Here is a 113,255-nt window from a genome sequence, read left to right as displayed (position 1 = left end):
TCATGTGCTACAGGATGAGTGGGCTTAAAACAGATAGTACTAACAATTGGAATGATTAAGATTGGAAATGGGATGGAAATGAATGGAAGTGAAATGATTTGAGGAAAATCATAGTTTGAGTTTGTTGTAGTCTATAAATTGAATTGATATTTTGAATATCGAGAAATTTAAGCCATGGAAAATTATTGTAATACTCATGGGGCAGCAACGACGCCCTAGATGAGATCATGATACAAGTTTCTGTTCGGGATAATATTGATCTGACATTCCAGGAATATGTGGTTTAACGATTCTACTTCACCACATTCGCAGTTAGGGTGATCGACCATCTTCAATCTGAATAGGTGTACTTTATGTACACAACGTCCCGTTTTCATCCGTAATATTGTAGTAATATGTCGCCTATCTATATATATATATATATATATATATATATATATATATATATATATATATATATATATATATATATATATATATATATAAGGCTACTTAAGATACCAAGTGCTTTTAGGGTACTCTGAATGAATTTAGTAATACGATTTACCTTTGAATTGTACGTCCCGCTTGCAGACCTGGTGGAAAACATATTCTATTCGTTGTTTGTAAATGTGTTTCAGACTAAATGTTCATTCAACTCGATATTCAGTGGAACATTAAGAGATGTATCAACTTTGGCCAGCACATCTGCTTTTTCATCACCCTCAATTTTAGAGTGACCGGGGATCCAAACAAATTTAAATATAACCTCATTCAATGACGCTAGGTATGCCATTTGTTTTATTGTCAGACTTATGTAAACCTTGTCCTTGCAATAATTTGTTTTGAAGCTATGTAATCGTCAATAGTCGGATATTCAAGCTTGAATACTGAAATAATTCTTTTCCGTTCCTCTACTTTACAGTCGCAGTCATTATTCCACCATGGGCACACTGGATTGATTCTATTATTTGATTTCCGTTTCGGAATAGCTACCTCGGCTGAATTATTCATGAGCTCTGTAATTTCCTCATTTGAATATTTCTTTTGATTGTCCATATTGTCTAATATGTAGCTATGATATATTTCCCAATTTGCATTGCGATATATTCTATTATTCCTGGTGCTCATATGTTCTTTTGTCATTATAAAATTACTAATCGTACACATAGTGGGATAATGATCGCTAAAGCCACAATCGACTAAAACTTGTCACGTACATTTAGTAGCTTTACTTGCAGATACTAGGTATTGTCAAATCTATGGGGCTAGGATTATCCGTTGGATTATGAAATCTTGTTGATGTAGCATTATTCAAGACAACTAAGTCGTTATCCTGCATATCAGGCATCAAAATGTTGCCATTACTATTACTTTTGTTACTTTCATAAACAGGATGCCTTCAAGTCCCCCATCCACACTAATGCTGTCGAAATTTTGCTCAAAATTCTATCAGTGTATTACATGATGGAATGTTATTTAGCGTCTATACATGTTGATTACATGAATATTTCCTATTGTTATGACATTGAATTGATAGTTGTCATATAACTGATTATCTTGTACTTGAGATAAAATCGTATGAGAGTGACAACCCCTCCATAATCATCGTTTCTATCGGTAGGAATGAAAATTTCTATGTTTTTTACCACTTTCATTTGTAACTAAAGTTACTGCAGTTTCGTCCTTTATGGACATTTTCAAACTTAAACAATATTGTTTAAGTTTGAAAATGTCCATAAAGGACGAAACTTTTCATCATGATCTCCTACCACATAGTAACGGCTACATCCATCAATTTATATTATATGTTTCAATTTCAAATTTTTGTTCGCATTTGAGCCATGTTTCATTCAGCAAAATGTTCATAATCGTTGATGATATTTTTAAGGTTATGTCTATTCGTGTTCACACTTCTAATGTTCCACTGTAATATCTTAAATTTTATAAGTGCAATGTTATTGTGTTGCCTTTCAGTTCCAAGATTCTTTGCACCTCGGTCCGTATAGCCTTTCAATTGATTGAATAAAATTACAAGTTGATTTTGTACATTTGAAGAAATTTCTGGGAATGATGTCAAAATGTTTTGAATGATTTCGTTTTTTGTAGTTGCATTGTCATGAATTGTTGTTTGAGTTATATCTGAGTTATAATGTTTTTGTACATGGAACAATAGAAGAGAAAGATGAAAATGTTACCAACAAATTCATAGACATTTGTAGAAACCGCCTGCAAATATAAATATATTAAAAATGATCTGAGAAATATACACTGAATCGGAAAACCAGAACTAGGAAAAAACAAACCAATCATCATTGAATTTCTTTGTTTGAATTAAAAACATGGCTTGATGCGCCTCAATGGAAGCAAAAGCCATTATCATAGAGAGAAAGAGAGAGAGAGAAATGAAGTTATGATATATACACATATACATCAGTCACGACTTATGTAAAGGGGATTTATGAAATAATAAACTACTTCGAGATTACCAAAAACTAGCTAAAAGCCACAACGTTGATAGCAAAATCAAAAAAGGTAGACTAATTGCAAACAGTAGGTAACGAGACAGACAAATAAAAAAGAGTTCACCAAACTGCATATTCTCAAGCTGAAAAGAGAATGAACTCTGGAAAATAAAAAAAACTATTTAGTTGATAAGTTCTAGTCTAGTGTAAAAGTTAGAGCAATTTCTGTACACACAAAAAAATGGCTTTTGAACTAGGCAAGTTTTTTTCTTCTCTCACCCACCCAATTCATTTAGAAATATTTCTTAATATGTTAACACTAACCTATCTCATAAGGGATTTCACTATAGATGAACCAAAAATATTTGAACTCAGAAATGCATCAAAAACAAAACAAGTTCTGAAAATCAATAACCACCATTTAAATGAGCGGAGGCTTAGAAGGGCCAAAAGATTATTTGTTCATATTTGATTCACCATAATTTTTACTTAAAAGTCGAAATTTCAACTTTTATCTCGTAATTTCGACTTTTATTTCGTAATTTCGACTTTTTTCTCGTAATTTCGACTTTTATCTCGTGATATTTCGACTTTTATCTCGTAATACTTCGACTTTTATCTCGTAATTTTAACTTTTATCTCGTAATTGCGAGTTTTATCTCGAAATTTCGACACTCTTCAAATCACTTCGACAATGCTCCAATCTTCTCATAGTGGTACGTTTTTTTATGAAACAAGATGACAGTTACCGATTTTATTGAATAAGTATTTACGTTTTGTTATGCGATGGGGAATTTATTAATAGGTAAGGAAGTCAGTTGCTCGCACTTTGGTTGCTTTGCGGCTAGCTACATTAAACTGGGAAAAAAGTCACCAAAGAGCGTTGCGAAACAGGTAGCTTTGAGTTTACGTACGATGTACGATAGATATAATATATTTGAATGTTAGTGATTGCTACGACGGCTGCGTTTAGCCGCAGGTAAATGGTTAAGAGAAGAAGATATGAAGAAATGTCAAATATTTTAGACAGTGACAGAAACGAAAAACTTGGTTTGACACTTAGAATACAAAAAATTTGTTTTTGTACCATTTTTGCATTCAAATGACTTCTGGCAAGGATACGATGGGGTAAATGTATATTTTATCAAAACTACCAAATCTTAGGCGAATTCCTTCCTAGATATTGAATCCTCGTTAATAATTTAACATCACACACACACCCTCTTCTATATTATTTGTAAAAACTGAATGTCCTTGTGACATTTCAAGTAAACCCTTTGTTAATAGACAATACTAGTTACCTTGAAACTATACACGGTTTCATTTTCTATAGTGAACAGCCTATCTTCACATGCAAAGCTCATGTCTTCCACATTGACCCGAAGACCAAGAGGTCATGGATGCCAGCTTCAAGTTCGGCCGTCAGTGTATCTTTTTTCTACGATTCGTCCAGAAGCTTATACCGAATAATCAGCGTCGAGGGTCAAAAGGCAGTTATCAATAGTACTGTTACACCAAATATGACCTTTACCAAGACTTCACAAAAGTTTGGGCAATGGTCTGATGTTAGAGCCAATACTGTATACGGACTGGGATTCTCATCTGAAGCTGAACTGCAGAAAGTAAGCTAGTAATTATTTAAAGGTGACCCTGGTTGGAAATGTGTTTTTAGTTTATAGATAAATTTAATGACGTGAAAGAGGCAACGCGGTCGGCAATAAGTAAAGTAACTGCCAATGGAGGAGCTGCTGTGACTCCCGTAACTAGTGCAAATGCAAGCCCGATTACTGCCAGAGCTGCCATCGCAGCAGATTCTTCCACAGACAATTTGTTGGAGCCACCAGGTAAGTTAATGTGTTGTAATACAGTGTAAACAAACTCAAGTCAGCACTATTACCAACTTCTTAATTATTGAAGATACGAGTTCGGTTAAATTAGAGAACTAGTCATGTTTTTTCTGCTGATTAACATGGTGCCAACAGAAAAACAATTGAACATCACATTTTCAAATTCATTTAAAAAAATGCATTTTTATTAAATGAGTTTCCATTTAGATTTATACCTCACACAATTTGCACAACTCTTTTCTGAACTTATTTATTTTATCCTAAAATCAAAAGTAATGCAGTTATGCGCCTTTTTCACATTCCATCAAGTTTTCCATGAAATTCAAAAGCAAAACAACATATATAGGTTCCAATATAAATATATTGCTTTAATTATTGTAAAAAATTAAATTAAATATTCAAATACATTTCTTTACTCACACTTTGGGCACACTTGAAAAACTTTTCTGTAATCTTCAAAACGGTATGATCAACAATGCTGAATATTATACGGTGTGTCAATTTGAAAACTTCCCACCCTTAGTATCTTCCTTCCAGTAAATAATATGAGGAATTGAAAAATCAGGTCAATTTTATAGTCAAGGGGGACACTTTTAAAGTATATTTGTAGCTCTGGTGGTTCAACTCCCAAGGAGGGGTAGGTAGGTGTTTCCCTTAGAATCTTAAATGAAAAGGGATGTCAAGTGGCACATTTTGATTGGCGTTCAATTCTGCTTCCAATGATACCATGACGTTTTATGTTTTGATGAGCAGCTTCTGAAAAATAGCGTTCTAAACTTACACAATACATGTAGTTAGCATGTACCTGTTCTGAGATTCATCAATGTATTGACTCCTTTTAATAAAAATGATTAGAAGAGTGAATGACAGGAATAAATGAGTGGGATTTTTTATTTATTGGTTATTGTCCTTCTACAAAATAAAATTTAATTTGTGAGAAAGACATTTCAAACATAAAATCTTCTTAAGCTTATCTTATAAACTATAAATTTTGCTCTAAACAGTAATAAAGTCTGTTTTAGAACTCCCCTCTATCATTACGGAAAAGTTCACTGGGAATTGATTGGCATGTTGTTGTAATTCGTCTTTCAAGTTCTTCAATATCGGAAGGTTGTGTTTTATTAATGACGGATTTGAGATGCCCCCAAAGAAAGAAGTCAATCAATCAATTTCAGCTTATTACTAGATGTTGTTGAGAGTGTAAATTTTAAACTACTTTTAAAAAACGTTCTGTTCACTCTTTTCCACATTTTAATTTTTTGCCTCTTTTCAGCTTATTACTATATGTTGTTGAGAGTGTAGATTTTAAACTACTTTTGAAAAACGTTTTTGATTGATGTTTTTATTAAATCTTTTCTATATTTTCTAAAAAAATCATCTAAACAAAAACATCTCCTAGCAACACGTAGCATACTCCATTTGAAGAAAATTGTAGGGCACTACATTACATCCCCCCTTAAAAAAATATTAAACATGAAAATTAACTCTTCTTCCAAAGCGGGTTATATAATTTTATTTTTCCGGATTTTCATTTTGTTTTCTGATTTCTTCTTGAGAATTCCATTTGGTGTATTTGGAAATTTTGCATTTTCAGGTAAACTTTTATTTGATGATTCTATAAAAGCTGGCTTCAACCTATCAATCGAAATATTCTTTCTTTTTCCATCTACTGAAAGTGTAAAATATTTTTCGGTTCTTTCTAAAACATTGTAGGGAATAAGGAGTTTGAAATGGTTTTTTAACACAATCTGTTCTTAGAAAAACATGAGAGGTGTTTCGCAATTCTCTATGTACAAATATTTTTTTCTCTCCATGATGACTGAACTGCTCATTGATTTTCATGTTTCTCATGGTTTCTTGTGAAGTTTTCAAAAATTCTATATGTGATAATTTTTTTTCTTTTCCATTGGTTGTCACAAAATCTCCTGAAACGAATAGCGTAGAACCATACAATATTTCATCACTACTTAAACCATTTAAATCTTCTTTTGGAGAAACTCTAATACCATATAGCACAGTGGGGATATATTCAAACCATTTTTCAGTAGGGTGGCATTTTAGTGCAGATTTCATTGATCTGTGAAACCTTTCTATCATTTCATTTGAACTTGGATGGTAAGGTGTAGTATGTATATGTTGAAAACCCATGATCTTTGAAAATTCCTTGAATTTCTTTATCAGTTGGTTTTATCCCACCTTTTGTGAGTTAGTATCCTAAAAATTCTATAGCTTGCCAAATTCTTTTTTATCCACATTAATGGTAATTCCATGATTTTGTAATTTTTCAACCAAAAGTTTCAGATGTGCTTTATGCTCATTTTCATCCACTGAAGCAATTGAGAAGTCATCCAAATAGGGGAAGCAAAAATAAAAATCTTTTGTTATTTGATGGACATATCGTTGACACGTCTGCGCTGCAGTTTTTAGCCCAAACGACATAAAAAGATATTCATAAAGTCCAAAGGGTGCAATTATGGCCGTTTTCTCGATATCCTCTGGAACCATCGGAATTTGGTGAAAGGCCTTGACTAAGTCAATTTTTGAAAATATTTTTTTGTCCTCCAAATGAAAGGTGAAGTCTTTGATATTTGGTATTGGATATCTATCTGGGACACGAATTCAACGACCTGTAATCCCCACATGGTCTCCAGTCTCCATTTGATTTTCGTACCATGTGTAAAGGACTGGCTCATGGGCTTTTAGAAGGCCGAATGATTCCCTGTTCCATCAAATATTTGAATTCTTTCTTAGCAGTATTCAGTTTTTGGGGATTAAGTCTGCGAACTTTAAAGTGCGTGGGTTGTCCTTTGGTTATTATTTCATGTACAATCTTTTTTTTTGTTGATTTATTTAGACATTTACTCGTCAAATTAGGAAAATCAATTAAAAGTCTGTGATAAGGGCAATTAGTATTTATTGTTTTGATACTGAAACATTTATCAACATGTAATATTTCACTATTGTTCATTAAATTTGTTTTAGTATCAACCAAGTTTCCATTTGATAAATTAACTGCTGAATTTTTTGAAGAGTCTGTGGTAATAACATGGTTCATCATTAGAGTTTGAATCTTGGAATTTTGATTTAGTCCTGGATTTTGATCTAAATCTTGATCTTGACCTAGACCATTCTCCTTCAAAAACTGGGCTGCGTCTTCTGGTAACAGATTCATCAAGTTTTTGAATAAGTTGCTCAATTTTATTTTCTAGTCGATTTTCTTTTTGACCAGTTTGAATAGAACAAACGTCCGTATTTGCAATTCCTTTCATCATTCCATCGGCCATAGTTATAAGTTCTTCCTCAGGAAGTTTCTCGTAAAACGCCCAGATAAGTTGTTTCACTGTGTTTGGAAGTTTCTTCAGCCAAGATACTAAGATGGAATTAGGAGTCATTTGCCCTGAGGCAAGATTCTTCATTTGCCGATAGAGCTGTCTAGGTTTTCTGTCTCCAAGTTGACACTCACTGAATAACTTCGTCATTTTTTCTTCGTCTGATATTTGATACATTCTGATGAGTTGACTTTTTAGTAGTTCATGAAGAATTTTTGTGTTGTATTGAAAAAATATTTGAATTTTCTTTAACAATACTGCAATCTAAAACTGTCAGTATCTTTCCAAATTTGAAAGATCTTCAGTTTTTTTATTTTTAAGTAATAATAAACGGTCTTAAAAATAAAAAAACTGAAGATCTTGATGGTATAAATATTTTTATTATAAAAAAATGTGTATTATGGATTATTGATCCCCTGGCTGATATAATAAACTCCTGTATATCACAAGGTCACTTTCCTACTAAACTAAAAAAAGCTAAAATCATCCCTATTTATAAGAAAGGAGATCCATCTCAACCAATAAATTTCAGACAAATATCAATACTACCTTCGTTTTCAAAGATCTTTGAAATAGCAATCTATAGTAACTTAAACAGTTATCTTAATATGTTTAATACAATAATACCTCAACAGTTTGGATTCAGAAAAGGTGTTTCAACTTCTGATGCTATTCTTTCTTTAACCAAATTTATTGAAAATTGCTTTGAAAACAATCAACATTGTATAGGATTATTCACTGACTTATCAGCAGCATTTGATTGTGTTGATCACTCAACTTTATTGAGTAAACTCAATTATTATGGTGTTCGGGGAAACACGCTTGACCTATTCTCCTCTTACTTATGCAACAGAACTCAGACTGTTGAATGTAATAATGTAAGAAGTAATCCCCTTGAAATAATGAGGGGTGTGCCTCAAGGATCAGTTTTGGGACCATTACTCTTCCTAATTTATATCAACGATATGACGTCTTCTATTACCTACCATAATACAGCAACAGTTCTCTTTGCTGACGATACTACAATCAGTGCTAGTATTGATAGACGGGAGGATCCCGAAATTGCCCTTGAGGCAATTATGAATCAAGCCAAAACATGGTTCTCTGCAAATGATCTCTTACTGAATGAAACAAAAACTGTGACTCTTAATTTTGATTCGAGAGCCTTAAACAACAGCTGTAATTATACTTCCACCAAATTTCTTGGTATTCTAATCGATAGTCACTTAAACTGGTCTGAACACATAAGTACTCTCTGTAACAAACTTGCTAAATGTGTATTTGCAATAAAAAAAATTCGAGAAGTAGTCAATCAAGAGGCTGCTCTTACCACCTACTTTTCTCTGTTTCATTCTCTTCTTCGCTATGGTATATTAGCCTGGGGAAACTCAGCTCAATCACATTTAATGAGAGTATTTATCTTACAAAAATCTGCTGTACGAAAAATTGTCAAAGCAAATTGGGACTCGAGCTGTAAAGTAATATTCCCAGCTCTGAAGATCATGACTTTATATGCCGTCATTGTATATGAAAAATTACTATATGTCAGGAAACATATTAATGAGTATTCAGCTCATTCTGATGTTCACGCCCATGACACCAGGTCAAAGAACAATCTGATAAAACCACAATTGAGGTTGCAAAAGACGCAAAAAGTGGACACTTACCTTTTCAATGCCCTACCCATCCATTTTCGCAACTTATCGTTTAAAATATTTAAGTACAAATTGAAAAACATACTGACTGAGCATTGTCTTTATAGTATTGACGATTTTACTAAAATAGCAACTGATAAACGTATTTTCTTGTAACTTGAAATTGTTATATTTAATTGTAGTTTGTATTATTGTGTGTAGTTTGTATTTTATTAACTGACTGGTCCATAAAATGTAAATTTTCTTAGCGACTCAAAATAAATATTATTATTATTATTATTATTATTATTATTATTATTTTATTGGAATGTATGCTATTTAGGTTAAAAATTGTTTCTACGGTATTGAACCACAGTTCGGGTTCAGTCTTCCAGAAGGATGGTAAAGTGACAGATTTTGTACGATTGAATTCAGTTTCTGGCTCCATGTTGTAGTCTGAACTAGTTTCACTGATAGAACAACGATTTTTTTCTGTGGAAGTTGAAGGCGTAGTAACTGCTGGATTAAGTATAGGTGTAGACTCTTTACTCATTTGTTGAATAAGTTTTTCTATGTCTTCCATTCTCCTATTATTATTTTCGAGATTTTCAATCAGCTTATTACAAAAAATCTCTAGCTTGTTCACCTTTTCAATAACACTACGTTCTGCTTGAGATTCCTTAGATTTTTCCCGATTACTGATTTTGCAAAGAAGTTCTGTGAAATCAAAGTCTTGGGAATCAAAATCAAAATAATTAAATAAAAACATCTCCAAGCAACACCTAGCATACTCCATTTGAAGGAAATTGTAGGACACTACAAGAGATTTTCGGCTAATTTTTCACTCAGATTCAAATTGAACGAAAGCGCTGCCGAAACAGCCCGAAAAATAAACCAGCCATTTGGCAATTATAGTGTTAATGAACGCATTGTTTGACGTTGGTTGGCGAAATTTTGTTCTGGAGATTTTAGCCTCGAATATGAACCCTGAAGTGGTCGATCTACAGTAAATCAGAACGCGGATTTGAGGACCTTGGTCCTCGGTGCGTTGCATTGCGGAAGAACTGGGCGTCAGCTCCCATGCAGTATTTGATGGTTTAAAACATATTGGAAAGGCCAAGAAGCTCGAAAAGTAGGTACCCCACGGTTTGAACAAATGAGATAAATTATCCCGTTTCAAGGTCGCCTGTATGGTAGTCAGCGGCGGGTGTGATTCACTCAATTATCTTATCTTATGGTTACTGTATTGTAGTCAGCGGCGGGTGTGATTCACTATAACTTTCTGCAACCCGGCCAAACCATCACAGCAGTCCTATTGTGAGGAAATGGACGAAATGTACCGATAAATGCCTCAGCAGCGTCACCGTCTGAAAATTAAAACAATTGAGCCCTGAAGTTTTGCCTCACCCACCATACTCCTCAGACCTCTCGCCAACCTCAACTCAAGCACTTTGATAACTTTCTCACTGGTAGAACCTTCGCCAATCAGGACCAGGCAAAAACGGCTTTTGTCGACTTCATTGAATCCCGAGGACACGATTTTTATGCTGACGGAATTAATCGACTTGTGTTATGTTAGCAAAAGTTTATAGAGTGGAATGGTGCTTATTTCGATTAAAAATTGATTAAGTATTTACTGATATGTTGCAGTTTGAAGTAGACTCAGACAAACAGACAAAACTTGAAACAACCTAATATATAACTAAGTGTACTATAGCTTCGAAGAGTTTTTCACTGATAATTTTAAATAGCATTTTCAAAGTTGACTTTCTGACCAAGTATATATTTTATTGTTAGTTGTATTGTATTTCGATTATTCACCGATGTACATCTTCTGAAATGTATATTTGTATGATGACACCGTGAGTGATACTTTGTAATATCTACTTCATGTACTTTGTCTACAAGATGTTATACATTCTTCACGACAGTAAAGTATGTAATTGATTGATTGATATGGTATTCATTGTCACAATTCGCAAATAATCAATACTATTGTAGCAATTTTCATACAGCTCGTCCTGAAAAAATCCATGGATGTATTGTTGGCCAAAGAACTGGTCCTCTGGTAGCAATGAACAAGTCATTGAAAAGGTAAATCATAACATTATTTACACATCGAGTATTGTTGAAAAAACACTCTTTGAATATCAGCTAATTTGAGATTATCAAAAAACTTTTCCAATATGCTTCTAAGAAACTCCAAATGATGCTCACTTGTTGAAGTATCATTGTAAAAAACTGGTGTAATAATTTTTGACCCAATAAGACTGTAGGTACCTTTAATTTATGCTGAAACGTACTTATGGGATACAAGGAATATTTCATATAAAGTTCTCATTAATCCAGTATTGAAACTTTTTCCTGTTATACATGCGATTGCTCAAATTAGATTTGTCGCTATATAGAATTAGTCTTAGGAAATCAAAATTAGTGTTCTCAGCATTTACAAACCATTGGCAAAATGTCATTGGTTTTGGTAACCAGGTAGAATGCACTGAGTAGGTCTGTATTTATATAGCACAAAATTATGTTTTTTTGAAATTTTCTGAATAGTTCCTAAATACAGCCCACTGGATCTCACATAATCTCGTATGGATTTTTCGTGATTTGCTTCAGAATAAGCTAGCAAATTTATTTCCAGTACTTCGTCTACTACAAAAGTTTTCTTCAACTTATAAAAAAACTTTTCATTTGACCTGAATTTTCTATATTTCAGAAAATCTCTTCGATCTGCACTGAGTAGGTCTGTATTTATATAGCACAAAATTATGTTTTTTTGAAATTTTCTGAATAGTTCCTAAATACAGCCCACTGGATCTCACATAATCTCGTATGGATTTTTCGTGATTTGCTTCAGAATAAGCTAGCAAATTTATTTCCAGTACTTCGTCTACTACAAAAGTTTTCTTCAACTTATAAAAAAACTTTTCATTTGACCTGAATTTTCTATATTTCAGAAAATCTCTTCGATCTGAAATCATTTTTTCTGGAAACATAACGCATTATATCATTTAAGAGCATCGTCGGCATTTTTTTGACACACTATGTATGCTTCAAGCATATCATATTTTCCTTGAGTGAAAACCCTTTCAATAATGTAAATAACCTGACACGAAAATCAAAGACTCGAAAGAGATATTTTATAAATGTCAAAGTGACAAGTTTCATTAAATTGATTGTTTTAAACCGCCTTCCAAGATAAGTTACAAAAAAAATATGTACTTTTATAGTAAGTTAAATAGCAAATCTTGATGATAAGTAAAAAAGCCACATAACTTCATTATATTTGGTTTTAGGATAAAAATCAGCTTCAAAATGGTGTGAGTCATATCAAAAATATTGAAAACAGTTTTGAAAATCAAAACAGCCTTAATTAAATGATATTGAATCAGGTGTTTCCAAGGGTCAGTATGTTTGGATACATGGTGGGGCACCCTATACGACACGGTCTTTGTAAACCAAACCATACATTTTTTCGGAAATTTCTTCATTTCATTATATGTATATTGTTTAAGGCTGCAAAAGAAAATTATTTTGGAGTCTACAGGATTGCTCAAATAGTGTGACATATCAAAGTTTTTTTTAAAAATGGAACACCCTGTATTTCGTTACACTTTTGGATAGGTCAGGAAAAAATAATATGATTTCATAAAAGGTTACTATGTACCTAACTATAACCGTTGTCGAGTTATTGTTTTTTTATGAAAATGCTAGGTATACAATTGGAAACTAAATTAACCTCAAAATGTATAGAAATCATCCATTCGAATTATGACCAAGCATAAAAGAGGTTTTGGGCTATCGATTACGATAATGATAACAATTTATTTTTTCGAAGAAACATACAATGTTTATAGCAGGGAAAAAATCAATAATTAAGTATGATAAGATTAAACCCGTTTCTCAATATTATACAGAATGGTCAGAAAAATCATTGTCACTTTTTCATAATTTTAGACAAAGATTACTTTGTTATTTAAAATAGAACACCATGTATTTTTTTGGTCTGAACAATGTTAAATTCAATTATCTTTCATTTCATTTTGGAATTCTCCATAACTAACGTAAATAGTTTTTCAGATATTGGCTTTTTCAAATAGTAGTAGTACCTATTTCAATACATTCTTTGAATCAAGATAGCTTTGAAAAAACACGTATTCAACTTTTTGAAAGAATTCTTATTGACAATTATTGTGTTTTACGTTATTCAAAACATTCACTAAATGATTACCATTGAAAATTTTTTGCCAAAAAAATTATCCTATCAAATTTGTCTATTTCTAGTCATGTGTGTCAAAATAACCAATGAAACCATCATTACACTGATAACTACCCATGGATAGTTTTCACGGGTAGTTATCACTTATGTCATGACATTGCTAAGCAACCAACACAATAAAGTTGTTTGACATTTCAGTAATTCAATTTATTTCGAAAATGTCACTTCCTCGCTTTGGTGTTCAAAATGATGCGGCAATTGACAAAATCATTGAAGAAAATACACCAAAAAATACTGTCAATAGTAAAAAATATGCAGTAACCGAGGCAAATACAGCAAGATCAACGGAATATCATTATACGAATTGTTCTTTTAATAACTGTGTTCAATAAATAATTTTGTTCGAATTGCAAAAAATTTTCTCACCGAATATCCCTCGAACATTGATAAATAACTCATAATTTTATCACAACTTCCTCAAGCACGTTATTTTAGGTAACATCCCTCCGCCTTCGGCGTCGGGATGTTACCAAATAACGTGCTTTCGAAAACTGTGATAAAATTATTTCGTTAGTTATCAATGTCTTTGGGATATTATAGCTGAAAATGAAAACTTATCCCATTCAAGAGCGGATAGATTCCATTTTATTTTCTGATGAATCTAATTTTCATAACAATAAACACACAAAATAAAACACAACACATATAACACACAACATAAAAAGGTCATGATAGCCGTTCAGTTCTGCAGAGGTCACACTTCGGATTTTGAAACACTTATTAAACAGATAAATAGCAGAATGGACAGCATGGAAAAAATTACTACAAGCCTGTTCTAAAAATTTGGAAATCCAAGGCGTTCCAGAAAAAACCGGCGAAACTTTACTAACCATTGTTAGTGGAGAAGTTATCCAGCGTCCAATCACTCACTCAGACATCGACCATATTTTCAGAGCAAACACAGGTATACCAAACAAAATCAAACCTATTATCTTATCATCATTATCAACCTATTATCTATTATCATCAACAATACACCTGAGGGATGTAAAAAAAACTCAATATTCTTCTACTAATGGAGAAAACTTGTTCAGTAATAGTGATGAGAATTATAACGTCAATGTGAGTGTATTTTGTTTGAACATTTGTTCTCTTAAAAATAAACTAGAAGGGTTACAAGTCTTCTTAGATGACCTAAGTTATGATGTAGTGTGCCTCTCCGAACATTGGCTCGACAAGGAATGCCTCGAGTTGTGCAATATCCCGGGATATAATTTCACTTCACTTCACTCAAAGTTCTTGCTTCCAGATAGGCTCATTTAGCCAGCTCGATTCGGATGGTTACAGCTTGGTCTGATTATGAATCATGCTGTAATCCAAGACTTCTGTTTTCTTAATTAGATTTGGTGTTTACTGGTCCGTTATCTCTTCTCGTGCTAGATAAAGGATAAGTGACAGATAGTAATACAAACAAAGGTTAGAACGAAAATAGGAAACGGAATGGATGAAGATCATAATTTGATTTTATTCTGTTCTATAAATTTTATTAAAGTTTTAATTATTGGAATATTCAGTTGTCTCAATACGGTTGTAATACTAAACGGAGTAGCAATTCCTTTGAGGATGAGTTCTTTATATAAATCCTTGTTATCAGTCTTATTGATCGGGCACTCGAAGAAAGTATGATTAAGTGTAACTCGCATTCCACATTCACAGTTAGGGTTATCTACAATTTTTAATCTGTATAAATGTTCTTTATTAGTACAATGACCCGTTTTCATTCTGATAATCGAGGTTATGTGCCTTCTATCCATGTATAGATATTTAAGATACCATGGTATCCTTTGGATACTCTTCGTGAATTAGATGATACATTTTACCTTTTTGTTGGATATCTTGTTTCCATGATCTGTAAAATTACTCCTTTATGTTACTCTGGAAAAATGGCATTAGACTATATTTGTCTGGTTTAATATTCAGTGGAATATTTAGTGTTGTGCCAAGTTTAGCCAATGAATCGGCTTTTTCATTACCATCAATTTTCGAGTGTCCAGGGACCCATGCAAGTTTGAAAATAACATTATTTATAGAGGACAGATAAATCATTTGCTTAATTGTCATACTAATGTAGTCACTCTTGGCAGAGATGTGATGTGATTTGATTCTATTTATTGCACTTAGGGAATCCGTTATTATTATATTTTTACTGATATTTTTTTCTAGGCTTATCGTAATTCCTTTATGAATAGCAATTAGTTCGGCGTCACATATAGTTAGATGCTCGTGTAATCTGGCGGTGAATGATATGTCTCTTTGAGGAATTACGACTCCTATTCCTACCCTGTTTTGCATTTTAGATGCATCCGTGAACACAAGATTATATTCTACATAGTTTTCTGAAAAATTATTGAATTTGATTCTGCATAACGGGTCGTTTTTTTGTATGTTAGAATGAATCTGTTGGATATTGTGAATATATATATATATATATATATATATATATATATATATATATATATATATATATATATATATATATCATATTCAAAGCTGAAGGCTGGGATGATTTCATTGGTGTATATTTGATTTCGGACTGGATATACGTATTCCAATGCACTGACCAAGTATGGGATTTCTCTATTCTTCCAGTATCCTTGTTTATTTTTACATATGTTACATAATGATTCTAATAAATCTATAATAGGCGCGGTGTGATCTACTCTAATTAATACAAATTTTGTTGCTAACCATTTACGTCTAAACTCTAAAATTATTTCACCAGTTTCTGCCAGCAGTGCATTAGTCGGGGTGAATTTCATGGTACCTGTAATTGCTCGCAAACTGATAACTGATAAAATACTGTGTTAAATTTGCTCAAGTTTTTCTTGGTACTGGGTTGGAAGAGGATGGATCCAAAATCAAGATGAGTTTTGACTAATTCATATCGGCGCCCCACCACACCCTACTGAAACATCGTATTACATTTATTCCTTGATTAGCGCGTTTAATAATGTTATTAATATGTTTATCCCATTTGAGGTTGTGTGTGATTGTTACCCCTAAGTATTTAATTTCTTTTTTAACTGATATGTTGTTTGAATCAATGCTGATTGTGAAATTGTGGTTTACTTTTTTATTGTTAAAGAATCATATAGCGTCGCATTTATGGATGGTCATAAATGTAACTGATGGTTGTCCATCGATTCATTTTTTAATTTTTTGTAGTGTACAGTTAATTTCGTTTTCCATTACTTTTATATTATTTCCTTTGACCAATAAAACTAAATCGTCCGCGTATGCAATGAGTTTACTACAGGAAGGAACAACATCATACAAGGATCTCAGATGAATGTTAAAGAGTACCGGACTTAAGGGAGATCCCTGGGGTAATCCCCTTGTTGTCAATCCAGGACCATGTAAATTATCTTCATTATCTAAGACATATGTCAGTCGATTATTAAATATTCTAAAAATTAGATTGTCCAAGTCGTCTTGTATTCCGTAATATATCAGATAACTATGCAATTTATATAAGTTAATATTATCATATGCACCTTTTATATCTAGCAAAACTGCTACCGCCAGCTGATTTAGCCCAAAAGCAGTCTGTACGTATTTTACCAAGTATGCTACTGCGTCCATTATTCCTTGTTCTCTTCTGAATTATGTCTGGAGGGGAGACAGAATCTGATTATGTTCAATATACCATTCTATTCTATTTTTAATCATCTTTTCTAAAAGTTTTAGTCCGCAAGCTTGGAGGGCTATAGGTCTGAAATTGTTAAAGTTATCCACTTTCCTATTTTCTTTCAAAATTCCTAATATAATGTATTCCTTCCAGTCATGAGGTAAACTGTGTCCTTTTAAGATTTGGTTGTATACTTCTAAAAGTTTGAATTTCATTATTTCTGGGAGTTTAAGAAACATGATATACGGAATATTATCCTGACCAGGAGCCGATTTCTTTCTTAACCTGAGGCTGATATGTAATTCGTTAATCTGAAATGGTTTGGAATAGTTGGTCTCGTTAGAGAGTTCGAAATCTGGATTAATGTCGCACACCATGATTTTTCTAGAATGGATTTTGCAATATTACTATCAGGAAGTTTATTTGAGAACGATGTAGGTAATTATTTTTTGATTCGAAAATTTTTTAATGACCCCCCCATACATCTTTTGGTTCTAGCTATGATCTGCTACTGAGATGTAATTTTCTAATGATAAAGTGTTTTTGAATATTCGTATAATTTTTTTCCTATCCTCTACTTGTCTGTCACAATCACTATCCTACACAGGATTTGTGCTCTTATTTGTTTTTTTAGGAATACTTGAATCTGCAGCATTTTTCATAATGTCAATAATATCTTCATATGTATAATTATGATTATTATCAATACTGTCCGACACATAATTATAATATTTTTCCCAGTTGGCTTTGCGATAAATTCTATTGTTTTTATTGTTCGTGATTACATTTGCGTTTTCATATTCTCTGTATGTACACATAGTGGTATAGTGATCACTGTTACCACAGTCCAGTCACACTTATTAGCAATATCGGCCGATACTATGGTTAAGTCTAGTGGGCTAGGAGATTGAGAGGGGTTAGTGACTCTGGTGGAGGACCCATCATTCAATATAACTAAATCGTTTTCCTCTAAAACTGACATCAATACATTACCGTTATAGTTACTATTATTGCTTCCCCACATGGAATGATGAGCATTCATATCTCCCATCCATATTATTTTCCTGTCTACATTACCTATCATTCTGTTCAAAATATTTTCTGAAGGAATATTATTCGGAGTACAGTACAAATTTAGTATATGAATGTTTCCTATTTGTATTACTTAAAACTGGTAGTTATCATTATTAGTTCCCTCATCAGAATTGATCACTTTATATTTATAACCCGATCTGATAAGAATTGCAACCCCCCCATATCCATCATCTCTGTCTGCTCTAATTATATTGAAGGATTTAATAGTAAATGTGAACCCACGTTTCAGCCAGGTTTTCTTTTAATAATATAATGTCAGGGTTGTAATCATTAATCATTTTGATTAGGTTATGTTTATTAGCATTCACACTTCTAACATTCCACTGAATAATCTTCAGATTTTCCAGAGTAACTATTGGATCCAGATTGATAGATTTACCGCTCATGATTTGGGACATCCCGATCCCTATATGCTTTTAATTGATTTATTAGTTTAAGTACTGTCTGTTGAATGTTAGGAGAAATTTCTGTAAATAGAGTCATGAGTTGTTTTATAATGTCGTTGTCTGAGGAAGGGCTTATTCTAACATTTGATGAGCTGGCACCTATTGGCCTGCAAAGTCTATCCTCATTTTCCTTATCACTACTTTTGTTGGTATTCATTTCAAAGTTATTGTTGATAGGTTGTTTATTGACATGATAATTACTCCTTTTGTGGGTTGATGTATCATTCCATTCCAACCAAGTGTTGCCTATCCTTGCACTTGGCTGCACCATACAGATGATGGGCCAAAAGCCCGAAACATGTGTCTATGGTTTGCCACTTTTTTGATTGCTATGTCCGATAAATCACCTCCTGTATTCATATCAAGACACTCGAAAATATTTATATCTGTATCATTTCCTGGACCCGGATGTCACGCAGGTAGCTATAGCTGCCTCCGTGGTGATGTTAGTAGTATTCTTGCAAACACAAGATCTATTAACTGAAATCAACTGAAAATGTGCGGCTGGCTTCTGCTGATGGCTCCGTGCATTTTGTAGTTATTTTGACAACCGAGTGTTGCCTATCCTTGCACTTGGCTGCACCATACTGATGAAGACACTCGAAAATCTTTATATATATATATATATATATATATATATATATATATATATATATATATATATATATATATATATAGAGGAAAATGGATTAACGGGGTCTCTCATTCAAAAAATCAAACATAAAATCTCTGTATGTATAAGATTATTTTGTGTTTTTGTAATTGAATAAATAATTAATAAACTTAAACTTCCTCCTCAGGAATGTGTCTATCAAGTGTAAAAAATCTTCCCACTGGATGAATGACCAAATAAAAAACATGAAAAATAAAGTTCAAGCTATAAAAACGATATTTGACTGTACAAATGATGAGACTCACAAACAGGCTTATCATGCATTGAACGTTGAATACCAAAATATGATAGTATCAGCAAAACGATGTTTAAATTCGGATAATAAAGTTAGAGACAGTTGGAGACTCATTAATTTTGAAAAGAATAGAGATGGTTTTGAACATCGTGAAAGTAAGTTCACTGTGAATGACTTCAATATATATTTTGTTAACTTAGGTGTGAGAATATCTGAGGATCTGTCACCCTCAAATTCCCGTTATATTCCTCTATCAATAACCGACAGACCAAATACACCAAGATCATTTTTCATGGAAACCATTCTGCACAGTGAAGTTGCCGGGGCAATATCTCATCTGAAAAACTGCAATTCGTGATATAAATCAAATTAAAAAAAAATGCCGACACCTCGGGTTGAAGGGCATAGTGTTAAACTCTTAGGCATTCATCTAGACGATAATTTGAACTGGTTAGAGCCTATTGAACAACTTAGTATTAATCTCAAAAACTACACCTCACGATTTGATCTCCACAAACTTTATGATGAATGAATAAATTCATACACTTGAGAAAGCTACTGTGCTAGAGAAACATGTTGTGATTATATTTTTCGAATAAAGATTGTGAAGATCAAATCGTGAGGTGTAGTTTTTGAAATTATTATGGATCTTCATCAAGTAACGGCCGAATCAATAAGAAAAAATGGAAAAATAGCATTAATACACATTTCTTCTTCGAAAATTGGAAGATGTAATCTCTCAACAGGCGCTATTATAAGCTTACTACGCTTTTTTCCATTCTCACATCTCATATGGAACGTTACCCTGGGGGAAATGGTACTAACGCAAATAGGATATTTATGTTACAAAAAAAGGCCGTAAGGATATTATCTGGGGCTGGTTTCTTAGACTCCTGTAAATCTCATTTCCTTTCGATGAAAATAATGACGGTACCTTCTATTCATCTGTATCAACTTTTGATAGATATTCATAAAAATGAATCAACATTAAACATTAATTGTGATTTCCACGATCAGGAGACTGGAGGATGTGATTTGTGATTCAGACTGAAAAAGTCAAGCAGAAACTCTATCGATGTCAACAATATTCTACTTCCCCATATCAAAAAGTTAAATCAATACTTGTTCAAAAACTATCTGAAATATCTATTGATTTAAAATTGTGTTTATTCTAATGAGTATATAGCTGTCTTATTCAAAGAAACACAAATAAACGGCGAAACGGTATAATATTCATTCTTGGGTAATATTGTATGTGTGTATATGTGATTTATCTTATTTATATATATCTAAAAGTTCAATATATTATCTTATCCTTACAACAAGCACACAAAAAGAAAAGAGACGACATTTTAGCAGCCATCAAAACAAAACGAGCGCATCTTCGCTCGTCCGGTAACTCAGCCCCCGGACTAAAGATAGATAACATCTCCAACCAATTGTTTATCAACGAGCATTTAACAAGCCACACCAAAACACTTGAAGGAATGCAAAGATGTGACAAAAAAATTAATTGCAAATATGTCTGGGTACGAGAAGGACATATAGAGACGATATAAGCAAAATAAAATAGTTTCTCCATTGATCAAATGATATTTACTATTTACTTTTCTTCCCTCGATGGAATTATCCGTTTTCTACCAGAGCGTACGTGGCTTGAAATCAAAATTCTCAGTTACTTTCAAAAATTCATTAAATCTCGAATATGACATAATATGTCGAACAGAGACTTGGTTGAATAGTTCTCTCACCTCCTCCGAGGTATTATGTGATACATATAACGTTTTTCGACGGGATAGGGAACATACTATGATGCATACTGCTTGTGACGCCGGCGTCATGCTGATAAGAGTTAATAGCAGCTTATCCTGTCTGGTAAGGTATGATTGGATAACCGATGTTGAAGACCTATAGATCACGGCAAATCCTACAAAAGCTAATACTAGTGAATTGAACCTGTGCAGTATTTCTATTCCTCCAGTTCCTAACTTCTCCGAATCACTAACAGTTTTCTGCGCAAAACTTGCTGACATTGTCATTAATAACGCCAATTACACCTTCGTTATTTGTGGGGATTTTATTCTTCCGAATATCACATGGCATTCCGACAACGTGAACAAAAATTGTATCCCTTTGATCTTAATTGATGTGAATTCTAACCTTTTCATTGACTCAATATGTTATTGTGGTCTTTCTCAATTCAGTTCCTATTTAAATTCGTCCAATTCGTCTCTAGATTTAGTTGTAAATAATCATTTTGTAATTAATAACCTGACTTCCTCCCTTACACCACTCGTCCCTGAGGATGAGAGACACAACACAATAGAATTCGATATAAAATTATTACATTTAGGTACTTGCTTCAATCAGCCCTATATGTCAAGAAAAGCCTTCTTATAACTTTAACATAGCTGAATTTGCCTCAATCTGTAGGGAACTTGGGGCATTTGATTGGGATCGTGAATTTTTTCCCTTAAACACTTAGGACAATGTTTGTAAAATGTACTCTATCATAGATATAATTATAATAAAATATTTACCAAAATATGCTCAACATATATCTGAATTCCCCCATTGGTTTAGTGCACATACTATAAAGACTTTCGTGGAAAAAAATTTCATAAGAAATGGAAAACGTACCTTAATAATCTTGACTACTTAACATTCAAACTTTTGAGACGCAGGTCAAAATTTCTGATCGACTCCGACTACAACACCTATATAAACCAAATAGAAACCGAAATAACTTCCGATCCCAAACAAATCTGGCAATTTGTAAAGTCTGAAAAGGACGGTCACACCACAATCAATGCTATAAAGAATCCAGACAAAATATTTTTAACAGACGGGCAGAAGATATGTGACGTTTTTTCAGAGTTTTTCGCTTCTTCATTTAACCCGGCAATAGGTATGAATCAACCAGATACTAATAGATTATCCGATAGCTTTACATTCAATCCTTATCACATCTCTCAAAATACCATAGTGGATCTTCCTCAGAAATCACCTGGCGTGGACCATATACCCACTTGTTTTTAAAAACAAGTCATCAATTACACATATAAAACTAATTACTATTTGAATTCTCCCCTAAATAGGTGTTGTAAATCCTACAACTCTATATTCAAATCAATAGAAATTGACGTCTTTTCTAATTCCCTTGCAACCTTTACCCACGTCTCTCAAACGTAGTATCTAACTATTGTAATTTGCACTGCACTTGATTAATAACTGTTCATAACACGATATTACATATTATTTATAGCAATCAAATCATTTATTGTTATTTTCACCTCATCATTTGTGAATGTTCGTTTTGGGTTTGTCCTGTTTTGTATTCCACTGAAAATAATGAATAAATGGCTTAGTGAACAGACACAACTTCCATTATTATAGTAATGTGAATCCTCATTATTTCCGCCATCTGGATCATAAGAACAGATAGTCAGTTAACGTGTGGAGAGGAATTGGAGGTACACAAGTAATAAAACCATACTTTTTTGGTTGAAACTTGAATTGTCAAACATTTTTACAATTTTCACGAGCTTCTACCTGAGCTTCTGGAGAATGTGCCGCTAAAAAAATCGTAATTTATGAATGAAATGTGTGTTTTTCCTTATAATGTTATCCAGATTGGTACTGAAGAGCCCTAAGGCAAGTGTCTCAAGGCGAAACGTCGATGTCTACCAGTGAGCATTCAGTATATAGAGTAGAATCCCTGTGAATGATATCTGATTCAATTTCATAACGAATGTGGAATACAAACTGAGTAAAAAAACATTTTTTTTGTATAATTTAGTGTTCATATAAAAGTATTCGTTTCGAAAGACTTTTTCTTTCGTGTAATTCAATGTTTATATGAAATAAGCTGTTTCAGGAAGGCTTTTTCTTCCAGATTTGTGTCTGAAAGTTACCTTTTTGCATGCCAAACATGCGCCAAACTAACTGTTATAAGGAAACAAGTATATCTGAGGCACCAGTCAATCTAATAATAACACTGATGATACTCAACTTCTGAAGAAGCAAGAAACTCTTTGGAAAGTTCAATCTAGCAGACCACTATTCTGCCCTGCTAAGCAACAGTGCCGTATGTACAAACCAGCCATTTTGAGATATGCGACTATTTGCATTTAACTTTGACCAAGAGAATTTACGGTCAATTACGCAGTGATACACGTGTTCCTTGATTAACTTGGACATTACTTACTTTTCACAGTAGTAATTTTTCAAATACTCCACATTATTCCTCTAGAAAAAACATATACTGCAGAAATTGTGTAACCATTACAAACGAAAAATGCGGTATATACACACTCACATACTGCTTTATTATCGGGCAGTCTTCACATACTGCATTCATGCGTAGTAACTCGCTGAATAGTGTGAATGAGAAACTACATTGCAAATCATTTTATATTGCTCCATTGAAATATCAATCAACATTATCGTTGTAATTTATCATGAATTCTTAATTTCTTTAAGGCAAGGGGGGCCTGATTTCCAACTCTTCTCAAAATCGTTTTCTATTATTTGGAATAACACTATTGAGATTCTTGAGAATACTTTCGCGTTTCTCTATTGACACTCCACATGGTGACGATGAAGGGGATGGTGCGGGCATTCCATTGTTTTTAATGTTCTTTTTACACAGAAAATCCAGTGTCATATAATCATCTTTCGCCAAATCAGTTTCACATTTCAGATAATAATTCCCCCCCATTGCTTTTATATGGCCGATGTCTGCTAAGTATATTCTGTTTTCTGCCTTTTGAATTCTTTGTTGGTCGGTCGGTAGCCAAGCGGTTCGGCGTGGGTGTTTTGTTCACTCACTCGAATTGACTGCCGTGTTGGTCGGTTGTTCAAGCCCTAGTCTGAACGATCGATCTTCACTTGCTATCGTCTAACCCGTGTTAGGAATCACACGTTAAAAGGTAAGACCTCGTTAATCCTTAGCTCGCACAAGTTTCGACTTCTGAGGTTTGTCATTCGTAGGGGTGCGACGACTGGTTAACGGAAAAACAGAACAGAACAGAATTTAAACTTGAAATCCTACCAGAGAAAAAAGTCTGTGTGTTTCATTTCTTTCACGTCCACTTTTGACTTATTGGCACTTTGAACAGATTCTGAGAAATCCCTGAAATCGTATGACTTTTTCTGTTTCTTCAAAGCAGCTTCCACTTGATGGTAAAAGCTATCAGCTGACATGAATGTGTGACCGGGCACAAAGTACTGTATATCAATTTCGTAAATAGCCACGTCATCTGAATTCACGACGTATACCAAAAAACTTAGAAAATACCAATTTTTATTTTGGCTGGAGCAGTTGTTCAACCACAGAAAAATACGTCATGAATCCCTATATTTGAAAAAAATGCGTAGAAGGTACTAATAATGTCCTCCTTGTTTCGACCAGTGATACCCTCATGCCATAACACGCAAGTGGTTTTTGATGTTACTTCTTCCCTACTGGAACGAAGCTTTCGTTATGTACAACGATCCTTTTTGTGAAGATAACTTTTTTGAAACAGTCGACACGTGGCAACATAATTACTTTTTGTAAATCTGCTGAAAAACAAAGTGTGCCATCTACAAATGACTGTTGAGCATGTTCGCGATACAGATTTCGAGCTTTAGTGGCCTTATCTATGCGAATTTTCCAGTTTTGGAATTGTTCACAATGGAGTTGTAGATTTTCTTCTGAATGGCCATGTAATTTGAAACTCTCACAATCTTCGCATTCTCCATGGCCTAACAATGCAAACGATATATGCAAGCTCTTAACTTTCTGTCGGTACATTTCATAGGATAATTTTAAATCTGGATACTTTTCTCGAAAATTTTTGAACGTTATAGAAATATATAATATAACATAAATCTTACATAACTAATTCATTATAACATTAAAAATAGAAATATTTACATCACTGGGTAGATATCTAGTCTGCGGTGCATGCTCACGACGATAATGAGATATTGTGGGATTGAAAAAATCTATATGGTGTGTAAGTAAATCATCGTGTTGGAATTTATTGCGTTTTTCATGTTATCCGGCGTAAACAATCAAACAAAAACTACTACTTATTTGTAACCTCCAAACAGACAGTTAACAGCGCATCGCGCCATCTCATCAACTTACTAAGCAGAAAGACAGTAACTCGCATGTGCTAAGAAAGAGTGCCGTATATACATTGCATATGCCGCACTTTTGTTAAATATACTGCATATACAGCTTTTGTTCCTAGTATTAACAGTGAATTTTGAACACACGGCAAACAAAATCAAGGAATATTTCCACTTCTGATGGTATATACGTAGTTTTTGCTTGGTAAAGAGGACACAAAATGTTCATATTCTACAACCATCCGAAAATTTCAAAATGACCATTTTTGTACATACGGCACTTTTGCTTAGCAGGGCACTATTATAATATTCATGCAGTCACTGTTCACTCTGGTTCTGGCGTTGAATTTGTTCATTATTACGCCTTGGTCAAAGACGAAACGGACTGGTTTAAGTTTGACGATAGTCGTGTCACGAAGTGTTCTGGCGATGCATTGAATCTATTGGAGACTCTGGAGACACCCCACATTTTGTTTTATAAGAAAGAGGACATTAGTAGAAGATCTTCAGATGATGTGGAGCTGCAGGTTTTTCGGGTTTTCCTGCAGCTGAAAAAGCAAATGCGCTACTGGAATCAATGAAGTCGCCCCGGAGCGCCAATTGATTTTTATTGTTGTTTTTATTTTTATTGTTGTTTCAATAAAACATATAATTCATATAAACAATAATATTAAAAAATTACTCTATTAGTATACGTTTTCGAGAGTGAATATTATCATTATACAATTTTTAATATGTGATTGATAAATGAAAAAATGTCTACATATATAATGAGTGATCTTTTTGGCAACACTGTTTTTGACAGATCACGCGTGAAACGTGTCGTGTGTCATTGTCAAACTTGTTCAGTTTTTAACCATAGATCGACTTACGAATGAACAACGCTTGCAAATTATTGAATTTTATTATCAAAATTCATGCTCGATGAAGAAAGTGCATCGTGCACTTCTTCCAATTTATAGGCTGTTTCGTCGGCCTACTGAGGGAGCTATTCGGTAGCTTTTGACTAAATTTTGAACCCAGTTTACATTATTGGACATTAAACCACCAACACGCATACGTAGAGTGAGGACCGAAGAAAATATTGCGGCTATATCCGCCAGTGTTCTTGATGACCGTGAAATGTCGATTCGCCGCCGTTCGCAGCAATTAGACCTCTGTTACTCCACTACGTGGAAAATTTGCGAAAGGATTTGGGTGTTAAACCTTAGAAGATACAGCTGGTGCAAGAATTAAAGCCACACGACCTCCCACAACGTCTAACTGGCAAAGTTGGAGGAAGATCCACATTTTTATCAAAAAATTGTGTTCAGCGATGAGGCTCATTTCTGGTTGAATGGATACGTTGACAAGCAAAATGGCCGCATCTGGAGTGAAGACCAGCCACAAACATTGCAAGAGCTACCGATGTTTCAACACAACGGTGCCACCTGCCACACGGCACGCGAAACAATGGCCCAATTAAGAGCCGCCTTCGGTGAACAGTTTATCTCACGTTTGGGTCCCGTCAGTTGACCGCCTAGATCGTGTGATTTAACGCCTTGGGATTATTTTTCATGGGGTCATGTTAAGGCTCATGTTTACAGGGATAAACCAGCAATGACTGACGCTGTGGAAGCCAATATTGAAGCCTTTATACGTGAGATACCGGTCGATATGTTAGAGAGAGTGTGCCAAAATTGCATGAAATCATCTTCAAACATTAAATTCTATTGGTTGTTCTATCGATTCCAATAAAGATTTCATCAATTTTCTCAAATTTTTTGTGTTATGAAAATCAAATCCTATAACTCCTATATATATATATATATATATATATATATATATATATATATATATATATATATATATATATATATATATATAACAGAATAATTAGTGACTGGATTAACTATTAACAAAATAGATAATATTACAGCTAAATCATTAATGATATACAATTCCATAGCATCACGTTTTTATTCGTTACTTAAAGTTCATAAACCTACTTTATCCATGCGACCAATTGTATCTTCCATTGATGCACCTAACTCAAAACTTTGTAAATTTCTAACGAATATTTTAACAACTTCCTATAAAACAGACAATCCTTATTATATTAAAGATTCTTTTTCATTTAGTGAATTTATAAATAATTTTCAGCTTCCTCAAAATTATGTTTTGATAAGCCTAGATGTTGTTTCACTTTTCACAAACCTACCGTTAAAAGTAGTGAAACAAACTTTGAACAAAAATTGGTCTAACATTGAAGAACATTGTGAATTAGACAAAATTACATTCATGAATATTTTAGATTTTATTTTTGATTCAACATATTTTATATTTGAAGACAAATTTTATAAACAAATATTTGGCACACCTATGGGTTCCACCATTTCACCAATTTTATCGAGTTTTGTTTTAGATGAGCTTATTGATGAATGTATTCAAAAATTATCTTTCCGTATTCCATTCATCAAACGTTTTGTAGATGATTTGATTCTGACCATACCTGCAGATGGAAAAGAAGAAATTTTGAACGTATTTAATTCATATGATCTCAATATCCAATTCACTATTGAAGAGGAAATAAACAACTCTATTCCTTTTCTCGATATGAAGTTATTGAGATCAGAACAAAATATTATCATCACTGAATGGTACAGAAAACCAACATCAAGTAATAGATTTATTAATTACCATTCCTATCATCCAAATAAAATGAAAATCAATTTAATAAAATCATTAAAAAACTGAATCATCAAAATTACCCATCCCGATTTACGAAACCAAAGTTTGTCTAATTTCAGTAAAATTCTGATCCAAAATTCTTATCCTAAATCTTTAGTAAACGGAATTTTATTTTGTGAAAGAACAAACTTTCAAAATAATAATGAAGAAGTTGAACATAACAACGTTATACCTTCATTCATATATAAATCACTCCCATATATTCAAGAATTGACACCAAAATTAATTAATGTATTCCGAAATAATAACCTCAAAATATCTAAAACAAATGTCACTTCTATATCTAAATTATACAGTAAAGTAAAAGCTCCAATTTCAAATAAACAAAAATCTAATTCAGTATACAAAATTTCTTGTATGGATTGCTCTAAAACATATATAGGACAAACATCTAGACCTCTAAGTAGTCGCATCACTTCCCATAAGAGCGACTGTAGACGAAATGTTAATTCTTGTACATTAACAGAACATGTTAATTCAGAGGATCATAAAATGAATTTTGAAAATACAAATATTTTAGATAGAGAAATCAATGCAACTAAAAGAATATTTTTGGAAATGATACATATTAATAACGAAGAACATTCAATGAAGAAACGAACTGCTATTGACAGTCTCAGCAAAATTTACACGTACCTACTGAAATATGATAAAGAAAATAAAAGATCTAGATCTATATATATATATATATATATATATATATATATATATATATATATATATATATATATATATATGATGTGTTGTTTTTCCGGGTGTTCATCCGTTGTGTACTATTCGATAGTCGACGTTTCGCCACAATCTCAGATGGCATTATCAAAACGAGTTACTGCTTCGCTTCGAGAGGTGTAATTCGAAGCGAAGCAGTAACTCGTCTTGATAATGCCATCTGAGATGATGGCGAAACGTCGACTATCGAATAGTACACAACGGATGAACACCCGGAAAAACAACACATCATATTCTACCATCCGTGAAAACCTACATTGTATATATATATATATATATATATATATATATATATATATATATATATATATATATATATATATATATATATATATATATATATATATATATATATATATATATATACAGGGTGTGACTGAATAAGTGTAAAACATTTAAGAAGGTGATTCCTCATCGAAAAAAAGATAGGATCTTTCATATAAAGAAACTTCATTGGAGCAACCCTTTTTAAGATACAGCCCCTTAAAGGGAGTACATAAAAAGAGTTACTGCTTCGCTTCGAGAGGTGTAACTCGAAGCGAAGCAGTAACTCGTCTTGATAATGCCATCTGAGATGATGGCGAAACGTCGACTATCGAATAGTACACAACGGATGAACACCCGGAAAAACGACACATCATATTCTACCATCCGTGAAAACCTACATTGTAATATATATATATATATATATATATATATATATATATATATATATACAGGGTGTGACTGAATAAGTGTAAAACATTTAAGAAGGTGATTCCTCATCGAAAAAAAGATAGGATCTTTCATATAAAGAAACTTCATTGGAGCATCCCTTTTTAAGATACAGCCCCTTGAAGGGAGTACATAAAAGTTGTATAACACATTTTTTCACGAGCACTGAAAAAGTTACAATATTGAAATTAACCTGACGTTTTGTACTACCAAAAAGACACTTACCCAGTAATTTATTTGGTTTACCCCATGATTGTAACCCCTAAAATCTATTTCTAATGTAACTTTTTGTCTTATTATTTGTTTACCATTTAAAAATTTATTTCCGATAGCCTGTTTCATTCTAAACAAAAAATGTCTCTTGGGTTTTTTGCCCAAAATAAACCAGTTCGCAGCAAAAAATTATTTTACGAACAACTACAGAGATACATCGTCATAAATGCGAACTGAATTTATTGTTATTTTGTAGTTAGTACCTGCATTAAACGATTGAAGGGTAATAAACAAATAGCTATTTGTATAACAAGGGAGGAAAGTGTTACTTTTCCTCCCTCCTCAAGGGAGGAAAACTCACTTTACCCCCATGTTATACATATGGTTTTTCCGCCTCCCTCAAATTTTTAAATAATTTATTTATGAAACTACCAAAAAATAATTTATTTATGAAACTACCAAAAAACAATTTATTTATGAAACTTACAAACAAAATTTATTAAAGAACTAAAACTGAGAAGTAGGTACAGCATACTTGCATCCTACATATTTTTAATTTCTGCTAGAGTAATTAGCAGAAGTTATTTGAATACCACTAGAACTGAGAACTGGATCCAACGCAGTTTTCGTGATATTTTCACTAAATATATTATTATACAGCTGGTATCCCTCGGAAATACTCGTACTTGGCTGATTACAATTAGTTTCATTAACTTTAGTGACTCCCATAATTAGGTTCGAAATTTTTTGCTTTTTTGCAAGATATTGCTGCACATATCCTTCAGCGATATTTGTAGACTTCCAACCTCCGTGTTGCTTTAAAGTAAGAATGTCTCCTCCAGAATTTGCAAGTAAACTTGCCGAGGTTCTTCTGAAACTATGCCCGGTATAATTTATAGCATTAGGCAGTTTTAAAAATTCTGCAATTTTTGTAGGAATTTTAGCTATAGTATTTTTCCCAACCATTTGGTTGATACATTTTCCTGCTCTATAGCAGACAAATAAGCGTGTCTGATCTATTTTAGGGCGTAACGATATATATTTTCTATAAATATCAATATAATTAGGGCCATTCCCCAGTGAAGCATTGATTACAAACGTTCTCTGAATATTTGTTTTAGAATTTGGTATATTTACTATTAATATTGAACCTTTATCTTCAATATCTGTAGTGGCCATTTTAAGGAGCTCGTCACACCTGCATGCTCCTGAAATTCCAAAAATGCGGAGAACGTACAAAACAAAGAAAAATAATTTCAAAAAAAGAAAAAAAACTGTCGACGCTGGAATCCGAACCAAAAACTACAAGGCCGTCATGAATAATGAGCGGTGCACCAACTCACTGCGCTACTGAGCCTAATAAAAATTTATTTAGTTCCTCTCTTAAGAAGGTTTTTGCCTTATTAGGTTTTACCTTTTCAAGAAAGCAATTAATTTTGGGTATTCAATATCCATATTTTCTTTTATTTGAAGCATTGAAGTGTATTTGCTAATATCGAAAAATATCCCAACATAACATTTTCTGAGTAAATACGTATATGCTTTTCTTCGGTCCATCGCTTGAAATGTAAATATTGTTTTTCGTATTTATCTTTAGATTTTTGGGGCAATAAAGATTGTACCGTTACATTAACTTGTTCCAAAATATCCGGTGGTGTATTATTTATATCTTCAAAATCGCTTGAATCATTCATTTTTAAAATATTCTTAATATTTACAGATATACCTATTATGTATGGTGAATCACACTTTGAAACTGTCAAACGACCATAGCATGCTATAAAATTTGTCATAAATTCGAAAACCGGATGGATCTATGAATCTAACAAATTATCAATGAAAAAATCGTTAAATTATAATACCTACTAATTTATACCATATTGCAAAATACAGGTTGTTCTATAAATAAACGGTAAACTTCATATTTATATAATAGAATATAGTTTAGGTTGTCAATGCCGTATAAATTATTTCATTGATTATTTACAATGACGTCACTTTTACTTTTCCTCCCTAGTGAGGAAAAATACGACTTTGCTCCCTACAATGAGGCCAGGAAATGTATACTTTGGATAGAGGTAGGCGGAAAACTAATTTATTAATAACAAAACACACAACATGTAGAAATCATAGTAAATGTTCAATATGTCTAACTTCAGACATTACGCATGCGTCTAGACGTCGACGCATTGAGCCACGTATTCGCTCAAATATTCCTGGAGTCTCTCTGATTACCCTGCACGCATCGATGATACGGATTCTTAAGTTCTCTACAACTCCGAGCCACACGTTAAGAGAAAACTGTTCTTGATGGTTAGTTTCGACAATGGCGTGAGGGTTTTCATCAGCCCATATGGTGTTATTTTGAAAATTAATAATCTTGTCCCGAGAAAAACTACATTCGTCTGTGAATTCTACAGTCTTCAGAAAGTCACAATTTCTTCTAATAATTTCCAGCATCCAATTGCAAAATTCAAGAAGGTTCGGAAAGTCTCGCGGTAACAGTGCCTGTACTCGTTGCAGATGGTAAGGGTATAAGAGTTGTTTCTTTAAAATTCGAAATACCGTCATATGATCAACATTTAGCTGGAAAGCAATCTCTCTAGTACGGGTAGTAGGTTGTTCTTCAATCAAATTAAGTACTGCTTCCTCAAGCTGTGGTGTTCGTACTTCTCGATGGCGACCACAATCCTGCGTTCTTTTGTCGAATGAACCATATTCTCGTAATCGTTGATGAAGTCGAGTAAATATTCTATGTGAAGGATGCTGCCGTTGAGGATAAATTTCAGCATGTTCTCTAGAAGCTTCTTACCCATTCCCCTGCGACAGACCGTAAACGTAATGCATATTAGCCATTTCCTCATTTGTGTATGCTAGTTTAATAACAAGTGAATTATTAAAGTAACAAATTAAGAACAGAACAACAACACACAATTAGTATTGATTCAATTTCGAAAATTCACAAACTGACAGCGTCATACCAATTTAATTGTCACTATATATATATATATATATATATATATATATATATATATATATATATATATATATATATATATATATATATATGCAATGCATTTCTTTGAGCTCCCCCCAATTATTTTTTGAACGGGTCAACTCAAAAAATTGAAATTTGGGATAATGAAATTAATGCATGAATACTTTATTTTGAACTGAAATTGACAGATGAAACTTTCAAGATGGCGACTGGGCGCAATCTGGGGAAAAAATTAAATGTAAAGGGGGGTCTGGTGACACATCTTTTTGAAACTCCTGACAATATCTTCAACTAGTATAAAGTGACGGAACTCGCCTTAGCTCGCACAAGTTTCTGTTTCTTTTCTGTTTCTGAGGGTTGTTGTTCGTAGGGGTGCAACAGCTGGTTAACGGAAAAACAGATTTTCAAATAGTTTTTTAAAAAAATACTTTCTGACTTGTCTGGAGTAATGTGGTGGTGCTCTATCTTGTTGGAATACAATATCCACATTAAATTGATTAGAATTCGACTATTTCATTGATGAGAGGGTCAACAGTAGTTTCCAACATATTTAAATACAGTTCCCCTGTTAAATTTTTATCAATAAATAGGGTTCCTACAATATAGTTTCCCAATATTCCTGCCCAAACGTTAATTTTTTACCGGAAAACGTGAGGGTTGGTGGTCACTCCAATAAAGGCAATTTTGTCTGTGAACATTGACGTTTGAAAAAATTGTACATTCGTCACTAAAACAAATATTGTGGAGATATGTAGGATACCGTGCATTGGTTTCCCTCATGATTTCGCAGAATTCTGTTCTTCGATCAGGGTCATCTTCAGTTAATTGGTGTACCATTTTAATTTTGAATGGATGATACCTATTCCTCTTCAAAAGTCTCCACACAGTAGAAGGAGACACCTCACAAACATTTGCGACGGAATAAGTAGACTGTTGAGGATTTACTACGATCTCACCAATAATTTGCAATTTGCACTAGCTGTTCTTTCGGAATGGACGGATGACCTGGAGGCATTTTGTTATGTATACTACCGGTAGTTGTGAATTTGGATACAAGTTCCCTCAAATATTTTTTACAGATAGGACGATTCGGAAAACGTTCATTGAAATTTTTTTCAGTCTCGTGAAAGTTACGCGTCGCACCGTTAATAAAAATTGCTTCAATTTTTTCTTCCAATGGACGAGAATTGACCATTTTAGAGATTGTTGACGTGGTACTTTTCTACTATTATGAGTGAAAACTAAATGAGAATATTTTAACTGAACAATGATGTTCAAAGTCGTACATTTTTCGATATTTTTGTCGTTTTTATAAACAAAAAATAACTTAACAAACCTTATCGGGTTGTTGAAATTGCCTTATAGCAGATAGAAATGAATATTTCTAGAAATATCGACATCAATGTGTTTGTCTTTAGGAAATTATTAAATGTTCCGCCATTTTGTAGTAGGTGAAGATATTGACTTAATATTCTAGGTTTGTGAAGTATTCGTCAGGAGCTTCAAAATGATGTGTCACAAGATTTCCATTTTCCTTAATTTTTTTCCATATGGCGCCCAGTCGCCATCGTGAAAGTTTAATCTGTCAATTTCACTTTAAACTAAAGTATTCATGCATTAATTTCATTATACCAAATTTCATCCCTTTTTTTGTATCAGATGGAGTAGTAGAAAGCCAAAAACTTTCTTTCCCAAAAAAACCAAATTTTAATTTTTAAGTTGACCCGTTCAAAAAATAGAAGGGGGGACATTAAATAAATGCACTGTATAAATACATATACATGTATTTGTCAACTGAACAGAAAGAATACAAATAATTCTAAACTGACATGGTTTGTAGAGAGGTACGTTTTTGCCTTGATTAGCATGTTTTTTTCGTTTGATTTGCTCATTTTTACCAATCTGTGATAACGTGAAAATATTTTGTTTCTGAAAAAAGAAGGGTTTTTTGATATTATGATGGGATCTGAGTCATTCATAAATTTGCACAGTCTATAGAGAGGTGCTTTTTTTGCCAAGATTAGTGTACGCTTTAGGGAGAGCTGTGATTCTTATTAGATTGCCAGTAACTTAATTTTCCTAAGAAATACGAGGAGTCGATTTCATTATTAAGTAATTTGTACATAAATACTGCAGAAGCAATTTCTTGCCTGTGCTCTAGTTTGACGAAATTAAATTCTCTCAAAAGTGTCACGTAAGGTATATCAAAGCAGTACACTTCAGTTTTTTTTCAAACAGATTTTTTTTCTGAACCTTTTCAATTCCATTTTTATTTTACGTAGTACGGTGACCAAACGATAGAGGCGTATTCTCGTATGCTCCTGACATACGTGTTGTATACCATTATCAACGTTTTCATATACCAAATCATCTAAAAGAACAATTCGTTCTTCTAATTTATTGTAGAAGACATTAATAGGGGGCAAGAAAGCTTCATCAAATCTATCGAAGGAATCAATGTGATCATAAGGCATGACCATCTTTTTGGTAATTCAACCAAGTCTTCAAATAACTCAGAGAACTGAACCTTTACATTAGGAAACTTTGTCAATTATGATGCTAACATGAGATGAATTCATAAAGCGGAAAGAATCGATGAATCGAAACTGCGCTGATGTCTCATCCATATGATTCGTGAAGGAGATGTACTTTTCTTTTGTGATGGGGAGCAGGTCAGTCGTAGAATGTGTATAAAAGTCACTCAAATTGTGGAAGACTACAGGAACTACATGGCTATCTTTGTAGTTTATATTGCACCCTTCGTGTGAAGCCACGGGGCCACGATATTTATTACATGGTATGAGATGGGTATGGTCGCGTTCGAAACTCAACTTGTTGCTTTACTGTTATATCGATATCGTATGGACACCAAAACACTGTAGCCATATCTTCAGCTAGTTGACCCATCTCATCAGCGAACCATTGCATAGTCTTCTCTACGATATGCCCTAAAGAAGGGTAGAGTGTCATCGTATGAGTACTTAAAGTAGTAACCCTCAGCTGTCGGAATATGATGTTAAGGTTTTTTAGGATCATTAGTGGGCTTCAACGGATTCCAAGTCGAAAAAAGGAGCCTTTTCTTTATTTTTATGTTTTTTGAACTCGAGAATATTGTTACCCTCCTCAGGCATCTTGATGGCTGTTTCATTGATTCTGTGGTAATCCTCAGTATGTTTCTGTAGTTTTTTTTTGGGATCAAAAGTACTGTAGGCAGCGATCACAAAAGTACTTTTGGCCATATTCTTTATTCAATTACTTCGATAGGAGCCTTGATAAGTTCTTTATCCATACGTAGTGATAGCGAACACGAGTATCAGATTCATCATAATTGTATTTTGAATCAGCAGTAATTTCACATGTTTATCTTTCTTATCCTTCGTGAGGTATGTAGGTAGGTTTCACATTTATTTTGAAACATGTAAACATTGATGGAAATATCATTTAGTTTTTCAAATCTTGGAATCTGCTTTGAAGTCATCGGCCACTGTATACTCTTCAATTTCAGAAAGCTTGGATACTGAGGATATGATGAATTACGATCAGCATTTTTCTGAACATGATAAAGTGCTGATAAAGCACTTAAAACTGCTCTTTGTTTTAATCTTCCTCTTTGAAGATGGTGATCTAAACACGTGTCGAGGTGTTAAAAATAACGATTTGGTGTTGGGAAAAAACTCCAGTAATATTCAAAAATATACCGGCCGATACCGCCACAACCGCTATGTTCCTGCATTTTGAATCTGTAATATCTTCGAACATATTCATTTGAATTACATGCTGTAAAATAATAAATGAGCCATCTACAAAAAACTTTTCTAATGAGCCATCTACAAAAAACTTTTCAATTGTTGAAGTATTTAAAACGCAAGTGATGAACTTTCCTTCTAGATAAGGCTTTAATTTATTTTTTCTTTGACATTTTCTGTACAGACGTAGTGGATATGGCCGAATTATGAGCAATTTCCCTCAGGGATACTTCTTTCTTCTCAGTTTTTTCTTTTCCACAAATCCTAACTACTTAACCGCCCTTGTAGGGCCTACCGTTTCCGAGATAGCAATAGTGGTATTAGATAAAAAAACGGCTTGTATGTCAACTTCTGAACTATCATATTTATTTTTACTTGTTTTCTTGAAGGTAACCCATCTGCCTCCATGACGACCAACGCAAAGTTGGATGAAGACATTCCTCATCCTCGTAGCCATTCTATTTCTGGAATGCAGAGTAATGAGAGCCCTAGTCATCAAATGAAGATGGAAAAATCTTCTTACATAGGATCCAACACAAATCCTATCGACATGCAACTGAAATATGAAAACGATAGACTGAAACTCGCTTTGGCTCAAAGGTTAGTGGAATGAATTATTTTTATTTATTTTCTTAACCAAATTTTTATTTACATATTTCTAAGACATTTAGTATACAGTATAGTATATTTTGTTTATCTTGATTTTTAGTTACTGTGTTCTGAAATGGGAGTAATAGATCAAATTATATAGGTTGTTTCAATGAAATTTTATTGATATTAAAACATGACAGTTCAACGGGGGTCTAGCGTTCCCCATTGCGGGAAACGCAATGAGGAACGTATATAGGGTGTTTCAAATTACATCGTTCAAAAAAATATGGCCGCGTGTGTTATGCCATTGAAATATATATGTATTTATATATCGAGAAAGGTTAATGGAGTCATGCTGCTGGAAAATAATTCCATGAAAATCAAAATATAAATAAATGAGTACCATTTGGGTCATTCCCATATTGATTTCAATTTAAGAGCAACCGGTAGACAGCTGTTTCAGCCTTTTGGGCATCGTCAGCACCGGGCAGGTACTGACGATGCTTCCATCCAATTATGTCTCGCTTGCGTTTTCGCAGTTATTTTTATTCACATATTGTGGCTCTTAAATTGAAATCAATATGGGAATGATCAAAATAGTACTTATCTATTTATATTTTGTATTAAAATAATATACAGTGTGACCCATTTTTAATGGAAACACTCCCCTAAAATTTGAAGTTGTGAACCGAATTCAATATTTTTTTTTGAAATGTCAAGTACTAAAAGGTCTACCTTGGGATAAAATTTGAAATGTTTATTGAAGTTTCAGGGCATACTACGATATTTTTTCTTAGTCGAAAATCGGGATTTTTTATTAGCGATGTTTTTATTGAAAAAAATCACTACGCCACTGGATTCAGAGTGCCTCTAAACAGGTGTGACCAAAATTGCATGAAAAAATATTCATTATTAACAGAGTTATGACAACTCAAAAATTCGAAAACTCACACAGCTAACAGTTACAAAAAACACCCTATATTAACAGATATAGCCATGAGAATATTTTTTTTATGATTTCAACAATAAAGTCCCGCCAGATGAAAAAAAAACAAATAGCGTAAATATTTTTAATGAAAATAACGGAATTACATTCAAGTTTTCACGCAATTTAACTAAAACTAAGACCTAATATTTCAATTTAAATCTTATTTGCCATGGAAATGATATTACAGTTTGACACTTGTGAAAGATTTAAGTGTACTATTGTCAACAATATTCACCTTACAGTTCTTCGAATTATTTTGTGTCATGGCTGCAAGATTGAGCGTAAGGAAAAAAATTGAAATTGTACGCTTTTCGGGAGATAACGTTAGAAGTGCTAGAGAGGTTTGTAGATTATTTAAAGAGAGACATCCAGATCGTCCTCGTATTAGCTGCGGTACGGTAAATAAAATATTCAATGAAACTGGTGCAGTATCAAAAATGATGTTAAAAAGTAATCCTATACAAAGACGAAACAGGAATGACAGGAATGATCAAATCATTTTAGATTATTTCGGAAATGATCCTAATGCTAGTATAAGGAATGCCACGAGAAACTATTTGGAGATGTGTTAAGGCGAAGAATATTAAAACTTTCAAGCCAAAATTTTTACACACACTTCAAGAAGGCGACGAAGCAAGACGCCTGGAATATTGTTTATGGGCCCAAGGGGTATATTTAAACAATAGAAATTTCTTAAAAAATGTTTTATATACCGACAAAGCCACTTTCACTACAAGTGAAGTAGTGTCATCACAGAATTGTCGCTATTGGGCAGCGGATAATCCTAACTGGGTAATAAACTGTAAAAGCCAGCATTCCCAAAAAATCAACGTCTGGTGTGGGATATTGAACGAACGAATTATTGGTCCTTTCTTTTTTGAGGAAAACATTAATGTGCAGAGGTTTCTAGAATTTTTAAACACAGAGTTTTGAGATGCTATTCACGAGCTGCCAATCAATGAACGATCAAATTTAATTGTCCAGTTAGATGGGTGTTCAGTTCATTATGCCAGAGCTGTGAGGCAATGGCTTAACGAACATTTTCCAAACCGATGGATAGGCCGTGGTAGTCCGTTTATACAGTGGCCACCTAGATCTCCAGACCTCACAGTTTTGGAGTTTTTTCTCTGGAGACTTCTCACACAAAAGGTTTACAAAAACCGCTCAAGAGATAAAAATGAACTTTGTGCAAGAATTCGACAGGTATGTGCAGATATTAGCCCTCAAGAACTAAGGAACGTAATCAGAAACATTCGTAAGCGCTACGACACATGTATCGAAATACGTGGTGGATTAGTAGAGGCTACTAGATTGTTGCACTGAATCGAAACATTTCAATAACTAGTTATTAGTTACGTTTATTGAAATTTTTTGCTTCATTGTTAGTTGAATTGTGTGAATGTAATTCCGTTATTTTCATTAAAAATATTTACGCTATTTGTTTTTTTTTTCATCTGGCGGCACTTTATTGTTGAAATCAAAAAAAAAATGATATATTGTGACTGTTAGCTGTGTGAGTTTTCGAATTTTTGAGTTGTCATAACTTTGTTAATAATGAATATTTTTTCATGAAATTTTGGTCACACCTGTTCAGAGGCACTTGAATCCAGTGACGTAGTGATTTTTTCAATAAAAAAGGATTTGAAGCTTTATATCTTCTATTAATTATCTACGAGCGCTTTCGACAGTTGGTTGTACTGTCATCTTCTAGGCTCCTATAGAAATGTACGGTAAAATATATTAACAGGGTCTCTCAGTCAAAAAATCAAAAATCAAACCCACAAAAAATCCTATACATGTATAACTTTCTCGTCAATTTATATGTTCAATTTATTGTTTTTCGCTCATTTTTACTACCCTGAAGAAGCTTCCCATTAGAAGCGAAAGCTTGGCTTAGTAAAGCAGAGTTTGATTTTTGATTTTTTGACTGAGAGACCCTGTTAATCTATTTTACCACTATACAGGGCTTTTCATGATGAGCGTTAATTACCCGTTTCTGACAAACTATTTAACGGATCAACCTGAAAATTTCACAGTATGCATAAATCAATATGGCCTACACGCCTAAAATATTTCAGACGAAGCGGCGTTGTCGCTTCTACTATAAAGTAGCGGCTTCTTTGATTTTTCAAATGGAACACCCCGTATATAATATCATATTATGATTCATTATCACTTTGTCAACAAATTCATATACTATTTCCATATACCTATCTATTACCATTTAGAAGATATAAATTAATTTCGATATTTTTTTTACCAAACATGAACTTTTATAAATGCTGATAATCTTGAACTCTCTTGCACTAAAACGATCAAATTTGAAATGGAGTGGAGTGATACTATGAGGATCTTCACTCCGAGTCATATTTTCATTTGCCTCATACAGGGTCTTCAAAAAATGCAGATACTTTGATCTCATGAAAAAATGAGTGGAACTCAATTTTTTCTAATGGAACACCCTGTATATTTCAACATTTTTGAGCTCTACATCCAATTTTAGATTAACTTTGTTCAGATAATACTATTTCTATTTTGAACCGTTTTCGAGATAAACTGTTTCAAACTGAAACTGACGTGGTTTTCTTGCTCGTTTTTTTGAATTCATCACTTATTTTGGATATTCAACATTTTTTTAATACTTAGTAATATTTCTTTTTGATCCAGTTTTTTAACTGTCTCAGATCAGTCAATTCGAAATTGGTATGTACCTACCTTAGAAAAAGTTACAATTTGTATACATTGAGGTATTGGTATCTAACGTACAACAGTACACATTAATATTTTTTAATAGTGTGCTTTGAAAAAATAAATAAACCAATTATTTAACGTCAGACTTTCGTTGGTGGTTTTGACTGATTGTGATAGCTACCAATTATAATAGAATAATGTCAAGATTAGGTTACAGTAATGAAGATTTCTTGAATTTATTAATAATTTATGGTGAGTGCAATACAATTGCAAGTAGAACATGCCGAGTATTTCATGAAAGATATCCACAACTTCCGAAGCCGAATGATAATGTGATAAATCGACTACTAAAAAACTGTAGGTTGAATGGAACCTTCCGTCCAAAAATCATTCGTAAGAAGACTGAAGTGGATGATGATGACAATGGTATAACAGTTTTGGGATACTTTCATGCATTTCCAAATGCTTCTCTGCACGAGGCTGAAAGGGAGATAGGTATACCCTACGTGACAATTTGTCGAATTCTTAATAAGCATAAATGGCATCTCTATAAGTTCTACTGTGTCCAACATTTGAAACAGACTGATTTACCTCAGAGTGGAATTCTTAGAATGGTTACTTGTCAAGACTCAAGAGGATGAACATTTCCTTGACAATATCATATGGACAGATGAAGCCACAAAAAATGGAGTTTTCAATTGACACAACAGTCATTATTGGGCGCCAGAAATCCCCAGGTTGTCCGCCAAAGGGGTTTTCAAGAAAGATGAGTCAATTTTTAATATCGAGTTTTATGATGATAATTTGAATGCATCAAATATGAAGATTTACTGAGGAATGAAATTCAAATGATTTTAAATAATAGACCAGGAAGAGAACGTGTATGGTACCAAATGGATGGTGCTCCACCCCATAATTCTCATTCAGTCAGCGAAGCTTTAACCGAAATCTTTGAAGACAGATGGTAAAAATGGACCTTTTCGTTGGCTTCCTAGAACACCAGATGGCAATCCATTGGATTATTTCGTGTGGGGTTTCATTAAAAATATGGTTTACTCTACTCCAATAACAACAATGAAAGATATGAAATCGAGAGTTACAACTGCTTTCAATAGTTTGACTCCAGACTAGATCAGAAGCGCTACACATGACAATATTTTGAAGAGATAACATATACTTCTTTCAATTTGAAATGCCGTTTGTATGATAAAACTTGGTTGTCCCGACTATATTTTATGGCGGATATCTTTAAAAAACTGAACGAATTAAATTTATTATTGCAATGTAAACAGACAAGAAACGGTCTTCCAGGCCTGTAACAAAATAAGTGCTTCAAAAAAATAGATTTTTGAATCATTTGCGTTAGTAAGAGCAATAGATTTACGTCACTCAGTGAGTTTGTTAGCGATAACGACTCAGAAATGTTTCAGAATGATGTATTCGAAAAATTGGGCCAATATCTCACTTCGCTGCGCGCATCTTTTGCGAAGTATTTTCCAGAAGAACAGAATACAAAAATGAAACTGAATTCATGGATTCATAATCCTTTTTTACCCAACTTGCAAAAAACCCGAAAGTATGTCAAACGAGATATATGAATCTCTTTTAGAGATGTCATGAGACACAAGTATGGAGTCACTGGTCAAAACGACGCCTCTCAACGATTTTTGGTGCAGAATCCGTGATGAATATCCAATGCTTGCCAAAATGGCTCTGAGTAAATAGGCTGCAAGAGTTCTGGCCCATTCCTTATGGAGATTAACATGGAAAATGGCTAAGGTCCATTCTGGCGTTTTTGGTTCCTTTCAAGGTCACGCGTACGGCAGAGTCCAATCAGAGCGCTCCAAATTGTCACGTGACCCAGATACATCGTCGCGAGTACACCACACTGGCGCCACCTATGAGTCACTAGCTGAACTATCTATTGGTTGAAGAAGAACACTGTAAACACTAGACATATGGGTGTTGTCATGCGACGCAGTATGCGCAGTTGCCGGTTTTATGATGTCTGTCAATACGGATCGGTGTCTGTGCAACTGTCAAATGTCAATGAGGGTGCAGGACGGTGTCTGTGAGGGGGAAACGTGTGACGTCATCGACGCAGGATGGAACGAGTATAGTAGCGATTTAAGCGTAGAACTCCGCCCCTCGGCCCCCTTGGTACTTCACCTAACCTATCGGCCCCTTTGGTACTCCACCTAACCTATCAGCTCCCTCGGCCCCCTTCAGTCACGTGATTTTAATTAAAAAAAGTTTATAGTTATGAGATTCGAACCTGGGTCGTCCGCGCCGTAGACATTGTCCTTAGCCTCTACACCATCGTAAGATATTGAAGATAACTGCGAATGTTGGGTATTTACAGCGTTAGTTTTGTCGGGACCGAAATTGACTCATTCATTATACTTGACAGCATTTTTATTTTTGATTTCCATAGAATGTAATTGTCATTATCATATTGAAGATAGGAAAATATACTTAGATTTGGGAAATAATTAATATTTCATGTAAAGAGGTGCATGTGTGTGTGTGTGTGTAAGAGCGAGGGGCGCGTGTGACGTAATCGATGCACAAATTTACGTGGCTTTGCGTATATTGAGAGATTCATTTGAATAATTTATCGTACAGAATTGTTTCATGTCCTGTTATCAGTAACCGCACAAAAATAGGCGCTCGATTCATCGATACAAAAGTATATGGAAACACCAAAGTTATAGAACACACAGAGTCATCTATGAGTCACTAGCTGAACTATCTATTGGTTGAAGAAGGACACTGTAAACACTAGACTCATAAGACGGCATCTGTCAAATGTGAATACATGCCAGCATGGCAGGTTCGGCGTTGCCAGTTGTACAATAAATCATTGTTTATGGGGCAATGTGGCGTTGCCGGTTTAGGAATTAATCGTGAACTACTCCACGAAAATTAAAAGCGCGAAAATGATATATTAATAATAATGAATCAGATTTAAGAAAAAACATTACAGATTAATGAGGCTGTATCGTTTCAAAGTGTGATCCCTCAATGTTACAAGGTATCCCAAAATACATCATTGAAAACAAACATGGCGTCGAAGTGTACAGGGTGCGTCAAAATATATCATTTAAGGAAAAAAACATGTCGATTTGAAATATGATATTAATGTGTATACAGGGCGTTTCAAAATACATCATTTAAGAAAAAAACATGTCGATTCAACAGAAGTCTAGCGTTCCAACATGTCGGAAGTCTCGTATCTTTGTTAACCAAGTTAGCATCATCAGGAGAAAGAGGAGATCCAAAAGTGTCGAGAGGTTGAGCGTTGTGGACTCAACGTGAGGGCGCGAATGGGAGAGCGAAGTATTCGACAATGACATTTCAAAATACGTGGTTATCCGTGCGTTTTCGATCGTTTTTCGTGCGTTTACGATCATTTTTCGTTTTCATTTTCCGACATGTTGGAACGCTAGACTTCTGTTGAATCGACATGTTTTTTTCTTAAATGATGTATTTTGAAACGCCCTGTATACACATTAATATCATATTTCAAATCGACATGTTTTTTTCCTTAAATGATATATTTTGACGCACCCTGTACACTTCGACGCCATGTTTGTTTTCAATGATGTATTTTGGGATACCTTGTAACATTGAGGGATCACACTTTGAAACGATACAGCCTCATTAATCTGTAATGTTTTTTCTTAAATCTGATTCATTATTATTAATATATCATTTTCGCGCTTTTAATTTTCGTGGAGTAGTTCACGATTAATTCCTAAACCGGCAACGCCACATTGCCCCATAAACAATGATTTATTGTACAACTGGCAACGCCGAACCTGCCATGCTGGCATGTATTCACATTTGACAGATGCCGTCTTATGAGTCTAGTGTTTACAGTGTCCTTCTTCAACCAATAGATAGTTCAGCTAGTGACTCATAGATGACTCTGTGTGTTCTATAACTTTGGTGTTTCCATATACTTTTGTATCGATGAATCGAGCGCCTATTTTTGTGCGGTTACTGATAACAGGACATGAAACAATTCTGTACGATAAATTATTCAAATGAATCTCTCAATATACGCAAAGCCACGTAAATTTGTGCATCGATTACGTCACACGCGCTCCTCGCTCTTACACACACACACACACATGCACCTCTTTACATGAAATATTAATTATTTCCCAAATCTAAGTATATTTTCCTATCTTCAATATGATAATGACAATTACATTCTATGGAAATCAAAAATAAAAATGCTGTCAAGTATAATGAATGAGTCAATTTCGGTCCCGACAAAACTAACGCTGTAAATACCCAACATTCGCAGTTATCTTCAATATCTTACGATGGTGTAGAGGCTAAGGACAATGTCTACGGCGCGGACGACCCAGGTTCGAATCTCATAACTATAAACTTTTTTTAATTAAAATCACGTGACTGAAGGGGGCCGAGGGAGCTGATAGGTTAGGTGGAGTACCAAGGGGGCCGATAGGTTAGGTGAAGTACCAAGGGGGCCGAGGGGCGGAGTTCTACGCTTAAATCGCTACTATACTCGTTCCATCCTGCGTCGATGACGTCACACGTTTCCCCCTCACAGACACCGTCCTGCACCCTCATTGACATTTGACAGTTGCACAGACACCGATCCGTATTGACAGACATCATAAAACCGGCAACTGCGCATACTGCGTCGCATGACAACACCCATATGTCTAGTGTTTACAGTGTTCTTCTTCAACCAATAGATAGTTCAGCTAGTGACTCATAGGTGGCGCCAGTGTGGTGTACTCGCGACGATGTATCTGGGTCACGTGACAATTTGGAGCGCTCTGATTGGACTCTGCCGTACGCGTGACCTTGAAAGGAACCAAAAACGCCAGAATGGACCTTAGCCATTTTCCATGTTAATCTCCATAAGGAATGGGCCAGAACTCTTGCAGCCTATTTACTGCTCTGAATATTCTTCTCCTGTTCCCAACAACATATTTCTTCGAAGCAAGATTCTCAACCAATGCAGCCACGAAAACAAAATACCGCAATAGACTGAACACCGAACTTGATATGATACCTGATATCGACCAATTGAAAAATAAAAAACAGTTTCATACATCCCATTTGTTAAATTTTTTACTTTTTAACATCTTCAATTATTAGACTTCTTATGTATGTAAGTAATAAGTAACTGTTACAGTGTACTTTATGCTTAATAATAAATACTCTTTTAAAAACTATTGTTCCGTCAAGTATTTCGCTTTCCAAAAGGGTTCCGTTACAAAAAAAAGTTTGAGAACCGCTGCTTCAGGGCATTCCGATTATAAAAATATTACTTCTCTGTATTTATAATGGCAAGGAGAATCCAGTGAAGTTCTCAGGGTGTTGTTAGTTTCTTAAAAACTGTATTAGTTACAAGTTTGTCAAATATGATTTCAGAAGGGTTTTTTTTCTAGCTTTAGAAAATACCGAGATATCGCATGTTAACGAAATTCCGGGATACTCTGTATATATACAAGCCCGATCATCAAAAGCAAATCAACAATATGTATATTTCCTGTAATGTATAATACTCACCTAGACATAGTAAAAAAACTTAATCCTAATCTAATATCTATCATATACAATGGAGTATCTGATCATGATGCTCAGTATGGTATGCTTTAAAATCTTACCTACTTAATGCAGAATCTCTGAAATTACTGCAAGGCTGTCAAAGTCGCAATTATTTGTTATTGATTTTGTACAGATATTAGATTTTCGAATGGAAAAACGTAATCAGTGCCATGACTGTTTATCTCATTTTAAAATGAATACAGTAATGATTACAATATTGTGCCATTATACAGGCCCTACACTTTTCATAAACGTTATTTCCACGTTTCACATAGCCTTCAGAGAGCTTTTATGAATACGGCAAAGTAATTTACTATATACAAAAGGATTGGCAACTCGTATATTTCCAAGAAAATCAAGCAATTATTTTGACCCAAATTATGCAAAAAGAAAATTTCGGACCGTTTAGGCCCGATTTACCATGCAGTCACCGTAATCTCCAGATCTCAACTGGATTTTTTCTATCCGAACTTCGATCATTTTTTGTTGATAATAATTTGAAAACTATGAGACTTTTACTCAGGTGAATATTTTTCTATCAGTTTGGTATGCGTACATCTAGCTCTGTTTTCCATTATTTAACAGACATCCTGTTTTAAATTTCGTACGAAAAACTGGAAAATCATTCTCATAAAATACAAAATATTTCATATTATTAACCTTAACTAACAAGATCATAATTTCAACATTTCATACCACAAATTTCAAAATATTTTTCTGAACAAAATAAGAAATATCTACTAATCATAAAAAAAGGAACTCTCAGTTAACCAAGAGCTACTTCATTAGGAGGATTTGTGTGATTTCATGGTCGATTCGTTTTCTGTAGATTTCGAGAAATGTTGATTGAAGGATCACCGTCTGTTTCGTAATATATCGAGACGTAAAAAATAAATAATTGCATATATATTCGTTACGGTTCGAAGAGAAGAGGAGAAAGTGCACAATTTTATTTGCATGCGTTATTTCTATTTATCCGCATTATATTTCGTGGAAACGGATGGATAAAAAACCGATACTTTGTACAATAGTGTATGATATTTTTCAAGGTTTATATGGATTATACAGTGTGACACACTTAAGATGAAGACACCCATGTATTATAGTAATTTTTGGTGCAGGCATAGACCTTCATGGGCCGCACTTTTTGCAATACTTAGACCGAATGAGCCTTAAACCCAGCCTACTACGTTTCTGCGAAAAAGGTAAATTTTTTATATTTTGCTTCGCGTTAATGATACCGAAATAAGTTAATTGAAAAAGTTGCTTAGAAATCGATTTTGACCATAAATGCCGAATTTCAACGCAAAATTCGAATTTTGACTTTTTTTTGTAATCTTCATATTCAAGTCCGATTTTCAATTAATATTTTTAAAATATGTTTTACCGTTAACCGGCTGTCGCACCCCTACGAACGACAACCCTCAGAAGTCGAAACTTATGCGAAGTAAGGACTAACAAGGTCTTACCTTTTAACGTGAGATTTCTAACACGGTTTGGACGATAGCAAGTGAAAATCGATTGTTCAGCCTGCGGCTTGGAACACCGACTCACACATCGATCGATTGGGAGAGTGAACAAAGCACCCACGTCGAACCGCCCAGCTACCGACTTACCATTAATGAATCTAAATGAGAAGCTACGAAAATAATACATTTGTTATAATGTGGGAATAGGAATTATGCGAATTCGCAACCAATCATATAAAACATGAAATTGAAAAATTCTTCGAAATTGGAGACAGGCTAGTAAAACAGACCAAATTCGATTGATTTACATTTGATAAAATAATAATTTTCAACTTTAGTTATTCCAATAAATTTATTTCATTGATTTTGACTATTTTATCATTTCTGTAGCTTCTTATTTGGAACCATCAATTGAAAATCAGAACTGAATATGAAAGTCCCAAAAAAATCGAATTTTGGTTTGAAATTCGGTATGTAAGGTCAAATCGATTTCTAAGCAACTTTTTAAAATAACTCATTTCGGTATCTGTATATATATTAAACATGGCTGCCGGAGTAGATCCTGCTGTTAGTTATGAGTTAGATAAATTGCAAAAAGCTGATTTAATTGATATCATTGTAAACAATAAGTTACCAGAAAGTGTTGCAAGCGAAGTTCTCACGAATTTTTTCAAAATCCGTTCGAATGTACCAGCAAATATATGTAAATCCAGTGAAACCAACAAAGATGGAGAATGGAGTGACATTGAATGTGCTAAACAAAAGTGTGTGGCAAGATTCTACCTACTAGACCAAGTACGTCAAGAAAAAGTGTTTCTAAAAGAAACGAAAAATCCACATCAAAGACTGATAACTCATCTGCAATCCATGCGAAGCAAGTCGCCGAGCAATCGAAATGGCACACCGTTTCCTAAAAAATAAAAAAAAACAAAAGAAATTATCAGCATGTTTTTGGATTGGCTGAGGTGACTCAGGCTACAGAAAGAGCGCTAGACTCGATACAGTGTAAACAAAACAACAGGTATCCATCAAGGCAGCGCTCCGGCAGGAAAGGAGTCATAAAGAGCGAACAAAACCGTTGGTACGGTGACAGCTATTACTAAACTGGGGTACTTCCACGTATACCGACTGTCCCCGGACACATCACCTGAAAATATGAAACAAGTATTGAAAGAAACAGCTCCTTATATACCGTTCAAATGTAAGCACCTACACAAGAATGAAAAAACTTGTTCCAATTGTTCATGTCTGAGATGAACAGCTGAAGTAAGTCATCCCTTGAAAATAATTCATTTGAATATTCAATGCATCATTAATAAACTGAATATACTAGACGCATTCCTGGAGGAGCAACAACCAGATATTTTACTACTGTCTGAGCATTGACACACCTATGAAACAATAGGTAATATTAAAATATGTAACTACCATGTAGTTACCAACTACTGCAGGACCAGTAGACGTTGGTGGCGTTATTATCTTTGCCAAAACCAACAAAGCAATCTATTGTAAAGAAATTAAACAAGTTAAATAATTATCTCTTGAAATGGATATAGAATGTAGTGCAATATCTTTCAAAAATGATACCTGTATAATGAGTGTATACCGTTCAAATAACGGAAACGTAGACATATATTTCATTCAATTCTGCAGGATTCTCGATATCCTTCATAAGCAAATCAAACACATTCTCATCTGTGGGGATCTGAACATAAAATTTTTGCAGGCTTCAATGTCTTGAAATATTTTGTGTGATATTCTCAAATCTCATAACCTCGAATCCCTAATAAGACAACCTACTCGTATTGCAAATACAAGGGGTAACACTAGTTATTGATTTTGATTCTGCATCATGAGTTTCACAATAGTGTTTTCTATCAAAATATCACAATATATGAAAAATTATAGACAAATGTGCCAACTCAATCAATGGCGGAATTCTATCTAGTTTCGTTTGGAATTTGTGGTATTTTGGAACATTTTTAGCTTTTTAATACTGAAAGGGTTCTGTTGATATTTGAAAAATTTCTCTATTGCAATGATATTTTTAAATACGGTTTTTAGTGAAACGTCTTTTTCTTCCAGATTTAAATAGTGAATTGAAACCCATAATTCATTAATACCGGATATACATTTTCAAAATGCTGGCTTAATTTCAGCATTTTGTTTTCATTATTAATATAGAAAACGAGTACGTATTCGTTGAATTTTTCCTTACAGTCCTTTAGATTTTCATCTGTTATTTTGAAACAATGTTATGCGGCTTTTTGCGCTGCTTCACAGTCTTGAGCTAATCGTTGAAGTGCTTGTTTTCCAGTGTGCAGTAGCGCTAGACCAACCATCCTGGATCAGTTGATTTTATGTTGAAAGAGAAAGAAAAGTCATTGAAAATTTCAATAATAATTAGAAGTTCCGTGACGTAGTACTTCTTAACGAAAGTAATAATTGTATTCTCTCAATGATCTGTACATAACTGCCAAAAAATTAGGATGGGCTGTGATACGGAAGTTTCGTAGCATTAGCTTCAAAGAATAAAGGGTGGAAGTGTTTTCAGTGATATACTGAATTGACAATTAGATGCTGAATGAAAAAATCAGGAAGTAGGTACTCGACATGGATTGAAGTGAATTATTTTTTATATCATTCGCAAACAAAGGCATATTCACCTGAAAAAGAAGGCACAAGTGTTATTACAATATAATACATTATGAGAATTAACTTCATTTCCTGGGGAGTATATACCTGCTGATTTCATCACTTCGTATCAAATTGTTATTTTGTATATCTCTGAGAACACTCCACAAGTGAATTCTTTACCTCCGACAGAGAATGCGGCAAAACTTAATATTACAAAAGTTTAAGTAGGCTTAGTAAGTTAAGTTTAACAGTAGGAAAATGATGCTTGAATACCCCATGAAGAAGGTGATTGGCAAACAGATAATTACTTATAACCAAGATGGCATGTCTTCTTCAAATAAATAATCGACTGAAGTATAACATACCCGTAATTTCTCTCATGTGTTATTATGTAAATATATGAATATATTATGTGAATATATAAAATATGGTATTGTTGTTGTATCAATTGATATACGAAGAATGTAAAAAGAGGACACGCAATACCGCATTACTTATCTTTTGAAACAGACCAGAACAAAATATTATTTTTTGACGCCCGTTAGCGCAAAAGAGACGGTATTTTGTTCTGGTTTGGGAAAAGCTTTCTTAAAAGATTATTTTTCACCAGAGGTTCCAATTCTACGTATGATGCATTACTTATATGATTATTATGTCGGGGTCAACTAGAAGTTTTGTCCATTTAACACCTATTTAAAGTTTTCCATCTTGATTTTCATTTTTTCAGAATTTGGAAGGTAAAATAAGGTAAAATTTTCCATCACGATATTTATTTTTTCAGATTGTGGAAGGTAAAATAACTCAATAAGTTTAATGAAAAATAATAAAAGAGTTTCCGTTGACATATATGTCATGTACGCATATTGCAGTGTTGCCCGTGTTACGGCTGTCAATATGTATATCAAGTTGTTCCAAATTTGTTTGAAGGTGGTTGACAATGTTTCGTGGTGTATTTCATCAGTTCGGACTTCCATTATCTAATATAATATAAATTGATTTGAAATCTCTGAAAAAAATAAAAATTAACCGAAAATAACAATTTTATTAAAACAAAAATTGAAATTACAAGGAAATAACATACAAGCTACAACCAGAAAATAAAAAATTGAAATATTAATAAAAGATGAAAATTGAAAAATAATATTAACAAAAATGAAAAATAAAAAGAAATTAAAAGATTCCAAACCAAGTTACGTCACGATCCACAATCGTCTTCGGGTGATAACTGGACTTACTCCTCAGAGATCTGACTATTCATAGGTCATTCGGGTGCTTTCACCTTTCACCTATCCCCTCTTTCCGCTTCATTGGTTTTAGCGGGAGACGACCGTTTGGCGGGAGTTGGTCGTTTTTCGCTTGATAAGAGGTTTTACATATGATACGTATCTCTACGCTAGCTTGACTAAATGCGTTGTTAAACAACATATACGCGGCTTCCTTGAATTTTCTCCTGAACCAGTGTTTCTCTTTTTGTGGATGATTTCAGCTTGAGCCCATTTGAAATTATGTTGATGAGTCCAAACATGCTCTGCTATTCCGGATTTGCTGGTTTCTCCTTGATGTGTGTGTTTCTTGTACTCAGCAATGCGAACTTTCAATGGCCTCTTAGTTTCACCGATGTATGATTCTCCGCACTCGCAGGGTATCCGGTAAATGCAATTCTTGGAATCGCAGTCCGCGTTCGGTGGCTTGGTTTTTGTGAGGCTGCTACGGATAGTGTTCCCAGATCTGAAGCAGGTCCTGATGTTATACTTCTCTTCCTTGTGGAGCACTTGCTGTCTTCAACTTGGCTTGGTTTCGGTATGTTAATTAAAACAGCATCAGGTCAACTACTCCAATGATGTTGCTTATATGAATAACGAATAACAAAATATGTAAACATATATGGGGTTAATACCATAAGTATAAAATTTCGTAGGGTAATTATAATATCGCGTACCGTACAGAGAAGGAGATATGAACACCTGAAAACTCTGCAGGCTTCATTCTGTCATCTACGATTTTTTCCCTAAGGTTGCGCATTATTAACCAGCATTATTAACCAATGACCACTTTCCATACCGTGGGGTAAGTGATCCGAGAATCACGTGCTCTAAGCAAGCGATTGAGCTAAGAATGACAGAATTCTGCATTTGTTCAGCTAAAGCTGCGTCCTCGACAGTGTCGATCGACATTGTCTCCTTGGTGTGTACGTGATACTCGACTTTGTCGATCGACAAAATTTATCGATCGACATGTCGATTTGTTTTCTATCGATTGTTGGTGAACATAAAAGTGTGTGGATGTGTTTTCGACTTTCGATATTCGACAAAGCGTTAGTACTCAGTGAATTCTTGCCTTGGTGACATCGTAGCCTTTATTGAGGCATACCAACTACAAAGAAATCTATGGGATTCTAAAACCAAAAACTATAAGAATAGAAACTTGAGACATGATGCCCTTATGGAAATTGCTAAAGAACGTCAAGAAAGAAGCGGTAGAACAAAAAATTAGAAATCTTCGAAGTCAATTGGCAAGAAAAGTAAAAAACAATAAAGGGCACCAAGAAATCTGGCTCTGGTATGGAGGATGTGTATGAAAGTAAATGGTTTGCTTTTAAAGCCATGAAATTCTTACTAGACAAAAATAAGCCTAGGCAGATGTTGGATTCGACTGATCGACAAACATTTGGGTCGACTCGGTGTGGACAGATGAAGTTTTGTCGCTTGTTGATCTAAAATGTCGATCGATAGTGTCGACTCAGTGAGGACGCAGCTTAAGCTTTCTGCCCTATAGCCTGGCCACGGGACATTCGTCGATGCGAATATTCGCGCGGTGCGAATGGCGAAACGTCTGGCGACTGAAATAAACGCATATAAATGTATTCATGAAGCCACGCGCAACGGCGACCGGCAAAGCGACCGGCGAAATGTACCGAGCGAACCGCGTAGGCGACTTGCGGCGTGGCGAGCGAGCTAAACAAAGGCATGAATCTGTACGGCGCAAGCCACGGAGTCGAGCGGCAGTCGCGATAGTGCAGTGGTCAAACGGGTTTAGTTGTTTAAGACTGATTAGAAAGTTAGAAATTCATTATTCATTCTACCGTCAATCACAAGTTAGAACTTATTTTTTTGTTTTAGTTGTACGAAAAATTATTGTCTTGTAATTTATATTTTTGCAATAAATAACATAATTATCTGAAAGTGTTTTTATTTCATGAAATATTAATATACAGTGTATATTTAATTAGCTGATAATATTTTGGGCAAAGATAGTTCCAAATAAATTCAATTATAAAAAAATCCGTTTGCGACCATTACTTTCTTGGGAAAAGTTGTTCATACTGATGAATACTATAGGTAATTCTCCAAAACATGATCAGCTAATTAAATACTACCTTTATACATAGGTTTATAGATAAATACGTAATGTAGATTAATATAGATGGATAAGTATAAGTATAATGTCAAAAACAATTTTTCAGCGGCACTTAAAATTCTATTTGCATTAACTTTTTTCTCCAATTCTGGTTGAATATTCATAAGAATATAATCGAAGGTTTCAAATCATGTACTCCACAATCTTTCATAAATATTAGGTCTTGAACCAAAAAACTATTACTTTCTAAGCAATAAGATAATTTCGATAAAAACATTTCGCGGTCGAACTACTGGTCGCGGTGGCGAACGTTACTGCTCATGTCCTGGAAACGGTGCCGCGCGAATGGTCGCTTCGCCTCCCGCTTCGACGTTCGCACCGCCGATCCCCGTGGCCAGGCCGTTAGTGCGACAAGTCGGCATGATCTTGAGATTTGAGAGTTGATAAAGCATCATTCCACCAAGGACCCCAATAATGAAAGCAACCATCTTGACAGAGTGGTTTAGATAGAGTATGTGGAGTTCGAAGAGAAAATATCGATATTATATCCGTTTCTCTTATTCTTTTCGGACGATAGACGTCTCGCCAGAAGCTGGATACTCCACGATAAATATTGTCTTGCTCCAATGGTGGAGTAGAACCACATCGGGCTTATTAGATGGTGTGAGCCTGAGGATGGGAAGTGAATAGTTCCAATCAATTCGGCACTTCTTGCTCCCCACAATGGATTTTATTTCCCCCGGAGGGTAAGGCAACACCGGTATCTCGTCAATACCTGAAGCCCCGATGCATTCGGGAGTGTGGTCATCCAATAACCACTTTCCACTCCACTCTCGGATGCAATAATCACTTACTCCACACGGTGGAGTGAGAATCTTATGCCCTAAACAAACGCAATGAGCCATGACTGACAGTCTTCTGTATTATCATCATTTTTATATTTTTTTTATAGAAGGGGTTCTGCCGATCGGATCCTGTCCCCGAAACCTCGTCACATACGGTTGGCGTACCGGTACCACTAACCGCTTACAGTGATGTAACCCTGAAGAGGCATAAGCCTATAGCAGAGCTCCCCTCTTTCCACCAATGTAACTGAAAACTAAGGTAACCCAACTGAGAATAAACGTATTGAATTTGAAGCGATCACTGGGTCTGAGAATCATTATTATTATTACGAGCAGCTGAATCATTGTTGTTCAACGTAACTAAACAATTTTGCATTTTTTCATTCCCCCCTTTGGCATCAAACCGGCATCGAAATGAATCGAGTTAATACGTTATATATTGATATTTTATATTTAATTATGAATGTTAGAATTATGTTGTACATTTTTTCATTGAGTGTAGCTAAAATCTTGCATTTGACTTTGCCAACTTATTAGTACAATGTGGTCATAGTTCTTCGGTCTAAAATATCCGTGAATCCAATAAGAGATTGTTCGAGGAAGAATAGTGTTTACAGAAGGCTCATCGCTATCTAGTCTGAAAATCAGACCATGAAAATATGAAACAAGCAGGGAATTACATTTATTGATATTACTAGGTACCTATTGAGAAGTTACGGGAAAAGGAATTGCAGTAATAATTATAATAATTATTTTGAGAAAAAATAATATAAGAATTCGAAAATTATATTCAAAACTGTTGAATAGTAGTGGCTATGCATAGTCCGAGAATTTTGTTTTGTTAAAGAAATACGTACTCTACATCTTTTTTTTTTGAGAAATACGCATAATCTGCAAAAATTTCGGAATTATTCATATGTTTATTTAAATTAGTAACATTGTAGTCTAGATAAATCTAATTTATTGTGATGTTCATTTCTGCTGGAAGCAACCTGTAGTACCACTTCATTTAGTGTTTTTTTTATATTAAACATATTCAAATAATACATCTGGTCTTTGGGAATTCAAATTATTTCTCGTGCTATTTGTTTATTGTTTCAAAAGTACAAAAATAAATCTAGGAAGTAGAGTATTACAAATTAATATTATCACAAGGTTTTTTTCTTCGCAACAGTCGAAAGTCGTTGGTACAGTTATAACATTTGTCAAAAAATTTTAATTGTGAGTCGATGTCCCACAAGGTTTTCTATGAACATTCTGTTTTTAAGGAAGTATTTATATATTTACTGACAGGTAACAAGTATTCGCCAGGGCAAAATTGAGCTCCATGACTTCTTGTCGATTGTCAAACATCTAGGTGTGTTTATTTGTGATTCATGTAGGTTGAATATGTCATTTCATCAGTATATAATGATCAATATTTATTATATTATATGTAGCATATAGTATAATATTATATATGTGTCGAATACTTATTTATTCCTTTCGTTAAAGGAACTATAATTTGAACTTTTTGTGCAGTGATTTGATACTGTGATATAGTACTGTAGTACTATGAATCCCAAAATAGCTTCATAGTACTACAGGTATTGTTTCAACATATAGATAACAAAAAATTTGAACTCTGAATCCCTACGTGATTGAGGAACTAGATTTGATTTGATTCCAGGATATTGAAAATTTTGAGCTTTGTAACCCTGTATGGCTGCATAGTATTAGAGGGTGACTACATAATCGTGATTTGATGCTAGATTATTGAAACCATATATATACAGGATACAGTACTTGGATTTTCTAGAAAGGTTCTACCATCTATCACGACTTTCGACTCTTACTGATAATTCTTCTCTCTAATAGTGATGGCCGCCGTACCCGGATTCGAAGCCGGAGCCTCCTAGGTGAGGTTTTGGCTCGCCGATTTTGTGAACGACCGCGTTGAAACCGTTGTGTTTGTCAGCCTGGTATTCGACGACTCGCGTTGTTCCATCGGCTTCCTTCAGCGAGTACGACCCTTTAACCTCATCGCCATCTCGTTCCTCGTATTGCTGTTTTTCATCACCGGTGTGCGGGTCGTGGACGGCGTAGTTGAATTTATATCTAGGGTGTTCCTGCAACGAAAACGTGAAATTTTTTATTTAATAGGATTCATATTCACGGCAATGTACGTATTCCCTGGGAATGAGTTCTTACGGGAATGTGTAAACGTTATTTTTTGAATTGATTCCTATATAAACTTGATGGGAATTGTTTAGAAATAGGTATTACAAAACTACTTGAATATTTTCATGAGAGTACACTGTCCTTTTCTCGTGTTCATGGAAATTGATTCACATAATAATGTATTGTTAAAATTCCCTCCTATTATTTGAATTCATGATTAGCACTCCCTCAACATTTTAGAAAAATGTTTCTCAAATATGATGGAAAAATAAATTGATTGATGTAGCCGTTACTACGTGGTATAGATCATCAAATGAAAGATGAAACTTTCTATGTTTTTTATCATTTTTATTTGTAACCATCGTTACTGCAGTTTCATGAAATCAATAAGGATAACATATGTGAATAATAAAATATAACGCATATGCCCAAAAAAAACATATTTTCTATATTTTCTTTTTGTCTTTTTTTACCACAACCAACGGCATAAAACAAAAAAGTAAGTTTGGAATTCATTCCATCTTATGACTTCATACTACTCATAACCTCACTTTGGCGTTTATACTTTTCATAAATTATTTATCTATTTCTAAAATCAGTTAAGTGATATGATATATACATTTATCGTTTCCTATTGCTATATGATACACGTTGTACCACATTCTCCAGCAGTACAAAACCAACATTTTATTCAGTAGAATAATTTTGAAGTATGACTCAATTTTTGAATATTGTGACCTTTCAGATAGTGAAACAGACACTTCTGTAGAGTTATTGTTATTTTTCAACTAGATTTTCTGTCCTTTCGGTAATTCCTTAATTAACTATATGCATGTTACTTTTTTCTATATGTGAATTTCAACTGTATGTACTGATAATTTACGTGAAAAATGAGAAATAAAATTTTCTATGTTTTTTACGACTTGTATTTTTCACGAACGTTCCATAAACTCTATTGTATTCGTTTAAAACTGTCCTTATTTATTTCCCATTTTTCATGATGATCCCCTTCCACGTGCTAACGGCTGCATCTATCAATTTATTGATAATTGTAGACATAGTTTGTCACTATTAGATCTTACATTAAACTTTCAATAATCTTCAGATTTTTCTATAGAGGAAATATATAGCTATACTGAAGAAATAGTACAAGCAAAAATATGTAGTATCGAGTAATGTCTGAGACTTCAGCTTACAAATTCTAGGAACAGCTGTACCTGCCGCGTCATAAAAGTTACACTAGCTAGACTCTTCAGCATAACTACAATATGAGGTGAATTATTTCTATACAGATATAAGCGTAATGAATTTTTTTTTGTAATCGTGAACGTCTGCCAAACTTTCAGATAATAGCATAACCTGCACGTACTTTGAATTTTTGTCTTATGTCTTATGTGTCATGACCCATATTGATATTAGAAACTATATTGGTGCACATTATTATCGAATTATTTTTTCCATTCATAGCACAGTACATTTCGATAAAACTTCGAGCTTCAAATTACAATGTCTCCCATGGGAATACAATCCCCTGGTAATTTTAATTATCGGAATTATTTCTGATAGATATCAACTATGGCAAAAAGTATTCAATGAAGCCAAGTCGCTTTGGTGTATCGCTTACTCCTACAGAAATACACTCATGTGGTAATACTACATATCGAGTTTGGAATACATTCCCAAGATACGGGTAGCCGTTGGATATTTCAAGTATTTGAGCATCGATTCCATATTTTTGACTACAAAATTCTCATTATTCCAAGTGGTGATTTGTTTCCATTATATAAATGAAGTACCTAAATAATATTTTTTTTCAAAATCATTCATTCTAGAGAAAATAGTTTCACATGTAAATTTGTCTTCAATATTACTCATTTTGCAGATGGCACTATCGCTAGCTTTAAGAGGTCACTGTGAGTAAGTTTTCTATTTACTGGATCAATTCATTCTCGAGATCGATTCCATAGAATACATGTGTACTTCCAGAAGGTAACATGGAACATCGATTCGATAACAGTAAAAAGATATATCTATTCTCATGGCGACATATTTGTATAGGAATTCATAAAACAACCCTAAATTATAGTTTTGGAAGATGAAATAAAAATAGTAGTTCAATAAATCGATAACTTACATAAATGTCTTCGTGTCCTCCGCCATAACCGCCTTCATACCCTCCTTGAAGGCCGATACTGTGGCCTCCTTCGAAACCGCCACCTCCGTAACTTTCCTCCAGACCCCCGTTCAAATATCCAGCTTGTGACATGACTAGGTAGGCTAGCCCGAAAATAACCTGTGAAATGTTCGAATAATGAACTTTCCTAAAAATAGAATACAAGCTACTCCGTACCCCAGTAAATTGTTTGATATGATTATGTTGACATTCAAAACACTTTCCAAAATGATCTATACGATCTATTTGAGGTTTAACTAGTTGGATTCACGTGTTGAATAAAATATCTCTCAAGTAAATTTCAAGTCGTATTTTTCGAATCAGTCACAAATTTCCTTTAGAACACAAATTCTTTTTTGACTTCAAATTGAGTTATATTGTGAGAAGGCATTGTGGTACCCAAAATATCTTACGAAATAATGTCAGACGTATACAAAAAATATCAAGATAGAAGCATAAAAGCAAAATGATTCTCAGTAATGTTTCGGAAATATAAAACAGTTGAAGTGTTCAAAGAGTTTGCAGATATCCCTTGAAATGTTTCAATTTTTATTTCATTCCAATATTTCTTCAATTCCGAAAATTTTCTAATGCCTTTCGAATTGAATCAAAACTATAGTTGAAGCTGTCTGGAGTGTTTGAGAAATTTCGGTTTACCAATAGGATTTCGTTTGAACCTAACATTTTTTTGAATTCCTTCCAAATTGACTTGAAGCTAATCTGTCATGAGGTCGAATGGTGTCAAAAATGTCAAGTCATGTTAGGAATCACACGTTAAAAGGTAAGACCTCGTTAATCCTTAGCTCGCACAAGTTTCAACTTCTGAGAGTTGTCGTTCGTAGGGGTGCGTAGGTGGTTAACGGATAAAACAGAACAGAACAGAAAATCGTCTTAAAAAATCTAATACGAGTATATCTCTGAACCCAGCATGAATTCAGATTATAAAAAAAATAATGTCCAAAATGCCATCTAAGACTTATTCAAATCATGTTTTAGAATCATCTGGAACGTCGATAGAGACTATCTGAACAGTTTATGATGTTTAAGGCCTTTTTAAATATCCATCGGTTTTTCTCAACTGCTTTGAAAGTTTAGGAAATATATCTCTCATGGCGTTTCAGAAGCATTTACAGCCAGGTTGACTTCAACTAGTATATTAAAATACCTGCCAACGGCCTTTGAAACTTAATTGAGGTCGAATTATGACGTGTTCCAATTTAAGGCACAGAGCTAATAGGTACACACCATAAACCACATTCTATAAGAAGTAACTAGGGAATATTAAAGTATCAAAAAATCTGACAGAGAAGTCATTCAAAGGATGAATGCACTTTCAAGAGTCGACCAAAATAGAACAATCACCAATTCATGATGTAAAAGACGCCGAACATTTCTAAATACATGCTTTATCGATATGAACACATTATTTATTATATTTGTAACGAAACCATATTTGTAAAGCATAATTGTTCACTTTTCGAACAAGAAAGAAGTCTAAATGAAATCGTACCTCAATAAATGATATCTCCCTAATTACAACATATCTTTCTTAATAACTATACTTTTTATCAATATGTTACGTAATTTATATTCCTAGTGGTTGGATACTTTTTATTTTTGATGAAAAAGTATACTGAAATGACTGAATATTAGAGAAACCTCTCAAGAGTAACCAAATTTTGAGAAAATTAAATGATAAAAAAAAAATCTAAAACGATGTAGGGATTGAAATATCCTCACAGGATGTAGAATGTTTACGTATTTTCTGTAAATGCCTTGATCGTACTAATCAATTTATTATTGAGGAATTTATTGGGCTGAAAGAGACCAAAATATACCAGGGAGGGGGAGATAAAACACTCTCAAAGTGAAGTTGGATACCAAAGGGTTCAAGGGCTAAAAGTGTTTTGAAATCTTCAGGTAGGCTGTTAACGCCATAAGTTTTTAAAATATCGCAAGAATATCTAAATTGTTCAGAGATGCAACCTGACCCTTTTATTAATTGATAGTTTTTGACGTTTTGACCTTCCAAAATCTGAAAAAAAAACTAGATCAACAGATAATACGATCTAATGTAATAAAGAGAAAACCGAAAATTTTACCTCGAAGAGTTGCTGAACAATCTAAGTAGTCAGTAACTTGTATTCTTATATTTTATTATTATATATGTAGTGGAGTCTCCCGATTATTGCTGAAAATCCATAACGTATTGACATTTTCACTACACAGTTCACAAAACCGCAGCACTTGTTTCGCTATATAATGGCTTCTTCAGGTGTGTCTATACTTATTTTTATCTTTATCTATACTTTATATTCTTTATTTTATTATCAAGTAAGTTCAATTAATAGAAAAAATAATTTATATTTTCAGATATTCTTCACAAATAGCTAATGTTTAGGAAAGCAGTCTCTTCCTTTTCTCAAATTCCAAATCTAAAAGAAAGAAGCATCTTTATGTAAGTTACCCAGTAACTTTCCGAAATAAACTAAGTTTGTTCTTTTGTACACTAGATCAGGTTTTCTGTTGATCTTAGACTTATTTATTTTCGAAATTTAGGAAGGATAACCAAAAACATCAAGAAACGGTAACTACCCCACAGAGAATCCTTTCAATACATTGCAAGATAACTATTTCGCTCTCCCCAATATAAACCAATGTATCCACTATACACGAAAATTCACTGAAACTCACTTTGCTGCAGGCGAACATTTTACGTATATGGTAGGTGGTATTTTTTTTAGTCGATGGACACGAAAACCTTGTCTGATGCATTCAAAATTGTTCGGCGAGTTTTTATAGCCCGCTCCACCTATCCTCCCTGAAGATCCTCCCTGTTGTTCTTCCTTCCTGAACTTTCTCTGCGGTTCGATTTGTCAATGCAAGTGGAAGGCGTTTGCATTTTTATCGTTTTGTTTGCGTTTCGTTCAATGCAATATTTTAGTGGTGATAATATTTCTGAAAATCAGATATTTGAAGATCTATTGTGCCTGTTACTATCTGGAAAAATAAGCTCTATCCTTTTTTATGATACGTTCTTCAATGTATGATCACATTCACAGGATGACTTTATTAAAAAATATATGAACGTATATTAATAATCCAGTTATTAGATGACAAATGAGGACAGTTAAAATGAGACTGAATTTTGATATTTGAAAATGTATAGTGTGATTAATTTTTTATGGTATTGTATTTCTTACCTTTCAACAGGTTTTTCTGAAAAACTCTGAGTAAGCAGATTTTGATCCTGAGTTTAAGAATGCAGAGTGGTTGATCCAAATCAACAAAAAATTTTTTGGATGAGTTAGGACACTTTTTGTGTTTGAAGTTATTTATGAAAACTCCCAGTTCTCAGAAACTATTTGAAAACGGGACATCTAGACTGAAATTATCCAAAAAATACAAATTTTAGCCTTTTTTGAACTTGAAACGAATAATAAAAAATCCTAACAAAATAAGTGCCAAATAATGGAGAACCAGTTGAATTTTTCTTGAATTAATTTTCTTGAGATGTGCAAAACAAATTGAGGAAGAGAACAATAATAATGAAAATTTTTTGCCAAAAAAATTATCCTATCAAATTTGTCTATTTCTAGTCATGTGTGTCGAAATAACCAATGAAACCATCATTACACTGATAACTACCCATGGATAGTTTTCACGGGTAGTTATCACTTATGTCATGACATTGCTAAGCAACCAACACAATAAAGTTGTTTGACATTTCAGTAATTCAATTTATTTCGAAAATGTCACTTCCTCGCTTTGGTGTTCAAAATGATGCGGCAATTGACAAAATCATTGAAGAAAATACACCAAAAAATACTGTCAATAGTAAAAAATACACTTGGAAAATATTTATGGAGTTTTGTGACGCCAGAAAATATGAATTGGATGGAAATCGTACTCTCGAAGAGCTTGCATTAATACTCAAGGATTGGGCGATTAATATGAGAAAAAAGGATAGCACAGAGTTTAAGGAGGCTACTGTTAAAACCGTATGGAATATAACAAGCAAATTATTACAAGAAAAGTATTACAAGGAGTATAATATCATGCTAGACCCCTTTAAAAGTGTTGCATTCAAACAAGCGCGGAATGCACGCGACGCAGCACGAAGAAATTTACAAACAGATCCCACTAAACGCAAAACAAGCTCAGTACCATTAACTTCAAATGAAATGAGTAAAATTATAAACTTTTGGGATGAAAATACCCCTATAGGACTCCTACGCAAATTTTATCACATAGCAGCGGTGGAATTGGCTTGGAGAGGTGGTGAAGGTGCTGCTTGCTTAGTTGATTATTTTCATATCGAAAAGGACAACAATGGATCTCCAACTAATAGGATAGAATATAATCCAATTTTCAGTAAAACCTGCCAAGGGGGTTCAAAGAACTGCGCCTCTAGAAAATGGTTAGTTCAAAATAGTGATAACAATGCTTGTCCTGTCAGATTATTCATTAAATTATTATCAAAACGAGGCACAAATATCAAGACAAATAGACTATTTTTAAGGCCAAATCGTCACTGGAAGACAGGAAGCGATAACTGGTATGACAATATGCCTCTGGGTAGAAATATAATCAACGGATGGACGAAATCTTCTGCTGAAGCAATTGGCTTGGATACGAAACAGAGGAAAATAACCAATCACTCTAATAGAGCAACTGCAGTCAGTCAACTAGCTAAGAGTGGAGTTCAAGAACAGCAATTGTTGAAAATTACTGGGCACAATAATGGAAATTCCATAAAACCTTATTTGAATATTGATCAGGAACATCATAACCAAATAATCAATAGTATGCGTGGAAACACCTATGCAGTAACCGAGGCAAATACAGCAAGATCAACGGAATATCATTATACGAATTGTTCTTTTAATAACTGTGTGTTCAATAAATAATTTTGTTCGAATTGCAAAAAATTTTCTCACCGAATATCTCTCGAACATTGATAAATAACTCATAATTTTATCACAACTTCCTCAAGCACGTTATTTTAGGTAACATCCCTCCGCCTTCGGCGTCGGGATGTTACCAAATAACGTGCTTTCGAAAACTGTGATAAAATTATTTCGTTAGTTATCAATGTCCTTGGGATATTATAGCTGATAACAGCCAAGCGGCTATTAGACCTCGTCTTATCAAAGCACCTTGAGTCGAGTGGGCTGAAGTCGGAACTGGCCTGACAGGATGGTATCTTTAACACTTTAGTCTATACTGTAACCGCTTAATGGGTTTAAGTTCTTGACACCAGGTGCAGGGCCTGCCACGAGGCGCCTGGACCATAATGCACTTGCTGTCGGCATGTCCATCATATGCGGTCTCGGCCTATATTCATCGACATAACGCGGCCCTGAAAGTGCTTCATTACCAACAACGACACTTTTACGGTATTAACGAGACACCGATGTTGCCTTATGCTCCGGAGTATATTGAACCTTTCGTGAGAAATGAGAAGTGCCTACTTTACTGGAACTATTAATTTTCCACCCTCAGGCTCATACAAGCCAATTAGCCTAATGTAGTTCTTTTCGACTGTCAGAACAATACGGTATTCGTGTTGGAGTTTTCAACTTCAGGTGAAACGAATTTCGTTCGAAAAAAGAAGGAAAACTGGATGAAATTTCGAGATTTTCTCTTTGAACTCCCTAGACTCTATCTAGACCAGTCTATCAAGATGGTTGTTTTGATTTTTGGAATCTCTACTCTTGAATTTCAAGGTTATCTGGCTCGCCACACTAAGGGAGAAATCTTTGCCGGACAAACGCAGCAGGTTTTTATTCTTGGTTCATTGAATCTGTTTTGGGCACACGATTCTCGGTCCCAATGATCATTTATCTCATGGTATGGGAAGTGGTCATTTGTTGATGATGCTAGCGCGCCCTAAAATGATATAAAAATGTAGCTCCTTTGAACAACTATTACTTTTAGAAATGTCACATGTAACATAATGTGGGACATCCGGTATACATATCAATCATATTTTTTCCAAATTATCGAAATTTCTTGTTTGTGTTTTAGGAACAAATAATTCAAAACACGCCTTACAGAGAAGTCTAGTCTATATCCGAACCGGATATAATAATGTCAGGTCAGACAGGTCAGCCCCTGTAGGGCTTGTGTTTTGTCCTTAAAAAAAGTCGATTTTTCCGAATTCATTAGAGTCAAGAATGACAGCTTACAAATTTTTCAGAACTGTGTTATTTCGGAACGTTAAAACAAAATATATGCTTATCAGTGTCACTATTTTTCGGGTTCGAAGGCCGTGGATTTTTCGAATTTCTCTCTGACGTTTCGCTGACGCAAGTGGCTAGCTTCTTCAGATGTTTATACATTATGCTTTTGGTAATTAGCGAATTTTTCCTAGTTGCAGGTGTAAATAAAAATGTTGATAATTTTCGAAATTGAAGCTTGGGTGTCAAAAAATAAGTACAGCATTGAAAAAAGATTTAAATAATCCAATATATTCATTCATGAATGATTCGATACAGTATATCTCGCCTTGTGTTTGTAGATCTTTTGCAGGAAAAATTCACTTGTTTACTTTGTACTACATGTTCAAGAGGTAGCAAAAACATATGTGACTTTCTGGAACTTCAACTAGCGTTTCCTAATATGACTGATAACCAGTCCGTGCAAAGTTTATTGTTAAATCATCTGAAAATAGAACTTCTAACGGGTGTTGATCAACTGTATTGCCAAATATGCGCCAAACTAACTGACTATTATAAGACAACAAGTATGACAACAAGTATAGCTGAAGCACTAGTCAATTTAATGATAACACTGATGTTCTTTAAACATGACTCAACCTCTGACGGAAGCACCAAACTCTTACGAAGGTTCGAAATAGATGAACACTTCAACCTAGCAGATCAGTATTATAATCTTCATGCAGTCATTGTTCACTGTGGTTCTGGCGGTGAATATGGTCATTATTACTCATTGGTCAAAGACGAAACGGACTGGTTTGAGTTTGACAATAGTCGTGTCACTAAACATTCTGGCGATATCTTGAATTTATTGGAGCCTCTGGAGATACCCTATATTTTATTCTGAGAGTGATGGCATTTGCATATCAAGATCTTCAGATGATGTGGTGTTGCAGGTTTTTCCGGGTTTTCCTGCAGCTGAAAAAGCAAGTGCTCCACTGGAATCAATCGAGTCGCCTCGGAGCGCTAATTAATTTTTTGTTGTTGTTTCATTTTTATTTCTTCAAAATAATGTATAATTCTTTGGAATAATATAAAAATTTTTGTCAATAGTAAAAAATCAAATGAAAATAATCATGTATCTATATATTCAATTTTGTTCTCTTTGGTGATGATATTCATAAATAGTTCATCAAAAAACAGGTAATATTTATCAAAAATAATATTTTTTTTACAGAATAGCAAAGAGCAGAGAAAATAATTATTTCTGATATTGATACTCTCTCCAAAAATTGAATAGTTGAATAATAAATGCGCAAAAACGGTTTTAGTGAATCATTATTTCATCATCTGTTCACCAGATTCCCAAAAATGTTTTTCGATTATTTCAAAGCCCTATCGGGCTATCATGGCGAATCCAGCAAAATTGCAAAAAAAAACATCAATTTGTATCTGAATAGTTGCCAAAACAACGATTTTGTTGCTCATGCCGATTCCTAGAAATCGCAAATAATGCTATCGTGATATAAAGGTAGCAAGGTAATTCAATAAATTGTATACTTTTCCTTTGATCTTTACACAAGATTCAGTTACTATTTACCTAGTTGCTAAACCTTGGATATTGCGAAAAAAATTTAAATATTTTTTTTTTATTTTTTCTGATCTTGCTATCTTGAAACTGGTTTTTCCTGGAATTAAAGATGTTCTAAATTTGTTGCTCACCAAGAGTAAACCAGTTTCAAGATAGCAAGAACGAGGAAAATAAAAAAAAATTGATAATCGGCCGATCGGTTTCAACTATTTTGTTGCTGATACTCAAGGTGTATTTGAGTATACTCCTGGTGGCAACAAATTTCACATTTTTTGTTCTAACGAAAAGCAGTTTCAAGTTAGCAAGAAGAAGGAAAATGAAAAAAAAAAAACTTGAAAATCGGCCGTTCGGTTTCCACTATTTTGTTGCTGATACCCAAGGTGTATTTGAGTATACTCCTGGTAAGCAACAAATTCAAAAAACACTATATTCCAGAAAAAAAAAACTGTTTCAAGGTAGTAAGAACAGGAATAATTTAAAAAAATATTAAAAATCAGCCGATCAAGAACAACTATTTTGTTGCTGATTCTCGGAGTGTATTTGAGTATCCTCCTGATGAGCAACAAATTTAAACCACTTTTCCTTCCAAGAAAAACTAGTTTCAAGATAGCAAGAACGTGAAAAATAAAAAAAAAAGATTAAATCGGCCGATCGGTTTCAACTATTTTTTTGCTAACACTCAAGGTGTATTTGAGTATACTTCTGGTGAGCAACAAATTTCAAACACTTTTTATTCTAAAGAAAACCAGTTTCAAGATAGCAAGAACGTGGAAAATAAAAAAAAATATTTTGAAAATCGGCCGATCGGTTTTAAGTATTTTGTTGCTGATACTCAAGTTGTATTTAAGTTTACTCTTGGTGAGCAACAAATTTAGAACATCTTTAATTCCAGGAAAAACCAGTTTCATGATAGCAAGATCAAAAAAAAAATATTAAATTTTTCGCTATATCCAAGGTTTAGCAACTAAATAGTAACTAAATCTTCTGTAAAGATCAAAGGAAAAGTAAATGATTTATTGAGTTACCTTGCTACCTTAATATCACGATAGCATTATTTGCGATTTCTAGGGATTGGCACGAGCAACAAAATCATTGTTTTGGCAACTAATTAGCAACTATTTAGCTACAAATTGATGTATTTTTTTTTGCAATTTTGCTTGGTTCGCCATCTAGCCTGATAGGGCTATATTTCAATGCATTCAAAAAAGCTCCAAGCTTTAATTTTGATAATTATCAAGGTTTTTATGTAAACCTTCAATTAGAAGAGAATTGTTAATTAACAAAAGTATAATTAATTGAATAGAACTGGCCGATACTTGATGAAAATCTATATTGAAACTAATTAATACAGTTTATTTTATAATTTTCACTATACAATAGCTTTCTCAAGCGTAACGCTTGAGGCGAAGCGAACCTGTGTCGCGGTTTTTGTAAATCCCTTTATAGTGAAAATCATACAATGAAATGTATCAATTAGTTTGAAAAGCGTGTTTCAGAGGAAAATTGCTATATTTCGGTTTACTCGACTTTTCACCAAGTATTCGGGTATCCGCCGAGTATCTAATTTTTTTTATTCCTCATTATTCATATTCAACGGGTTGATTTTTTTTGTTGAAGCAACCGAAATGCACGTTGCATGTGCCACCCGAACAACCCAATTTTACACGAATTTTCACCGCTCAATCGAAACTATAAATACTGGTGCTACAGTTTCGGGAGGAGATAAACAAAAAGCCGATATTCATTGAACGGCAAAAACTGCCAATTGTTTTGAAAATATCTAACTTTAGGATTTAAATTACAAAATAGCTTATTTTAACGACTCAGTAAGTCAGTCGTTGCTTCGTTTTCGCAGTCAAGGTATATGTTGATGTTTCTGCAGTAGCAAACGAATCGTTTAGTACTCCAGATTCCATTCGAGCACGGCCTACCCCTCTGGATTTTGTTCTCTTCAAGGCAACGTACATTCGTATTTGAAGCATTGAAATTTGAAAAATCAAAACTAATAATGTTGGTTTTCAATTGACAGTCCACTCTATTCACCACATAGTTCGCAGTCATACTAATTTCCCTCGGTAAAATAACTCAGGTTTTCTGATAAAATTTGACATCCTCACGTTCACTGATTCTTGAAATTCCGACATGGATAGGAAAAATCAGAGCTGGTCCTAAGGACACTCTTAAGTGGACTAGATAGCTAATTTACGATTTTAATACTTCTACTCTCTTTGGGAAAGTGAATTCAGTAAAAACTTAATGTAACAATGATCATTATTTGTAAGTGAAAAGACCAACCATCTTACTATTTCAAAAAACAATGATAAAGGTTCTGATCCTAACATGCCATATGTTCAGTTCAGTTCATGATACGTAATCGAGTAGTCGAATTGTAAATCAGCTCCAAGCAAAACGCGTATTTGTGTCGATCCTCCATTTAAAACTTTTATACAATTTTTACGGTTTGTCAAGTGAAGTGTAAGCTATTAGAAAATAAAACAATGAGCTCCACAAGAAGCAAACAGGAACTACAATCCATCATCAAAGATACCATCACCGAGCTATTCTCGAGTGAGGAATTTGTCATGAATATAACAAAAACCATAGCAGCTAGGATCGAACAAAAAACAAAGCAACTTGAAGAAGAAGTAAAAACCATGGATGATAAAATAAAAATATTAGAGATAAAAATCGATTCTCTCCAACAACAAGAACGAATTAATAATATATGTTTATACGGGGTGAATGAAGAAACCGAGAAGAACCTGAAAAATAAAGTAGTGAAATTGTTGAACGAGAATATTGACTCCGCCTTACAGGACGAGCATTTATTAGACATATACAGAGTAGGCAAAATCAACACCCAAGATAAAACAAGACCAATCATAGTGAAATTAACATCCTACAATCGTAAATTGGCCATACTGAAAAACGTAAAAAAACTGAAAGGAAAAAACATCTTCATTACCGAAGACCTAGTGAAAAGCAGACAAACCTTACTTATGAAAAGTTAAGATATTTTCGGAAAACTAAATGCATGGTCTTTCAATGGACAAATCTATGTGAAAATTGAGGGAAAAACTAAAAAAATCTATAGCCATCGAGATTTAGAAATATACTGTTCGAGCTAAAAAGTTAAATTAAGGAGCCTGATTAGAATATTTTGATTTTGTATTCCATATTCTTATTTTATTATAGTTTCTCATTAGTACATTAATTTCTCATCAATGATCGACTTTCTCAATGAATTGGATGAGCACGCGGAGAGGGAGACAACGGTATATAATGATACAGTGTGACCCATTTAAAATGGAACCACCCCTGTAGAATGTGCATTTTTCAATCAATCTCAATTTTTTTTATTGAAATATTAAGCATGAAAAACTGTATCTTGACACTAACTTTCACAATTTTAGTTTCATTTCCAAGGCACTCCATGGTTTTTTTTGTTTGTCAAAAACGGCAAAAGTTTATTAGGCAATTTTTGTTTTCAAATTTGACTACACCACTGGATTCGTAGTCGTTATAAATCAAAACTGTCAAATTTTCATTAAAAAATATTTGTTAACAACGAAGTTACAACAACTTCAATTTTGGAAACAAAGTATTTGTTTGTAATTTTTATTCAGATTATAGACATATTTGAGATCTGACAACACTGTCATCACCAAGTAGAACACCAGTGAATTTGTACAGTGAAAATCCGAAGTCAACAGCTCAATGCGTTCTACAGTTATAACTCCTGAAAATATGGTAATGTGAGAGATTTGTGGTGCAAGCGTTTTGTAATAAAAATCTGACTACGCCACTGGATTTGTGGATAATATTCCCTTAAAATCATTCATTTGAGTGTAGGTTACGAGAAGTGAAAATTAAAATAAAAATTGAATAATTGAATAACAGAAAATTAAAAGTTCATTTTCAAGTTACGCAGTAGTAGACCAAGTTCAGAATCTCATGTCATGGGATCTCCCAATTGCGCTTTTACCAAATCTTGATAGAATCTTGAAGTATTAATGGTCATACTTGTAAGCTTTTTGGAAGTTTCCCAATAATAAATAATAGTACTTTTGTAACAGCGCACCTGGAAAATCACATTTTATGAGATTCTGAACTTACTCTACCTTCTATAGCTGATGAAAACAAAATGTATACAAACAAGTTTCAAAGTATTTATTCAACAATTAATTGCCATTAAGAAAAAACTGATACTAAAATAAACATTGATTTAAAACTAAAAATTCAAATTTTTGTGGCTTCTACCAAACCTCCATTAAGTTCAATACATTTATCGTATCTCTTCCGAATATTGTTTACACTATTTCTTATTTGTTGAACTGTAATTTCGGCACAAAATTGTCGTATCCTTTGCATGAGTTCAGCTCGATTCGTTGGTCTTGTTCTGTATACTTTTTGTGTCAGAATACCCCACAGAAAAAAGTCTAATATTGTTAGATCAGGCGATCTAGGTGGCCATTCAATTAAGTCACTACCTCGTCCTATCCAATGATTTGGAAACTGGTTATTTAGCCACTCTTTAACAATCCTCGAATTGTGCACGGAACAGCCGTCGAGCTGAAAATATAAATTTACTTGTTCCGCAAGAGGCATTTCATCTATTTCGTCCGATAATTGGTTATTTAGAAATTCCAAAAAATTTTGCCCGTTTATGTTTCCATCAAAAAAATATGGACCTATTATTCTATTTTGTACTATACCACACCAAACGTTAACTTTTTCGGAATATTGACTTTTACAATTTATGATCCAGTGCGGATTTTCCGTAGCCCAATACCGAGCATTTTGCGATGAAACTACCCCATTGGTGCTGAAAGAAGCTTCATCACTAAACATTATGCAGTTTAAAAAATTTCTTGTATTCAGGTACTCGTCTTGTTCCCACAAACAAAATTCCATATGTTTCACTTCATCAACTGCCTTTAAAGAGTGAAGAAATTTAGGTTTAAATGCTCTCATTTTGTTTTGTTTAAGACATCGTCGAAAAGTCTCTCTCGGTAAGTTTAAATCCAAACTGGCGACTCGTAAACTTCTGTTTGGGTGGTTTCTAAAATAATGTAAAACAGCACCTTCGTTTAAATTTCTTCTTCGGTGATTATTTTTTAAAATATGTTTGCTGACTGCACCGGTTTCTTTAAATGTTTTGTTAATTTTACTGACGGTGCTTCTGTCAATGGGAAGTCGATTTGGATGTCTGTGATTAAATATCCTAGCTGCTTCTCTTTCACTATGATAATTGTCCCCAGAAATTCTCACAATTTCAATTCTTTCTTCTAATGATAATTGCAAAGCCATTATTAAATGCACGTAACTAACAACTATTATTTTATTTATGATTAACTGTCAAAATCACAGCCTACTGTTGATTTATTATAAAACCTTTGCATAATGAGTTCAGCTTCCTCAAATTATTGATATCTCCTCTAAAAGATTGTTTTAGCTGAGTTATGAAGAATTTACAGGGAACAATTTCTGTCCTGCTCTCTGTTTTATTATTGAATAAATGATTTCCATGCTTTAAATCAATTTGATTTTAGCGGCTATGCGGAAGAATGTACTAAGTACTGCATAACTTGAAAATGAATTTTTAATTTTCTGTTATTCTAGAATACACTTCTCGTAACCTACACTCAAATGAATGATTTTAAGGGAATATTATCCACAAATCCAGTGGCGTAGTCAGATTTTTATTACAAAACGCTTGCACCACAAATCTCTCACATTACCATATTTTCAGGAGTTATAACTGTAGAACGCATTGAGCTGTTGACTTCGGATTTTCACTGTACAAATTCACTGGTGTTCTACTTGGTGATGACAGTGTTGTCAGATCTCAAATATGTCTATAATCTGAATAAAAATTACAAACAAATACTTTGTTTCCAAAATTGAAGTTGTTGTAACTTCGTTGTTAACAAATATTTTTTAATGAAAATTTGACAGTTTTGATTTATAACGACTACGAATCCAGTGGTGTAGTCGAATTTGAAAACAAAAATTGCCTAATAAACTTTTGCCGTTTTTGACAAACAAAAAAAACCATAGAGTGCCTTGGAAATGAAACTAAAATTGTGAAAGTTAGTGTCAAGATACAGTTTTTCATGCTCAATATTTACATAAAAAAAATTGAGATTGATTGAAAAATGCACATTCTACAGGGGTGGTTCCATTTTAAATGGGTCACACTGTATATTCGAAAACACAGAACGGTTCAGTGGTAAGCATTCATTTAATATTATTCATCTGAACATTAGAAGCTTAAAAAAAAAATTTCGATGAATTGCTCTTGTATTCAGAATCTATTTCTGTTAACAATTTAGATATAATTGTTCTCTCGGAATCATGGAGAGTGGACGACATAAGTAACTTTGAAATACCAAATTTTTATATTGTATATAATGAATCCTGCTTTAATCAGAACGACGGTGTGGTTGTCTACATAAAAAATGGTCTGGATTACATAACCGATGTAAAACATTTTAGTGAAACTAAAATATTAGAATTTCTGTATACATTAGAGAGCACGTCATTCATACTAACGACATGTTATCGTCCACCCTCTATAAATTTGGAATTGTATCTGAAAGAATTAGAGAACTACTTCACGCAACAGGCTAGTGCCGACGTAAAAATATTCATAGGCGATATCAATATTAATATCCTGGATACCACTGACAAAAAGGTTAACGATTACATTTGTATTATGGCACATCAAGGATTTCTTTCTTATATTGATAAACCAACCAGAGTGACAGAAACATCCTCGACTTTGATTGATCATATTTTCGTGAAAATGTCCAATGAAAGTGTTAAAAAAAAAATTGTTTCAACTCTTCAGTATTCACCTTAAACTTGACTGATCATTGTATGTTGTCACTATCTATCGAACTTCCCAGTCAAACAACTAAATACAGAAAAAAAAACACATATATCCACTATTTGATATTCGAAAAACTTATTTCAAAAGAAAAATGGGAAGCGGTGTTGACAACACAGGATCCAAAGTTAGCCTACAACAAATTTATAAACAAGATATCTGAAACCATTGCAAGATGTAGCAAATAAAAACGGAAAAAATAAAAATCTTCAAAAATTAAAACCATGGACGACACAGGGTCTACTTTATTCCATCAGACACAGAGATCTACTGAAGAAAAAGTTCAATGAATCTAAAGCTCTAAATTCCAAAATAGAATATAAAACCTACAGAAATTATCTTAACTTACTTTTTAAAATACTAAAAATGATTACTATATGAATAAAATAAAAGAGGCAAATAAAAATAAAAAAAAATCTGGCAGCAAATCAATGAAATAACAAATAAAAAAACTTACTCTAGTAACAGGGCCCAATATGATATAATTGATGAAAAGGGAGACAAAATTGTTGATGATCTCAACAAAGCTGATTATTTCAATAATTTTTTTACTAATATTGGCCTGAACATGGCAAGTAAAATCGATAAAACAACTACTCCCATCCCTGAACAGCAAATAAATATTCAAGAGTCCCTATTTCTCCATTCAGTAACACGCAATGAACTAATAAATCTCATTTCTAGTTTAAAAAACAATACTTCTGCTGGCCCTGATAAAGTACCTGTTTATTTAATGAAAAAATGTCACCAATACTTTCCTGATCCCCTATGTCATATATTCAACCAATGTTTTGTAAATGGCGTGATTCCAAATAATTTCAAAGAAGCCATCACAACGCCTATTTTCAAATCTGGAAACAAAAAATTTGTAACAAACTATAGACCTATATCGGTAATTAATAACTTTGCGAAACTTTTTGAAACATGCATAAAAAATAGACTTTTCTGGAAATACATCAGATTCTATCACCTTGCCAATATGGATTCAGAGAAAATATGTCAACCGAAAACGCCGTTTTTCATTTGGTGAATAAAATACTGAATAAAGCTAACGAAGAGAAAAAATGTCTAGCGGTGTTCTTAGATTTAGCCAAAGCCTTCGACACTGTTAATCATGATATTTTGTTTCAAAGGTTAGGAAATGTGGGAGTGAGGGGTAAGCCTCTAGAACTACTAGCTGATTATTTACAAGACCGAACCCAAAGGGTCAAAATAAACGACACTTATAGCCAGTCACAACCAGTCGCCATGGGTGTTCCCCAGGGCACTGTCATGGGTCCAATTCTATTTCTAATATATATTAACAGCATTTACAACCTGAAGGTCTTCGATGGTGATATTGTTTCATTTGCCGATGATACGGCATTGATTTTCTATGGTAACACATGGGACTCTACTTATGCAAAAGCACAAAATGGATTGAACATTATATTCTCGTGGCTGAATTTTAGTCTCCTGAGTCTAAACGTTGATAAAACAAAATTCTTAACCTTTTCATCAACAATAAGAGACCAACCATTAGAGGGAAACATTTTTATACATACTCCCAATTGCCAAACTCCTTTAATTTGTTCTGGTCCACATATAAAGAAAACGGATACAATAAAATATCTGGGTGTGATACTTGACTAACTGTACGCTGGGACAAACATGTAGATTTTCTCGTGAAAAGACTTAGAAAACTTATTTTTAAATTCTACCAACTCAGAAACATACTAAATAAACATTTATTACTGATGACATACGATGCATTAGCTGAATCAGTTATAAGGTACTGTATTATTGTTTGGGGTGGGTTGAATAAAACACACTTACATAATCTTCAAGTGATACAAAATACATTGCTCAAAATAGTATTGAAGAAAGATAGAAGACATCCAACTGATAGCTTATATAAGGAGGCTAGTTTATTCAATATCAGAAAATTATACACCTATCACTGTGTACTATGGACGTTGAACTCGCCTCTCACATATCTGACACACATACACGACACCCGAGCCAAATCCGAAAAAACAATTATTGTTCCTTTTTGTAAAAACGTATATACCCAAAGGTTTGTTACTTACTTTGGACCGAAACTTGTCAATCAAGTTCCCATTGAATTAAGAAATATAAAAAAAATAATGAACGCAAGAAAACAATTAGATCCTTCATTGATCACAACTTTGATTTCTTAAAAGAAATATTTGAATCAACTCAGTGAATCATGTCTGATTTTTTTTTTATTTATCACACACCTGCCTCCTCTTCGCCTTATTGTCTGGTTCAATACTTCTTCAGGTTGATCATTGCTTTCTATCATTTTTTTCATTGTAATATAATATATATATTTATAAATTTTTATATCTTACCGAAAGGAATGAATAGTTTTTTTTTCTCACATTCATGGTTGTGTTCAGATCTGGGAAAATACGCAACACAAGCTTTGCTTAGGCGTTATCCAAGAACTGAACACCACCACTTATTTATTGTTATTTATTTATATTTTTTATTATCTACTGTAATTATCATTGAAGATATACTAACATCTATTATAGACAAGAATATGTATGTGAATTGAATAAATAAATTGATTGATTGATTGATTTAAAGTTTATTGTGAACTTCAATCAATTTTTATTGAAATTTGAGTTGAATTAATGTTGAACTTGTGTTACTTAACCTGTTAATTTAATTCTTCACGGTTTTTAATGAAATATTCAAAGAACGTTCACGTATTCCTTTTGACTGAAGTGAAAACCTTCTTCACGCATGGTGTGCCCGAGTTTGCAATCTTTACATAAATTGGTTGATCCGTAGGTGAAACATATTTTGCGCTCATCAACACCTTGTTTTTCTTTACAAGTACGCGGTAGGTAGGTTTATTAATTATTATTTGTTCAATTAGCTGCTAATATTGAGTAACGAGAACAATTTCGAAATAATTCCTAATCGGCTCTTCCATCACCTTCATGACGAAATTCCTAATTATCACTATCCGGTCGTTTGTTACTTCATAGAACGTTGTTGATTCGAAGCAATGAAAGTCTTTTTCGAATTGCCTTCTTTCTGATGTTGACGACTTGTGGCTTCTCTTGCATCTTGGCCGATCTATGCCTTCTTGAAGATGTCAATTTTTTCTCCAATCGATGTTATTTCAACTCAACGGGCATCGAGTAGCGTCTCGCTCTTCCTCTTCAGTTGGTGGGTCTTTCCTGCGTAAACATTTCGTCGACATCCAACAGAGCTTTTACAAATACCCTAGTTGGAACCCTCAACTCGATTAAGAGATGGATTGTAATAATAATAATATACTTTATTATCATTAATAATGAATCTTGTGGACAACGCTTGTGAAAAATACATACATATGTAAGTATATAAATATAAAATGTGAATATAAAAACCACTACAAAAAAGTAGAGTTAGAACATACACTATAGTTCAACATCGATATTTTGTTTCAACATGGTTGTGTACAGGAGATTGTAGACTTTTTCCTTTAACTTTTTTTTCTTCGGACATGGTTGCATTTCTGCTCTTTCGAAGTTTTCGAAGCATTTAACTCTAACGTAGCAAGAGGTATATATCGTTAGGTATTTACTTAGCCACAGGACTGGCGACATCTCTTATATATTTTACCCAGTCGATGAACGTCTGCTCTTCAATGTATTTACCAATTCTTTGGGAGCTTGGGGTTGATCATCAAAGTCTGCTTCTGAGTTGGCTCTGGTATTCCTGATGTATAGCATTTCCAAACATTCAACGTTCTTTCGATATTAGTAAGGGTCATTCCGTTCTTAGACTTTTGTATTTGAAGAAGTGATATTCATTAAATCTCTCTTCTCTCTGTCTCATTCTAATTGTTTCAGCAACACATCTTGATCTTTTTTTTTCCTGCCTCTTTTAGTTAGGTTGTTCTTTATCTGAGGTGTATGACCCACATATACATTTTTTGAAGTCGACATGATTTCTCACCAGTCTGGTGAATGGGGAAAAACAGCAGAATAAAATAAAAAATTGGGCAGCTACAAACAAGGACAGTGTCAAACAATTACAGTCTCATTTTTACCAAAAAATCAATTTTTTATCAAATGTTTACCGTGAAAATGTATTTTTTCGATAAAAATATTCCTTCCAATAGGCTAATATACTTTAGAATATATGAAAATTGTTCTTGATTTTGAATGATTTCAATTTTTTTCGAAAAAAATTCAATTGAAAATATATTTTATCATCTCTCATTAATATTTCAATTTGAAAGTTTTCTATATGAGAACATCTTTCACGACCGAAGTCAGGATTACAGACAACAAAATCCCGGCTGACAGGCCGTGGTCGAACGGAACTTGTAGTGCCAAACCTTCCTTCTAACTCTTGCAGTTGCAAAAAATTGTATTTAGCACTGGAGCAGGTGGTAAAATTGTCATGATAGGCTCCAGAAAATCGTTTCGCATTGCCCAACCCCATACCTGGGGTTCCAAATCATGTCCTAACCAAGTTTGAACTTGATAATATACACGGTTGAAATGTTGATGAGCAGCTGCACTTGGTGGAATATTTGAAAGCTGCACAGGTTTATTAAGTTTTGTAGACTTGACGTAATGCATATAACGAAGATGATCGAGACTTTTCACAGATTTCTGAGCATTATAGACTGCCAATAAGGTTTGAGTTCCACTCTCTAATAATCTCTGGGCCGAACAATTTTCTTCCTCAAATGCTGCAGCTAGTTCATCCAAATTTGTCAGTTTCTCAAATACTTTTAAAAATTATTTTTTTCCCTTTTTAAAAAGCGCAGAAGTTGTGTCACAGCCACTTGATGCGTGCAGAAATAAAATATGTTTTTTAGAATGAGGATAATTATCAAAACTTTTAGTCGAGTATATCTCCGTTTTTACATTACCTTTCCCAACTTTTTTAAAGAAAATTTCTTGTTCGTAAGACAGTGTACGCCCAATTAAAATGACAAGTAAATCAATATCTTGTCCTTTTATAACTGCAGTTTTTTTAGACTTTGATTCTTCAATTGCAGTTTCAACAATAAGAACATCCGCATCATCTCTGGCTTGTTTAGTAGTGATATTTGCAGCTTGTAATTTTTCAATTAACATATTAATGAACTTATCTTTGTTATTTCGATTTGATAAGAGTTTTTCTTGAGTAACTGGTACAACCATTGTTTCATCGACACAAACTTCATACGTTTTTGAAAGTGCAGCAGTTCTTCTCTGCTGCTCCATAGCTTTTACGTTCTTACTGTAGTCTGAATATCCGTCAAATACAACAATTATTTTGGAACTGTAATGCCTTTGTAAATAATTCATGTATTTATCAAAAATAATAGAAAAAGTATCTTCTCTGCTCCATACAACATGATGAAGAAGAAATCCGCCATCAATAATGAACGTCACATTATTTTCATTGAGAACAAAATCAATTGGGCTCATGTTGTCATACAATGAAGATTTTGTTGTTTTTCTCATGCCATCATTATCAAATAGAGCTGTTGGATACGGACTCAATTCATATTGAAGATATTCTTCAAGATTACTTTCAAATTGTTTGCTGACAGTAATTCTTTGGAAGAGTAATAATGGATCCACTGCAACTTTACAATCATTTATTTTTACAGATTTGTTAACACTGGAAAGCGGCATTACTTTTTCGGAGCGTTTAAACTTTATTTCATTAAATGATAGAATAGAATAGAATAGAATAGAATAGAATAGAATAGAATAGAATATTTATTTACCAATATTTGATACAATAGTGTATATTTGGCACATCACTTAAATATCACACACAAATAAATATCACAAATGTCACAAATAAATGTAGAGTCATGTAACAAAATGAATAAAAACTGAATCATCACATTTACACACATGAACATATTTACAAATATGATTGTATAATATAACTTATACTTGTCAATTTCACAAAAAACAGGTGTATATGAGACAAAACAAAATATTTGTCAGGTGTATATGGAATAAAACAAAATACTTACACTACACAAAAAGTTTACACAATGAGGAAATAATTTAGATTCCTCATTCCTCCTATTTTCCCTTTGACAGGTCATTTAATTCTATTTATAAACTCATCTATACTATAAAAAGCATTCAGCATCAAATATTTTTTTATTTCATTTTTAAATGAAGATAACGTCATTTCTTTCATAGGCTGAGGAACACAGTTATACAAAATAATACAGTTATAGTATAGAGAGTTTTTGAATGCAGCTGTTTTATGCCCAGGTATCGACAATAATTTTTTATGTCGTGTATCGTACATGTGCCTTTCCGCAGAGGTATTGAAAGAGAGTATATTAGTTTTCGCGTACACCAGACATTTATAGATGTAAATGCTAGGTACCGTTAAAATATTATTATTTATAAAAGTTTCTTTACAGCTATCTAAGCGATTTATATTGAAGATCAGTCTCAGTAATCTTTTCTGAGCAACAAAGACGCGCTGTAAATGACTCGATCGTCCCCAGGTTGATATATTCAATGAAATATGTGAATAAGCTAATGCATAGTACACACTTACAAGACCCTGTTTGGCAATTGTGTCTTTAAGCTGTAAAATGGCAAAATAAGCTTTATTAAGCAGCTTGCAGACGTGGTCAATGTGTGGTTCCCATGTTAACTTGCTGTCTATAAAGGTGCCAAGGAACTTAGTTGTTTCAGATAGAGCAAAATTACAGCCAGGTGTTAATGGCCTCCTAAGGTTAAAGTTCATAAAAACCGTTTTCCCATGGTTTAAAATAAGTTTATTTCTTTGACACCACGCATACAATTCGTCAAGCGTTACCTGAGTTTTGTGGTAAAGTTCCTCCTCAGTAACACCCGACACAGTAACAGTGGTATCGTCAGCATACAAAGTGGTGGCACCATATTGAATATGATTTGGTAAATCATTAACATAAATTAAAAAGAGTAGTGGGCCTGAAATAGAGCCTTGTGGAACACCGAGAGTTACGTCATGCATGTCTGATTGGCATTCAGTACATTTAACAATTAGTTTTCTATTTTCCATGTAGGAATTGATATAGCTTAGAAGACATCCTCTTATTCCGATATTATATAATTTTTTAGACAGTATGTTCCTGTCCACTGAATCGAAAGCTTTCGATAGGTCAAAAAATAGTTAAAACATATTTGCCATCATCTAGCTCTTTATATACATTTTTGAAAAAATGTGCGGATGCTGTCTCTATTGATTTTGATGGCCTAAATCCATGTTGACAATCTGTAAAAATTTTGTTCCCTTCAATATATGCTAAAATGCGGCAGTAGAGAATTTTTTCTATAATTTTTGAAAATGCACTTAGCAAGGATATTTGTCTATAATTTTCTACTTCACTCATGCAGCCTTTTTTGAAAAGAGGGATTATACAAGCTATTTTGAGAAGATCAGGAAACTCTCCGCTAAGAAATGACTGATTTATGAGGTGAAGCAGTGGGTCTATGATGTTACTGCAAATATTTTTTATGATGTGAGTAGTGAAACCGTCCAAACCAGCCGACTTTTTATTTTTAAGATTGCTTAAAACAGTTGCTAATTCATTTTTACTCGCTGGATAAAAAAATATGGAATTTATCCTATGTTCAGACAAAGTACAGGGCAAAGATAAGTTATATCCAAAATTTTCGGCGATATGATCAGGCACAACGCTAGAAAAATAGGAAGCAAAGCAATTTGACACTTCTTTCCCATCAGCAGTTAAATTGTTTTGAATATTCAGAGTAATATTTTTAAAACCAGTTTTTGACCTTCCAAGCTTCTTATTAACTAGAGCCCATGTCTCTTTGGATTTATTTTCAGCATTTATTATTTTATTATTGTAATAATTCAATTTGGCAGATTTTATGTTCTTTCTATATATTTTTTTCCTTTCCATGTAAAGTAATTTATTTTCAGGACAGTTTTTTATTTCATTGTATATTTTACGAATCTCTTTACCTTCTACGATTAATGCGTTTGACAGCCAACCTTTGTCATTTTTGTAAGACTGTGGTTTTTTTTAGTTAATATTAACGGACATGCAACATCGAAACACCAAGTGACGTTTTCAATAAACACATTAAAACCATCAATTACATTTAAATTTAATATGACGTCCCAATTTATATTCATTAGACGATCATTAAATTCTTGCATATTATGTTCTCGTATATCACGCTTATATACTTTATTGATATTTGTGTTCTCGATGTTTTGATTGATTTTAAAACAAACAGAAAGTAACTGGACATAATGGTCTGATAACATTGGGTCAAATATTTCCACGTTATAAGACTCGAGAGGAATATCTGTCGATATGTAATCTATGCAGTCGGCGATCTTCTTCATAGACTCTAATCCAATTTCGTAAGCTCTGTGGCAGTTAATTTGCACATTTCCAACAATTCCAGAAGCTATCGATATTAACTGCGTAGTATTTGGAAAAGGATCATGGAGTTTAAACCAATCAAATAGTATATTTACGTCAGCATTGTCTTTTTTCACTCTTGAGTCTCTGGAATCTACGTGTTGCTCGGTCGACTCCAAGGAGATATTACAGAACTTCTCCATTTCCTCACAAATAGTATTTGTGGCGTACATAGCATATACCCATTTACACAAAACACTTTCTTTCGTACTTTCACCACGAGATACTCCTCCTTCGGTTTTCATGGATTTCATGAGACTTTGTTCGATGACCATATCTGTCCATGTACCTGAATTATATTTTTCTGTTCGTTTCACTGTGAAAAATCCATTTCTGAAATTCTCATAAGTTTGCAAATATTTATAATCATTGATTTATCGATAGTTCATCAACTATATATGGCGCGTTTTCGACCGGAGGCACCGGTTGACCTGAAGTGATGCTGTGACCGCGCGCTCTCCGCCCTCTATTTCGAAAACGGTTCACCGTATAAAACATTTTTTTAAACAAAATTTGTAGAGAATTTTGTATTCTACAATATTGATAATAAATACAAATAGCAAAAAACCCATAGGAAATGAGATATTTCCAAAAAAAGCGCAAAAAACGATTTTTGTGACCTTTGACCTTGAAATTTAATAGTTGCTTACACCCTACCATATGTAGGTTTTGAGACAACTTTTAGGGTGTCAATATACAAGTATTTACAGACTTACAGCTGGGTATCTCGAATTCCGATATTCTTACCTAATTTAAGCTTAAATGACTGGATTATTCTTCTACTGCGGCAGATAGCATCAGTGGTATGTGCGTTGACTGCAAAGACGAAGGTTTATCAAAGTCTTAGCAACGACTGACCGAGACCACGAGATATTAACCTTCCTCCTTGTAGTGAACCCACTTACCACTGATGATATCTGAAGCAGTAGCATACAAAACATACAATCGTTCAAAAGTTCAATTTGACCACGGCCCTAGTTTTGTTATCTCTAATTAAAAGTTTTATATCTTTTTGAATTGAAAACAAACTTATATCAGTGATGCAAGGCTTCGTTTCAGTATTAATCCTGCCAATTACGTTCATCACTTCCTTATACATTTTGAGGTATATAGCCTGGTGGCAGAATTTTTTTACAAAAATCTACATTTTCACTTTACTTCGAAAAAAGTATATTTTTTGGTTAATAATAATAATGGTGCCTGAGAGGAAATTCTGCTGAATTCATTTTGCATATTTCTCTTAGCTTTATTCGGCAGACAAATTATAATTAGCTACTCAGTTTTTGCGGCTTTGGTTCGCTTTCATATGCCAGACGCTTTAATCTTTGGGAAAACCGAAGTTACTTATAGAGAACGAAATACAAGTGGGTAGACCGTGGACAAAATGGAGCTTGTAGTACCAAACGTTTGGTCTGCTACTTTGAAAGACATCATCAGTGATATAAGCGTTGTCTGCGAGGGCCAAGATATCTACGAAGCAACGACTGACTGGCGAGTTCCGTGTTCCCTCGTATTCATAATTTTAGAGAGTAGTGGATGTGATAGTGGGGTTGATGGTGGGGCTCCATGCAAATATTCACTTTTGATTGGTCCGCATTTCTGCTAGGGTGTTCTGATCGAAGTTGTATTCTATTCCATTTATGGTCTTTTTAAGTATTGAATACCACTTTCTACTTCTTCTTTTCTGATGAAATTGTTAGATGCTTAGAGATCTCAATGACCTCCTATGAAGTCACGCTTGCATTAGGCCGAGCAGCAGTTTCTTTTTATTTTATCACTTCGTTATGGTGTTAATGCTAGTTTGGTAGTTCCGAAGTAAACATAAACACGAACCATTATCCAGGGCAAAAACCTGATGTGATGAAAATTTTTGTTGATACATCGCGAGTTTACATCGCAAGAAATCAAACATACTCTACATTCTAAAAGAAATATTTCAACCTCGACCAAGATCCAGCCTTCAGTGGTAGACTGAAGTATTGCATTACATGAATTACATTGGAAAAGTGTTCAAACATTACAGTATTAAAAAAATTTACAAGTCAATTTAACTACTCAATACTATCAGATCGGACAAGGACAAAATAAACCTTTGACATCCGCCGGTGTTTAGAAGATTTCCTGTTACTAAGGTTCAGTTTACATCGGAACCACCAAACGCAGCATCAACACTAGAATCAAGTAATGAAAGAAGGAGAAACTGGTCTAACTCACGCATGACTCCATAGGTTATTGAGATCTATGAGCATCTCAACTATTTTAACAGAAAAAAAGCTATACGGGTCAAATACTCGAGAAGGCCAGAATGGGGCTAGAATACAACTCCGATCGACGTCACACCAGCAGTACTCCAGTCAACAACGTGGATCAAGAACAACCTAGCAAAAGCCAATCAGAAGTGAGTAATCACAAGAACATCCCCCTTTTTTTATCACCATCTACCAACCATATCATCGCTCCCACCATACTCCATACACCATATGAATATGAGTTAACACGGAGCTCGCCAGTCAGTTGTGTCAGAGATCGATATATAAACCTTCGTCCTCGCAGCCAACGCATAGACAATTAATGATATCTCTCGCAGTAGCAGACGAAACTCTTGGTACTGCAAGTTCCATTTTTTCAACGGCCTACCAACCTGAATATTGTTTTCTCTAAATCTTGGGGTATTCTAAAAATAATAATATCTCTGGTCAGACTTGACTGGTTACATGGAAGAGTGACAGATGCTAAATGCCGCCACTCTTATGTTCTATTATGAGAAATATAGACAATCTTATATTATTATTGAATGAAGTAAATAACTCAGGTGCACCAAAATAGTTTGTCGTAAAATTCACTAGTTCACAACAAAATTTTGCTCTGATTTCCATGAGCTCAAAACTTGAACATTATATCAGCAAATTTTTACTAAATTCTTCAATATTTTTATATTTGTCGTGTAAATATCAGTGAAACGAAAAGGATACAGTTATAAAAAATTATCTTCATCCAACTTATCGTCTGCTAGATATATTGTTGGAACAATGAAAAGACGTAATAGTTCATTTAATTACTTATCTAACACGCTCCAGATATTCCATCAATTAGTTGAACCGATTCTTCATTAACGTAATCATTAAATCATAACCTATTTAATATAAGTATTTTTATTCGGAATCATTTGGTAACCTATCTATTTTCCAATTTTTGAAATTTTATTTATTTACAGATTTACTTTTTATGCACACAAGCATAACATATATACGTATATATAAAAATTGTCAAGTGAAAAGATTCTTGACCTTTGCCTTTCTCAGATCAAATGGTCTGAACTCGAAGATCAAGAGATTCGCCACGGTCCATCAACACCTTCATCTATCGTAGTCTCGTTATGCGTTTGGTTCTTTAAACAAGATGTAGGGTTTATCGCAAGGTGATAAATACAAAACTGATGAAATATCGAGATTTTTTCTTTGAATTCTGCTGACTCTACTCACACCATTTGTTGAAGTACTTTCTCTGATTAGGATTCGTTGCTTGTTTCAGAACGGCAAAAGAACAAATGCAAAATGCTGCAATTTTACGTTTGTTACGTCATTGCACATCGAGTCTTTCTGAAACCAGTTACCACTTGTATATGCTGTAAAACTCTTACCAAACTTTAAAACATCAGCCATGTGTGTTAGGTATGGAATATCAATCCAGCTTTTGACCAAATAAGATACGAGGTCTGTTGAAACAAATAAGGTTAATGTTCAAATTTCGCGGGCTACGTACATTCTATCATCTTATTCTTATTTTTTTAAATGTTGGGATACTCGTCTAAAATATATGTTCTGAGTTTTAGCTGTTTGGTTTGTTGGTGAGAAGCATAACATTTTTAGATATAAAAAGAAATCCAAAAATTTGCATCAAATTTTGTTTAAAAAATAGTATTTTGAGCTCAAAAACACTAGAAATGTTGACAGTGGCATACGGTGATTGTACTCGTGAGTCAGAAAAATGATTACAACTGGTATAAGCTTTTCACAAAACGTCGAGAAGATGTATATGACGACGCTCGCCCTGGACGCTCCAGCACATCAAAAACCCTTTAGAGAAGTTGCTGAGGATGTTGGCATATCGGTTGCCTCATGCCAGACTAAGTATATACAATTTACAAAAACAATTTCATGAGGTTTTTTATTATAAATTCAATCTAACTCAAAGGTATTATTGGTGGGCAGATATTAACAATCCACAACACACAGTCACTATTTTATCCAAGATCGTATCATCTTCATCACAAACAAGCAGAGAAATTGGCACATAATCTGATACAATCCTATATTTTTGACGAATGCAACCAATTACTCTTTCTATATGAATCCTGACATGTGCAATGGCTCTAGTTGCTTCTAATTCAATTATATGCAACTGCTTCTTTCCTTTGGTAAAAGGTATTTCACTAGGTATTTTGTAAAAGTTCACCCGATCACGATCCAAACGGCTTCCGCAATTTACAACACAATACGTTGTAGGCATGATTTTATGTTATGAAGGACGATTGTTATGTAAAATCAGCCTCAAACAACGAATTTCAGCAAGCAGCAACACAATCACTCACAAAGACAAGTTGATCATGGACTTTTCTAAGTTTTCTTTCCATTAGAACAAACAACATGTGTGCCTACAGGCGGCCATTTTGATTCAATTTTGAGAGCATCTCGGACAGGTCTATTACCGTGGCATAGTACATCAGGAGTTCTTGCCGTTAGGTTATGTTAGGTTAGGTCCAAAGTGAGTGGGTCTATCCGACCCTCCACCGCAACCCGCAAGGGTTTATTGTGCCACATGGCCGTACGATCAATAAGAAATTATGTGCTGCCTGCTAAAAACAATACGAAGAAAACGTCTGTTATTGTGGCAAAACAATAACGATAATGCACCTGCTCACTGGTAATTGCTTATTCGTAATTTTTTTTGCCAAAAACAACACCGTTATCATGTCTCAGCCAAAGTATTCACCAGATTTGCCTCCTGGGTATTTTTTTGTTTCCAAGATTGAAAAGACCCATAAAAGGACGGCGTTTTGCGATGATTGATGAGATGAAAACTGAATCGCTGGGAGCGAAAAGTGCATATCAGAACTGCTTCGAAGATTGGAAAGAACGCTGGCACAAAAAAATCATATCTGAGGGGGACTACTTTGAAGCGGACAAAATAGAAATTGATCAATAAATTAATATTTTTTGGGAAAAATTAAAATTGACCTTATTTTTTTAACAGACAGCGTACTTCGCTTACCAAATATAATCGCTTTGGAAAAGCATATAATACAATGGATACTTGATTAGTCGCTCGATTTCAAGTCTCAAAACACATTCATCCAACATGAAGCCTAAACACCGAATCCACTCTAAAGATTGAGTACTCATTTTTGTTTTATGTTGTCTTTACATATGTAGGTTCTTGGTATTTAACCATTTTAAAATTAATATTGATAGTTGTGAATATACTTTTGTGTCAGTGAATTTTATTGATAGTTATTATTATTAGCCATATATGATCTGCTACCACGTGCGAAGCCGATTCGGGTTGCTTCCTGTGTGCTTATGAAAATTTAATTTTGGATATTGTTTATATAAATATTACTTTAATGAAATGAATAAAAACACTTTTGTCTAATTATCACTAAATGATTTTATTTATACGACCGGTTTCGGGTTTGACCCCATTATCAAGTATAAAACTGAAATGTGAAGTTTGAAAACTCGGTTATATCGGCAGTTTTCTGGTGAGATGTAAGGACAGGCATTTGATAAGAGTCATACAAATCCATATATAACTACCGAATTTTGCAAATTCCTGGCTACATGTCTGAAACAAAATTTCTTCAAATATAATAATTTTTATCTGCAAAACTCAGGTCTCCCTATGGGCTCACCATTAACCCATTAGTGCTCAGAACTAAAAATGTCGAATTTATTGATATTGCAATGTCTTTTCTGCTACTATATAATCACTCGAGCAATTGAAAAATATATAAAAAAATATTTCCTTTTCAAGGACTCCAGAAAAGCTTGGCAACCTGAGTTGCCACTGAGCCTTTAGGGCATTTAAAGTATGTCAACAGATGATGACATTATAAAGAATATTATTTGAAGATTCATGTAAACAAAAAGTTTGATCATTCATTTTATTTATTATACAAAACTACACTATAGCATATTACATATTATGGAATGGTTCAAAACATTCGGAATGAAGTGGCACTTTGCATTTTGAGCAGAGGTATACAGTACGGTTGTGACACATCTTACACCGCCTGTACTTTGACTCTCCTTTCACAATAAGGTGATTCCTTCCATCTCTTCTTATGTCATGAAGGGAAACAGATCTTGAATAAGATGATGGAGATGACACTCCAAGCAAACATAGGCCACCACCATTTCTTGATTCTTATTCTTGTCCTGTAGGTACTTGTGAATTGATCATTGAGATCAACCCCTCCGATATTTGAATTGTATTGAGATATTGGGTTAGGTTTTTTCACAGTTATCTTTTTTTTTCAGTACGACTATATCTCTGAATACTCCTGAGTGGATTTACTTCATCACAGTTTGACAGAACGGTAACCACAGAATTGTCATTCCAGGAAACTGCGATCAGTTTTCCATTTCCAATAGTTACAAATTTTCCTCTTTCAACCTTCTTGAATTCTTTCTTGGGTGGTAAATTCATAGCTGTGCCTATTCTGTTTTCTCGTAGAGTACCGGTTCCTCCCAATTCCCTTTTACATAACTCTTCCAGAAGAGAAACTGAAGTGAACAAATTGTCGAAATATAGTTTGGTTCCTTTGGGAACATTGCAGTGATCCACCAAACCAATTACCACATCACCTCCCTGACCAAGACCAGTATCAGGCAATTTGGTGTTTGATCCACAGTAAGGTTCTACATGCATTATATATCCATTCGGCTTAGCTATCACCCACATCTTGAACCCAAACCTTATAGGTTTTCCGCGAATAAACTGTTTCGCGTGATGACGGCCATAATATGGTATGATACTTTCGTCAATTCAAGAACCTTCACATGGAAGTTGCTTGAATGACTCATTCAAATAATCAAAAAGAGGTCTTACTTTATAAAAACTATCCGTGTCAATATTTGTGTTATCATTCAGGTGAATATATCGTAAGATTTTTTCGAACCTGCGTCTGCGCATTGCCTCCGAAACGATGGTCACGTTGCAGTCCGGATCTTCTTGCCAGTACATACGCTTGTTAGGTAACTTATGATATCCACTCAATAACATAATACCCAACACTATAAATCTCTTCAGAGGAGATGCTCTCCTTTTTGGCCGGCATAAAGATTACTTTGTGTAACGATATGGTTCACCAATTGGTCAGTGAAAAAACACTTGAAGGCATCTAAAGGCGAAGCAACAGTGTTCTTCAGAAAGTCTATAGTGAGTGGTTAGGAAGGTTTCTCTATAGATGGCAGTTTCCAGACATGTTGTTTGTTTGAAGACCAAGTTGATTTTGATGGCAGGACTATTTTCTTCTTCTGCAGACGAACGCGCTTTGAAGTAGAAGGTTTGGGATCCTCATTTTCTTCCATATGAATGTCATCATTCTGCTCAGGTTGAGAATTCACAATATCTTTCATTTGAGTATATAGGTTTTGCTCAGGTTGAGTATATTCATTCTGCTCTTCCTGTGATTCTTCAAAAGTAACCACAGCCTTACTTCGAAGTATACGGCCAGGCAAATGTGCTGGCTTTCCTTCCACTTCATCATCTGTATCAGCATTCGGAAGCTCATGCGGAGGAATGATACTAATAGATCTGATACAAGGAATTCGTTCACCGTAATACTCTTCGTAGGCATTCAGCATTTCATCAACTGTAAACGTGCCATCTTCGCGTTCCGACCTAAGAAATAAAATTATTTTATCTTCACATGGCTACCCAACAGCTCGGTGGCAACTATAGTTGCCATCTGAATTTACATACTTGGTACAACAATACCGAGAACAAAATTCATCTACTTGCCACAAAACCTCAGAAATATATATCTTAGTAACTGATTCTAACAGATGCATAAGAATATTTTAGCGAGAACAACAAATTATACTTACATTTTTATAGGAATGTTCGTGAGCTCTGAACTTCACAAAAATCAAAGTAAACTTTAGAAAATCTCAGATGGAATATACAATACTTTTCTTCACAAAATATCGGAGTAAGACTTGTACAACACGTTCACGATGAAATTTCAGACAAAACCTAACAAAATTTGACATGCCGTTGATTTGAAAACAGTGGCAACCCATGTTGCCAATGAGCACAAATGGGTAAAGTCCCATTCTGGCAGACATTTTCATGGACACACTAGAAAATACCCGCATCCTTAATAACCCCCTTTTTCCAGAAACAGACAAATTATGTAATCAATTTTTAAACTTTCTCAATAGTCTGCATAATAAAATTAAGTTCACAGTAGAAATCCAACAAAACAAGGAGCTTAACTTCTTAGATTTGAATATTTCAAGAGTCAATAATGGTTTTCAATTTAATATCTTCCGGAAAAACACGTTCACAGACTGTACAGTTCCCTTTGACTCTTTCAGTCCACTCTCACATAAGTTATCCGCGTTTAGGTCGACGGTACACAGAGCTTTCGCAATTCCTTTACCTGAAAATAATTTCCAAGATGAACTAAAAATAATTAAGCAAATTGCAATAACCAATCAGGTACAAATTTCTGTAATAGAAAAGATAATATCAGGTAAAACTCAGGTAATAATAATATCAGGTAGTAATAATATCAGGTAAAACACAAAACACTTATGAGTAAATTATACCCAAACTGCCGAGAACACAATATAGTCAAGTATAGTAGCATCAACTACTCCGGTAAACTTTCAGAAAATATTCAAAATTATTTCTCTAAATACAAAATATATATCAACAGGTTTCATAAGTAATAATAATTTAGGTAGAACACTGTTCAATGCAAAACCCAAACGGGATAGATTGAAAAAATCAGATATATATAGAATAGAGTGTGGCAAATGCTCTGCAGTATATAAAGGCCAAACCGGTAGAAATTTTGAGATAAGGCTGCATGAACACGTGTGTTTGGACAAAAATAATAAAGATAACCTAAAAATCCTACACATATGTAATAAAGGAAAAAAGTGAATTTGTTTGAAGCCATGGATATTAACAAATCAATCAAAATCCAGAAATGTATACCCCTAAACGAGAAACTCGATTTATGTAGGTCTCCTCTCTTGAATTTATGAGTTTAACAACCCCTAGAATTTTCAGTGTTGAATTTTAAAGTTGGCTTCCTGGTTCGACCAACTACCTGTCTTTTATATACCTGGCCTTACAGCTCACCTGAAAACTCCCGATATAACCGAGTTTTCAAACTCACATTTCAGTTTTATACTTTTATAATGGGGTCAAACCCGAAACCCGTCGTATACATGAAATCATGGAGTAGTAGAAAGCCAAAAACTTTCTTTCCCAAAAATTAACTACCTTGTTTCAGTGGCAATTTTGCTCTTAGAAATATGTGAATGAAGACGGCAAAAAATATCTAACGTACATATACTAATATCGTAAATATTATAAATTCTTCAATAAAGGCAATATAAGTGTCGAAGCTACTTTCCGAGTTTGTTCACCATGATCTGCAGTTTTCATGCCCCCTCAGACAGTATTCATCATCAAACTATATCATCACCCGTTTCTTTCTCTTCGCTCTTTTTCTCACGGCTGTCACCTTTTTATTTTTGCTTGATATGTGGGTATTGTTGTGTGTATGTATGTCAGTTACAGCCTCATTTATTTCATAGGAATTTTCATGTGTTGCATTCATTCAATTCAGCATTCGTGCAAGAGTGGCCGTGACAATGGGTGTATACTGGCGAACATAACAACACATCTTTTCTGCACCCAAAATTGTTCGTAAAGCCTTTCTTGCAATTTCAAAAAATTGTATTCAATGGTTTCTCTGAACCAGTCTCGATTGACTCCAAACTATTATTCATAAATTTCCACTCCCGCAGTCTTCAGATTCAACTTATTACCCAGCTACACTTGCACTTGGAAGAACACATGAAACAAGTGGTGTTGATGAGCAAAGAAAAATGTTGGAGGGAGACAAGATAACTGAACTCTTTTATTTTTTGTATTTTTCATGAAATTTTAAAATCTATACCTAAACAAAGAGTTGATGTTTCAAAATACTTTTGTCTTATCAATCAATTCATTACGTTTTTCAAGCAATTTGAATGCTGCAGTTTTTCCCTGATTGAAAATTGTGTTGTATCGCAGCCAGTTGTCGTTTGCAGAAATAAAATACTAGCTTGAAATTTTGGACATGCTGTTGAACTTGGTGCAAAATATATTTTTTTAAGTTTGAGCTCTCCTAGGTTTTAAAAAGTAAATGATCTTATCATTGGAGTTCGCGTATTATTACTAATCCATATCTTCTTCATCAATGATAGTTATATTGGTCCTACTGAATTGTTTCATTACGGTTTCAATAAAAAGGACATCAGCATCATTATTAGCTTGTTTCACAAAAATATGGTCAGCTGCGCATTCTTCACACAACATCAAAATCAAGTGCGATATAATTTGTTTATTGAACAGTCGTTGATTGATCAAAAACCATAACAGACGATGAAGGTGTTTTTGCAGTTCGACAACACCACGTTGCTCTGCAGCTTTGATATTTTCCTTATAAACAGTATAACCATCAAATATTACGGTAACGTTATGACCGAAGTGTTTATGAACACACTGAAGATATACTTTTTGGGAAATTGAGATCGTTACATCCGTCGTCACGCAAAAGCTTTATGGAGTGAAATGACAAAGGAGCTGAATATTATTCGTGGAGCTCATGAAGACCAGTTCCATGAAAAATCATTTTCAAATATTAGTGCAGTCAAACTCAACGAAAAGCAGCTGCTTTTCATAATCAAGCGATACATCAAACTTGACCAGATATATATATATAGAAAAGGTTATTATTTTCTGTTATATAGTGAACATATATTTATTGTCTCTATAAAAACGGTGTCCATTTCGGAGAATAAAACTTTCAATATAATTTGTTTCGTTTTAGTTGTTATTTTTCACAAGAAAATTCAACCCTCTTGCTAGCTGACCTCTCTAATCAAATAAAGTAATCGATTTCTTCAAGAGGCTGAATTGATTTGGTCGAGTTTGGACCTACACATTGTATGGTCCATAGCAGTTTTTTGGTTTCTCGTTATCCTAAAATCATAAATTCCCAGTAACTTCAATTCCAGTTCTCATAATTAGAAGTCATTGAAAAACGAAATCAAGCCGGTTAAGCGTGTTATTAATTATAATCGTGAATTAGTTTGCGCCAGCGTAATACAGTTAATCATTTAGATTGCGATTCAGGTCGCAACACTGTGAGAGAGTCGGATTATTGGAACAAAACGAGTTATGAATGGACTGACCCATTACTTGATGAAAAATTAACAAAACTATCCATGATAATAATTAAACAATTTTCACAAACCATTTTATTTGTAGACGGGTTTCGCTAACACCGTAGCTTCCTCAATAGAAAACGAGTTGCGAAATTATTTATGAAAATAATAATCAAGTAAAATTGTTTTACTCTTGTAGAAACAATATACAAAATAGAAGAGCATGTACAGTAACAGTGAAAATATTGGAAACAGTTCTGTTTAAATTCTGTTTTTCCGTTAATCAGCTATCGTCCCCAAATGAACGACAACTCTCAGAAGTTGAGAAACTTGTGCGAGCTAAGGACTAACGAGGTCTTACCTTTTAACGTGTGATTCCTAACAATGGATATAGTTTTATAATAAGTGCACGTTATTTTTATTGCAGTAGATGTATTTTTTATGGAGATACAGACACTCTTCGAAATCTGTTTTGATGAACACGTGTTCTCAATTATTTTTTTTATATCACCGAGAGTGAAGCGAACTCCCAGTCATTTGGAATATTATTGAAAGGTTGAAGTGGAACCTCTGGCGTAGAATGAATCCAAAACAAGCCACGTTTCCAAAAACCAGAATTACAAAACTCTTCTCGAAGCGCGTTTTACCATCCAAATTAGCGACTTCATAAATTGAAGTATTCATTTGGATTCAGTATCAACACGAGTTGTCTTTCAACAAGAATAATAAGTATTTTTTGTAAAGCAAGGTGAAAAAAGTTAATCCTGTCTGCCTCGGATCCAAGTTCATCAGCATTGTGCGCGTGTAAGGGTGTGGATGTCCGGCCCCTTTAATTCGTTAAGAATTCTTCAAAATTAGATATTTCATCATAATCTCAGGTAGCTTTATCGACAGGTGAAGGTGTTAATACTCCTGATTCATGAAGATGCAAAATAACCTGTTTCTAATATAGTTCTTTTGTTTCAGTTCTGCAAACGCAAAAAAATGGGAAATCGAGTTGGCAACATTGAAAAGCAACAACGCGCGGCTTACGAGCGCTTTGCAAGAAAGCACAGCCAACGTTGACGAATGGAAGAGACAGCTGGCTAGTTTGAAAGAGGAGAACATGAGGATGAAGGCGAAATACCAGGCTGATTTAGAAAATAGTAAAGGTAAGTATATTATCGTTTTATGGATGATAGTCCGTGGTAAGTGCAAAAACACTATCAATTCTTCCACGTAATTTGTTTTTGATATCATTTTGTTATTCAACTGTACACTACATATTATACCATGCCTAACGTTTGTGTTGCTGTATGTTTTGAAGACACATCATTTCAATCATTTCGTTTATCCTGATAATATTTTTGCAGTATGATAACGAAACTACATATATCTATTTTTTCTGTGTTAGGAATCGCACGCAAATATTAGTCCTCGTTAATCTTAGGCTCGTATTAGTTTCGACTTCTGAGGGATGTCGTTCGTAGAGGTGGTTAACGGAAAAATATGTTTCAAACAGTTTTTTAACAGGTAATTAAAGAAGTATTACAGTTGAAAAATCTTTAAAAACTACAAGCCAAACTACTTTAGCTTTTGCACGTTATATAAAAGCATCCCTTTACTTGAAACACCGATTGTTGAAATAAGTTTGCCCACCAATAAACAGGTATTTTCTTTATTACTACACAGGTAAATAATCGAAAAGCTCCAATTTTTGAAAAAGAAAATATATAAAGATGTACCGTTACATTATAGCCATCAGTTTTTATTTTTGTTTTGCATTAAGAATTATATTGAATATCAATATTGATCTGGTTTAATTTATATTATATATTACCATACTATATTCAAAACACTTTAGTGTGATATTGTCACTAAACAGTTCTACATAAATGCAAGACAAGTTTCGCCATATAATGACCAATTCCATCATATAGCATACTATACTATCGCCAGCATGGTAACTCGTAAATGGACTCGAATTGTACACGGAAAAATACAAATTATTTTCTCTAATCCGTTTCCTTTCTATCCATATATTACGATCACATTAATTAAATCGAATTCCATGCTCGATCGAGCTATACGATGTCGTCAGTAATGCTACGTTGGGAGAAACAACATAATTGCCATTTCCTCAATATTTCTAATAGTCCGCCGTGATACTTAGATCTGGATGAAGTAATAGTCAAATGACATGTGGTGTATTGGAACGTGTTACGAAAATAAAATAACATATCTTGAGTTATTTACTTCAGAGCAATAAAATGTGAAAGTACCTATATCAAAATGAAAGAAAGAGGTAGGTTTCCATGTTTGCAATTCAATGTTACATCGAGTTCCAGATTAATTAGAAGTATGGCATAAAATGAATAAAATTTGATAGTTAAGGAGATATTTTATATTTCGAAGAAGTTTATTTTGAATTGTAGAGCTCAAAAAACTGTACTTTGGGACCAAATATTATTTTCTTTCTACAAAAACCAAGGCCTGCTACGAATATTTTTAAAGGTTAAAATACAAGAAATCGTATTTGAGATTTTTTGGGAAAACTTTAAAATCACCATTGGACTGGGCACCCTCCAGAATGGTGGTGAACCAAATTTCATAAAAAAATATTCAATATTAATAATTCTGTGGTCGAATCAACATTCAAATTGTAACATGATGAAATGTAAACTGTACAACTCTTAAATGGTTTTTAAATCTTGGTGAGTTGGCCGTGAAACACCGTGCGGATATGCAAAATTGCGCTCGTTTTATTTGGCACTGGGAACAAAATAATATTGTTGATTATTATTGCTGCTGTCAAAAACTGTATTGAAAGAGTAACATTGGATTATGCCCGATTAGTAAGCGGTGTAAAGCGGTGGAAATTAGTGATTTATCATGGGAGATTTAAGTGAGAGAAATAAAATGAATCAGGTGCGCCTTGTGGAGATAATACTCTTTCGGTAAAAGAAGCTGCCAGATAATTTAATAACAGACATCCTGATAAACTTCCAGTGAGCAGCAGTACGCTGAACCCTACATAGTAGGGTGTGGTAAACGTCTGTTGAAAAACAAATACTTTCCCGGCTAAAACCACGCTGGATATTGAATTATATCCGACATGTATGTAAGATTCCTCACAGAGGCTAGTCTCGCAGATGTTTCTCGTTCATCCAGCAGCAGGACCATGCTGAAATTATTCAAGTAGGTTTCAAGTCAGGAATCTTGCATATATGTCTGTCGGATATAATTCAATATCCAGCGTGGTTTTAGCCGGGGAAGTAGTTGTTTTTGGACAGACGTTTACCACACCCTACTGTGTAGGTAGTTGGGAGAGATTAATATTTCGAAATTTATTTCGAAATATTCACTTCCTTATACGTATGTATCTCTCCTCGATAGTTTTCACTTTGGATTTCTGTTAGAGAATTGATATATGGGATGTTTCTTCTCCGCCTGAGGCTTTGTTCACGAGATGGATTTGTTACTAGTTAACAATCGTCCTCTCAGAAGAAGGTTTCATATATGTAGCGGAGCCGTGTTGAAATTAATCAAGTTCCAGACACTTTGATGTCTGGGTAGGATCTTTCCTGTACTGGCGAGAGATAATACCTCAAAACCGCGGTCTGCAGGTGATCTACTTGAATAATTTCAGCATGGTTCTGCTGCTGGATGAACGAGAAACATTTGCTAGCCTCTGCGAGGAATCTTGCATAAATGTCTGTCGGATATAATTCAAAATCCAGCGTGGTTTTAGCCGGGAAGTAGTTGTTTTTCGGCAGACGTTTACCACACCTTACTGTGTAGGTAGTTAGGAGAGATTATAATTTCGAAATATTCATTTCCTTATGTATCTCGCCTCGATAGTTTTCATTTTGGATTTCCGTATAAATTTTGTTTTCAACGACACAGGTTGTGCATCGAAGCATATGATCAAAAACAGAAATTATCCATATCGTGAGAATAGAAATGGTGTGCGAATATTGCAATATTTTCGTAATAATCCTCATTCAAATTTGAACCTAAATATTCCTAGAGATGCATTGTAAAAATTAAAATTTAACCATTCAAGCCAAAAATGTTACACTCTGGAACCAGGAGATGAAGAAAGAAGGCTAGATTTCTTTTTGTAGGTTCAAGCAGAATATTTGAATGATTGAATAAAATTCTTCAAAACAGTTTTGTTTTGTGATGAAGCTACGTTCACTACAAATGGAGTAGTCTCGTCCCAAAATTCAAGGTACTGGTCTGCGGATAATATTAATTGGTTAATGGGTTATTCATTCATTTATTTAACCAAACAGGCCAAGACGGCCTTATTACATGGTTAACAACTATACATAATACTTAAGGTGTAATAATTAAGATATGAATCTAAAGCATAAACATAATACGTATCAATGTGTCCCCCATGAATTGCAGGGGCTTGTACTTAATCCACAATAAAAATATTGTGAATATAAAAAATCCATTGAGACCTGTTACATTTCATAAGGGGATGTCCAGAAAGTGATTAATAATTACTGTATAAAATACTTTGGGAGATAGAGAAAAATCTACATTTACAAATACATTGTAACTATTGATAAATTTCATAATACTTATGAGAGGAGCTCTTCAAGTTGAGAGGGAATTTGGTATATTGAACATAAGTATTGTGTGAGTACGACGCCCAGGTACCTTAAAAGGGATAAGTGAAAAAATTTCTGTACAGAAACATAATAGTAGATAGATTTTGCCTTTGGTCCAAAGACATTATTGTGAATTCATTTCTTAAACTAGTTGATCTAACTGTATTATAGTCAGGCTACGAACGATTTTTTCTATAATACAATATTCTTAAAAATTTATTCTGTACTCTGTCTATTTTATGTAATGAGGATGCATTCTCCAAGAACCACAGTAATGATGCAAATTTCAACTTAGGCCTTATTAGTGCAAAATAGATTGCTTAGTTTCATTGTGGTAATATTTGTGAAAGTTGCAGGTTGCGTCATCACATATCATATTGTTGTGTTGGCGGTTGGTACTATATTTTCTATATGCTCCGCAAATGAAAAACTATATCCAAGATCCTTAATTTCTGTACATCTGATTATTTTCTCTCCCCCCATCTCATAGTTAAAGATAACAGCTCTTTAGTGCGAGTTATACTCATCACTTTACACTTACTGAGATTGATATGCAGTTTGTTAATCAGACTCAATTCATAAATAGTATTCATGTCCTTTTGCAGCATAACACAATCCTGTACTGAGTGTATTTTTTACATATTTTGAGGTCATCTGCAAACCAAAGGCATTCTGAATACTTAATAACCGAAGATAGATCGTTTATGAATATAATGAAGAGGAGAACCGAAATTGGAACCCTGTCCACTCCAGAGTTTGCATGATATTTTCCTGATACATTCTTTTTGTGTCTGACAATATATTTTCTATTATCAATTTCACAAAATTCTTCGCCATTCTGAACCATATCAACTTTTTCATATTTGTATTTAGGCTATAAGAGGCTTTATTTAGATCATATATGGAAGAAAAGAATCCTGCAAAAACTTCAGTAGTGTCCTCTTCCTTCACTGAGTTACTTTTATATAGAAAAATTTCCGGCATCAGTATAGTTTTCCTTTTTTATAAACGCAAAAAGGCAAAATTTCCATAAAATAAATGTGTGGTGTGGAATAATCTGTGATAAGATTATCGGTCAGTTTTTCTTCGAAAGTAATCTGAATGGAATTATATTTTTAGACTTTTTGAGAAATGAGTTTTGGGATGCAATACATAACTTACCAGTGCAGGATCGCCTGAATTTGAAGTTTCAATTAGATAGATTTTCTGTACATAATGCAGTTATTGTAAGAGAATGGCTGAATAACAATTATGGAAATCGATGTACAAGACGAAATAGTACTTACATTGAGTGGTAGCCAAGATCACCAGGCCTTACATCGCTAGATTTTTTCTTTTACGAAATTGATGACTGGTCTTATACCCTATACCCTATAGTACCCTTATACCCTATAAGATCAGTTATAAATTCCACCAAAGCACCTTTATACAACATTTCAAAAAACATAGAAGATGAACTGAAAAACAAAATCAACGAGAACAACAGCCACGTCATCAATAATTCAATGGAACTGACAGACAGAATCTCAACGACAAACGTCAGCACGAACACTCAACTGTTCTCATTCGACATAAAAAACATGTACTCCAAACATACCGTAAATATAAAAATCATATCAGAGAAACGGAATCACCAAAACATAAATAGGACCTACATTAACCAGATGGAATCCATCCTCAATACAATACTCAACCAAAACTATTTCGAATCCGAATGAAAAATTCATAAACAAACAGATGGACTAGCGATGGGATCACCACTATTTAGCAATGTATCCGAAATATACCTGCAAACCATAGATGAAAAACTTTTTAACAATAATCAAAACACGATGAAAAAGGAGAATGGTTCGGATACGTTGACGATGGCCTATACATATCACAAAACAAAGGAATAAGATTAGACCAAATAAGAGAGGAGAGGAAATTAACAAAATAAATCAAAAACTGATTTTCAGCGTGAAGGAAGAAAACTATTTGAAACTCAACTAACTGGATATAACTATCGGATACAACCACAACAAAACAAAATTTCAAATGGATATATAACCTAAAGACAATAGATAAATTAGAAAATAGAATCAAACAAAAAATACTGAACAAGGATCAAACTACTCCGACAGATAAAACAACACAAAGATAATAATAATAATTGTCTCTATTGCAGCTGTAGTTTCATACAAATATTTAGATAAATTACAGAGCTAGTTGCTGATGTAACAAAAGGCGAAGCTCAACTCAGTTAGCACAAGTGCTACTAAGTTGTTCTTCTACTCAACCTCATAGACTGCATTCACATACACCAAACCAAAAAAATTAACAAACATCTTCAACATCACTTATAAGCTGAACACGAAAATTAAAAAAAATAAACAGCTATGAAAAATAAGAAGAAGACAAAAACCTAAATGGAGTGTACAAGCATACAATGCTCGGCCTGTAACAAATTCTATATCTGCCAAACCAAGAAAAAACGGATCCAAAGATACGACCAGTACAAAACAGCATACATAAACCTGATGACATATGAATCAAACCCCGCCAAACACGCCATACAGAACACATACAATATACATTTATGGAATATTGGAATAAATTAATTATTTTGGTTACTGTACATATTTTTTTAAAAAATCCGAAACACGTCAAATGTAAATTACTATTTGAAATTCTTCAACGTAAAAATGCTACCCCTACCTTCAACCCCCGTCGAATTACAGGTACAACCCCCAATTTTTTAAATGGGAAGTATAGGCTTGTGATATATCGTTTGAGAGGTCGTTTCATTCTCTATTTATAAATGTTGTCGCTTTCAATGTCGCTGCTTAAATGGATACTGGGGTTGCTTATACAAATTATTTTAAGCAACACCAATGAAAAAAATAATAATTCAGATGTGGAGATGTTAGTAGCTAGTGAATCGATCCTGGGCATGATTTTGCTTCTAGTAATTTTTTGTTGCCTGTAAAAGTAGTCAAAAGTTTTTCTGTATTTATAATTGTATTCTAATTGTTTTTAGCATATCATCAATGTCACTAGTTATTTTTAAAATACATGTGTCGCCACTCTCATCCCCCTCAGCTGTGTTGAACCAAAACTTGCAGAGCATAGTTGCCTATCATCAAAACTGTGCCACGGTCCTTTACTACTTTGGGAAAAGCAACTGTTCTACCAGGCGAACTACACCTAATATTGTCCTGTGTTTTGCATTCAAGGTGTCATCATATAACCAATATTTAGGAGGGTGTATTTCTGTTTCAGGCGGTGGCGAATTGGCTGATGAGCTCCGGAAAGAAATTCAGTCGTTGAGAATTCGGGTGGACCAAATGGAAACGGAATTAGATAGCAAAAATAGCGAAATAAAACTTCTGAGTTCGTCAAACAAAAGTACTGAAATTCAGGTTAGTTGCTCTGGTTTTTGTTACTTCATAATGAATCTATCATTACCCTTTTTGGTATATATGATTATGTTGAGGAGAAATAAATTGAATTATGTAAGTATATAGATGATAACAGAGCCCAATAGTGATAACAGAATAAAAGCTCATTCATGATCCAATAAAAGGCATGGATCATAAATGCAACGCTTGTCGACTCTGGTATTATCTAGTTGCTTGTTTGTAGTGGAAGCTGTAGAAAAATAGATTTCGTCGCGGAAAATTACAGCTCTGCAACCCTTCATATTATTTAGATTGAAACCATAATATCTTCTGAAGAATTAGCGCTGCGGAAAATACTTTTACATGAAACGAAAGTAATCAGCGTATTGTATAATCCCTATACAGTATAGTCGTCGATTTTGTCTCGAAAAAATACACCCCCCGCAACCCAACATACTAGATTGAAAAAATTATATCTTCTGAAAAATTGCGCTGTTGCCGATATTTTTACATCTAACAATAGTATTTAACACAGAATGTAAACTTTCACGGCCGGAGTTAACTGTATGAAGGCTATTTTCCGAATTTTTTGGTCGTGGTCTGAAGGTTTTAATGCCTGACGTTTGGTCTAGTGTTGCGGTAGAAATTTTCAAAGACGATGTGAACAATTGAAATGAAAATTAAAAGATTTCACTCCAAGTTTCTTCAAGACGTTTCGATTATTAGTAGGTATCCACAATCGTCTTCGGGTGTTGACTAGACTATTCCCCCGGAAAATGACTATTTATATATCATTCGAGTGGTTTCACCTATCCCCTTTTTACTCTCTCCGCTTCACCGTTTTCCGCTTGATTAGGGATTTCTATATGTTGCGTATCTCTACGCTAGCTTGGCTGAATGCGTCGTTGGGCAACATATATGTAGCTTTTTTGAACTTCCTCTTGAATCCCTGTGGATGATTTCAGCTTGGGACCACTTGATCCACACAGCTTCTTCATCACTCTTGAAGAAGCTACTGTGTTAGTGAAACATGTCGTGATATATTTTTCAAATAAAGTTTGTGGAGATCAAATCGTGAGTTGTAGTTTATGAAAAAATAATAGTAAAGCTACAACATTTCCACCCCCACATATAAAATACTTCTCTGTTTCGGCCTGGTACTCTACTTGTAGTTCTCACTTTCTATGTTACCAGAACGAGGCTGGATTCTATTCCAGTGAATTTTTGTTCATGACCAAGAAATAAAGTCCTAGATTTCAAATAAAAAAAATTATTGAAATAAAAAAAAATAAACCAAACATTCAAATTTCATGTCTTGCGGTGCTCTCGTTCTGCCGCCCTGCAGCGGTGGCCTTTAGAATACCTCTACCGTGGTATCACCCGTAGAGTTGAGAGTCCTTCTAAATGACGCCTCATCTTAAGGTTGAAAAGGTGTATGACTCTGGGTTTATTCACTATCGCTTACCTTTTATGGACCATGTAGTAACTAATAAATCAGAACGTGTGTCTACAGAGAAAATGGACAAATGTTGTGTTTGCTTCAGAACCTATACCTCAGAAGTATATCATATTATAATGCAATATGATGATCGTCAATAAGTTTACAATTTCTTTTTCTTTCAGATATTTCATATGATTTCTCCAAGAGGGTTTTGTTTCACTGTATAATATTATTTAGCGTATATCATATGTTTCACCCATTGATAACCATTGAGTTCTTGATAAATGTTTAATTTCTCATTGTTGGAAATATCTTTCACTTTCTTAGCTGACATCACATTTTTGAATTTATACTCACTAATATGTTCGTTTCCAGTGTCTACAGAAGGAAAATCAAGAATTGCAGAGTACGATAAAACTGGCACAATCAGAATTAGAGGTTGCGCTTGGGGCGCATGAATCCCAGAAACAGGTACTGCTCACGCTCAACCAGCAACTCGCATCGCGAATACACGAGTTGGCGACGATTCACGACGAGATGACAACAGCGCTGCAAACGTGAGAGAGATAGCGTTACATCGTAAGCGAACGTACATACATCGCGTACGTCTAGAGAGTAGCGCGCGCGCCTTTTTTGTTTCTCGCCATCTTGAATCGCTCGCCATTTGTTTTGCGCACCATTCTCGAGAAGCTCAAATTATTTGCTCGGAGGTGGAAAGTTGATGACGATGTTGTGTCAATGTTTATCTCTCCCGTTATTTTCTTCATGGTTTATGCTGAACAACTTCGGTTTCAAGAAGCTATGGTGGGTGATTTTGGTAAATTATCGAACTACCTGAATTAAATGACTGCTCGGTACTCATGGTATTAAATCTCGTCCGGTTCTAGAACAATTATAATTTATAGCCATAAAACAATTTGATCATAAAAACTTGAGCATATTGAGAGTGTGATGGAATTAGCCAATACTTTATGAAATTTATGAAAACATATTCAAGACACTTTATTGTGAGATTTTTATCAGATAGTTTACAAAACCGGGCAGTAGTTCAAACTGTTGAGTAAAAATTCCATGATAGAGTGTTATTTAAATATGTTGTGTGGTCCAGGTAGATTGAGAGGACAGTTGAATTTTCAAAAACCATCAGAATTTTTATTTCCAAATAATATTGTTATAATTCTAGAATTCGTACATAGAAGATGATTAATACTTTCAAATAATTTCAAGGTGATACATTATATGAATGCTTTGCTTTATCATGTTAATGAAATTATGGACCTAGAAACGTTCAACAGTGGTGTTGTTTATAACTGATGATCGGGTAGGAACAGTCTCAACAATGCATCAGGCTGGCTCAACTACATTTAAAGTACTTGGAATACACTATTACAATTAAAAACAATTGTCCTCCATGATCTAGCCATGTGGTCATGCACACCAAGTGACGCATGTGCATTACAATATATCAAGTCTGAAGTGCCTAATGCTTCACTTGATAAGTTAATTGATTTGTTGGAACACTCCATCCATTTTCTCTTGAGTTTTGTGACTTCATATGAATTGAATCTCATTAGTCACCGCTTACCTTTTCCTGATATAGGTACTTCAGGCTTCCTTCAAGTGCCAGTGCTAGCTGAAACCACATTATTTAAAATAGAGCTCCCATCTATGTGACTCATATTAATGTGTACTTTATCATGTATGAATTCATCAATATTGATTTCTGGTTCATCCCTACAAGTACTTTTGGCCTCGCCAATATCAGTTTCCCTATCGCTTTTTGGCTCAGTACAATAAATGTTTCATTTGGGTTAAGATTTGTCTCACCGCTTAAATTTTTGTCATACTGAATAGTACCATGTGATACTTGCAACAATATACAATTTTTACTACACTTCTTTCGTCTTTATTTTGTACTATACATTTTCTCAATCTATGATGGTGTCTATTCTTTAACCCTTAGATTTATGTAATCCCCTACCAAGATATCGTCACCTACTTCAAAGCCACGTTTTTTCATTTTCTCCAATAAATTTGTTCTTCCTGAGCCTCTGTGCTCCTTTGGATATCGTCCACATCGCTATTGTTGTTTCTCTTTGATGAAGATAGATGGTTCAGCCTAAACTTTAATTTGCGGCCAAACATTACTTTAGCTGGAGATTTCTTCATTGTGCAATGCTCTGTATTCCTGTATGCCAAAAGAAATCTTGATATCAGTATATTGATTAGCGCACTCTTTATTTTTGGGCCATACCATGCCGCCTTTAGTTTACGTTTCAAGGATTTTATAGCTTTTTCGGCTGTTTTTTTACACTCTACATTACCAACATATTTTTATCTAAAAAAACCTTACGATTTCTACAAAAAAAAAATTTATTAGAGAACTCACAATTTAAAACGCTATGCATGTTACTTTCACATACATTACATATATTTTTGTTTCCTTCAGTCTGTTTATCATTTCCGTTCCTTCATCTCTCTAATTCACCGCACTTGACCCCCGTGACGACAGGCGAATACTCCCCAGTATCACCAACTCTGAATATCCGATGACTTCTCCGCTGTAGCCGTTGATAGTGGACTGTAAAACTTTAGTTTTTCAAAGGTGTGTTTCTTGGAAAGATTCGGGAAAGCCAAATCCTGTGAAACAGTTAATAAGTTGACGTACCTATCAAACTCACTACTACATTGTTTTGTCTTCTTAACCGTTGTCTTGCGGACACTGCTCCAGTTTCTCCTTATAAATGTGCCAGTCCTCTGTATTGTGGTTGAACTGACTCACATGTCCCACTAATCTACTCATGGTTGCTGTTGTTCCACCACCTTGGTTGGTAGTAGTGGTACTTGCCGGTACTGGAAAAGTGTCAAACTCACCGCCACTGTTATGTTTATAACCAGGTCGGCTTAATTACGTTTAATGAAATATTCGACTACAAAGAACACCGTTGAACAAGTCGTAAGTGCCTAATGCTTTGCCGGTGGTAACTTAAGTGATTTGCTAGAATTGGTTTCACAGTTCTTCCACAGTTCTGTTAATAAATCTGCAACCACACAGTCCACTTTTTTTAATGTAAGGTTAATTTCAATAATAACTTAGTTTTTCTGTAGTTTCACACCTACACTTAATTTTGTTATTGATAATGTATAAGTTTGAAAGATTTTGAGAAGTGTTGTGTAACCAAATGTTTGTTTTTTGAAATAATTCAAAAATAGCTGTAATTCGAAGTGTGAAAAGGTGAATCTTGTGGCATTCATTTTTATTTTGCAGATAATTTCATGGTTTACCAAAACAATTCTGTCTCGCCATTGTCGCGTTATTGGCTGTTAATCAAATTACATCTGACACAGTTTTTTTTATTCTGAAGAAGAATTTGAGAAAAGTGGATGTTAGCAATATCTTTGAAAAATTTGACTTTCCTCCTATTTCAATGAAGTGTATGATCTCATTTTATTGAAACAGATATCAAATATAGTCCACTTATTTTGTCAAATGGCTCTATATGAAGTATCTTGCTAAGTTGTTATTAAAATGCCGTGCTTTAAGTTTTTACAAATTTGTCCAAGAATAAAAAAGGCTTTTCCACAGCAAAAATCCAACATGCCTAAATTGGAAACTTTGCATGCAATCATCTTGTGTTATTTTTTACTCTTTTTGTTGTTTATTCCATGAGACAGTTCAATACACAGGAAACAGCGCGATGACCATCGGTTAGCAGTGTTTTGGGAAACAATACGATTCATATCCTGAAACTTGGAAGGCAGGTATTGGTTTTTTAATATGCTTTATCTAATGAAAATAATGGCGTTTTTTCCGGTTATACCGGAAGTTTGTACCAAATTGCTGTATTCTTATGTAACACCCTGTATATTTTCCGCAATTTCAATTGATAAATTATCTGCTGCAACTATCACAACATTTTGTAGTATGTTTCGGAATCCTTAATCATTCAAATGTTCATCATAGATAAAATAAACACAGAATCCTGTTGTGCTTTGTATCACAATAAATACTAAAACCTTAACTTTTTTGGAAATATTGGTTACTATATGTGTCTACCATCTCAAGAATTTTATTTTATATCAGCCTCTATATGTGTCTACCATCTCATGATATTTATTTGTGATGTATCCTATATGTTGTATATGATCTGAAAGGATTAAATGAAGATTATTATCACTGATAAATAATCCACTTTTGGTGAACAAGGATTCATCACTCCATATACTTTTTTAAGAAAATGTGGATCTTCCTGACTTTTTATCAGCAACCATTCACAAAACACAATTCGACGATGGAAATCCGTTTTCAGTTTGTAGGCAAAATTTATGAATGCGACAAGTTACTGACTAATCACTTTCCAGTAGTTTATATTATGCAGTAACTCTTCAGTTCGCCCTTTACTACACTTCAGCATAGTCTCTACTGACTTATCTTTTACTTTTTCAGATTGTGGAAGGTTATAAAAAAAAAGTTGTTTGAAGGTGGTTGACAATGTTTTGTGGTGCATTTCATCAGTTCGGACTTCCATTGTCTAATATGATATAAATTGAATTGAAATCCCTGAAAGAATCTTTAAAAATAATTAAAAGATTGCCTGAAAAAACAATTTTATTAAGCAAAAAACTGAAATTACTATGAAATAACATAGAAACAACCGAAATATCTAAAAATTGAACTATTAACATGAGCTGAAAAATTAAAAGATTCCAAACCAAGTTACTTCACGACGTTTCGATTGTTAGTATCCACTCGTCACCCGAAGACGATTGTGGATACCATCAATCAAAATGTCGTGAAGTAACTTAGTTAACATTTCTTGTTAATGATTTTTTCATTTTTCACCACGTGTTGATAATTCAATTTTTTTGGTTGTTGCTTGTATGTTATTTCATTGTAATTTCAGTTTTTTGCTTAATAAAATTGTTTTTTCAGCTAATCTTTTTAATTTTTTTACAGGTTCTATCGGAAATTTCTAATCAATTTATATCATATTAGACAATGGAACTCCGAACTGATGAAATGCAAAAAAAAACGGTATAAAATATTGAGTCCTGCACAAAAAAAAGTCGTCCAAACATTATTTTCAACTAGTTTTTATATTCTGTGTGGGAAAACAATGCAATGTACAGATGGTTCCATTTGGAAAAATTGAATTTTGGCCCATTTTTATATCTTCAGAATTAGTCATCGGTTCCAAACATGTATAATATTTTGGACGATAGGATGAAGTATTTTGACGAATCAATAATATCTTATTTATGTATTTTATCAAACTTTTTGAATTTTATAGGGGAATCACTCGAGAGCCAAATACCTAGTTTTTTTGAGTAAACAAATGAATATCTCCAGTGCGGTTAATTTTTTCTATAGGGTGTATTAAACGTACTCACATTAGAATTATGTCATGTATTCAAAAATGTGAAAATATACAGGGTGTTACAAATTTACGGTATAACCAGAAGTGGAAAAACGTCATTATTTTCATTCATTCAAGTATATTAAAAAACCTATATCTGCCAACTTTTAAGATATGAATCCTATCATTTCTCAAAATATGGCTATCCGAAGGTCATTGCGTTGAACCCAGTATACATTTTATTGAATAATATAGAATTTACCTATTGATGCTTTTAATAATATTATGATCTCTAAAAATGAAAGTAACAGTAATTAAACTAGAAGGAATTGGTGCACAAGTACCAAAAACTGTTCCTCCTCAATTTTTTTATATGATTCTCTCTTTACATTGCCCTACCGGTTATCTGTATCTGTAGAGTAGGGAGGGTGAGTGTAGAACCACAGTACTTAGGCCACATGTGACCCATTGTACATCCTCCTGAGGAGGAGGCCACTAGGAGACATCTCCTTTATATTAGCAGGTGTAGGCCAAGACTCGCCGAACACACAGCGAACACGCAGCGACATTATTATCGTTGCGCGGCTTCTTCAACCTTCTTGGGGTTCCCTTCGTGGAGGTGCACGAGTGCGGAGCTTTTCTGCAGGGGCAGCCAGTTCCTTGCCTTTATTCAAGGCGGTGCTGTTGGCGCCCGCCGCAACAAGTGACCTTGCTTTTAGACGTGGAGTGGGGGAAGAGGAGGGTGAACTTATAGTTGCTGCCACTCCTGCCTCCTTCACTCTCTTTCTCCTTCTGGCCTCGGCGCCGCAAATGCGCTTACGCCTTGACCTTTGTATTACATCACGAGATGATCTGCTATGTCCAGCCTCATTCCAAGCGGTAGATTGGGATGGACATTTCTGTTTATCCCCAGCCACCGCCTTAGATTGAGGTGAGCACTTCTGTCCAGCCGTCCAGCCTTGGAATTGGTTTTTGTTTGTTTCATTCATGTGTGTTCCCACGAGTAGCAAGGGAAGAGTTGGTCACCCCTGGCAGTCCCGCATTACCACAGGTAGGCTGATTACAATGAGGTTTCGCCCAGTTCCCCAAGGGGATCGTTCGTAACCGCATATCACCCTGCGGCCATTCAGCTGTCGGCACGATTCCTTACACCTTAGCTTGGGTAGGCTGGTCCACGGTGACATGTTTTGCAAAAGAAATAAGTAGGGTGAGAAGAACTAAAATTCCCCTCACCCTACTTATTTCTGCCACTGACCAGGAGTCCGGCGACCCCGTCCGTAAGGCCACATTTGCTTCCCGGACAGGGCCTCCAATCCCCTGGACGTTCCCCTATCCGTCACCTGGGGACGCGCCCGATAGGTAGCCCAACCAACGGGTTCTACTGGTTGTATAAATGCATGTTGCCATGGGGCAATCCCATGCCATAGTGTTTGAACCGAAATTGTTTTAACAATTGCAAGGAATTGTTAGTTTCCAAACAGACAATTTTCTTCAATATCTCATATTAAAATACAATTATAAAAGGAAATTATTTTAACAATTGCAAGGAATTGTTAGTTTCCAAACAGACAATTTTTTTCAATATCTCATATTAAAATACAATTATGAAAGGTCTTATGACCTCTCACGATAAAGTTGATATTTTTAGAGATATGAATTTCTGAGGGTTTCAGCTATGAAAAATATATATAAAAAAATATCAAAATATTTTGTTTTTTATTCTTTATACAATAGGTTAGAATATCTTCAATTGAGATTTGAAAAAATATGATTGTAACTGCCACTAAAATGTTCATAACGTGCACTCACAAGTATTCGGTCATTACCTTTAAGTATCACCGTCTCTCTGACTCGAGTGCTGCATCGGCCTCTCTGTGTCCTGTACCATTATTTATCATTTATCTTAAAAACTATTACCTTCATCAAAATAAGGAAAGCACTGTTATCAATAGTTAAACTATCTACAATTGGCGATCAGTTTTTTCCTGAAATCAATTTTACAGAAGTTATCAAAGTTCGAAGTGGAACATGTAATAAAAACTATATATGTATATATATATATATATATATATATATATATATATATATATATATATTACAATGTAGGTTTTCACGGATGGTAGAATATGATGTGTTGTTTTTCACATTCTCACCGACGACGAAACACACGTACTCAGTAGAGGTTTCAATTTTGCCATCACATCAAAAATAGTCTCAAAAGAGGAAATAATCTCCAGTTTGGAAGCCACCTTACAAGACATGCCACCAGAGACCGCAGAGGATATACGACATGAAGTTGCACATGTCCTAAAAACACAAAAACCACCAAGGAAAGAAAGAGATGCCCTTCAGAACTTGAAAAATAACAAGAACATCATAATAACACCGGCAGACAAAGGCAATGCGACAGTAGTCATGAATACCACGGACTATCAGAAAAAGATGATGAACATCCTCCAAGACGGTTCTTATAAACCATCAGCCAGAGACCCGACGACATATTTACAGAAAACCACAAAGGCCAAAATCCAGTCTTTCAAGCTAGGTCGGAAAATCGAGCAGAAAACCATACCTCGGGAAAAGTCCAGCAAATGCCCGAAGTTGTATGGCCTTCCAAAAATTCACAAGACGGACGTTCCACTAAGACCAATAGTGAGTGCCATCAACTCACCGACACAAAATCTAGAGAAATACTTATCCAAAATCATGCAACCAAAGACGGAGCTGGCAGAATTTTATGTGAGAAACTGAGAGCACTTGGTGGATATCATTAAAAACATCAATCTAAACGACACCGACATCCTTGCCAGCCTAGACATAAAATCCCTCTACCCGAGTATACCCATAAACGAAGCCCTAGCCACCATTAGAACTGATCATAGCTTTCCGCAACATATCACGGATCTAGCAGAGCACTGCCTTAAAAACACCTATTTCATATTTGACAACCAGATCTATAAACAGGTAGAGGAAGCCCCGATGGGTTCCTCCCTATCACCCGTGATCGCAAACCTGTTCATGATGCACTTCGAGAAAGAAGCACTTAACAACGCCCGCCTCAAACCAACCCTGTGGAAAAGATATGTAGACGACATATTCATCATCTGGCCCCACGGAAAACAAGAACTAGACCGGTTTGTGACCTACCTGAACAACATCCATCCCCGCATCCAGTTCACTACCGAAAGAGAGGAGAACAGGCAGCTACCTTTCCTAGACCTACTCATAACACGAAAACCAACTGGCAACTTGGGCTATACAGTTTACCGAAAACCCACACACACCAACCGCTACCTACAAGCAGCATCACACCACCACCCTACCCAGCTACAATCCGTAGCCAACACGTTAATATCCCGCAGTTTCCGCCTAACAGAACCAACAAACAGGGCAACAGAATTGGGGGAGACAACAAAGGCTCTGCGACAAAATGGCTACGGACCAAAGATCATTCAAAAGGCCATCGACAGACAAAGAAGAACCAAAAAAACATCCACTAGATCGACAGAAGACTCTCCACACGACAGACAATCTGTGACACTACCTTATATCAAAGGTGTTACCGACAAAATCGGGAGAATACTAAGACGTAAAAACATTCGGACAACCTACAAACCGCACAAAACGATATCCAGTTGGCTGCCCAGACCGAAAGAGAGAATTTCCCTAGAAAACCAAGGAGTATATAGCATCACAAGCGAGGACTGTGGACAACAATATATCGGTCAGACCAACAGACGTATATCTGCCAGAACCCAGGAGCACAAAAACTCGATAAGAACAAAACAAACCTCCTCTGCCCTCTTTCAACACCATCTACAAACAGGTCACAAGATTAATTTTGAGTCCACAAAACAGATAGCACAGGTGCAAAACCCAAGAATTCGACAAATCAGGGAAGCTATCGAAATCGAAAAGCAAGGCCTCATCAATAAAAGGGATGACTCACTAAACATCTCAAGGATTTGGAAAACAATAATTAAAAACAACCCCCAAAGACAACCACAAATTGATAATGAACCATCGCAGGTAGGAGAACCGTCAGAAGCCATTAACAACCCTCAGGTAGAAAAACAGGTAGGAGAACTACCAAAATCCATCAACAACCCTCAGGTGGAAAAACAGGTAACAAATCCATACAAATTACGCAAGCGAAACCATATAAAAACACCACAAGAAGAACCTAACATCAGTTACACCTCTCGAAGCGAAGCAGTAACTCGTCTTGATAATGACATCTGAGATGATGACGAAACGTCGACTATTGAATAGTACACAACGGATGAACACCCGGAAAAACAACACATCATATATATATATATATATATATATATATATATATATATATATATATATATATATATATATATATATACGAAAAAGTGATATATATATATATATATATATATATATATATATATATATATATATATCACTTTTTCGTTGTTATTATAGTAATTTATGCATTTTCATCAAGAATAATAAACTATACTAGTTTTCAAACAATTTTTTTGGAAATATAATTATAGATAATGAAGAGATATTAGTAGACACAGACACAGACATAGAATTAAATTAG

General features: G+C 34.2%; 2 protein-coding genes across 3 annotated transcripts; one reads left to right on the top strand and one right to left on the bottom strand.

The window, feature by feature from the left end:
• Positions 1-3,137: 3,137 nt before the first annotated feature.
• Positions 3,138-107,841, top strand: homer (protein). 2 transcript variants are annotated; one of them, XM_074186269.1, is made up of 7 exons: positions 3,138-3,160; positions 3,778-4,066; positions 4,117-4,288; positions 37,253-37,463; positions 94,861-95,045; positions 101,760-101,899; positions 103,695-107,841. In XM_074186269.1, the coding sequence occupies exons 2-7, from the start codon at positions 3,845-3,847 to the stop codon at positions 103,878-103,880; spliced, it is 1,116 nt and encodes a 371-aa protein (XP_074042370.1). In that variant the 5' UTR covers positions 3,138-3,160; positions 3,778-3,844; the 3' UTR covers positions 103,881-107,841. The 2 variants fall into 2 exon arrangements, with proteins under 2 accessions (XP_074042370.1, XP_074042369.1); XM_074186268.1 differs by lacking the exon at positions 3,138-3,160 and adding an exon at positions 3,349-3,572.
• On the bottom strand, positions 56,106-62,718 carry LOC111512796 (uncharacterized). Its single transcript, XM_023168955.2, has 4 exons — positions 62,573-62,718; positions 62,064-62,327; positions 59,331-59,489; positions 56,106-57,144 (listed from the first exon to the last, which is right to left on the bottom strand). The coding sequence occupies exons 2-4, from the start codon at positions 62,142-62,144 to the stop codon at positions 56,887-56,889; spliced, it is 498 nt and encodes a 165-aa protein (XP_023024723.2). The 5' UTR covers positions 62,145-62,327; positions 62,573-62,718; the 3' UTR covers positions 56,106-56,886.
• Positions 107,842-113,255: the final 5,414 nt, after the last annotated feature.

This window comes from Leptinotarsa decemlineata, unplaced genomic scaffold (genome assembly GCF_025532065.1).
Source record: "Leptinotarsa decemlineata unplaced genomic scaffold, Ldec_3_MD MMD2_tig00078422_RagTag_RagTag, whole genome shotgun sequence".
Classification (NCBI taxonomy): Eukaryota; Metazoa; Arthropoda; class Insecta; order Coleoptera; family Chrysomelidae; genus Leptinotarsa; species Leptinotarsa decemlineata.
The sequence above is the reverse complement of the archived record's forward strand: the minus strand, read 5'-3'. Positions and strand labels throughout refer to the sequence as shown.

Bases quoted from the DNA above. Each gene is read 5' to 3' on its own strand.
- homer (XM_074186268.1), top strand. From the start codon at position 3,547: ATGACTTCTGGCAAGGATACGATGGG. The intron at 3,573-3,777 runs GTAAATGTATAT...CATTTTCTATAG, and splicing joins TCTGGCAAGGATACGATGGG to TGAACAGCCTATCTTCACAT. The intron at 95,046-101,759 runs GTAAGTATATTA...TTTCTGTTTCAG, and splicing joins TGATTTAGAAAATAGTAAAG to GCGGTGGCGAATTGGCTGAT.
- LOC111512796 (XM_023168955.2), bottom strand. From the start codon at position 62,144: ATGCATCAGACAAGGTTTTCGTGTCCATCGACTAAAAAAAATACCACC. The intron at 59,490-62,063 runs GTGAGTTTCAGT...AACATTTCACAG, and splicing joins AAATGTTCGCCTGCAGCAAA to GTTATTTTCGGGCTAGCCTA. The intron at 57,145-59,330 runs GTAAGTTATCGA...TTTTCGTTGCAG, and splicing joins GAGGACACGAAGACATTTAT to GAACACCCTAGATATAAATT.